General features: G+C 35.3%; 4 protein-coding genes across 5 annotated transcripts; 1 reads left to right on the top strand and 3 right to left on the bottom strand.

Moving 5' to 3' along the window:
- Nucleotides 1–65,650: 65,650 nt before the first annotated feature.
- On the bottom strand, nt 65,651–83,614 carry si:dkey-238d18.4 (TBC1 domain family member 15). The gene is made up of 10 exons (XM_007232353.4): nt 83,169–83,614; nt 79,352–79,537; nt 78,872–78,990; nt 77,907–78,010; nt 74,857–74,924; nt 74,367–74,513; nt 68,653–68,743; nt 68,362–68,510; nt 67,057–67,198; nt 65,651–66,913 (listed from the first exon to the last, which is right to left on the bottom strand). The coding sequence occupies exons 1-10, from the start codon at nt 83,407–83,409 to the stop codon at nt 66,766–66,768; spliced, it is 1,395 nt and encodes a 464-aa protein (XP_007232415.2). The 5' UTR covers nt 83,410–83,614; the 3' UTR covers nt 65,651–66,765.
- Nucleotides 83,615–85,134: 1,520 nt separating this feature from the next.
- LOC103028994 (uncharacterized) lies at nt 85,135–97,569 on the bottom strand. The gene is made up of 5 exons (XM_007232351.3): nt 97,480–97,569; nt 95,055–95,225; nt 94,310–94,356; nt 87,404–87,823; nt 85,135–85,751 (listed from the first exon to the last, which is right to left on the bottom strand). The coding sequence occupies exons 2-5, from the start codon at nt 95,084–95,086 to the stop codon at nt 85,585–85,587; spliced, it is 666 nt and encodes a 221-aa protein (XP_007232413.2). The 5' UTR covers nt 95,087–95,225; nt 97,480–97,569; the 3' UTR covers nt 85,135–85,584.
- On the top strand, nt 97,508–115,880 carry LOC103029305 (sialoadhesin). 2 transcript variants are annotated; one of them, XM_022663849.2, is made up of 9 exons: nt 97,508–97,597; nt 100,200–100,272; nt 101,110–101,481; nt 105,906–105,950; nt 106,110–106,148; nt 107,022–107,130; nt 111,189–111,263; nt 112,269–112,359; nt 113,427–115,880. In XM_022663849.2, exons 2-9 carry the CDS (start codon nt 100,200–100,202, stop codon nt 113,505–113,507), a joined length of 885 nt encoding a protein of 294 aa, XP_022519570.2. In that variant the 5' UTR covers nt 97,508–97,597; the 3' UTR covers nt 113,508–115,880. The 2 variants fall into 2 exon arrangements, with proteins under 2 accessions (XP_022519570.2, XP_007232414.3); XM_007232352.3 differs by lacking the exon at nt 97,508–97,597 and adding an exon at nt 98,222–98,719.
- Nucleotides 115,881–119,201: 3,321 nt separating this feature from the next.
- On the bottom strand, nt 119,202–135,992 carry LOC103028671 (myelin-associated glycoprotein). The gene is made up of 10 exons (XM_007232350.4): nt 135,715–135,992; nt 135,442–135,511; nt 132,856–133,218; nt 128,816–129,106; nt 125,533–125,784; nt 121,956–122,222; nt 121,781–121,865; nt 121,222–121,296; nt 120,325–120,382; nt 119,202–120,192 (listed from the first exon to the last, which is right to left on the bottom strand). The coding sequence occupies exons 2-10, from the start codon at nt 135,488–135,490 to the stop codon at nt 120,124–120,126; spliced, it is 1,509 nt and encodes a 502-aa protein (XP_007232412.3). The 5' UTR covers nt 135,491–135,511; nt 135,715–135,992; the 3' UTR covers nt 119,202–120,123.
- Nucleotides 135,993–144,179: the final 8,187 nt, after the last annotated feature.

Here is a 144,179-nt window from a genome sequence, read left to right as displayed (position 1 = left end):
CTTAAGCTATAATGTGTGCGACTTTCGGCAACGTACACGTTATCGTTGAATTTTTATGAATTTTTATTTATTAAAATAATGCTTAAAATTCAATAACTCAAGATTGGCACATACAACCACAACGGTTCTGCCATCGTTTGAAAGAGAATGTCTTAAGCTATAATGTGTGCAACTTTCGGCAACGTACACTTTATCGTTGAATTTTTATGAATTTTTATTTATTAAAATAATGCTTAAAATTCAATAACTCAAGATTGGAACATACAACCACAACGGTTCTGCCATCGTTTGAAAGAGACTGATTTAATCTATCATGTGTGCGACTTTCGGCAACGTACACGTTATCGTTGATTTTTTATGAATTTTTATTAATTAAAATAATGCTTAAAATTCAATAACTCAAGATTGGCACATACAACCACAACGGTTCTGCCATCGTTTGAAAGAGACTGTCTTAAGCTATAATGTGTGCGACTTTCGGCAACGTACACGTTATCGTTGAATTTTTATGAATTTTTATTTATTAAAATAATGCTTAAAATTCAATAACTCAAGATTGGCACATACAACCACAACGGTTCTGCCATCGTTTGAAAGAGACTGTCTTAAGCTATAATGTGTGCGACTTTCGGCAACGTACACGTTATCGTTGAATTTTTATGAATTTTTATTTATTAAAATAATGCTTAAAATTCAATAACTCAAGATTGGCACATACAACCACAACGGTTCTGCCATCGTTTGAAAGAGACTGTCTTAAGCTATAATGTGTGCGACTTTCGGCAACGTACACTTTATTGTTGAATTTTTATGAATTTTTATTTATTAAAATAATGCTTAAAATTCAATAACTCAAGATTGGCACATACAACCACAACGGTTCTGCCATCGTTTGAAAGAGACTGTATTAAGCTATAATGTGTGCGAATTTCGGCAACTTACACTTTATCGTTGAGATTTTATGAATTTTTATTTATTAAAATAATGCTTAAAATTCAATAACTCAAGATTGGAACATACAACCACAACGGTTCTGCCATCGTTTGAAAGAGACTGATTTAATCTATCACGTGTGCGACTTTCGGCAACGTACACGTTATCGTTGATTTTTTATGAATTTTTATTTATTAAAATAATGCTTAAAATTCAATAACTCAAGATTGGCACATACAACCACAACGGTTCTGCCATCGTTTGAAAGAGACTGTCTTAAGCTATAATGTGTGCGACTTTCGGCAACGTACACGTTATCGTTGAATTTTTATGAATTTTTATTTATTAAAATAATGCTTAAAATTCAATAACTCAAGATTGGCACATACTACCACAACGGTTCTGCCATCGTTTGAAAGAGAATGATGTAAGCTATCATGTGTGCGACTTTCGGCTACGTACACGTTATCGTTGATTTTTTATGAATTTTTATTTATTAAAATAATGCTTAAAATTCAATAACTCAAGATTGGCACATACAACCACAACGGTTCTGCCATCGTTTGAAAGAGACTGTCTTAAGCTATAATGTGTGCGACTTTCGGCAACGTACACTTTATCGTTGAATTTTTATGAATTTTTATTTATTAAAATAATGCTTAAAATTCAATAACTCAAGATTGGCACATACTACCACAACGGTTCTGCCATCGTTTGAAAGAGACTGTCTTAAGCTATAATGTGTGCGACTTTGGGCAACGTACACTTTATCGTTGAATTTTTATGAATTTTTATTTATTAAAATAATGCTTAAAATTCAATAACTCAAGATTGGAACATACAACCACAACGGTTCTGCCATCGTTTGAAAGAGACTGATTTAATCTATCATGTGTGCGACTTTCGGCAACGTACACGTTATCGTTGATTTTTTATGAATTTTTATTTATTAAAATAATGCTTAAAATTCAATAACTCAAGATTGGCACATACAACCACAACGGTTCTGCCATCGTTTGAAAGAGACTGTCTTAGGCTATAATGTGTGCGACTTTCGGCAACGTACACGTTATCGTTGAATTTTTATGAATTTTTATTTATTAAAATAATGCTTAAAATTCAATAACTCAAGATTGGAACATACAACCACAACGGTTCTGCCATCGTTTGAAAGAGACTGATTTAATCTATCATGTGTGCGACTTTCGGCAACGTACACGTTATCGTTGATTTTTTATGAATTTTTATTTATTAAAATAATGCTTAAAATTCAATAACTCAAGATTGGCACATACAACCACAACGGTTCTGCCATCGTTTGAAAGAGACTGTCTTAAGCTATAATGTGTGCGACTTTCGGCAACGTACACGTTATCGTTGAATTTTTATGAATTTTTATTTATTAAAATAATGCTTAAAATTCAATAACTCAAGATTGGCACATACTACCACAACGGTTCTGCCACCGTTTGAAAGAGAATGATGTAAGCTATCATGTGTGCGACTTTCGGCAACGTACACGTTATCGTTGATTTTTTATGAATTTTTATTTATTAAAATAATGCTTAAAATTCAATAACTCAAGATTGGCACATACTACCACAACGGTTCTGCCATCGTTTGAAAGAGACTGTCTTAAGCTATAATGTGTGCGACTTTCGACAACGTACACGTTATCGTTGAATTTTTATGAATTTTTATTTATTAAAATAATGCTTAAAATTCAATAACTCAAGATTGGCACATACTACCACAACGGTTCTGCCATCGTTTGAAAGAGAATGACGTAAGCTATCATGTGTGCGACTTTCGGCAACGTACACGTTATCGTTGATTTTTTATGAATTTTTATTTATTAAAATAATGCTTAAAATTCAATAACTCAAGATTGGCACATACAACCACAACGGTTCTGCCATCGTTTGAAAGAGACTGTCTTAAGCTATAATGTGTGCGACTTTCGGCAACGTACACTTTATCGTTGAATTTTTATGAATTTTTATTTATTAAAATAATGCTTAAAATTCAATAACTCAAGATTGGAACATACAACCACAACGGTTCTGCCATCGTTTGAAAGAGACTGATTTAATCTATCATGTGTGCGACTTTCGGCAACGTACACGTTATCGTTGATTTTTTATGAATTTTTATTTATTAAAATAATGCTTAAAATTCAATAACTCAAGATTGGAACATACAACCACAACGGTTCTGCCATCGTTTGAAAGAGACTGATTTAATCTATCATGTGTGCGACTTTCGGCAACGTACACGTTATCTTTGAATTTTTATGAATTTTTATTTATTAAAATAATGCTTAAAATTCAATAACTCAAGATTGGCACATACTACCACAACGGTTCTGCCATCGTTTGAAAGAGAATGACGTAAGCTATCATGTGTGCGACTTTCGGCAAAATACACGTCATCGTTGATTTTTTATGAATTTTTATTTATTAAAATAATGCTTAAAATTCAATAACTCAAGATTGGCACATACAACCACAACGTTTCTGCCATCGTTTGAAAGAGACTGTCTTAAGCTATAATGTGTGCGACTTTCGGCAACGTACACGTTATCGTTGATTTTTTATGAATTTTTATTTATTAAAATAATGCTTAAAATTCAATAACTCAAGATTGGCACATACTACCACAACGGTTCTGCCATCGTTTGAAAGAGAATGACGTAAGCTATCATGTGTGCGACTTTCGGCAACGTACACGTTATCGTTGATTTTTTATGAATTTTTATTTATTAAAATAATGCTTAAAATTCAATAACTCAAGATGGGCACATACAAAAACAACGGTTCTGCCATCGTTTGAAAGAGACTGTCTTAAGCTATCATGTGTGCGACTTTCGGCAACGTACACATTATCGTTGATTTTTTATGAATTTTTATTTATTAAAATAATGCTTAAAATTCAATAACTAAAGATTGGCACATACAACCACAACGGTTCTGCCATCGTTTGAAAGAGACTGTCTTAAGCTATAATGTGTGCGACTTTCGGCAACGTACACGTTATCGTTGAATTTTTATGAATTTTTATTTATTAAAATAATGCTTAAAATTCAATAACTCAAGATTGGCACATACTACCACAACGGTTCTGCTATCGTTTGAAAGAGAATGACGTAAGCTATCATGTGTGCGACTTTCGGCAACGTACACGTTATCGTTGATTTTTTATGAATTTTTATTAATTAAAATAATGCTTAAAATTCAATAACTCAAGATGGGCACATACAACCACAACGGTTCTGCCATCGTTTGAAAGAGACTGTCTCAAGCTATAATGTGTGCGACTTTCGGCAACGTACACTTTATCGTTGAATTTTTATGAATTTTTATTTATTAAAATAATGCTTAAAATTCAATAACTCAAGATTGGCACATACTACCACAACGGTTCTGCCATCGTTTGAAAGAGACTGTCTTAAGCTATAATGTGTGCGACTTTTGGCAACGTACACTTTATCGTTGAATTTTTATGAATTTTTATTTATTAAAATAACGCTTAAAATTCAATAACTCAAGATTGGAACATACAACCACAACGGTTCTGCCATCGTTTGAAAGAGACTGATTTAAGCTTTAATGTGTGCGACTTTCGGCAACGTACACGTTATCGTTGAATTTTTATGAATTTTTATTTATTAAAATAATGCTTAAAATTCAATAACTCAAGATTGGCACATACTACCACAACGGTTCTGCCATCGTTTGAAAGAGAATGACGTAAGCTATCATGTGTGCGACTTTCGGCAACGTACACGTTATCGTTGATTTTTTATGAATTTTTATTTATTAAAATAATGCTTAAAATTCAATAACTCAAGATTGGCACATACAACCACAACGGTTCTGCCATCGTTTGAAAGAGACTGTCTTAAGCTATAATGTGTGCGACTTTCGGCAACGTACACGTTATCGTTGAATTTTTATGAATTTTTATTTATTAAAATAATGCTTAAAATTCAATAACTCAAGATTGGCACATACTACCACAACGGTTCTGCCATCGTTTGAAAGAGACTGTCTTAAGCTATAATGTGTGCGACTTTCAGCAACGTACACGTTATCGTTGAATTTTTATGAATTTTTATTTATTAAAATAATGCTTAAAATTCAATAACTCAAGATTGGAACATACAACCACAACGGTTCTGCCATCGTTTGAAAGAGACTGATTTAATCTATCATGTGTGCGACTTTCGGCAACGTACACGTTATCGTTGATTTTTTATGAATTTTTATTTATTAAAATAATGCTTAAAATTCAATAACTCAAGATTGGCACATACAAAAACAACGGTTCTGCCATCGTTTGAAAGAGACTGTCTTAAGCTATAATGTGTGCGACTTTCGGCAACGTACACGTTATCGTTGATTTTTTATGAATTTTTATTAATTAAAATAATGCTTAAAATTCAATAACTCAAGATTGGCACATACAACCACAACGGTTCTGCCATCGTTTGAAAGAGACTGTCTTAAGCTATAATGTGTGCGACTTTCGGCAACGTACACGTTATCGTTGATTTTTTATGAATTTTTATTTATTAAAATAATGCTTAAAATTCAATAACTCAAGATTGGCACATACAACCACAACGGTTCTGCCATCGTTTGAAAGAGACTGTCTTAAGCTATAAGGTGTGCGACTTTCGGCAACGTACACGTTATCGTTGAATTTTTATGAATTTTTATTTATTAAAATAATGCTTAAAATTCAATAACTCAAGATTGGAACATACAACCACAACGGTTCTGCCATCGTTTGAAAGAGACTGATTTAATCTATCATGTGTGCGACTTTCGGCAACGTACACGTTATCGTTGATTTTTTATGAATTTTTATTTATTAAAATAATGCTTAAAATTCAATAACTCAAGATTGGCACATACAACCACAACGGTTCTGCCATCGTTTGAAAGAGACTGTCTTAAGCTATAATGTGTGCGACTTTCGGCAACGTACACTTTATCGTTGAATTTTTATGAATTTTTATTTATTAAAATAATGCTTAAAATTCAATAACTCAAGATTGGCACATACAACCACAACGGTTCTGCCATCGTTTGAAAGAGACTGTCTTAAGCTATAATGTGTGCGACTTTCGGCAACGTACACGTTATCGTTGAATTTTTATGAATTTTTATTTATTAAAATAATGCTTAAAATTCAATAACTCAAGATTGGCACATACTACCACAACGGTTCTGCCATCGTTTGAAAGAGAATGACGTAAGCTATCATGTGTGCGACTTTCGGCAACGTACACGTTATCGTTGATTTTTTATGAATTTTTATTTATTAAAATAATGCTTAAAATTCAATAACTAAAGATTGGCACATACAACCACAACGGTTCTGCCATCGTTTGAAAGAGACTGTCTTAAGCTATCAAGTGTGCGACTTTCGGCAACGTACACTTTATCGTTGAATTTTTATGAATTTTTATTTATTAAAATAATGCTTAAAATTCAATAACTCAAGATTGGAACATACAACCACAACGGTTCTGCCATCGTTTGAAAGAGACTGATTTAATCTATCATGTGTGCGACTTTCGGCAACGTACACGTTATCGTTGATTTTTTATGAATTTTTATTTATTAAAATAATGCTTAAAATTCAATAACTCAAGATTGGCACATACAACCACAACGGTTCTGCCATCGTTTGAAAGAGACTGTCTTAAGCTATAATGTGTGCGACTTTCGGCAACGTACACGTTATCGTTGAATTTTTATGAATTTTTATTTATTAAAATAATGCTTAAAATTAAATAACTCAAGATTGGCACATACTACCACAACGGTTCTGCCATCGTTTGAAAGAGAATGACGTAAGCTATCATGTGTGCGACTTTCGGCAACGTACACGTTATCGTTGATTTTTTATGAATTTTTATTTATTAAAATAATGCTTAAAATTCAATAACTCAAGATTGGCACATACAACCACAACGGTTCTGCCATCGTTTGAAAGAGACTGATTTAATCTATCATGTGTGCGACTTTCGGCAACGTACACGTTATCGTTGATTTTTTATGAATTTTTATTTATTAAAATAATGCTTAAAATTCAATAACTCAAGATTGGCACATACAACCACAACGGTTCTGCCATCGTTTGAAAGAGACTGTCTTAAGCTATAATGTGTGCGACTTTCGGCAACGTACACGTTATCGTTGAATTTTTATGAATTTTTATTTATTAAAATAATGCTTAAAATTCAATAACTCAAGATTGGCACATACTACCACAACGGTTCTGCCATCGTTTGAAAGAGAATGACGTAAGCTATCATGTGTGCGACTTTCGGCAACGTACACGTCATCGTTGATTTTTTATGAATTTTTATTTATTAAAATAATGCTTAAAATTCAATAACTCAAGATTGGCACATACAACCACAACGTTTCTGCCATCGTTTGAAAGAGACTGTCTTAAGCTATAATGTGTGCGACTTTCGGCAACGTACACGTTATCGTTGAATTTTTATGAATTTTTATTTATTAAAATAATGCTTAAAATTCAATAACTCAAGATTGGCACATACTACCACAACGGTTCTGCCATCGTTTGAAAGAGAATGACGTAAGCTATCATGTGTGCGACTTTCGGCAACGTACACGTTATCGTTGATTTTTTATGAATTTTTATTTATTAAAATAATGCTTAAAATTCAATAACTCAAGATGGGCACATACAAAAACAACGGTTCTGCCATCGTTTGAAAGAGACTGTCTTAAGCTATCATGTGTGCGACTTTCGGCAACGTACACATTATCGTTGATTTTTTATGAATTTTTATTTATTAAAATAATGCTTAAAATTCAATAACTAAAGATTGGCACATACAACCACAACGGTTCTGCCATCGTTTGAAAGAGACTGTCTTAAGCTATAATGTGTGCGACTTTCGGCAACGTACACGTTATCGTTGAATTTTTATGAATTTTTATTTATTAAAATAATGCTTAAAATTCAATAACTCAAGATTGGCACATACTACCACAACGGTTCTGCTATCGTTTGAAAGAGAATGACGTAAGCTATCATGTGTGCGACTTTCGGCAACGTACACGTTATCGTTGATTTTTTATGAATTTTTATTAATTAAAATAATGCTTAAAATTCAATAACTCAAGATGGGCACATACAAAAACAACGGTTCTGCCATCGTTTGAAAGAGACTGTCTTCAGCTATCATGTGTGCGACTTTCGGCAACGTACACGTTATCGTTGATTTTTTATGAATTTTTATTTATTAAAATAATGCTTAAAATTCAATAACTCAAGATTGGCACATACAACCACAACGGTTCTGCCATCGTTTGAAAGAGACTGTCTTAAGCTATAATGTGTGCGACTTTCGGCAACGTACACGTTATCGTTGATTTTTTATGAATTTTTATTAATTAAAATAATGCTTAAAATTCAATAACTCAAGATTGGCACATACAACCACAACGGTTCTGCCATCGTTTGAAAGAGACTGTCTTAAGCTATAATGTGTGCGACTTTCGGCAACGTACACGTTATCGTTGATTTTTTATGAATTTTTATTTATTAAAATAATGCTTAAAATTCAATAACTCAAGATTGGCACATACAACCACAACGGTTCTGCCATCGTTTGAAAGAGACTGTTTTAAGCTATAAGGTGTGCGACTTTCGGCAACGTACACGTTATCGTTGATTTTTTATGAATTTTTATTAATTAAAATAATGCTTAAAATTCAATAACTCAAGATGGGCACATACAAAAACAACGGTTCTGCCATCGTTTGAAAGAGACTGTCTTCAGCTATCATGTGTGCGACTTTCGGCAACGTACACGTTATCGTTGATTTTTTATGAATTTTTATTTATTAAAATAATGCTTAAAATTCAATAACTCAAGATTGGCACATACAACCACAACGGTTCTGCCATCGTTTGAAAGAGACTGTCTCAAGCTATAATGTGTGCGACTTTCGGCAACGTACACTTTATCGTTGAATTTTTATGAATTTTTATTTATTAAAATAATGCTTAAAATTCAATAACTCAAGATTGGCACATACTACCACAACGGTTCTGCCATCGTTTGAAAGAGACTGTCTTAAGCTATAATGTGTGCGACTTTTGGCAACGTACACTTTATCGTTGAATTTTTATGAATTTTTATTTATTAAAATAACGCTTAAAATTCAATAACTCAAGATTGGAACATACAACCACAACGGTTCTGCCATCGTTTGAAAGAGACTGATTTAAGCTTTAATGTGTGCGACTTTCGGCAACGTACACGTTATCGTTGAATTTTTATGAATTTTTATTTATTAAAATAATGCTTAAAATTCAATAACTCAAGATTGGCACATACTACCACAACGGTTCTGCCATCGTTTGAAAGAGAATGACGTAAGCTATCATGTGTGCGACTTTCGGCAACGTACACGTTATCGTTGATTTTTTATGAATTTTTATTTATTAAAATAATGCTTAAAATTCAATAACTCAAGATTGGCACATACAACCACAACGGTTCTGCCATCGTTTGAAAGAGACTGTCTTAAGCTATAATGTGTGCGACTTTCGGCAACGTACACGTTATCGTTGAATTTTTATGAATTTTTATTTATTAAAATAATGCTTAAAATTCAATAACTCAAGATTGGCACATACTACCACAACGGTTCTGCCATCGTTTGAAAGAGACTGTCTTAAGCTATAATGTGTGCGACTTTCAGCAACGTACACGTTATCGTTGAATTTTTATGAATTTTTATTTATTAAAATAATGCTTAAAATTCAATAACTCAAGATTGGAACATACAACCACAACGGTTCTGCCATCGTTTGAAAGAGACTGATTTAATCTATCATGTGTGCGACTTTCGGCAACGTACACGTTATCGTTGATTTTTTATGAATTTTTATTTATTAAAATAATGCTTAAAATTCAATAACTCAAGATTGGCACATACAAAAACAACGGTTCTGCCATCGTTTGAAAGAGACTGTCTTAAGCTATAATGTGTGCGACTTTCGGCAACGTACACGTTATCGTTGATTTTTTATGAATTTTTATTAATTAAAATAATGCTTAAAATTCAATAACTCAAGATTGGCACATACAACCACAACGGTTCTGCCATCGTTTGAAAGAGACTGTCTTAAGCTATAATGTGTGCGACTTTCGGCAACGTACACGTTATCGTTGATTTTTTATGAATTTTTATTTATTAAAATAATGCTTAAAATTCAATAACTCAAGATTGGCACATACAACCACAACGGTTCTGCCATCGTTTGAAAGAGACTGTCTTAAGCTATAAGGTGTGCGACTTTCGGCAACGTACACGTTATCGTTGAATTTTTATGAATTTTTATTTATTAAAATAATGCTTAAAATTCAATAACTCAAGATTGGAACATACAACCACAACGGTTCTGCCATCGTTTGAAAGAGACTGATTTAATCTATCATGTGTGCGACTTTCGGCAACGTACACGTTATCGTTGATTTTTTATGAATTTTTATTTATTAAAATAATGCTTAAAATTCAATAACTCAAGATTGGCACATACAACCACAACGGTTCTGCCATCGTTTGAAAGAGACTGTCTTAAGCTATAATGTGTGCGACTTTCGGCAACGTACACTTTATCGTTGAATTTTTATGAATTTTTATTTATTAAAATAATGCTTAAAATTCAATAACTCAAGATTGGCACATACAACCACAACGGTTCTGCCATCGTTTGAAAGAGACTGTCTTAAGCTATAATGTGTGCGACTTTCGGCAACGTACACGTTATCGTTGAATTTTTATGAATTTTTATTTATTAAAATAATGCTTAAAATTCAATAACTCAAGATTGGCACATACTACCACAACGGTTCTGCCATCGTTTGAAAGAGAATGACGTAAGCTATCATGTGTGCGACTTTCGGCAACGTACACGTTATCGTTGATTTTTTATGAATTTTTATTTATTAAAATAATGCTTAAAATTCAATAACTAAAGATTGGCACATACAACCACAACGGTTCTGCCATCGTTTGAAAGAGACTGTCTTAAGCTATCAAGTGTGCGACTTTCGGCAACGTACACTTTATCGTTGAATTTTTATGAATTTTTATTTATTAAAATAATGCTTAAAATTCAATAACTCAAGATTGGAACATACAACCACAACGGTTCTGCCATCGTTTGAAAGAGACTGATTTAATCTATCATGTGTGCGACTTTCGGCAACGTACACGTTATCGTTGATTTTTTATGAATTTTTATTTATTAAAATAATGCTTAAAATTCAATAACTCAAGATTGGCACATACAACCACAACGGTTCTGCCATCGTTTGAAAGAGACTGTCTTAAGCTATAATGTGTGCGACTTTCGGCAACGTACACGTTATCGTTGAATTTTTATGAATTTTTATTTATTAAAATAATGCTTAAAATTAAATAACTCAAGATTGGCACATACTACCACAACGGTTCTGCCATCGTTTGAAAGAGAATGACGTAAGCTATCATGTGTGCGACTTTCGGCAACGTACACGTTATCGTTGATTTTTTATGAATTTTTATTTATTAAAATAATGCTTAAAATTCAATAACTCAAGATTGGCACATACAACCACAACGGTTCTGCCATCGTTTGAAAGAGACTGTCTTAAGCTATCATGTGTGCGACTTTCGGCAACGTACACGTTATCGTTGATTTTTTATGAATTTTTATTTATTAAAATAATGCTTAAAATTCAATAACTCAAGATTGGAACATACAACCACAACGTTTCTGCCATCGTTTGAAAGAGACTGATTTAATCTATCATGTGTGCGACTTTCGGCAACGTACACGTTATCGTTGATTTTTTATGAATTTTTATTTATTAAAATAATGCTTAAAATTCAATAACTCAAGATTGGCACATACAACCACAACGGTTCTGCCATCGTTTGAAAGAGACTGTCTTAAGCTATAATGTGTGCGACTTTCGGCAACGTACACGTCATCGTTGATTTTTTATGAATTTTTATTTATTAAAATAATGCTTAAAATTCAATAACTCAAGATTGGCACATACAACCACAACGTTTCTGCCATCGTTTGAAAGAGACTGTCTTAAGCTATAATGTGTGCGACTTTCGGCAACGTACACGTTATCGTTGAATTTTTATGAATTTTTATTTATTAAAATAATGCTTAAAATTCAATAACTCAAGATTGGCACATACTACCACAACGGTTCTGCCATCGTTTGAAAGAGAATGACGTAAGCTATCATGTGTGCGACTTTCGGCAACGTACACGTTATCGTTGATTTTTTATGAATTTTTATTTATTAAAATAATGCTTAAAATTCAATAACTCAAGATGGGCACATACAAAAACAACGGTTCTGCCATCGTTTGAAAGAGACTGTCTTAAGCTATCATGTGTGCGACTTTCGGCAACGTACACATTATCGTTGATTTTTTATGAATTTTTATTTATTAAAATAATGCTTAAAATTCAATAACTAAAGATTGGCACATACAACCACAACGGTTCTGCCATCGTTTGAAAGAGACTGTCTTAAGCTATAATGTGTGCGACTTTCGGCAACGTACACGTTATCGTTGAATTTTTATGAATTTTTATTTATTAAAATAATGCTTAAAATTCAATAACTCAAGATTGGCACATACTACCACAACGGTTCTGCTATCGTTTGAAAGAGAATGACGTAAGCTATCATGTGTGCGACTTTCGGCAACGTACACGTTATCGTTGATTTTTTATGAATTTTTATTAATTAAAATAATGCTTAAAATTCAATAACTCAAGATGGGCACATACAAAAACAACGGTTCTGCCATCGTTTGAAAGAGACTGTCTTCAGCTATCATGTGTGCGACTTTCGGCAACGTACACGTTATCGTTGATTTTTTATGAATTTTTATTTATTAAAATAATGCTTAAAATTCAATAACTCAAGATTGGCACATACAACCACAACGGTTCTGCCATCGTTTGAAAGAGACTGTCTTAAGCTATAATGTGTGCGACTTTCGGCAACGTACACTTTATCGTTGAATTTTTATGAATTTTTATTTATTAAAATAATGCTTAAAATTCAATAACTCAAGATTGGCACATACTACCACAACGGTTCTGCCATCGTTTGAAAGAGACTGTCTTAAGCTATAATGTGTGCGACTTTTGGCAACGTACACTTTATCGTTGAATTTTTATGAATTTTTATTTATTAAAATAACGCTTAAAATTCAATAACTCAAGATTGGAACATACAACCACAACGGTTCTGCCATCGTTTGAAAGAGACTGATTTAAGCTTTAATGTGTGCGACTTTCGGCAACGTACACGTTATCGTTGAATTTTTATGAATTTTTATTTATTAAAATAATGCTTAAAATTCAATAACTCAAGATTGGCACATACTACCACAACGGTTCTGCCATCGTTTGAAAGAGAATGACGTAAGCTATCATGTGTGCGACTTTCGGCAACGTACACGTTATCGTTGATTTTTTATGAATTTTTATTTATTAAAATAATGCTTAAAATTCAATAACTCAAGATTGGCACATACAACCACAACGGTTCTGCCATCGTTTGAAAGAGACTGTCTTATGCTATAATGTGTGCGACTTTCGGCAACGTACACGTTATCGTTGATTTTTTATGAATTTTTATTTATTAAAATAATGCTTAAAATTCAATAACTCAAGATTGGCACATACTACCACAACGGTTCTGCCATCGTTTGAAAGAGACTGTCTTAAGCTATAATGTGTGCGACTTTCGGCAACGTACACGTTATCGTTGAATTTTTATGAATTTTTATTTATTAAAATAATGCTTAAAATTCAATAACTCAAGATTGGAACATACAACCACAACGGTTCTGCCATCGTTTGAAAGAGACTGATTTAATCTATCATGTGTGCGACTTTCGGCAACGTACACGTTATCGTTGATTTTTTATGAATTTTTATTTATTAAAATAATGCTTAAAATTCAATAACTCAAGATTGGCACATACAACCACAACGGTTCTGCCATCGTTTGAAAGAGACTGTCTTAAGCTATAATGTGTGCGACTTTCGGCAACGTACACTTTATTGTTGAATTTTTATGAATTTTTATTTATTAAAATAATGCTTAAAATTCAATAACTCAAGATTGGCACATACAACCACAACGGTTCTGCCATCGTTTGAAAGAGACTGTATTAAGCTATAATGTGTGCGACTTTCGGCAACGTACACTTTATCGTTGAATTTTTATGAATTTTTATTTATTAAAATAATGCTTAAAATTCAATAACTCAAGATTGGCACATACTACCACAACGGTTCTGCCATCGTTTGAAAGAGACTGTCTTAAGCTATAATGTGTGCGACTTTCGGCAACGTACACGTTATCGTTGAATTTTTATGAATTTTTATTTATTAAAATAATGCTTAAAATTCAATAACTCAAGATTGGAACATACAACCACAATGGTTCTGCCATCGTTTGAAAGAGACTGATTTAATCTATCATGTGTGCGACTTTCGGCAACGTACACGTTATCGTTGATTTTTTATGAATTTTTATTTATTAAAATAATGCTTAAAATTCAATAACTCAAGATTGGCACATACAACCACAACGGTTCTGCCATCGTTTGAAAGAGACTGTCTTAAGCTATAATGTGTGCGACTTTCGGCAACGTACACGTTATCGTTGAATTTTTATGAATTTTTATTTATTAAAATAATGCTTAAAATTCAATAACTCAAGATTGGCACATACTACCACAACGGTTCTGCCATCGTTTGAAAGAGACTGTCTTAAGCTATAATGTGTGCGACTTTCGACAACGTACACGTTATCGTTGAATTTTTATGAATTTTTATTTATTAAAATAATGCTTAAAATTCAATAACTCAAGATTGGCACATACTACCACAACGGTTCTGCCATCGTTTGAAAGAGAATGACGTAAGCTATCATGTGTGCGACTTTCGGCAACGTACACGTTATCGTTGATTTTTTATGAATTTTTATTTATTAAAATAATGCTTAAAATTCAATAACTGAAGATTGGCACATACTACCACAACGTTTCTGCCATCGTTTGAAAGAGACTGACTTGAGCTATCATGTGTGCGACTTTCGGCAACGTACACTTTATCGTTGAATTTTAATGAATTTTTATTTATTAAAATAATGCTTAAAATTCAATAACTCAAGATTGGCACATACTACCACAACGGTTCTGCCATCGTTTGAAAGAGAATGACGTAAGCTATCATGTGTGCGACTTTCGGCAACGTACACGTTATCGTTGATTTTTTATGAATTTTTATTTATTAAAATAATGCTTAAAATTCAATAACTCAAGATTGGCACATACAACCACAACGGTTCTGCCATCGTTTGAAAGAGACTGTCTTAAGCTATAATGTGTGCGACTTTCGGCAACGTACACGTTATCGTTGAATTTTTATGAATTTTTATTTATTAAAATAATGCTTAAAATTCAATAACTCAAGATTGGCACATACTACCACAACGGTTCTGCCATCGTTTGAAAGAGACTGTCTTAAGCTATAATGTGTGCGACTTTCGGCAACGTACACGTTATCGTTGAATTTTTATGAATTTTTATTTATTAAAATAATGCTTAAAATTCAATAACTCAAGATTGGCACATACTACCACAACGGTTCTGCCATCGTTTGAAAGAGACTGTCTTAAGCTATAATGTGTGCGACTTTCGGCAACGTACACGTTATCGTTGAATTTTTATGAATTTTTATTTATTAAAATAATGCTTAAAATTCAATAACTCAAGATTGGAACATACAACCACAACGGTTCTGCCATCGTTTGAAAGAGACTGATTTAATCTATCATGTGTGCGACTTTCGGCAACGTACACGTTATCGTTGATTTTTTATGAATTTTTATTTATTAAAATAATGCTTAAAATTCAATAACTCAAGATTGGCACATACAACCACAACGGTTCTGCCATCGTTTGAAAGAGACTGTCTTAAGCTATAATGTGTGCGACTTTCGGCAACGTACACGTTATCGTTGAATTTTTATGAATTTTTATTTATTAAAATAATGCTTAAAATTCAATAACTCAAGATTGGCACATACAACCACAACGGTTCTGCCATCGTTTGAAAGAGACTGTCTTAAGCTATAATGTGTGCGACTTTCGGCAACGTACACGTTATCGTTGAATTTTTATGAATTTTTATTTATTAAAATAATGCTTAAAATTCAATAACTCAAGATTGGAACATACAACCACAACGGTTCTGCCATCGTTTGAAAGAGACTGATTTAAGCTATAATGTGTGCGACTTTCGGCAACGTACACGTTATCGTTGAATTTTTATGAATTTTTATTTATTAAAATAATGCTTAAAATTCAATAACTCAAGATTGGCACATACAACCACAACGGTTCTGCCATCGTTTGAAAGAGACTGTCTTAAGCTATAATGTGTGCGACTTTCGGCAACGTACACGTTATCGTTGAATTTTTATGAATTTTTATTTATTAAAATAATGCTTAAAATTCAATAACTCAAGATTGGAACATACAACCACAACGGTTCTGCCATCGTTTGAAAGAGACTGATTTAATCTATCATGTGTGCGACTTTCGGCAACGTACACGTTATCGTTGATTTTTTATGAATTTTTATTTATTAAAATAATGCTTAAAATTCAATAACTCAAGATTGGCACATACAACCACAACGGTTCTGCCATCGTTTGAAAGAGACTGTCTTAAGCTATAATGTGTGCGACTTTCGGCAACGTACACGTTATCGTTGATTTTTTATGAATTTTTATTAATTAAAATAATGCTTAAAATTCAATAACTCAAGATTGGCACATACAACCACAACGGTTCTGCCATCGTTTGAAAGAGACTGTCTTAAGCTATAATGTGTGCGACTTTCGGCAACGTACACGTTATCGTTGATTTTTTATGAATTTTTATTTATTAAAATAATGCTTAAAATTCAATAACTCAAGATTGGCACATACAACCACAACGGTTCTGCCATCGTTTGAAAGAGACTGTCTTAAGCTATAAGGTGTGCGACTTTCGGCAACGTACACGTTATCGTTGATTTTTTATGAATTTTTATTTATTAAAATAATGCTTAAAATTCAATAACTCAAGATTGGAACATACAACCACAACGGTTCTGCCATCGTTTGAAAGAGACTGATGTAATCTATCATGTGTGCGACTTTCGGCAACGTACACGTTATCGTTGATTTTTTATGAATTTTTATTTATTAAAATAATGCTTAAAATTCAATAACTCAAGATTGGCACATACAACCACAACGGTTCTGCCATCGTTTGAAAGAGACTGTCTTAAGCTATAATGTGTGCGACTTTCGGCAACGTACACTTTATCGTTGAATTTTTATGAATTTTTATTTATTAAAATAATGCTTAAAATTCAATAACTCAAGATTGGCACATACAACCACAACGGTTCTGCCATCGTTTGAAAGAGACTGTCTTAAGCTATAATGTGTGCGACTTTCGGCAACGTATACTTTATCGTTGAATTTTTATGAATTTTTATTTATTAAAATAATGCTTAAAATTCAATAACTCAAGATTGGAAAATACAACCACAACGGTTCTGCCATCGTTTGAAAGAGACTGATTTAATCTATCATGTGTGCTACTTTCGGCAACGTACACGTTATCGTTGATTTTTTATGAATTTTTATTTATTAAAATAATGCTTAAAATTCAATAACTCAAGATTGGCACATACAACCACAACGGTTCTGCCATCGTTTGAAAGAGACTGTCTTAAGCTATAATGTGTGCGACTTTCGGCAACGTACACGTTATCGTTGAATTTTTATGAATTTTTATTTATTAAAATAATGCTTAAAATTCAATAACTCAAGATTGGCACATACTACCACAACGGTTCTGCCATCGTTTGAAAGAGAATGACGTAAGCTATCATGTGTGCGACTTTCGGCAACGTACACGTTATCGTTGATTTTTTATGAATTTTTATTTATTAAAATAATGCTTAAAATTCAATAACTCAAGATTGGCACATACAACCACAACGGTTCTGCCATCGTTTGAAAGAGACTGTCTTAAGCTATAAGGTGTGCGACTTTCGGCAACGTACACTTTATTGTTGAATTTTTATGAATTTTTATTTATTAAAATAATGCTTAAAATTCAATAACTCAAGATTGGCACATACAACCACAACGGTTCTGCCATCGTTTGAAAGAGACTGTCTTAAGCTATCATGTGTGCGACTTTCGGCAACGTACACTTTATCGTTGAATTTTTATGAATTTTTATTTATTAAAATAATGCTTAAAATTCAATAACTCAAGATTGGAACATACAACCACAACGGTTCTGCCATCGTTTGAAAGAGACTGATTTAATCTATCATGTGTGCGACTTTCGGCAACGTACACGTTATCGTTGATTTTTTATGAATTTTTATTTATTAAAATAATGCTTAAAATTCAATAACTCAAGATTGGCACATACAACCACAACGGTTCTGCCATCGTTTGAAAGAGACTGTCTTAAGCTATAATGTGTGCGACTTTCGGCAACGTACACGTTATCGTTGAATTTTTATGAATTTTTATTTATTAAAATAATGCTTAAAATTCAATAACTCAAGATTGGCACATACTACCACAACGGTTCTGCCATCGTTTGAAAGAGAATGACGTAAGCTATCATGTGTGCGACTTTCGGCAACGTACACGTTATCGTTGATTTTTTATGAATTTTTATTTATTAAAATAATGCTTAAAATTCAATAACTCAAGATTGGCACATACAACCACAACGGTTCTGCCATCGTTTGAAAGAGACTGTCTTAAGCTATCATGTGTGCGACTTTCGGCAACGTACACGTTATCGTTGATTTTTTATGAATTTTTATTTATTAAAATAATGCTTAAAATTCAATAACTCAAGATTGGCACATACAACCACAACGGTTCTGCCATCGTTTGAAAGAGACTGTCTTAAGCTATAATGTGTGCGACTTTCGGCAACGTACACGTTATCGTTGATTTTTTATGAATTTTTATTTATTAAAATAATGCTTAAAATTCAATAACTCAAGATTGGCACATACAACCACAACGGTTCTGCCATCGTTTGAAAGAGACTGTCTTAAGCTATAAGGTGTGCGACTTTCGGCAACGTACACGTTATCGTTGAATTTTTATGAATTTTTATTTATTAAAATAATGCTTAAAATTCAATAACTCAAGATTGGAACATACAACCACAACGGTTCTGCCATCGTTTGAAAGAGACTGATGTAATCTATCATGTGTGCGACTTTCGGCAACGTACACGTTATCGTTGATTTTTTATGAATTTTTATTTATTAAAATAATGCTTAAAATTCAATAACTCAAGATTGGCACATACAACCACAACGGTTCTGCCATCGTTTGAAAGAGACTGTCTTAAGCTATAATGTGTGCGACTTTCGGCAACGTACACTTTATCGTTGAATTTTTATGAATTTTTATTTATTAAAATAATGCTTAAAATTCAATAACTCAAGATTGGCACATACAACCACAACGGTTCTGCCATCGTTTGAAAGAGACTGTCTTAAGCTATAATGTGTGCGACTTTCGGCAACGTATACTTTATCGTTGAATTTTTATGAATTTTTATTTATTAAAATAATGCTTAAAATTCAATAACTCAAGATTGGAAAATACAACCACAACGGTTCTGCCATCGTTTGAAAGAGACTGATTTAATCTATCATGTGTGCTACTTTCGGCAACGTACACGTTATCGTTGATTTTTTATGAATTTTTATTTATTAAAATAATGCTTAAAATTCAATAACTCAAGATTGGCACATACAACCACAACGGTTCTGCCATCGTTTGAAAGAGACTGTCTTAAGCTATAATGTGTGCGACTTTCGGCAACGTACACGTTATCGTTGAATTTTTATGAATTTTTATTTATTAAAATAATGCTTAAAATTCAATAACTCAAGATTGGCACATACTACCACAACGGTTCTGCCATCGTTTGAAAGAGAATGACGTAAGCTATCATGTGTGCGACTTTCGGCAACGTACACGTTATCGTTGATTTTTTATGAATTTTTATTTATTAAAATAATGCTTAAAATTCAATAACTCAAGATTGGCACATACAACCACAACGGTTCTGCCATCGTTTGAAAGAGACTGTCTTAAGCTATAAGGTGTGCGACTTTCGGCAACGTACACTTTATTGTTGAATTTTTATGAATTTTTATTTATTAAAATAATGCTTAAAATTCAATAACTCAAGATTGGCACATACAACCACAACGGTTCTGCCATCGTTTGAAAGAGACTGTCTTAAGCTATCATGTGTGCGACTTTCGGCAACGTACACTTTATCGTTGAATTTTTATGAATTTTTATTTATTAAAATAATGCTTAAAATTCAATAACTCAAGATTGGAACATACAACCACAACGGTTCTGCCATCGTTTGAAAGAGACTGATTTAATCTATCATGTGTGCGACTTTCGGCAACGTACACGTTATCGTTGATTTTTTATGAATTTTTATTTATTAAAATAATGCTTAAAATTCAATAACTCAAGATTGGCACATACAACCACAACGGTTCTGCCATCGTTTGAAAGAGACTGTCTTAAGCTATAATGTGTGCGACTTTCGGCAACGTACACGTTATCGTTGAATTTTTATGAATTTTTATTTATTAAAATAATGCTTAAAATTCAATAACTCAAGATTGGCACATACTACCACAACGGTTCTGCCATCGTTTGAAAGAGAATGACGTAAGCTATCATGTGTGCGACTTTCGGCAACGTACACGTTATCGTTGATTTTTTATGAATTTTTATTTATTAAAATAATGCTTAAAATTCAATAACTCAAGATTGGCACATACAACCACAACGGTTCTGCCATCGTTTGAAAGAGACTGTCTTAAGCTATCATGTGTGCGACTTTCGGCAACGTACACGTTATCGTTGATTTTTTATGAATTTTTATTTATTAAAATAATGCTTAAAATTCAATAACTCAAGATTGGAACATACAACCACAACGTTTCTGCCATCGTTTGAAAGAGACTGATTTAATCTATCATGTGTGCGACTTTCGGCAACGTACACGTTATCGTTGATTTTTTATGAATTTTTATTTATTAAAATAATGCTTAAAATTCAATAACTCAAGATTGGCACATACAACCACAACGGTTCTGCCATCGTTTGAAAGAGACTGTCTTAAGCTATAATGTGTGCGACTTTCGGCAACGTACACGTTATCGTTGAATTTTTATGAATTTTTATTTATTAAAATAATGCTTAAAATTCAATAACTCAAGATTGGCACATACTACCACAACGGTTCTGCCATCGTTTGAAAGAGAATGACGTAAGCTATCATGTGTGCGACTTTCGGCAACGTACACGTCATCGTTGATTTTTTATGAATTTTTATTTATTAAAATAATGCTTAAAATTCAATAACTCAAGATTGGCACATACAACCACAACGTTTCTGCCATCGATTGAAAGAGACTGTCTTAAGCTATAATGTGTGCGACTTTCGGCAACGTACACGTTATCGTTGAATTTTTATGAATTTTTATTTATTAAAATAATGCTTAAAATTCAATAACTCAAGATTGGCACATACTACCACAACGGTTCTGCCATCGTTTGAAAGAGAATGACGTAAGCTATCATGTGTGCGACTTTCGGCAACGTACACGTTATCGTTGATTTTTTATGAATTTTTATTTATTAAAATAATGCTTAAAATTCAATAACTCAAGATGGGCACATACAAAAACAACGGTTCTGCCATCGTTTGAAAGAGACTGTCTTAAGCTATCATGTGTGCGACTTTCGGCAACGTACACATTATCGTTGATTTTTTATGAATTTTTATTTATTAAAATAATGCTTAAAATTCAATAACTAAAGATTGGCACATACAACCACAACGGTTCTGCCATCGTTTGAAAGAGACTGTCTTAAGCTATAATGTGTGCGACTTTCGGCAACGTACACGTTATCGTTGAATTTTTATGAATTTTTATTTATTAAAATAATGCTTAAAATTCAATAACTCAAGATTGGCACATACTACCACAACGGTTCTGCTATCGTTTGAAAGAGAATGACGTAAGCTATCATGTGTGCGACTTTCGGCAACGTACACGTTATCGTTGATTTTTTATGAATTTTTATTAATTAAAATAATGCTTAAAATTCAATAACTCAAGATGGGCACATACAAAAACAACGGTTCTGCCATCGTTTGAAAGAGACTGTCTTCAGCTATCATGTGTGCGACTTTCGGCAACGTACACGTTATCGTTGATTTTTTATGAATTTTTATTTATTAAAATAATGCTTAAAATTCAATAACTCAAGATTGGCACATACAACCACAACGGTTCTGCCATCGTTTGAAAGAGACTGTCTTAAGCTATAATGTGTGCGACTTTCGGCAACGTACACTTTATCGTTGAATTTTTATGAATTTTTATTTATTAAAATAATGCTTAAAATTCAATAACTCAAGATTGGCACATACTACCACAACGGTTCTGCCATCGTTTGAAAGAGACTGTCTTAAGCTATAATGTGTGCGACTTTTGGCAACGTACACTTTATCGTTGAATTTTTATGAATTTTTATTTATTAAAATAACGCTTAAAATTCAATAACTCAAGATTGGAACATACAACCACAACGGTTCTGCCATCGTTTGAAAGAGAATGACGTAAGCTATCATGTGTGCGACTTTCGGCAACGTACACGTTATCGTTGATTTTTTATGAATTTTTATTTATTAAAATAATGCTTAAAATTCAATAACTCAAGATTGACACATACAACCACAACGGTTCTGCCATCGTTTGAAAGAGACTGTCTTAAGCTATAATGTGTGCGACTTTCGGCAACGTACACGTCATCGTTGAATTTTTATGAATTTTTATTTATTAAAATAATGCTTAAAATTCAATAACTCAAGATTGGCACATACTACCACAACGGTTCTGCCATCGTTTGAAAGAGACTGTCTTAAGCTATAATGTGTGCGACTTTCGGCAACGTACACGTTATCGTTGAATTTTTATGAATTTTTATTTATTAAAATAATGCTTAAAATTCAATAACTCAAGATTGGAACATACAACCACAACGGTTCTGCCATCGTTTGAAAGAGACTGATTTAATCTATCATGTGTGCGACTTTCGGCAACGTACACGTTATCGTTGATTTTTTATGAATTTTTATTTATTAAAATAATGCTTAAAATTCAATAACTCAAGATTGGCACATACAACCACAACGGTTCTGCCATCGTTTGAAAGAGACTGTCTTAAGCTATAATGTGTGCGACTTTCGGCAACGTACACTTTATTGTTGAATTTTTATGAATTTTTATTTATTAAAATAATGCTTAAAATTCAATAACTCAAGATTGGCACATACAACCACAACGGTTCTGCCATCGTTTGAAAGAGACTGTCTTAAGCTATAATGTGTGCGACTTTCGGCAACGTACACTTTATCGTTGAATTTTTATGAATTTTTATTTATTAAAATAATGCTTAAAATTCAATAACTCAAGATTGGCACATACAACCACAACGGTTCTGCCATCGTTTGAAAGAGACTGTATTAAGCTATAATGTGTGCGACTTTTGGCAACGTACACTTTATCGTTGAATTTTTATGAACTTTTATTTATTAAAATAACGCTTAAAATTCAATAACTCAAGATTGGAACATACAACCACAACGGTTCTGCCATCGTTTGAAAGAGACTGATTTAATCTATCATGTGTGCGACTTTCGGCAACGTACACGTTATCGTTGAATTTTTATGAATTTTTATTTATTAAAATAATGCTTAAAATTCAATAACTCAAGATTGGCACATACTACCACAACGGTTCTGCCATCGTTTGAAAGAGAATGACGTAAGCTATCATGTGTGCGACTTTCGGCAACATACACGTTATCGTTGATTTTTTATGAATTTTTATTTATTAAAATAATGCTTAAAATTCAATAACTCAAGATTGGCACATACAACCACAACGGTTCTGCCATCGTTTGAAAGAGACTGTCTTAAGCTATAATGTGTGCGACTTTCGGCAACGTACACGTTATCGTTGAATTTTTATGAATTTTTATTTATTAAAATAATGCTTAAAATTCAATAACTCAAGATTGGCACATACAACCACAACGTTTCTGCCATCGTTTGAAAGAGACTGTCTTAAGCTATAATGTGTGCGACTTTCGGCAACGTACACGTTATCGTTGAATTTTTATGAATTTTTATTTATTAAAATAATGCTTAAAATTCAATAACTCAAGATTGGCACATACTACCACAACGGTTCTGCCATCGTTTGAAAGAGAATGACGTAAGCTATCATGTGTGCGACTTTCGGCAACGTACACGTTATCGTTGATTTTTTATGAATTTTTATTTATTAAAATAATGCTTAAAATTCAATAACTCAAGATGGGCACATACAAAAACAACGGTTCTGCCATCGTTTGAAAGAGACTGTCTTAAGCTATCATGTGTGCGACTTTCGGCAACGTACACATTATCGTTGATTTTTTATGAATTTTTATTTATTAAAATAATGCTTAAAATTCAATAACTAAAGATTGGCACATACAACCACAACGGTTCTGCTATCGTTTGAAAGAGACTGTCTTAAGCTATCATGTGTGCGACTTTCGGCAACGTACACGTTATCGTTGAATTTTTATGAATTTTTATTTATTAAAATAATGCTTAAAATTCAATAACTCAAGATTGGCACATACTACCACAACGGTTCTGCTATCGTTTGAAAGAGACTGTCTTAAGCTATAATGTGTGCGACTTTCGGCAACGTACACGTTATCGTTGAATTTTTATGAATTTTTATTTATTAAAATAATGCTTAAAATTCAATAACTCAAGATTGGAACATACAACCACAACGGTTCTGCCATCGTTTGAAAGAGACTGATTTAATCTATCATGTGTGCGACTTTCGGCAACGTACACGTTATCGTTGATTTTTTATGAATTTTTATTTATTAAAATAATGCTTAAAATTCAATAACTCAAGATTGGCACATACAACCACAACGGTTCTGCCATCGTTTGAAAGAGACTGTCTTAAGCTATAATGTGTGCGACTTTCGGCAACGTACACGTTATCGTTGATTTTTTATGAATTTTTATTAATTAAAATAATGCTTAAAATTCAATAACTCAAGATTGGCACATACAACCACAACGGTTCTGCCATCGTTTGAAAGAGACTGTCTTAAGCTATAATGTGTGCGACTTTCGGCAACGTACACGTTATCGTTGATTTTTTATGAATTTTTATTTATTAAAATAATGCTTAAAATTCAATAACTCAAGATTGGCACATACAACCACAACGGTTCTGCCATCGTTTGAAAGAGACTGTCTTAAGCTATAAGGTGTGCGACTTTCGGCAACGTACACGTTATCGTTGAATTTTTATGAATTTTTATTTATTAAAATAATGCTTAAAATTCAATAACTCAAGATTGGAACATACAACCACAACGGTTCTGCCATCGTTTGAAAGAGACTGATGTAATCTATCATGTGTGCGACTTTCGGCAACGTACACGTTATCGTTGATTTTTTATGAATTTTTATTTATTAAAATAATGCTTAAAATTCAATAACTCAAGATTGGCACATACAACCACAACGGTTCTGCCATCGTTTGAAAGAGACTGTCTTAAGCTATAATGTGTGCGACTTTCGGCAACGTACACTTTATCGTTGAATTTTTATGAATTTTTATTTATTAAAATAATGCTTAAAATTCAATAACTCAAGATTGGCACATACAACCACAACGGTTCTGCCATCGTTTGAAAGAGACTGTCTTAAGCTATAATGTGTGCGACTTTCGGCAACGTATACTTTATCGTTGAATTTTTATGAATTTTTATTTATTAAAATAATGCTTAAAATTCAATAACTCAAGATTGGAAAATACAACCACAACGGTTCTGCCATCGTTTGAAAGAGACTGATTTAATCTATCATGTGTGCTACTTTCGGCAACGTACACGTTATCGTTGATTTTTTATGAATTTTTATTTATTAAAATAATGCTTAAAATTCAATAACTCAAGATTGGCACATACAACCACAACGGTTCTGCCATCGTTTGAAAGAGACTGTCTTAAGCTATAATGTGTGCGACTTTCGGCAACGTACACGTTATCGTTGAATTTTTATGAATTTTTATTTATTAAAATAATGCTTAAAATTCAATAACTCAAGATTGGCACATACTACCACAACGGTTCTGCCATCGTTTGAAAGAGAATGACGTAAGCTATCATGTGTGCGACTTTCGGCAACGTACACGTTATCGTTGATTTTTTATGAATTTTTATTTATTAAAATAATGCTTAAAATTCAATAACTCAAGATTGGCACATACAACCACAACGGTTCTGCCATCGTTTGAAAGAGACTGTCTTAAGCTATAAGGTGTGCGACTTTCGGCAACGTACACTTTATTGTTGAATTTTTATGAATTTTTATTTATTAAAATAATGCTTAAAATTCAATAACTCAAGATTGGCACATACAACCACAACGGTTCTGCCATCGTTTGAAAGAGACTGTCTTAAGCTATCATGTGTGCGACTTTCGGCAACGTACACTTTATCGTTGAATTTTTATGAATTTTTATTTATTAAAATAATGCTTAAAATTCAATAACTCAAGATTGGAACATACAACCACAACGGTTCTGCCATCGTTTGAAAGAGACTGATTTAATCTATCATGTGTGCGACTTTCGGCAACGTACACGTTATCGTTGATTTTTTATGAATTTTTATTTATTAAAATAATGCTTAAAATTCAATAACTCAAGATTGGCACATACAACCACAACGGTTCTGCCATCGTTTGAAAGAGACTGTCTTAAGCTATAATGTGTGCGACTTTCGGCAACGTACACGTTATCGTTGAATTTTTATGAATTTTTATTTATTAAAATAATGCTTAAAATTCAATAACTCAAGATTGGCACATACTACCACAACGGTTCTGCCATCGTTTGAAAGAGAATGACGTAAGCTATCATGTGTGCGACTTTCGGCAACGTACACGTTATCGTTGATTTTTTATGAATTTTTATTTATTAAAATAATGCTTAAAATTCAATAACTCAAGATTGGCACATACAACCACAACGGTTCTGCCATCGTTTGAAAGAGACTGTCTTAAGCTATCATGTGTGCGACTTTCGGCAACGTACACGTTATCGTTGATTTTTTATGAATTTTTATTTATTAAAATAATGCTTAAAATTCAATAACTCAAGATTGGAACATACAACCACAACGTTTCTGCCATCGTTTGAAAGAGACTGATTTAATCTATCATGTGTGCGACTTTCGGCAACGTACACGTTATCGTTGATTTTTTATGAATTTTTATTTATTAAAATAATGCTTAAAATTCAATAACTCAAGATTGGCACATACAACCACAACGGTTCTGCCATCGTTTGAAAGAGACTGTCTTAAGCTATAATGTGTGCGACTTTCGGCAACGTACACGTTATCGTTGAATTTTTATGAATTTTTATTTATTAAAATAATGCTTAAAATTCAATAACTCAAGATTGGCACATACTACCACAACGGTTCTGCCATCGTTTGAAAGAGAATGACGTAAGCTATCATGTGTGCGACTTTCGGCAACGTACACGTCATCGTTGATTTTTTATGAATTTTTATTTATTAAAATAATGCTTAAAATTCAATAACTCAAGATTGGCACATACAACCACAACGTTTCTGCCATCGATTGAAAGAGACTGTCTTAAGCTATAATGTGTGCGACTTTCGGCAACGTACACGTTATCGTTGAATTTTTATGAATTTTTATTTATTAAAATAATGCTTAAAATTCAATAACTCAAGATTGGCACATACTACCACAACGGTTCTGCCATCGTTTGAAAGAGAATGACGTAAGCTATCATGTGTGCGACTTTCGGCAACGTACACGTTATCGTTGATTTTTTATGAATTTTTATTTATTAAAATAATGCTTAAAATTCAATAACTCAAGATGGGCACATACAAAAACAACGGTTCTGCCATCGTTTGAAAGAGACTGTCTTAAGCTATCATGTGTGCGACTTTCGGCAACGTACACATTATCGTTGATTTTTTATGAATTTTTATTTATTAAAATAATGCTTAAAATTCAATAACTAAAGATTGGCACATACAACCACAACGGTTCTGCCATCGTTTGAAAGAGACTGTCTTAAGCTATAATGTGTGCGACTTTCGGCAACGTACACGTTATCGTTGAATTTTTATGAATTTTTATTTATTAAAATAATGCTTAAAATTCAATAACTCAAGATTGGCACATACTACCACAACGGTTCTGCTATCGTTTGAAAGAGAATGACGTAAGCTATCATGTGTGCGACTTTCGGCAACGTACACGTTATCGTTGATTTTTTATGAATTTTTATTAATTAAAATAATGCTTAAAATTCAATAACTCAAGATGGGCACATACAAAAACAACGGTTCTGCCATCGTTTGAAAGAGACTGTCTTCAGCTATCATGTGTGCGACTTTCGGCAACGTACACGTTATCGTTGATTTTTTATGAATTTTTATTTATTAAAATAATGCTTAAAATTCAATAACTCAAGATTGGCACATACAACCACAACGGTTCTGCCATCGTTTGAAAGAGACTGTCTTAAGCTATAATGTGTGCGACTTTCGGCAACGTACACTTTATCGTTGAATTTTTATGAATTTTTATTTATTAAAATAATGCTTAAAATTCAATAACTCAAGATTGGCACATACTACCACAACGGTTCTGCCATCGTTTGAAAGAGACTGTCTTAAGCTATAATGTGTGCGACTTTTGGCAACGTACACTTTATCGTTGAATTTTTATGAATTTTTATTTATTAAAATAACGCTTAAAATTCAATAACTCAAGATTGGAACATACAACCACAACGGTTCTGCCATCGTTTGAAAGAGAATGACGTAAGCTATCATGTGTGCGACTTTCGGCAACGTACACGTTATCGTTGATTTTTTATGAATTTTTATTTATTAAAATAATGCTTAAAATTCAATAACTCAAGATTGACACATACAACCACAACGGTTCTGCCATCGTTTGAAAGAGACTGTCTTAAGCTATAATGTGTGCGACTTTCGGCAACGTACACGTCATCGTTGAATTTTTATGAATTTTTATTTATTAAAATAATGCTTAAAATTCAATAACTCAAGATTGGCACATACTACCACAACGGTTCTGCCATCGTTTGAAAGAGACTGTCTTAAGCTATAATGTGTGCGACTTTCGGCAACGTACACGTTATCGTTGAATTTTTATGAATTTTTATTTATTAAAATAATGCTTAAAATTCAATAACTCAAGATTGGAACATACAACCACAACGGTTCTGCCATCGTTTGAAAGAGACTGATTTAATCTATCATGTGTGCGACTTTCGGCAACGTACACGTTATCGTTGATTTTTTATGAATTTTTATTTATTAAAATAATGCTTAAAATTCAATAACTCAAGATTGGCACATACAACCACAACGGTTCTGCCATCGTTTGAAAGAGACTGTCTTAAGCTATAATGTGTGCGACTTTCGGCAACGTACACTTTATTGTTGAATTTTTATGAATTTTTATTTATTAAAATAATGCTTAAAATTCAATAACTCAAGATTGGCACATACAACCACAACGGTTCTGCCATCGTTTGAAAGAGACTGTCTTAAGCTATAATGTGTGCGACTTTCGGCAACGTACACTTTATCGTTGAATTTTTATGAATTTTTATTTATTAAAATAATGCTTAAAATTCAATAACTCAAGATTGGCACATACAACCACAACGGTTCTGCCATCGTTTGAAAGAGACTGTATTAAGCTATAATGTGTGCGACTTTTGGCAACGTACACTTTATCGTTGAATTTTTATGAACTTTTATTTATTAAAATAACGCTTAAAATTCAATAACTCAAGATTGGAACATACAACCACAACGGTTCTGCCATCGTTTGAAAGAGACTGATTTAATCTATCATGTGTGCGACTTTCGGCAACGTACACGTTATCGTTGAATTTTTATGAATTTTTATTTATTAAAATAATGCTTAAAATTCAATAACTCAAGATTGGCACATACTACCACAACGGTTCTGCCATCGTTTGAAAGAGAATGACGTAAGCTATCATGTGTGCGACTTTCGGCAACATACACGTTATCGTTGATTTTTTATGAATTTTTATTTATTAAAATAATGCTTAAAATTCAATAACTCAAGATTGGCACATACAACCACAACGGTTCTGCCATCGTTTGAAAGAGACTGTCTTAAGCTATAATGTGTGCGACTTTCGGCAACGTACACGTTATCGTTGAATTTTTATGAATTTTTATTTATTAAAATAATGCTTAAAATTCAATAACTCAAGATTGGCACATACAACCACAACGTTTCTGCCATCGTTTGAAAGAGACTGTCTTAAGCTATAATGTGTGCGACTTTCGGCAACGTACACGTTATCGTTGAATTTTTATGAATTTTTATTTATTAAAATAATGCTTAAAATTCAATAACTCAAGATTGGCACATACTACCACAACGGTTCTGCCATCGTTTGAAAGAGAATGACGTAAGCTATCATGTGTGCGACTTTCGGCAACGTACACGTTATCGTTGATTTTTTATGAATTTTTATTTATTAAAATAATGCTTAAAATTCAATAACTCAAGATGGGCACATACAAAAACAACGGTTCTGCCATCGTTTGAAAGAGACTGTCTTAAGCTATCATGTGTGCGACTTTCGGCAACGTACACATTATCGTTGATTTTTTATGAATTTTTATTTATTAAAATAATGCTTAAAATTCAATAACTAAAGATTGGCACATACAACCACAACGGTTCTGCTATCGTTTGAAAGAGACTGTCTTAAGCTATCATGTGTGCGACTTTCGGCAACGTACACGTTATCGTTGAATTTTTATGAATTTTTATTTATTAAAATAATGCTTAAAATTCAATAACTCAAGATTGGCACATACTACCACAACGGTTCTGCCATCGTTTGAAAGAGAATGACGTAAGCTATCATGTGTGCGACTTTCGGCAACATACACGTTATCGTTGATTTTTTATGAATTTTTATTTATTAAAATAATGCTTAAAATTCAATAACTCAAGATGGGCACATACAAAAACAACGGTTCTGCCATCGTTTGAAAGAGACTGTCTTAAGCTATCATGTGTGCGACTTTCGGCAACGTACACATTATCGTTGATTTTTTATGAATTTTTATTTATTAAAATAATGCTTAAAATTCAATAACTAAAGATTGGCACATACAACCACAACGGTTCTGCCATCGTTTGAAAGAGACTGTCTTAAGCTATAATGTGTGCGACTTTCGGCAACGTACACGTTATCGTTGAATTTTTATGAATTTTTATTTATTAAAATAATGCTTAAAATTCAATAACTCAAGATTGGAACATACAACCACAACGGTTCTGCTATCGTTTGAAAGAGACTGTCTTAAGCTATCATGTGTGCGACTTTCGGCAACGTACACATTATCGTTGATTTTTTATGAATTTTTATTTATTAAAATAATGCTTAAAATTCAATAACTAAAGATTGGCACATACAACCACAACGGTTCTGCCATCGTTTGAAAGAGACTGTCTTAAGCTATAATGTGTGCGACTTTTGGCAACGTACACTTTATCGTTGAATTTTTATGAATTTTTATTTATTAAAATAACGCTTAAAATTCAATAACTCAAGATTGGAACATACAACCACAACGGTTCTGCCATCGTTTGAAAGAGAATGACGTAAGCTATCATGTGTGCGACTTTCGGCAACATACACGTTATCGTTGATTTTTTATGAATTTTTATTTATTAAAATAATGCTTAAAATTCAATAACTCAAGATTGGCACATACTACCACAACGGTTCTGCCATCGTTTGAAAGAGAATGACGTAAGCTATCATGTGTGCGACTTTCGGCAACATACACGTTATCGTTGATTTTTTATGAATTTTTATTTATTAAAATAATGCTTAAAATTCAATAACTCAAGATTGGCACATACAACCACAACGGTTCTGCCATCGTTTGAAAGAGACTGTCTTAAGCTATAATGTGTGCGACTTTCGGCAACGTACACGTTATCGTTGAATTTTTATGAATTTTTATTTATTAAAATAATGCTTAAAATTCAATAACTCAAGATTGGCACATACAACCACAACGTTTCTGCCATCGTTTGAAAGAGACTGTCTTAAGCTATAATGTGTGCGACTTTCGGCAACGTACACGTTATCGTTGAATTTTTATGAATTTTTATTTATTAAAATAATGCTTAAAATTCAATAACTCAAGATTGGCACATACTACCACAACGGTTCTGCCATCGTTTGAAAGAGAATGACGTAAGCTATCATGTGTGCGACTTTCGGCAACGTACACGTTATCGTTGATTTTTTATGAATTTTTATTTATTAAAATAATGCTTAAAATTCAATAACTCAAGATGGGCACATACAAAAACAACGGGTCTGCCATCGTTTGAAAGAGACTGTCTTAAGCTATCATGTGTGCGACTTTCGGCAACGTACACATTATCGTTGATTTTTTATGAATTTTTATTTATTAAAATAATGCTTAAAATTCAATAACTAAAGATTGGCACATACAACCACAACGGTTCTGCCATCGTTTGAAAGAGACTGTCTTAAGCTATAATGTGTGCGACTTTCGGCAACGTACACGTTATCGTTGAATTTTTATGAATTTTTATTTATTAAAATAATGCTTAAAATTCAATAACTCAAGATTGGAACATACAACCACAACGGTTCTGCTATCGTTTGAAAGAGACTGTCTTAAGCTATCATGTGTGCGACTTTCGGCAACGTACACATTATCGTTGATTTTTTATGAATTTTTATTTATTAAAATAATGCTTAAAATTCAATAACTAAAGATTGGCACATACAACCACAACGGTTCTGCCATCGTTTGAAAGAGACTGTCTTAAGCTATAATGTGTGCGACTTTCGGCAACGTACACGTTATCGTTGAATTTTTATGAATTTTTATTTATTAAAATAATGCTTAAAATTCAATAACTCAAGATTGGCACATACTACCACAACGGTTCTGCTACCGTTTGAAAGAGAATGACGTAAGCTATCATGTGTGCGACTTTCGGCAACGTACACGTTATCGTTGATTTTTTATGAATTTTTATTAATTAAAATAATGCTTAAAATTCAATAACTCAAGATGGGCACATACAAAAACAACGGTTCTGCCATCGTTTGAAAGAGACTGTCTTCAGCTATCATGTGTGCGACTTTCGGCAACGTACACGTTATCGTTGATTTTTTATGAATTTTTATTTATTAAAATAATGCTTAAAATTCAATAACTCAAGATTGGCACATACAACCACAACGGTTCTGCCATCGTTTGAAAGAGACTGTCTTAAGCTATAATGTGTGCGACTTTCGGCAACGTACACTTTATCGTTGAATTTTTATGAATTTTTATTTATTAAAATAATGCTTAAAATTCAATAACTCAAGATTGGCACATACTACCACAACGGTTCTGCCATCGTTTGAAAGAGACTGTCTTAAGCTATAATGTGTGCGACTTTTGGCAACGTACACTTTATCGTTGAATTTTTATGAATTTTTATTTATTAAAATAATGCTTAAAATTCAATAACTCAAGATTGGAACATACAACCACAACGGTTCTGCCATCGTTTGAAAGAGACTGATTTAAGCTTTAATGTTTGCGACTTTCGGCAACGTACACGTTATCGTTGAATTTTTATGAATTTTTATTTATTAAAATAATGCTTAAAATTCAATAACTCAAGATTGGCACATACTACCACAACGGTTCTGCCATCGTTTGAAAGAGAATGACGTAAGCTATCATGTGTGCGACATTCGGCAACATACACGTTATCGTTGATTTTTTATGAATTTTTATTTATTAAAATTATGCTTAAAATTCAATAACTCAAGATTGGCACATACAACCACAACGGTTCTGCCATCGTTTGAAAGAGACTGTCTTAAGCTATAATGTGTGCGACTTTCGGCAACGTACACGTTATCGTTGAATTTTTATGAATTTTTATTTATTAAAATAATGCTTAAAATTCAATAACTCAAGATTGGAACATACAACCACAACGGTTCTGCCATCGTTTGAAAGAGAATGACGTAAGCTATCATGTGTGCGACTTTCGGCAACGTACACGTTATCGTTGATTTTTTATGAATTTTTATTAATTAAAATAATGCTTAAAATTCAATAACTCAAGATGGGCACATACAAAAACAACGGTTCTGCCATCGTTTGAAAGAGACTGTCTTCAGCTATCATGTGTGCGACTTTCGGCAACGTACACGTTATCGTTGATTTTTTATGAATTTTTATTTATTAAAATAATGCTTAAAATTCAATAACTCAAGATTGGCACATACAACCACAACGGTTCTGCCATCGTTTGAAAGAGACTGTCTTAAGCTATAATGTGTGCGACTTTCGGCAACGTACACTTTATCGTTGAATTTTTATGAATTTTTATTTATTAAAATAATGCTTAAAATTCAATAACTCAAGATTGGCACATACAACCACAACGGTTCTGCCATCGTTTGAAAGAGACTGTCTTAAGCTATAATCTGTGCGACTTTCGGCAACGTACACTTTATCGTTGAATTTTTATGAATTTTTATTTATTAAAATAATGCTTAAAATTCAATAACTCAAGATTGGAACATACAACCACAACGGTTCTGCCATCGTTTGAAAGAGACTGATTTAATCTATCATGTGTGCGACTTTCGGCAACGTACACGTTATCGTTGATTTTTTATGAATTTTTATTAATTAAAATAATGCTTAAAATTCAATAACTCAAGATTGGCACATACAACCACAACGGTTCTGCCATCGTTTGAAAGAGACTGTCTTAAGCTATAATGTGTGCGACTTTCGGCAACGTACACGTTATCGTTGATTTTTTATGAATTTTTATTTATTAAAATAATGCTTAAAATTCAATAACTCAAGATTGGCACATACAACCACAACTGTTCTGCCATCGTTTGAAAGAGACTGTCTTAAGCTATAATGTGTGCGACTTTCGGCAACGTACACGTTATCGTTGAATTTTTATGAATTTTTATTTATTAAAATAATGCTTAAAATTCAATAACTCAAGATTGGCACATACTACCACAACGGTTCTGCCATCGCTTGAAAGAGAATGACGTAAGCTATCATGTGTGCGACTTTCGGCAACGTACACGTTATCGTTGATTTTTTATGAATTTTCATTTATTAAAATAATGCTTAAAATTCAATAACTCAAGATGGGCACATACAAAAACAACGGTTCTGCCATCGTTTGAAAGAGACTGACTTAAGCTATCACGTGTGCGACTTTCGGCAACGTACACGTTATCGTTGATTTTTTATGAATTTTTATTTATTAAAATAATGCTTAAAATTCAATAACTCAAGATTGGCACATACTACCACAACGGTTCTGCCATCGCTTGAAAGAGAATGACGTAAGCTGTCATGTGTGCGACTTTCGGCAACGTACACGTTATCGTTGATTTTTTATGAATTTTTATTTATTAAAATAATGCTTAAAATTTAATAACTCAAGATGGGCACATACAAAAACAACGGTTCTGCCATCGTTTGAAAGAGACTGTCTTAAGCTATCATGTGTGCGACTTTCGGCAACGTACACGTTATCGTTGATTTTTTATGAATTTTTATTTATTAAAATAATGCTTAAAATTCAATAACTCAAGATTGGCACATACAACCACAACGGTTCTGCCATCGTTTGAAAGAGATTGACTTAAGCTATCATGTGTGCGAATTTCGGCAACGTACACGTTATCGTTGATTTTTTATGAATTTTTATTTATTAAAATAATGCTTAAAATTCAATTACTCAAGATTGGCACATAATACCACAACGGTTCTGCCATCGTTTGAAAGAGACTGACTTAAGCTATCATGTGTGCGACTTTCGGCAACGTACACGTTATCGTTGATTTTTTATGAATTTTTATTTATTAAAATAATGCTTAAAATTCAATAACTCAAGATTGGCACATAATACCACAACGGTTCTGCCATCGTTTGAAAGAGACTGTCTTAAGCTATCATCTGTGCGACTTTCGGCAACTTACACGTTATCGTTGATTTTTTATGAATTTTTATTTATTAAAATAATGCTTAAAATTCAATAACTCAAGATTGGCACATACAACCACAACGGTTCTGCCATCGTTTGAAAGAGACTGTCTTAAGCTATAATGTGTGCGACTTTCGGCAACGTACACGTTATCGTTGATTTTTTATGAATTTTTATTTATTAAAATAATGCTTAAAATTCAATAACTCAAGATTGGCACATACTACCACAACGGTTCTGCCATCGTTTGAAAGAGACTGACGTAAGCTATCATTTGTGCGACTTTCGGCAACGTACACGTTATCGTTGATTTTTTATGAATTTTTATTTATTAAAATAATGCTTAAAATTCAATAACTCAACATTGGCACATACAACCACAACGGTTCTGCCATCGTTTGAAAGAGACTGACTTAAGCTATTATGTGTGCGACTTTCGGCAACGTACACGTTATCGTTGAATTTTTATGAATTTTTATTTATTAAAATAATGCTTAAAATTCAATAACTCAAGATTGGCACATACAACCACAACGGTTCTGCCATCGTTTGAAAGAGACTGTCTTAAGCTATAATGTGTGCGACTTTCGGCAACGTACACTTTATCGTTGAATTTTTATGAATTTTTATTTATTAAAATAATGCTTAAAATTCAATAACTCAAGATTGGAACATACAACCACAACGGCTCTGCCATCGTTTGAAAGAGAATGACGTAAGCTATCATGTGTGCGACTTTCGGCAACGTACACGTTATCGTTGATTTTTTATGAATTTTTATTTATTAAAATAATGCTTAAAATTCAATAACTCAAGATGGGCACATACAAAAACAACGGTTCTGCCATCGTTTGAAAGAGACTGTCTTAAGCTATCATGTTTGCGACTTTCGGCAACGTACACGTTATCGTTGATTTTTTATGAATTTTTATTTATTAAAATAATGCTTAAAATTCAATAACTCAAGATTGGCACATACAACCACAACGGTTCTGCCATCGTTTGAAAGAGACTGACTTAAGCTATCATGTGTGCGACTTTCGGCAACGTACACGTTATCGTTGATTTTTTATGAATTTTTATTTATTAAAATAATGCTTAAAATTCAATAACTCAAGATTGGCACATACAACCACAACGGTTCTGCCATCGTTTGAAAGAGATTGACTTAAGCTATCATGTGTGCGAATTTCGGCAACGTACACGTTATCGTTGATTTTTTATGAATTTTTATTTATTAAAATAATGCTTAAAATTCAATAACTCAAGATTGGCACATAATACCACAACGGTTCTGCCAGCGTTTGAAAGAGACTGTCTTAAGCTATAATGTGTGCGACTTTCGACAACGTACACGTTATCGTTGAATTTTTATGAATTTTTATTTATTAAAATAATGCTTAAAATTCAATAACTCAAGATTGGCACATACTACCACAACGGTTCTGCCATCGTTTGAAAGAGACTGACGTAAGCTATCATGTGTGCGACTTTCGGCAACGTACACGTTATCGTTGATTTTTTATGAATTTTTATTTATTAAAATAATGCTTAAAATTCAATAACTCAAGATTGGCACATACAACCACAACGGTTCTGCCATCGTTTGAAAGAGACTGATTTAATCTATCATGTGTGCGACTTTCGGCAACGTACACGTTATCGTTGATTTTTTATGAATTTTTATTTATTAAAATAATGCTTAAAATTCAATAACTCAAGATTGGCACATACAACCACAACGGTTCTGCCATCGTTTGAAAGAGACTGTCTTAAGCTATAATGTGTACGACTTTCGGCAACGTACACGTTATCGTTGATTTTTTATGAATTTTTATTTATTAAAATAATGCTTAAAATTCAATAACTCAAGATTGGCACATACAACCACAACGGTTCTGCCATCGTTTGAAAGAGACTGTCTTAAGCTATAATGTGTGCGACTTTCGGCAACGTACACGTTATCGTTGAATTTTTATGAATTTTTATTTATTAAAATAATGCTTAAAATTCAATAACTCAAGATGGGCACATACAAAAACAACGGTTCTGCTATCGTTTGAAAGAGAATGACGTAAGCTATCATGTGTGCGACTTTCGGCAACGTACACGTTATCGTTGATTTTTTATGAATTTTTATTAATTAAAATAATGCTTAAAATTCAATAACTCAAGATGGGCACATACAAAAACAACGGTTCTGCCATCGTTTGAAAGAGACTGTCTTAAGCTATCATGTGTGCGACTTTCGGCAACGTACACGTTATCGTTGATTTTTTATGAATTTTTATTTATTAAAATAGTGCTTAAAATTCAATAACTCAAGATTGGCACATACAACCACAACGGTTCTGCCATCGTTTGAAAGAGACTGTCTTAAGCTATAATGTGTGCGACTTTCGGCAACGTACACTTTATCGTTGAATTTTTATGAATTTTTATTTATTAAAATAATGCTTAAAATTCAATAACTCAAGATTGGCACATACTACCACAACGGTTCTGCCATCGTTTGAAAGAGAATGACGTAATCTATCATGTGTGGGACTTTCGGCAACGTACACGTTATCGTTGATTTTTTATGAATTTTTAATAATTAAAATAATGCTTAAAATTCAATAACTCAAGATGGGCACATACAAAAACAACGGTTCTGCCATCGTTTGAAAGAGACTGTCTTAAGCTATCATGTGTGCGACTTTCGGCAACGTACACTTTATCGTTGAATTTTTATGAATTTTTATTTATTAAAATAATGCTTAAAATTCAATAACTCAAGATGGGCACATACAAAAACAACGGTTCTGCCATCGTTTGAAAGAGACTGTCTTAAGCTATCATGTGTGCGACTTTTGGCAACGTACACGTTATCGTTGATTTTTTATGAATTTTTATTTATTAAAATAATGCTTAAAATTCAATAACTCAAGATTGGCACATACAACCACAACGGTTCTGCCATCGTTTGAAAGAGACTGTCTTAAGCTATAATGTGTGCGACTTTCGGCAACGTACACGTTATCGTTTGAATTTTTATGAATTTTTATTTATTAAAATAATGCTTAAAATTCAATAACTCAAGATTGGCACATACTACCACAACGGTTCTGCTATCGTTTGAAAGAGAATGACGTAAGCTATCATGTGTGCGACTTTCGGCAACGTACACGTTATCGTTGATTTTTTATGAATTTTTATTAATTAAAATAATGCTTAAAATTCAATAACTCAAGATGGGCACATACAAAAACAACGGTTCTGCCATCGTTTGAAAGAGACTGTCTGAAGCTATCATGTGTGCGACTTTCGGCAACGTACACGTTATCGTTGATTTTTTATGAATTTTTATTTATTAAAATAGTGCTTAAAATTCAATAACTCAAGATTGGCACATACAACCACAACGGTTCTGCCATCGTTTGAAAGAGACTGTCTTAAGCTATAATGTGTGCGACTTTCGGCAACGTACACTTTATCGTTGAATTTTTATGAATTTTTATTTATTAAAATAATGCTTAAAATTCAATAACTCAAGATTGGCACATACAACCACAACGGTTCTGCCATCGTTTGAAAGAGACTGTCTTAAGCTATAATGTGTGCGACTTTCGGCAACGTACACTTTATCGTTGAATTTTTATGAATTTTTATTTATTAAAATAATGCTTAAAATTCAATAACTCAAGATTGGAACATACAACCACAACGGTTCTGCCATCGTTTGAAAGAGACTGATTTAATCTATCATGTGTGCGACTTTCGGCAACGTACACGTTATCGTTGATTTTTTATGAATTTTTATTTATTAAAATAATGCTTAAAATTCAATAACTCAAGATTGGCACATACAACCACAACGGTTCTGCCATTGTTTGAAAGAGACTGTCTTAAGCTATAATGTGTACGACTTTCGGCAACGTACACGTTATCGTTGAATTTTTATGAATTTTTATTTATTAAAATAATGCTTAAAATTCAATAACTCAAGATTGGCAGATACAACCACAACTGTTCTGCCATCGTTTGAAAGAGACTGTCTTAAGCTATAATGTGTGCGACTTTCGGCAACGTACACGTTATCGTTGAATTTTTATGAATTTTTATTTATTAAAATAATGCTTAAAATTCAATAACTCAAGATTGGCACATACTACCACAACGGTTCTGCCATCGCTTGAAAGAGAATGACGTAAGCTATCATGTGTGCGACTTTCGGCAACGTACACGTTATCGTTGATTTTTTATGAATTTTTATTTATTAAAATAATGCTTAAAATTCAATAACTCAAGATGGGCACATACAAAAACAACGGTTCTGCCATCGTTTGAAAGAGACTGTCTTAAGCTATCATGTGTGCGACTTTCGGCAACGTACACGTTATCGTTGATTTTTTATGAATTTTTATTTATTAAAATAATGCTTAAAATTCAATAACTCAAGATTGGCACATACAACCACAACGGTTCTGCCATCGTTTGAAAGAGACTGACTTAAGCTATCATGTGTGCGACTTTCGGCAACGTACACGTTATCGTTGATTTTTTATGAATTTTTATTTATTAAAATAATGCTTAAAATTCAATAACTCAAGATTGGCACATACAACCACAACGGTTCTGCCATCGTTTGAAAGAGATTGACTTAAGCTATCATGTGTGCGAATTTCGGCAACGTACACGTTATCGTTGATTTTTTATGAATTTTTATTTATTAAAATAATGCTTAAAATTCAATAACTCAAGATTGGCACATAATACCACAACGGTTCTGCCATCGTTTGAAAGAGACTGACTTAAGCTATCATGTGTGCGACTTTCGGCAACGTACACGTTATCGTTGATTTTTTATGAATTTTTATTTATTAAAATAATGCTTAAAATTCAATAACTCAAGATTGGCACATAATACCACAACGGTTCTGCCATCGTTTGAAAGAGACTGTCTTAAGCTATCATCTGTGCGACTTTCGGCAACGTACACGTTATCGTTGATTTTTTATGAATTTTTATTTATTAAAATAATGCTTAAAATTCAATAACTCAAGATTGGCACATACAACCACAACGGTTCTGCCATCGTTTGAAAGAGACTGTCTTAAGCTATAATGTGTGCGACTTTCGGCAACGTACACGTTATCGTTGATTTTTTATGAATTTTTATTTATTAAAATAATGCTTAAAATTCAATAACTCAAGATTGGCACATACTACCACAACGGTTCTGCCATCGTTTGAAAGAGACTGACGTAAGCTATCATTTGTGCGACTTTCGGCAACGTACACATTATCGTTGATTTTTTATGAATTTTTATTAATTAAAATAATGCTTAAAATTCAATAACTCAAGATGGGCACATACAAAAACAACGGTTCTGCCATCGTTTGAAAGAGACTGTCTTAAGCTATAATGTGTGCGACTTTCGGCAACGTACACTTTATCGTTGAATTTTTATGAATTTTTATTTATTAAAATAATGCTTAAAATTCAATAACTCAAGATTGGCACATACAACCACAACGGTTCTGCCATCGTTTGAAAGAGACTGTCTTAAGCTATAATGTGTGCGACTTTCGGCAACGTACACGTTATCGTTGATTTTTTATGAATTTTTATTTATTAAAATAATGCTTAAAATTCAATAACTCAAGATTGGCACATACTACCACAACGGTTCTGCCATCGTTTGAAAGAGACTGATTTAATCTATCATGTGTGCGACTTTCGGCAACGTACACGTTATCGTTGATTTTTTATGAATTTTTATTTATTAAAATAATGCTTAAAATTCAATAACTCAAGATTGGCACATACTACCACAACGGTTCTGCCATCGTTTGAAAGAGACTGACTTAAGCTATCATGTGTGCGACTTTCGGCAACGTACACGTTATCGTTGATTTTTTATGAATTTTTATTTATTAAAATAATGCTTAAAATTCAATAACTCAAGATTGGCACATACTACCACAACGGTTCTACCATCGTTTGAAAGAGACTGTCTTAAGCTATCATGTGTGCGACTTTCGGCAACGTACACTTTATCGTTGATTTTTTATGAATTTTTATTTATTAAAATAATGCTTAAAATTAAATAACTCAAGATTGGCACATACAACCACAACGGTTCTGCCATCGTTTGAAAGAGACTGACTTAAGCTATCATGTGTGCGACTTTCGGCAACGTACACGTTATCGTTGATTTTTTATGATTTTTTATTTATTAAAATAATGCTTAAAATTCAATAACTCAAGATTGGCACATACTACCACAACGGTTCTGCCATCGTTTGAAAGAGACTGTCTTAAGCTATCATGTGTGCGACTTTCGGCAACGTACACTGTATCGTTGATTTTTTATGAATTTGTATTTATTAAAATAATGCTTAAAATTCAATAACTCAAGATTGGCACATACTACTACAACGGTTCTGCCATCGTTTGAAAGAGACTGTCTTAAGCCATCATCTGTGCGACTTTCGGCAACGTACACGTTATCGTTGATTTTTTATGAATTTTTATTTATTAAAATAATGCTTAAAATTCAATAACTCAAGATTGGCACATACTACCACAACGGTTCTGCCATCGTTTGAAAGAGACTGACTTAAGCTATCATGTGTGCGACTTTCGGCAACGTACACGTTATCGTTGATTTTTTATGAATTTTTATTTATTAAAATAATGCTTAAAATTCAATAACTCAAGATTGGCACATACTACCACAACGGTTCTACCATCGTTTGAAAGAGACTGTCTGACGCTATCATGTGTGCGACTTTCGGCAACGTACATGTTATCGTTGATTTTTTATGAATTTTTATTTATTAAAATAATGCTTAAAATTCAATAACTCAAGATTGGCACATACTACTACAACGGTTCTGCCATCGTTTGAAAGAGACTGTCTTAAGCTATCATCTGTGCGACTTTCGGCAACGTACACGTTATCGTTGATTTTTTATGAATTTTTATTTATTAAAATAATGCTTAAAATTCAATAACTCAAGATTGGCACATACAACCACAACGGTTCTGCCATCGTTTGAAAGAGACTGTCTTATGCTATAATGTGTGCGACTTTCGGCAACGTACACTTTATCGTTGATTTTTTATGATTTTTTATTTATTAAAATAATGCTTCAAATTCAATAACTCAAGATTGGCACATATAACCACAACGGTTCTGCCATCGTTTGAAAGAGACTGTCTTAAGCTATCATATGTGCGACTTTCGGCAACGTACACTTTATCGTTGATTTTTTATGAATTTTTATTTATTAAAATAATGCTTAAAATTCAATAACTCAAGATTGGCACATACAACCACAACGGTTCTGCCATCGTTTGAAAGAGACTGTCTTAAGCTATAATGTGTGCGACTTTCGGCAACGTACACGTTATCGTTGATTTTTTATGAATTTTTATTTATTAAAATAATGCTTAAAATTCAATAACTCAAGATTGGCACATACTACCACAACGGTTCTGCCATCGTTTGAAAGAGACTGATTTAATCTATCATGTGTGCGACTTTTGGCAACGTACACGTTATCGTTGATTTTTTATGAATTTTTATTTATTAAAATAATGCTTAAAATTCAATAACTCAAGATTGGCACATACTACCACAACGGTTCTGCCATCGTTTGAAAGAGACTGACTTAAGCTATCATGTGTGCGACTTTCGGCAACGTACACGTTATCGTTGATTTTTTATGAATTTTTATTTATTAAAATAATGCTTAAAATTCAATAACTCAAGATTGGCACATACTACCACAACGGTTCTACCATCGTTTGAAAGAGACTGTCTTAAGCTATAATTTGTGCGACTTTCGGCAACGTACACGTTATCGTTGATTTTTTATGAATTTTTATTTATTAAAATAATGCTTAAAATTCAATAACTCAAGACTGGCACATACTACCACAACGGTTCTGCCATCGTTTGAAAGAGACTGATTTAATCTATCATGTGTGCGACTTTCGGCAACGTACACGTTATCGTTGATTTTTTATGAATTTTTATTTATTAAAATAATGCTTAAAATTCAATAACTCAAGATTGGCACATACTACCACAACGGTTCTGCCATCGTTTGAAAGAGACTGACTTAAGCTATCATGTGTGCGACTTTCGGCAACGTACACGTTATCGTTGATTTTTTATGAATTTTTATTTATTAAAATAATGCTTAAAATTCAATAACTCAAGATTGGCACATACTACCACAACGGTTCTACCATCGTTTGAAAGAGACTGTCTTAAGCTATCATGTGTGCGACTTTCGGCAACGTACACTTTATCGTTGATTTTTTATGAATTTTTATTTATTAAAATAATGCTTAAAATTCAATAACTCAAGATTGGCACATACTACCACAACGGTTCTGCCATCGTTTGAAAGAGACTGACTTAAGCTATCATGTGTGCGACTTTCGGCAACGTACACGTTATCGTTGATTTTTTATGAATTTTTATTTATTAAAATAATGCTTAAAATTCAATAACTCAAGATTGGCACATACTACCACAACGGTTCTACCATCGTTTGAAAGAGACTGCCTTAAGTTATCATGTGTGCGACTTTCGGCAACGTACACTTTATCGTTGATTTTTTATGAATTTTTATTTATTAAAATAATGCTTAAAATTCAATAACTCAAGATTGGCACATACAACCACAACGGTTCTGCCATCGTTTGAAAGAGACTGTCTTAAGCTATAATTTGTGCGACTTTCGGCAACGTACACGTTATCGTTGATTTTTTATGATTTTTTATTTATTAAAATAATGCTTAAAATTCAATAACTCAAGATTGGCACATACTACCACAACGGTTCTGCCATCGTTTGAAAGAGACTGACTTAAGTTATCATGTGTGCGACTTTCGGCAACGTACACGTTATCGTTGATTTTTTATGATTTTTTTATTTATTAAAATAATGCTTAAAATTCAATAACTCAAGATTGGCACATACTACCACAACGGTTCTGCCATCGTTTGAAAGAGACTGACTTAAGCTATCATGTGTGCGACTTTCGGCAACGTACACGTTATCGTTGATTTTTTATGAATTTTTATTTATTAAAATAATGCTTAAAATTCAATAACTCAAGATTGGCACATACTACCACAACGGTTCTACCATCGTTTGAAAGAGACTGCCTTAAGTTATCATGTGTGCGACTTTCGGCAACGTACACTTTATCGTTGATTTTTTATGAATTTTTATTTATTAAAATAATGCTTAAAATTCAATAACTCAAGATTGGCACATACAACCACAACGGTTCTGCCATCGTTTGAAAGAGACTGTCTTAAGCTATAATTTGTGCGACTTTCGGCAACGTACACGTTATCGTTGATTTTTTATGATTTTTTATTTATTAAAATAATGCTTAAAATTCAATAACTCAAGATTGGCACATACTACCACAACGGTTCTGCCATCGTTTGAAAGAGACTGACTTAAGTTATCATGTGTGCGACTTTCGGCAACGTACACGTTATCGTTGATTTTTTATGAATTTTTATTTATTAAAATAATGCTTAAAATTCAATAACTCAAGATTGGCACATACTACCACAACGGTTCTGCCATCGTTTGAAAGAGACTGTCTGACGCTATCATGTGTGCGACTTTCGGCAACGTACATGTTATCGTTGATTTTTTATGAATTTTTATTTATTAAAATAATGCTTAAAATTCAATAACTCAAGATTGGCACATACTACTACAACGGTTCTGCCATCGTTTGAAAGAGACTGTCTTAAGCTATCATCTGTGCGACTTTCGGCAACGTACACGTTATCGTTGATTTTTTATGAATTTTTATTTATTAAAATAATGCTTAAAATTCAATAACTCAAAATTGGCACATACAACCACAACGGTTCTGCCATCGTTTGAAAGAGACTGTCTTATGCTATAATGTGTGCGACTTTCGGCAACGTACACTTTATCGTTGATTTTTTATGAATTTTTATTTATTAAAATAATGCTTAAAATTCAATAACTCAAGATTGGCACATATAACCACAACGGTTCTGCCATCGTTTGAAAGAGACTGTCTTAAGCTATCATATGTGCGACTTTCGGCAACGTACACTTTATCGTTGATTTTTTATGAATTTTTATTTATTAAAATAATGCTTAAAATTCAATAACTCAAGATTGGCACATACTACCACAACGGTTCTGCCATCGTTTGAAAGAGACTGTCTGACGCTATCATGTGTGCGACTTTCGGCAACGTACATGTTATCGTTGATTTTTTATGAATTTTTATTTATTAAAATAATGCTTAAAATTCAATAACTCAAGATTGGCACATACTACTACAACGGTTCTGCCATCGTTTGAAAGAGACTGTCTTAAGCTATCATCTGTGCGACTTTCGGCAACGTACACGTTATCGTTGATTTTTTATGAATTTTTATTTATTAAAATAATGCTTAAAATTCAATAACTCAAAATTGGCACATACAACCACAACGGTTCTGCCATCGTTTGAAAGAGACTGTCTTATGCTATAATGTGTGCGACTTTCGGCAACGTACACTTTATCGTTGATTTTTTATGAATTTTTATTTATTAAAATAATGCTTAAAATTCAATAACTCAAGATTGGCACATATAACCACAACGGTTCTGCCATCGTTTGAAAGAGACTGTCTTAAGCTATCATATGTGCGACTTTCGGCAACGTACACTTTATCGTTGATTTTTTATGAATTTTTATTTATTAAAATAATGCTTAAAATTCAATAACTCAAGATTGGCACATACAACCACAACGGTTCTGCCATCGTTTGAAAGAGACTGTCTTAAGCTATAATTTGTGCGACTTTCGGCAACGTACACGTTATCGTTGATTTTTTATGATTTTTTATTTATTAAAATAATGCTTAAAATTCAATAACTCAAGATTGGCACATACTACCACAACGGTTCTGCCATCGTTTGAAAGAGACTGACTTAAGTTATCATGTGTGCGACTTTCGGCAACGTACACGTTATCGTTGATTTTTTATGATTTTTTTATTTATTAAAATAATGCTTAAAATTCAATAACTCAAGATTGGCACATACTACCACAACGGTTCTGCCATCGTTTGAAAGACACTGTCTTAAGCTATCATGTGTGCGACTTTCGGCAACGTACACTTTATCGTTGATTTTTTATGAATTTTTATTTATTAAAATAATGCTTAAAATTCAATAACTCAAGATTGGCACATACTACCACAACGGTTCTGCCATCGTTTGAAAGAGACTGTCTGACGCTATCATGTGTGCGACTTTCGGCAACGTACATGTTATCGTTGATTTTTTATGAATTTTTATTTATTAAAATAATGCTTAAAATTCAATAACTCAAGATTGGCACATACTACTACAACGGTTCTGCCATCGTTTGAAAGAGACTGTCTTAAGCTATCATCTGTGCGACTTTCGGCAACGTACACGTTATCGTTGATTTTTTATGAATTTTTATTTATTAAAATAATGCTTAAAATTCAATAACTCAAAATTGGCACATACAACCACAACGGTTCTGCCATCGTTTGAAAGAGACTGTCTTATGCTATAATGTGTGCGACTTTCGGCAACGTACACTTTATCGTTGATTTTTTATGAATTTTTATTTATTAAAATAATGCTTAAAATTCAATAACTCAAGATTGGCACATATAACCACAACGGTTCTGCCATCGTTTGAAAGAGACTGTCTTAAGCTATCATATGTGCGACTTTCGGCAACGTACACTTTATCGTTGATTTTTTATGAATTTTTATTTATTAAAATAATGCTTAAAATTCAATAACTCAAGATTGGCACATACTACCACAACGGTTCTGCCATCGTTTGAAAGAGACTGTCTGACGCTATCATGTGTGCGACTTTCGGCAACGTACATGTTATCGTTGATTTTTTATGAATTTTTATTTATTAAAATAATGCTTAAAATTCAATAACTCAAGATTGGCACATACTACTACAACGGTTCTGCCATCGTTTGAAAGAGACTGTCTTAAGCTATCATCTGTGCGACTTTCGGCAACGTACACGTTATCGTTGATTTTTTATGAATTTTTATTTATTAAAATAATGCTTAAAATTCAATAACTCAAAATTGGCACATACAACCACAACGGTTCTGCCATCGTTTGAAAGAGACTGTCTTATGCTATAATGTGTGCGACTTTCGGCAACGTACACTTTATCGTTGATTTTTTATGAATTTTTATTTATTAAAATAATGCTTAAAATTCAATAACTCAAGATTGGCACATATAACCACAACGGTTCTGCCATCGTTTGAAAGAGACTGTCTTAAGCTATCATATGTGCGACTTTCGGCAACGTACACTTTATCGTTGATTTTTTATGAATTTTTATTTATTAAAATAATGCTTAAAATTCAATAACTCAAGATTGGCACATACTACCACAACGGTTCTGCCATCGTTTGAAAGAGACTGTCTTAAGCTATCATGTGTGCGACTTTCGGCAACGTACACTTTATCGTTGATTTTTTATGAATTTTTATTTATTAAAATAATGCTTAAAATTAAATAACTCAAGATTGGCACATACAACCACAACGGTTCTGCCATCGTTTGAAAGAGACTGACTTAAGCTATCATGTGTGCGACTTTCGGCAACGTACACGTTATCGTTGATTTTTTAAGAATTTTTATTTATTAAAATAATGCTTAAAATTCAATAACTCAAGATTGGCACATACAACCACAACGGTTCTGCCATCGTTTGAAAGAGACTGTCTTAAGCTATAATGTGTGCGACGTTCGGCAACGTACACATTATCGTTGATTTTTTATGAATTTTTATTTATTAAAATAATGCTTAAAATTCAATAACTCAAGATTGGCACATACAACTACAACGGTTCTGCCATCGTTTGAAAGAGACTGTCTTAAGCTATCATCTGTGCGACTTTCGGCAACGTACACACAACGGTTCTGCCATCGTTTGAAAGAGACTGACTTAAGCTATCATGTGTGCGACTTTCGGCAACGTACACATTATCGTTGAATTTTTATGATTTTTTATTTATTAAAATAATGCTTAAAATTCAATAACTCAAGATTGGCACATACTACCACAACGGTTCTGCCATCGTTTGAAAGAGACTGTCTTAAGCTATCATGTGTGCGACTTTCGGCAACGTACACTTTATCGTTGATTTTTTATGAATTTTTATTTATTAAAATAATGCTTAAAATTCAATAACTCAAGATTGGCACATACTACTACAACGGTTCTGCCATCGTTTGAAAGAGACTGTCTTAAGCCATCATCTGTGCGACTTTCGGCAACGTACACGTTATCGTTGATTTTTTATGAATTTTTATTTATTAAAATAATGCTTAAAATTCAATAACTCAAGATTGGCACATACTACCACAACGGTTCTGCCATCGTTTGAAAGAGACTGTCTTAAGCTATCATGTGTGCGACTTTCGGCAACGTACACTTTATCGTTGATTTTTTATGAATTTTTATTTATTAAAATAATGCTTAAAATTCAATAACTCAAGATTGGCACATACTACTACAACGGTTCTGCCATCGTTTGAAAGAGACTGTCTTAAGCCATCATCTGTGCGACTTTCGGCAACGTACACGTTATCGTTGATTTTTTATGAATTTTTATTTATTAAAATAATGCTTAAAATTCAATAACTCAAGATTGGCACATACTACCACAACGGTTCTGCCATCGTTTGAAAGAGACTGACTTAAGCTATCATGTGTGCGACTTTCGGCAACGTACACGTTATCGTTGATTTTTTATGAATTTTTATTTATTAAAATAATGCTTAAAATTCAATAACTCAATATTGGCACATACTACCACAACGGTTCTGCCATCGTTTGAAAGAGACTGTCTTAAGCTATCATGTGTGCGACTTTCGGCAACGTACACTTTATCGTTGATTTTTTATGAATTTTTATTTATTAAAATAATGCTTAAAATTCAATAACTCAAGATTGGCACATACTACCACAACAGTTCTGCCATCGTTTGAAAGAGACTGTCTTAAGCTATCATCTGTGCGACTTTCGGCAACATACACGTTATCGTTGATTTTTTATGAATTTTTATTTATTAAAATAATGCTTAAAATTCAATAACTCAAGATTGGCACATACTACCACAACGGTTCTGCCATCGTTTGAAAGAGACTGTCTTAAGCTATCATGTGTGCGACTTTCGGCAACGTACACTTTATCGTTGATTTTTTATGAATTTTTATTTATTAAAATAATGCTTAAAATTCAATAACTCAAGATTGGCACATACTACCACAACGGTTCTGCCATCGTTTGAAAGAGACTGACTTAAGCTATCATGTGTGCGACTTTCGGCAACGTACACGTTATCGTTGATTTTTTATGAATTTTTATTTATTAAAATAATGCTTAAAATTCAATAACTCAAGATTGGCACATACTACCACAACGGTTCTACCATCGTTTGAAAGAGACTGTCTTAAGCTATCATGTGTGCGACTTTCGGCAACGTACACTTTATCGTTGATTTTTTATGAATTTTTATTTATTAAAATAATGCTTAAAATTAAATAACTCAAGATTGGCACATACAACCACAACGGTTCTGCCATCGTTTGAAAGAGACTGACTTAAGCTATCATGTGTGCGACTTTCGGCAACGTACACGTTATCGTTGATTTTTTATGATTTTTTATTTATTAAAATAATGCTTAAAATTCAATAACTCAAGATTGGCACATACTACCACAACGGTTCTGCCACCGTTTGAAAGAGACTGTCTTAAGCTATCATGTGTGCGACTTTCGGCAACGTACACTTTATCGTTGATTTTTTATGAATTTTTATTTATTAAAATAATGCTTAAAATTCAATAACTCAAGATTGGCACATACTACCACAACGGTTCTGCCATCGTTTGAAAGAGACTGACTTAAGCTATCATGTGTGCGACTTTCGGCAACGTACACGTTATCGTTGATTTTTTATTAATTTTTATTTATTAAAATAATGCTTAAAATTCAATAACTCAAGATTGGCACATACTACCACAACGGTTCTGCCATCGTTTGAAAGAGACTGTCTTAAGCTATCATGTGTGCGACTTTCGGCAACGTACACGTTATCGTTGATTTTTTAAGAATTTTTATTTATTAAAATAATGCTTAAAATTCAATAACTCAAGATTGGCACATACAACCACAACGGTTCTGCCATCGTTTGAAAGAGACTGTCTTAAGCTATAATGTGTGCGACGTTCGGCAACGTACACTTTATCGTTGATTTTTTATGAATTTTTATTTATTAAAATAATGCTTAAAATTCAATAACTCAAGATTGGCACATACTACCACAACGGTTCTGCCATCGTTTGAAAGAGACTGTCTTAAGCTATCATCTGTGCGACTTTCGGCAATGTACACGTTATCGTTGATTTTTTATGAATTTTTATTTATTAAAATAATGCTTAAAATTCAATAACTCAAGATTGGCACATACAACCACAACGGTTCTGCCATCGTTTGAAAGAGACTGTCTTAAGCTATAATGTGTGCGACTTTCGGCAACGTACACGTTATCGTTGATTTTTTATGAATTTTTATTTATTAAAATAATGCTTAAAATTCAATAACTCAAGATTGGCACATACTACCACAACGGTTCTGCCATCGTTTGAAAGAGACTGTCGTAAGCTATCATGTGTGCGACTTTCGGCAACGTACTCTTTATCGTTGATGTTTTATGAATTTTTATTTATTAAAATAATGCTTAAAATTCAATAACTCAAGATTGGCACATACTACTACAACGGTTCTGCCATCGTTTGAAAGAGACTGTCTTAAGCCATCATCTGTGCGACTTTCGGCAACGTACACATTATCGTTGATTTTTTATGAATTTTTATTTATTAAAATAATGCTTAAAATTCAATAACTCAAGATTGGCACATACAACCACAACGGTTCTGCCATCGTTTGAAAGAGACTGTCTTAAGCTATAATGTGTGCGACTTTCGGCAACGTACACGTTATCGTTGATTTTTTATGAATTTTTATTTATTAAAATAATGCTTAAAATTCAATAACTCAAGATTGGCACATACTACCACAACGGTTCTACCATCGTTTGAAAGAGACTGTCTTAAGTTATCATGTGTGCGACTTTCGGCAACGTACACTTTATCGTTGATTTTTTATGAATTTTTATTTATTAAAATAATGCTTAAAATTCAATAACTCAAGATTGGCACATACAACCACAACGGTTCTGCCATCGTTTGAAAGAGACTGTCTTAAGCTATAATTTGTGCGACTTTCGGCAACGTACACGTTATCGTTGATTTTTTATGATTTTTTATTTATTAAAATAATGCTTAAAATTCAATAACTCAAGATTGGCACATACTACCACAACGGTTCTGCCATCGTTTGAAAGAGACTGTCTTAAGCTATAATTTGTGCGACTTTCGGCAACGTACACGTTATCGTTGATTTTTTATGATTTTTTATTTATTAAAATAATGCTTAAAATTCAATAACTCAAGATTGGCACATACAACCACAACGGTTCTGCCATCGTTTGAAAGAGACTGTCTTAAGCTATAATGTGTGCGACTTTCGGCAACGTACACTTTATCGTTGATTTTTTATGAATTTTTATTTATTAAAATAATGCTTAAAATTCAATAACTCAAGATTGGCACATACTACCACAACGGTTCTGCCATCGTTTGAAAGAGACTGTCTGACGCTATCATGTGTGCGACTTTCGGCAACGTACATGTTATCGTTGATTTTTTATGAATTTTTATTTATATTAAATAATGCTTAAAATTCAATAACTCAAGATTGGCACATACTACCACAACGGTTCTGCCACTGTTTGAAAGAGACTGTCTGACGCTATCAGGTGTGCGACTTTCGGCAACGTACACTGTGTGATGATGTCAATAGGCTAGACCCATCACCAGCATTTTCTATAACCTTAATATGAACACTGTATTAATAATTGATTGTAACCTGTTATTAGGGTTGCAACGGTATGAGATTTTCACGGTATGATAACCGTCTCAGAAAATACCGCGGTATCACGGTTATCACGGTATCACAGTTTGTTACATATATTACTAAACTGACCCTTAAAAAATTACAACAAAGGTTTTTTTGTTCAATTAACTATTTATTGTAGAAACCTGGAACAATTACATAGATAATGTCTCTTTAAAAAAAAATAAGCTGTACACGATCAGGTGAAGGAAACCAGGTTTTTCCACTACTCTTAAGGGCATTAAGAGTATATATATATAAAAAAAAATATATATATATATATATATAAAAATATATATATAATATATATACACACATACACACACACGTTACACACATTACATGTCCTCTAAGAAGTAAAGATCCCGTAAATATTCAGTACAATTATTTAAGTTTAAATTATTTAATATCTGATAAACTGAGCCTGGGTCAGTGTCTGATCAACAACTGTTGTAAATGTCCGTTTTATTGCCAAGTTGGTATATAACCAGATACTGCAGAAAGAGGGGATTTATTTCTGACATGATCCTCACAATAGAGATTTCTATTTTAAGGCTTTCACACCGAGTCTGGTTTTAACACATGAAAAACAGGCACGTCAGAATTTGAAAATGAACGCATGTAAATGAATGGCGTCTTTCACATCCAGTCCGGCCAGGACCTTTACACGGACATGTGAATCCATCGTAGCACGCACTTCACGCCTGTACCTGCGTGCCCAATTTTTGGATAACTCAGCGCTTACCGCATGGGTTGTGCACGACTACAAAGAGGTTTTATTTAGGTTCAGATTAAAATTATAAACTAAACACATACTTTGCGCTGCATGGCGGGGTGGTGTTCTCAGAGATGGGAGAACAGGTTTGACGTATGTCCACCTTTAGCTGTGACGTTACGGCCACATTGATTACAAATCGGATAACCATCTTCGGGTGCGTTCGGCGGGTATCCGAAATAGTCCCACACTGCTGATTTTAGTTTAGCCTTTTTTTAGGCGGACAGAGATTTGTTTAGTCTGATGCACTTTCTGCCGTTCTCACCACTGTGTGCTGAGTAGCTGAAGCGGAGCAGAGTTGCGCATGCGCGGGTGAGTTTCTCCGCTAGCTTGCGTTTTACTGGTAATAAGCAAACACACACGGTATGATAACCGTGCATTTTAATACCATGGTATACCGTGAAACCGGTTACCACTGCAACCCTATCTGTAATACTTACCTGATAACTTTCCTTAGGGGACTCGTGGTCTGCCAGCTCTCTCCTGGGTGATCGAAGGGCCCTCGATTCACTAGTTGGGGGGGGGGGGGGGGGGGGGTTGTGAGACTGCTGCTCTGCAAAACCTGTGGGGGAAAAAAGGGAAATGTTATTAATAGTATGTTGTGTAGATACTTACGGGTAAAGTGTATTATTTTGGGGATGAGACATCAGTAGTGTGTATAAATAAGTGTTGTTTCTGTATGTTTATATATATGTTTTAGTCACCCCTAGTAATGGTAGCTGCCAATTGTTTGGTGGGTGGGGCTACAGCCTTAAAAGGGGAGGCGTGACTAAACTTGGGGCTCCTCTTTGTATTCGAAAATGGCGTTGTTAGAGGGAGGTAGGGTCTTTGTGCAGCAGGCCAGCTGTGACCCTTTACTGGCTGATGTGAAGTCAGGTAGCCCTCATTACTTTTAAAACTTTCTTTTCATTTTTTTTTTCAGTTTTTCTTTAAAAAAAATTCTGAGAGCTGAGAACTGAAATAAAATCACTTGGAATTTTGCACTTACCTCGGATGTCTTCGTCTCTCTATTGTTGGTGGAGCCCGCCTTCCAGTCCTTACACTCCTCCACACGTAAACCCAACAGCAGAAACATTGACACACTGTATGGTTGATTTTTTTATGAATTTTTATTTATATTAAATAATGCCTAAAATTAAATTACGCAAGATTGGCACACACTATCAAAACGTTTCTGCCATCATTTGAAAGAGACTGTCTTAGGCTAACGTTTGTGCGACTTTCGGCAACGTACACTGTATGGTTGATTTTTTTGTGTATTTATATTTATATTAAATAATGCTTAAACTTAAATTACTCAGGATTGGCACAAACTACCACAACGGTTTTGCCACCGTTAGAAAGAGTGTGTCCTTGGCTATCACGTGTGCGAGTTTCAACTTTCACTATTAATTTTCATTTATGTAAAAATAATGCTTCAAATTAAATTACTCAATATAGGCCTACAATACAACAACGGTTCTACCACCACTTGAAAGAGACTGTCCTTGGCTATCAGTGGTGTCAGTTTGGGCAACTTTTACTTCATGGTTGATTTTGTGGAGTAATAGTTCAATTTGTGTTAATATAATATGAGCCCTCTGTGAAAGGATACAGTGCACCCCTAGTGGCTGCAAGAGGGGGTGACTAGAGAGCGGGAGTTGGAGAATGTTTTGCTCAAGGCATCTGTGTGAGTCTGTACGGCTGAGAGTTGTGTTCAGTAAAATAGTATTCTGCTAAGCTGTTGTAGTGAATTCCTACACACAAGCACACGACATGGTGAATATCATATATGAAAGAGAGCGCGATTTAATCTGCGAGTGCAGCAGGCAAATTAATCTGTTGATAGTTTCATAACAGCTATTTATGCCCTTGCTGAAAATTGTAGCTATGGGGAGTTGCATGATGAACTGCTTAGAGACAGACTGGTGGTCGGCTTGAGAGACATTTCACTGTCAGAACGAATGCAGCTCGACAGGGAGCTTTCACTGGAAAAAGCAGTAAACATGGCACGGCAATCAAAGACTGTTAAAAAGCAGCAAACTGACCTGAGAGGGGAAAAAAAGACCCCAGCTGAAATAGATGGCGTGTGGGAAAAAAAGAAACCTCAGTTTGTAAAGCAGAAAAAGACCAATCACCCTAGGCAAGCCAGCAATTTTTCTCAAACCAAAAACCTTCAGCATCCATGTTCTAGGTGTGGAAAAACAACCTCTCACACAAAATGGCAATGCCCAGCAAACGGAGGAACATGCCACACTTGTGGGAAAAAGGGACATTTTAGCAAGGTATGCAGATCTGTTAAAAGTGTGCATGCGGTCTTGGCTGACAATAAAAACGAGAATGTTGAGCCTTGGTTCTTAGAAGAAGTGAACACAGGAGATGACCCCTGGTGTGTAGAGTTGGAAGTCCGAAAACACAAAGTCAAGTTTAAGATTGATACAGGTGCTGACGTAACCGTGGTTCCTGAGCATATATTTAGCAGCATAACAAAAGAGACAGGCCCAATGAAGGCTCCAGATAAACCACTTATGGGTCCAGGAGGAGTTCCGCTTAATGTTGCGGGAATGTCTGAAGAATCCCTTCGTACTGGAGAGCTTACAGTCCAGGACAAAGTCTATGTAGTTAAAGGCCTACATACAGCACTGTTGGGACGACCAGCCATCACAAAGCTCAAGCTTGTCGCGAGACTGGACAGTGTCAACATATCGATGCTCAAGATGGCATATCCAAAACTGTGCCATGGACTAGGCATGGTCCAGCAGCCATACACTATCAAGCTCAGAGACAATGTGACCCCATACTCTCTGGCAACACCTAGGAGGGTTCCTCTACCCCTGTTACTTAATGTAAAAGAGGAGCTAGAGAGGATGGAACATCTTGGCGTGATTTCAAGGATTGAAGAGCCAACTGACTGGGGTGCTCAGGTATGGTGCCCGTACCAAAGAAAGGAGGAAAGATTTGCATATGTGTCGACCTTACACGACTTAATGTAGCAGTACTTAGAGCAAAGTACATCCTTCCCTCCTTAGAGCAGACCTTGGGACAGTTAGCAGGTGCTTGCGTATTCAGCAAATAGGATGCAAACATGGGGTTTTGGCAGATACCACTAACCGACGAGTCTGCCAAATTCACCACATTTATAACCCCATTTGGGCGCTATTTTTTCAATAGGCTGCCCTTTGGCATTGCGTCGGCCCCAGAACATCGGCGGATGTCTGCTGTGACCAAGGGATTACCCGGAGTAGTGTGTCACATGGATGATATCCTTATTTGGGGAGTGTCCCAAACTGAACATGACAAGAGGCTACACACTGTCCTGGCCAGAATTGAGAAGGTGGGCATCACTCTAAATCTGGAGAAAAGTGAGCTAGGGAGAGATGAAGTCAAGTTTCTAGGCCACATTATCTCAGCCAAAGGTGTAAAACCTGATCCGGACAAGACAAAAGCGGTCCAAAAAATGAGAGAGCCGTCTAGCATCACTGAAGTGCGTAGTTTCTTGGGAATGGTTAACCAGCTAGGCAAGTTCACTCCCTGTCTTGCTGAGAAAGACAAGCCATTGAGAGACCTGCTCTCAAAAAGAAATCACAGGTGTTGGAGCAATGTCTAACAGGAAGCCTTCACTCAACTCAAACGTGAGCTGTCAACCCCACTGGTATTGGCCCTCTACGACCCCAACAAAGAGCGCAAGTTGTCATGTGATGCTTCATCTTACTGCCTTGGAGGTGTTCTGTTGCAGAAGAAGAAGGAGCAGTGGAGACCAGTGGCGTATGCATCGCGCTCGCTCATCCCAACTGAGCAACGCTATGCCCAGGTCGAAAAAGAAGCCCTCGCTCTGACATGGGGGTGCGAGAGATTCAAAGATTTTCTGATAGGACAACACTTTCATCTGGAAACTGACCATAAACCACTTGTAAGCCTACTAAGAGTGCAGGAGCTGTCAGACCTTCCACCTAGGATACAAAGGTTTCGACTGAGATGGATGAGATACCTTTACACTATCACCCATACTCCAGGCACAGCACTACTGTCTGCAGATGCACTGTCACCCTTACCTGTTGCACAAACCAACAGTGTCCACAGTTCTGATTCAGATACCATGGAGGACACTAACATTTACGTTGATTCTGTTATAGAAGGCCTACCTGTAAGTGCTACATACCTGTCTGAACTCTGAAAGAGGACAGCATTTGCTCTGAAGTCATGAGACTATGTCAACAAGGCTGGCCTGAACGAAACAACATGACTGGGGTAGTGAGACATTACTGGCCGGAAAGAGCCAGTCTAACAGTTCAAGATGGACTTTTGTTAAAGGGGGCTAGATTAGTTATTCCCTCAGCTATGCGCAACGCAGTTTTAGAGAAATTGCATGAAGGGCATCAAGGAATTAACAGATGCAGACGAGAGCTCGAGAGTCTGTATGGTGGCCAGGTCTGCAGGAGCTGGTTCTGTAAAATATGCATCAAGCAGAGAGCAAACCAAGTAGAGCCCTTAATGCCTCGCAGTTTTCCTGCGAGACCATGGCAAACACTAGGAGCTGACATGTTCACATTCAAAGGGAACAACTATCTTTTGGTAGTAGACTATTTCTCAAGATTTGTGGAAATGGCACAGCTTACGCCTACCAGATCAGAAGATGTCATTGTGTATCTCAAGTCTATGTTTTCCAGACACGGCATTCCGGAGGCCCACAATTTTCCAGCCAACAATTTGCAAAGTTTGCAGAGGATTACAGCTTTCAGCATGTCACTAGTAGCCCACATTTCGTGCAGAGCAATGGTGAGGCTGAATGACATGTTCAGACTGTGAAACAGCTACTCAGTAAAGCTAAAGACCCTTGTCTGGCACTTCTTGCATATAGGTCCACAATCATGGCCAATGGCTACAGCCCAGCCCAACTGCTGATGGGACGGAGGCTACGTACTCCTGTGCTCCAGCAGCCTTCACTTTTAATCCCTGAACTTCCTGACTTTGGTGCAGTGGCTGACAAAGAGAAAGAGAGGAGAAAAAAGGAGGCTACAGTTTACAACGCCCACCACAGCGCAAAAGACCTTCGTCATCTAGCACCCGGAGAAAGAGTTTGGATCACAGACGCAAAGAGAGAAAGTACTGTAGTGTCTGCCCATTCTACACCACAATCATATTTGGTGGAGAGTCCACAAGGACTTCTGAAAAGGAACACATGACATCTTGTTCCTGTATCTGCTGTTGAGGTGAACAAAGATCTTTCCAAGACACAGGATCTACCAGAGATGAAGAATGATAAACCAGCAAATCATCAGACTCCATTACAGTCAGCGTCGATTCAGCAGTCACCAGTTACAGTCCAGACTCGATCTGGCAGAGTAGTGATAAAACCTAAGAGACTGGACTTATAAGAGATATATTAAAGATCTAAGACATAGTCATAAGGGAAAAAAAAGAGTTAAATGGTTTGTTAAGATTTATAGAATGTTAATTATGTTATGTCTTTAAAGAAGGGGAGATGTGAAGTAATAGTTCTGTTTGTGTTAATATAATATGAGCCCTGTGTAAAAGGATACAGTGCGCCCCTAGTGGTGGCAAGAGGGGGTGACCAGAGAGGGGGAGTTGGAGAATGTTTTGCTCCAGGCATCTGTGAGTCTGTACGGCTGAGATTTGTGTTCAATATAGTATTCTGCTAAGCTGTTGTAGTGAATTCCTACACACAAGAACACGATAGATTTTATATTAATTTTTATTTCTTTAAAATAATGGATAAAATTAAATTAAGTACTCAAGATTGGTTTTTAATCTTCTTTTTTGGACTTTTTACGCTCTCTTCGCAGTACACAAATGCCGTGCACTGCTAGTATATGACAGACAAACTCTGGTGGACATCACACAGTAATTTTGGATTTACTGGCTTTATTCCACCGGAGCTGCAACCCATTGTTCACTCCCAGAGCCACCACCGCCGCCGCCGCCGCCGCCAGGAAGACCCAGCGGCACCGATCCCAAGCGAGTGCGCTGACCCAAGGAGAGCGCTTCGGAGGCGGCGACGCAGGCGAGGCAAGAGAGGAGGGCTACATGCTAAGCTAAGGCTCGCACTAGCCGACCACCGCTGCCCAGCCTCCTGTTAGCTAACGTGCGGTCTTTGGAAAACAAACTGGAGAGTTTGTTTTCAGAGCAAGGATAACATCACAGCAGGAATTAAGAGAGTGCTGCGCTCTTTTTTCACCGAGACCTGGTTCTCAGTTCCGGACAGCGCTATTCAGCTAGAGACTCACTCTGTACACAGAAGAGACCGGACTGCAGCCTCCGGTAAAGCTAAAGGGGGAGTTGTGTGTGTGTGTGTTTGTAAACAACGCGTGGTGTGGAGACATACAGACCGCTTATAAGCACTGCTCACCAGACGTGGAGTTCATACTGCTGAAATGCCGTCCCTATTATCTACCACGGGAACTTACTGATGTGTTTTTAGCCGCTGTTTACATCCCCCCGCGGGCTAACTCTACGGCTGCGCTAGGCACACTCCATGACGTCATCAGCAAACTGCTCACCCTGACCAACAGTATACGGCTCAAAAAAAAAAAAAAAAAAAAAAACAGTATACGACTCGAGAGTGGGAGCCTGCACCACCACAGCTCCACCACCACAGCTTGCTGGGCGTGGCTTCCCCCGCATACGCGTTGATTGCGAGACGTCTCTCACCACGGCTCCGGCGAATGTCATAATAAAAGTCTTCCGTGATTATTATTATTATTATTCTATTACATCAAATGTAATGTTATATAGAATGTACTATCACATTATATTATATTATACTATATTATATAAAAGTCTACATCGTGAGGCAGGGAGACCTCACTCACCACAGCTCCATTTTTCTGCCGAATGCCACAAAAAAGTCCTCCGTGATTAAAAGGCTTATGGATGCCAATCCGTATATTAGTCAACAATTAATGATTATTTATATGACTTAAATGTCAATCTAATAAAATTCGTGTAGTGTGTATGTATTTATAATATTATTAGCTATGAATAAACAACTGCATTTATTATTTAGATCTTTACTATTTTATCATTTGAAAAATTCACAGCATGGCAAATGTTTAAACGTTTTAAATAAATAAATTGTGGTTGCAATGTTTTAATTTTGACATTTCCTTCATACTGACTGTTAATTAAAAATAAATTCCAATTACACCTTTATTGTTTATTATTTAACTGTTATATAATAAAACGTACTATAGATAGATAGATAGATAGCTAGATACCTGCTATCTTCTATACTTAATTTATTCTTTTACTGCACTACCGCATATCTACGACTGATTACTTCCACATTTGTATAGTTTTTATATTTATGTATATATTTTTAAGTCTCAATTTAGAATTTTATAGTTTAGAGTCTTATATCTGTTGTACAATAAAACGTACTATATTTATTACACTTAATGTTCACCCCATATGGCATTTTAATGTTCTCGTTGCATGTATTTACTTTAAAATCTGTACGCACATTCAATTTAAATTTTAAATAAACACATAAAAATGAGCAACTAATTTATTTATTATTAAAAGTAATACTGTACATCCTAACTTTTTATTAACTTAAAACATTGTAACAAGTCAATAGCAGTTCAAAGGTTTTAAGCTTCTGCTTTTCTGTCTAGTACGTTACACACGTTTCCAGCTGACCTACAGTACAGTAAACAGTGTGTCCATCTCCACCTAAAAAAACAACGTTTAAAAGACGATTTAATTCGTTTAATTGGTCTCAATGTCAAAAGCTAGTTACTTAAATTATTAAGCTTCAGCCCCAACCTAAACATATAATCCACATGCAATCTGTAAAAAAAAGATTTGTTTGCCCAGCACTTGCGTTTAAGTAAAACAGATGAAGAAGATAAAGATAAGAAATGAGTTTAAAAATACTAACTAACACTACAAATCACAAGCTTGTCCAACTTACACGCTGCAAAGTAACCGTTGGGCTTTTTTCTGCCCACAAATGCGTATGCGGGGGAAGCCACGCCCAGCAAGCTGTGGTGGTGGAGGCTCCCAGTCTTGCGCCGTACCCTACTCAACATGTGGACATCCCCACCCGCGACAAGAACACCCTAGACCATGTGTACAGCAATGTACGCAGTGCATACAGAGCCACACCCCGCCCCCACTTTGGACAGTCAGACCACATCTCAATGTTCCTGTACCCAGCCTACAGACAGAGACTCAAACAGGCGCACCCTGTCACCAAAACAGTTATACTGTGCATCCTGCAGGACTGTTTGCTACAACAGACTGGGATGTGTTTCAAGCTGCAGCCACAATGAAGGACTCCTCTCTCTGCATAGGGGACTATGCTACATCAACACTTGTGTGGATAACATCGTGCCCGCCATACAAGTGAAGAGATTCCCCAATCAGAAGCCCTGGATCAACAATCAGGTACGACGCATGCTGCGTGCGCACTCTCTTGCATTTACATCAGGCAATGAGACTGAGTACAAAGCTGCAAAGTACAGGCTGAGGAAAGCCATCACAGCAGCTAAGAGGCAGTACAGGGAGAAACTGGATGGCTTCTACTCCACTGCTGACTCCAGGCAGATGTGGCAAGGCCTGCAGCACATCACAGACTACAAGACCACCACCAGCACCTTGCGCTCTGCAGACACCCTACCAGATGACCTCAACACCTTTTACACCCGCTTTGAAACTCCCAGCACTACCACCAAGACGCACTCACACACTCAGCCCCCCCCCCCCCTCTGACAGTATCGTCAGGCCAGGTATGCAGAGCTCTGAGGAAGATCAACCCCCGCAAGGCGGCAGGACCAGACAACATTCCTAGAAGGGCCCTCAGAGCATGTGCTAACGAACTGGCTAACATTTTCAGCTCCATTTTTAATCGTTCCCTCAGCCAGAGTATTGTTCCCACTTGCTACAAGAACACAACTATTGTCCCCCTCCCCAAGAAGAGCCCCCCAACCTGCCTGAATGATTACAGGCCAGTAGCGCTCACTCCGATCATTATGAAGTGCTTTGAGAGAGTGGTTTTGGCTCACATCCAGTGCAGCGTACCGGACCCCCTGGACCCCCTGCAGTACGCCTGCCCTCCCAACAGATCCACCTCAGACGCCATCACTGCTGCCCTCCACTACTCCCTCTCCCACCTGGAAAACAAAGACTCCTACATCAGGATGCTCTTTGTGGACTACAGTTCTGCCTTTAACACGGTCATTCCTCACAAACTCACAAACAAACTGTCTGTAATCGGCCTGCACCCCACCCTTTGCAGCTTGCTGTTGGATTTCCTGACTGGCAGGCATCAGTCTGTCAGGATTGGAGACAGGACTTCAGCCAGTATCACCACCTACACAGGCACCCCACAGGGATGTGTCCTCAGCCCTATCCTCTACACCCTGTTCACCCTTGACTGTGTCGCTTCCAATAAGGACATCATCATCCTGAAGTTCGCAGACGACACCGCAGTGATAGGATGTATCAGTGGTGGAGATGAAGCGGCTTACAAGAGGGACGTGACAAGACTGGTGTCATGGTGTAAGGACAACAACCTCGCCCTGAACAAAGACAAGATGAAGGAGCTGATAGTGGACATGAGGAGGGAGAGGAGACTTCATCAGCCACTGTTCATCCGGGAGCTTGAAGTGGAGAGGGTGAACAGTTTTAAATGCCTGGGCATCCACATCAGTGAGGACTTCACTTGGACATTGAACACCACACAGCTGGTCAAAAAGGCTCAACAGCGGCTGTACTGCCTGAGGAGGCTGAGGAAATTCAGGATGATACTAAGATACTCTGCAACTGTGCCATTGAGAGCCTCTTGACCAACTGTATCACCGTGTGGTACGGCAACACTACTGTGACGGACCGTACTCATCTGCAGAGAGTAAAGACTGCAGAGAAGATCATCAGGACTCCACTGCCCTCTCTGCAGAGCATCTACCACCAGAGAGTCCTCAGGAGAGCTGCCTCCATCCTCAAAGACTCTACCCACCCCCAGGATGGACTGTTCACTCTTCTGCCTTTAGGACGGAGGTACAGAAGGGTGAAATGCAAAACCACTAGGCTAAAGAACTCCTTCTTCCCAACTGCTACCAGACTCTTGAACCTACCTTAGAAATAACCATGCACCTTACTCTCTACACGTTTACATGTCAAGGACATTTCTCAGAGGTACATGCTCACTTTACTGCAAAATTTTATAATTGCACTACTGAACTTTTGCCCTTTTTTCATATTCCACTGCTGTAGATAACATGTACTTACTTAAAAATAATTTCCATACCCCATTACTGTTTTCATGTATATGTTTCCATCCTGGATGTAAATTTAACACCAATTTAATATTTATATTTAGTTAGTTTATTTCTTTCTTTATTGTATTTTTTCTATTTTTATCTTTATGCGGCATACTTGGCGAGGGGCAAATAAATCATTTCATTGTACGAGGAAACTTGTTTCTTACTTTGCACATGAAAATAAACTATTTGAATCTTGGCTATCATTGGTGCCAGTTTGGGCAACTTTCACTGTATGGTTGATTTTATATGAATTTTTATTTATTTAAGATAATGCTTTAAATTAAATTACTCAAGATTGGCCCACACTACAACAACAGTTCTACCACCACTTGAAAGAGACTGTCCTTGGCTATCACCTGTGCAAGTTCAGAACTGTCCGCCAAAACAACAAATTATTTTGGTCTTATACCAGGTGTTTCTGTTTCATTGTGTTTCATTTCAGTACTTTTATTCCAGGCTATTTGTAAAAAAATCTGTCATTTGAGTTTAAATGGAATACAGCAAAAATACTCATAGCTGCTTGATGTTGGAGAAGCTGTCTCTACTAGGAAAATATAGGAAATCGTAAGCTTCTCAACCATACCATATCAGCCATAATCAGAAGTACAGAAAGTTATTTAAAGACTGTTTAAAGTTTATTAAAGATTTGCACGCTTGCCATATCATCTATTTTGGTCCAAAACTGACCACATAATAAATAGAATCTAAAACAACAACAACAACAACAAAAACAATAACAATAATAACATATAAATAAAAATAATGCTGTTTTAGATTATCAAACTAAAAAACATAACTGAGACATTTATTACAGCTCACTTTTTACTGATTACTTTTCTGAATTAATTAAGTAGGCATTTATTTTGGTTAAAATACCAGTTTGTAATATGTTTTACAGAAACATACTCACTGACTGGAAATGACAAGTTTACCAATCACCTGTTTGCCTCTTCATTTTGTAACAGCAAAACATCCTTGAACCTGCTACATCTTTACACTGTGCAAAAAAGCATTTAGAGTTTCAGGTATGGAGTTTCCAGTCTATCTATTATATATTTTAGATACTTATTAGATCTATTATATTTATTAGATACAGCAGGGTAAAAATACAGCAGTCTGACAACACTAAAACTAATGTAGCATTTATTTTTCTATTCTGTTTAATTACAGTCTATTTAGTGTTCTTTTTTTAAACTTGGTATTCTAATTACATGCTTAGCATAATAATTTCAGTAAAAAGTTGAACAAACTTTCAGACCATCATTGAGGTCTCAGATTTATAAACCCCCTCACTGTATGTTAAGAGTATTGCAAACACAAAATGTGTATAATACCGTATTTAAACAAGACATAAAATTTACTTTTTACATTAAAAGTACTGAAGAGGAAGGAGTGAAGGAGAGGCTTATGTAGATTCTCCTTTCATGTCAAAAGAGAATTAGGCTATGTTCATATTACAAGCCACATTGCTCAAATTGACGGTTCTGTCCCTGAAACGCCTTACATGCGCACACTGATAGTATAAACATCACCTTCTTCACCACCAACAAAAAACGTCATATTTGAGAGATGACTTGTAGCTTTATAAAGGTGAAATGGATGTGTTAGCAGCTAATATGCAGAGCATCTTTTGCCAGAGTGAAGAGTGAACAGCTGGTCTGAAGTACATGCTCAGGTTGGGTGGTTTGCTTTTGCTGTTTTTGCAGATATAGTTGCACAGCTGCACCAAGAGATGTGTAGATACGAGAGAGAAGCACGTAGTGCTTGCGTAAAAGCAAAAAGACGCATGAATTACGATTTAACCGTTCACATGTCACATGTCCATGGATCCAGATACGTATGTGATTTAAGATCACATATGAAAGTGACTCTAATCTGACTTGAAGAAAATCGTATTCGGCATGTTCATACAGCCATGAAAAAAATCAGATCGGAGCCACATTGAGCAAAAAAATCTGATTTGAAACACTTTAGCTTAGTAATGTGAACGTAGCCTTAGAGCTGACCACTATCCTCTTGAAACCATTGAGTAGTTAAGCAGCATTATTCACTTTAAAGCTATTTTTGGCACACTTGTCCTGGACATTCCTCCTGTGGTCAATAACGTCCAGAACTCCAAGTATGATAGATTGCACAGCTTTGTATGGCCTCTTACGGAAACACTCAGAACATGTGTCAGAAGCTGGATCATCTGAACTCAGGAGAAGAGGTTGCGGAGCTGATAGAGGAAGTGCTCCTCTTTGCTCTTGCGCTTTCGACAGTCCCAGGCAGTTCGCTTGCAGTAGTTGTAGAAATGTTCCTCAGCTTTCTCCAAGCTGTGGTTTAAATCCAGTGTTCCCTGCAAACTGTACACACAGATAAAAAAAATGAGCCTGGATTTTTTTCTTTTTATGTTTGAAGCTTTTATATGATATTTTATTAGCAAAATTAGAATTCAATAAATCTGATGTAATATGTGAGGTAATATAAGTATAAGGCAACTGCAGACCTGTTTGTGAACTGGATGAGCTGAACCTCATTTCTGCAGCTGAGCAGCGCGTCTCTGTTCTCCAGCAAAATGGTGGCACAGATGAAGAGCTCGAATGTGAACTCTGTGTTAATAGCCTGGGGTTCTGTCACTGGCTCATCTTCTGCAATGTATTCATGACAGGGTTACAACAGCTTACTGAAATATACTTTATATATTCAAATTATTGAACTCCGGTTTCAATCACTTCCATGATATATATGTTCTATATGTTACAGTATGTCACACATCTCTGCACCTTATCCCCACTATACACTTATTATACCGTATCGGTACTGCACTGTCCTGTCTTTAAATTGTCTCGTCTTTTGTATTTATTGTTATTTAGTGTTATAATTTTATGTTGCACTGTCGTCACTCCTGCACTTTATGTTGTCTATTGCTTGTTGTTCTATGTTGCACCATGGTTCCGGAGGAACATAATTTAATCACACTGTGTACCTGTACTCAGATGTAATGACAATAAAAGCCTCTTGACTTGACTTGACTTGATCAGAGGTGTATAAGACCAAGCACCAAGACATGCAGACTGCTTCTACACAAACATTAGTGAAAGAATAAAATTCGCTGAAACATGTCACTTGTACGAGTTCAGTCGTGAAAAACTTCAGAGTGTAAAGAGCTTCACAGAATGAGCTTCCATTGTCAAGCAGCTTTATCCAAGCCTTACATCACTAAACGCAAGGCAGGAGGATGTATACTTTTGGCAATATAGTGTATAATGTAGGAAATAATGCACTTTCTGTTGTGTTAAAATATTAACAAAGCGCAAGTATACTGGTACTATATGTCAAATCTGTAAAAATGAAACATTTGTGACATGTGCCCTTTTAAACTAGCATAATGTTTTAAAGCAATACCTCATGGATCTCATATGTAAAATGACAGACCTCGTCAGATCAAAAGTTTAGGTTTTACAATAAACAGAATTGTATGTATCGTTTATGCAGAATAAATGAAATTTTGGTCAAATTCTGTGGTCATTACAGTCCAGAATTGCAGACTTGCACATGTATGCCCAATATTATTACAATACCCAGCACAAGTTGCAGCACTGAGCCGCTGTTTGGGTGGGCAAATATCCAACCTTATTTCTGCCAGAATCTTATTTTGATCTTGTGTTGATTTCAGAAGTCCCAAGCATTTATAACTTGGACACCAAATTCTTGTTTTTTTTTCTATCGCACATGAACAGTATGTAAGAATGTGTCATCACTTTATCTCTTTAATTGGATTGTGCCACTGAGAGTTAATGAGTTTGGTTACCAAGGCTGTGCTTGCAGGCCAGTCTCTCCTGGTAGCGTGCCCGATCCACCTGCTGAGAGATCAGCTCCAAATGATCACAGCTGAGAATCTCAAACAGCCGGAGAGCATCACTGTGCTCAAACTCACGCTGAAACCCCAGCAGCAGCCACCTGCACAGCAAACACACATCCAGAAACATAGCCTTTAGGAGGAGAGGACCGCTCAGACTGCACGCATACAGAATACAGGTACCTGGATAATAAATATTAACATCTACAAACAGCAGACAATAAGACACGAGAGCAAAAGGACCTGTGACAAAACGTCAGTCTGTCCATGTTTTCTGTGACTAGATGAGCGTGAAGCTGAGGATCCAACTCCTTCAACAGAGCCGCCTCCAGTTCTGAAAAACAGACATAAAACAAATAAAACTACAAATATAATTATACTGTCACAAAAAATGAGTCATACGCATCTGCATGGGCGTGGTAGTGGGGGGAAAGTGGACCTAACTACCCAGGACCCGAGTACGGAGAAGGGCCCATGAAAATCCAGATTTATTTTCTCTCATTTCCTGGCATGGATAGGGGCCCACTGACCTTGACAGTGTACAGGACCCAGAATTTGCTGTGCATCTGTGTTTCTTAATCTAGCTCCTGCAGTACCACTGATCTTCATTTTACCATGTTTTGATTGTTCTACCATGTTTACCATATTTTTACCATGTTTTTAGGGTTTTAAAACGTTTTTTATAGTTTTACCATCTTTATCATATTTTTACTGTGTTTTTAGGGATTAAATATGTTTTTATAATAAGTTTTACCATTTTTATTTTTACCATGTTTTTATAGTTTTACCATGTTTATAATATTTTTACTATGTTTACCATGTTTTTACAATGTTAAGTTTATTTTTTACCATGTTTAACATGTTCACTATATTTTTATCTGTTTTTTAAGGTTTTACTATGTTTTTATATTTTACCATATTTTATCATATATTTTTTAACATGTTTACCACATTCTTACCAAGTTTTTACCATGTTTACCATGTTTTTACCACATTTACTTTATTTCTACCATGGTTTTTAGTGTTTTACTACATTCTAATAGTTTTACCATGTTTTGACCATGTTTACCATAGTTTTACCATGTTTTTAGAGTTTACCATGTTTACCATAGTTCTACTACATTCTTATAGTTTTACCATGTTTTAGCCACATTTATTATAGTTTAACCATGTTTTATTGTTTTACCATGTTTACTATAATTTTACCATGTTTTTAGGGTTTTACTACGTTTTACCATGTTTTAATCATGTTTTCCATGTTTGTATATTTTTACCATGTTAACCATATTTTTACCAAGTTTTTATACTTTTACCATGTTTAATATGTTTTTACCATGTTTTTATACTTTTAACATGTTTACCCTATTTTTACAATGTTTTTATAGTTTTCCCATGTTTACCATAATTGTTACCATGTTTTTTACCATGTATTTTTACCATGTTTTTTACCATGTTTACCACATTTTTTTTACCATGTTTTTACCATATTTACCTTATTTTTACCATGTTAACCATATTTTTACCATGTTTTTTTTTTTTACCATATTTACCTTATTTTTACCATGTTTTTATAGTTTTACCATGTTTTTAACATGTTTCCCATATTTTTGAGGACTTACATCTTTTTTATAATGTTACCTTGTTTTTACCATGTTTCCCATATTTTTACAATGTTTTTAGGGTTTTACCACGATTTTATAGTTTTACCATGTTTTTACAAAGTTTACTATATTTTTACCATGTTTTTTGGGATTTATCATTTTACCATGTTTACTATGTTTTTACCACGTTTTTAAGGTTTTACTATGTTTTTTATAGTGTTACCATGTTTTTACCATGTTAACTATATTTTTACGATTTTTTTGGGATTGACTACGTTTTTATCATTTTACTATGTTTTTATATTTTTACAATGATTAAGGGTTTTCGTACGTTTTCATAGTTTTACCATGTTCACCATATTTTTTTTTTAGTTTTACCATGTTTTGAGCATGTTTAGCATAGTTTTACCATGTTTTTATAGTTTTACCATGTTTACCATATTTTTTTTTGTTTTACCGTGTTTTGACCATGTTTAGCATAGTTTTACCATGTTTTTATAGTTTTACCATGTTTTTAACACGTTAAGTACATTTCTACCATGTTTTTGAAGATTTGGTACATTTTTATCTTTTCACCATGTTTTTATAGTTTACCATGTTTACTACGTTTTTATAGTTTCACCATGTTTACCATAGTTTTACTATATTTATCATGTTTTTACCATGTTTACCATATTTTTACATTTTTTTTTAGTTTTACCATGTTTTTACCATGTTTACTATATTGTTATCACGTTTTTTGGGATTTACTACGTTTTTATAATTTTACCATATTTTTACCATGTTTACCATTTTTTTTACCATGTTTACCATTTTTTTTTACCATGTTTTTATGGTTTTACCATGTTTACCACGTTTTTGTATTTTTCCATGTTTTTTTGGAATTTAATTTTTTTTTTATAATTTTACCATGTTTACCATTTTTTCACCATGTTTTTATATTTTTTCCATGTTTACCATGTTTGTACTATGTTTGTAATCATGTTTTTTAGGGTTTTACTACGTTTTTATATTTTTACCATGTTTTTACCATGTTTTTGGGGATTTGCTACTTTTTTTATAATTTTACCATGTTTACTATGTTTTTACCATGTTTTTATCATTTTACCATGTTTTTAGCATGTTAACTATATTTCTTACCACGTTTTTGGGGATTTACTAAATTTTTTATAATTTTACCATGTTTCCATATTTTTTACAATATTTTTAGGGTTTTGCTATTATAGTTTTACCATGCTTTTACCAAGTTTACTATATTTTTACAATTTTTTGGAGATTTACTACATTTTTATTACTTTACCATGTTTACTATTTTTTCACAATGTTTTTATAGTTTTACCATGTTTACCATGTTTTTTTTACCACGTTTACTATACTTTTACCATGTTTTCGGGGATTTTCTTTGTTTTTATAATTTTACTATGTTTACCATTTTTTTAACATATTTTTAGGGTTTTACCATGTTTTTATATTTTTACCCTAATTTTAAGGATTTTTACAAGGTTTGTATAGTTCTACCATGTTTGCCACATTTTTTTCCCATGTTTTTATAGTTTTACCATATTTTTACCATGTTATTACGGTTTAACCATGTTTTTAAAGTTTTACCATGTTTACCATATTTTTATACTTTTACCATGTTTGTACGATGTTTAGTAGTTTGACTTTGTTTACGATATTTTTTACCATGTTTTTTTTTAGGATTTTTACTACATTTGTATAGTTTTACCATATTTACCATAATTTTTTACCATGTTTACCATAATTTATTACCTTGATTTTATAGTTTTTACCATGTTTACTATATTGTTATAATTTTACCATAGTTTTACTATATTTACCATGGTTTTACTATGTTTACCATGTTTTTACCATGTTTACTATATTTTTACCATGTTTTTAGGGTTTTTACTATGTTTTTATAGTTTTACCAAGTTTACCATGTTTGTACAACATTTAATTAGTTTACCATGTTTTTTAGGGCTTTATTACGTTTTTATATTTTTACCATGTTTATTATATTTTTAATCATGTTTACCATATATTTACCATGTTTATATAGTTTTGCCATGTTTACCAGGTTTACTATGCATTTACCATGTTTTTATAGTTTTACCATGTTTACCATAGTTTTACCATATTTACCATGTTTACTATATTTTACCATGGTTTTAAAGTTTTACCGTGTTCACCATGTTTTTTAGGTTTTTACTACGTTTTTATATTTTTACCATGTTTATCGTATTTTTAATCATGTTTACCATATATTTACCATGTTTTTATAGTTTTACCATGTTTACCATATTTACCATAGTTTTACTATGTTTACCATGTTTTTACCATGTTTACTATATTTTTACCATATTTTTAGGGTTTTACTACGTTTTTATAGTTTTACCATGTTTTTTCCAGGTTTGTACGACATTTAATTTGTTTTTTACCATGTTTTTTAGGGTTTTACTACGTTTTTATATTTTTACCATGTTTATTATATTTTTAATTATGTTTACCATAAATTTACCATTATTATATAGTTTTACCATGTTTACCATAGTTTTACTATGTTTACCATGTTTTTACCATGTTTACTATGCATTTACCATGGTTTTATAGTTTTACCATGTTTACCATAGTTTTACCACGTTTACCATAGTTTTACCATATTTACCATAGTTTTACCATATTTACCATGTTTACTATGTTTTTACCATGTTTTTAAAGTTTTACCATGTTTACCATGTTTTTAGCATGTTTACCATATTTTTTAAACATTTTTACCATATTTTTATACTTTTACTATGTTTACCATGTTTGTACGTCATTTAATATGTTTTTTTACCATGTTTTTAAGGGTTTTACTACGTTTATATTTTTTTATCATGTTTACCATATTTTTTTACCATGTTTTACCAAGTTTACCATAGTTTTACCATGTTTTTACTATGTCTACTATAGTTTTACCATAATTACCATAGTTTTACTATGTATACCCTGTTTTTACCACATTTACTATTTTTTACCATGTTTTTAGGGTTTTACTACATTTTTATAGTTTTACCATCTTTTTTTACCATGTTTACTATATTTTTACCATGTTTTTGGGGATTTACGTCATTTTTATAATTTTACCATAGTTTTACCATATTTACCATAGTTTTACTATGTTTACCATAGTTTTACTATGTTTACCATGTTTTTACCATGTTTTTACCATGTTTTTAGGGTTTTACTACGTTTTTATAGTTTTACCATGTTTTTACCATGTTTGTACGACATTTAATTTGCTTTTTACCATGTTTTTTAGGGTTTTACTACGTTTTTATATTTTTCCCATGTTTATTATATTTTTAATCATGTTTACCATAAATTTACCATGTTTATATAGTTTTACCATGTTTACCATAGTTTTACTATGTTTACCATGTTTTTACCATGATTACTATGCGTTTACCATGTTTTTATAGTTTTACCATGTTTACCATATTTTTACCATGTTTTTATAGTTTTACCACGTTTACCATAGTTTTACCATTTTACCATGTTTACTATGTTTTTACCATGTTTTTAAAGTTTTACCATGTTTACCATGTTTTTACCATGTTTACCATATTTTTTTTACCATGTTTACCGTATTTTTATACTTTTACCATGTTTACCATGTTTGTACGACATTTAATATGTTTTACCATGTTTTTTATGGTTTTACTACGATTTTATTTTTTTACCATGTTTATCACATTTTTTTATCATGTTTACCATATTTTTACCATGTTTTTTATAGTTTTACCATGTTTTTACCATGTTACCATAGTTTTACCATGTTTGTACTATGTTTACCATAGTTTTACCATATTTATCATAGTTTTATTATGTATACCCTGTTTTTTACCACATTTACTATATTTTTACCATGTGTTTAGGGTTTTACTATGTTCTGTAGTTTCACCATGTTTTTACCATGTTTACTATGTTTTTACCATGTTTTTAGGGTTTTATTATGTTTTTATAGTTTTACCATGTTTTTCGGGTTTTATTATGTTTTTATAGTTTTACCATGTTTTTCGGGTTTTATTATGTTTTTATAGTTTTACCATATTTTCACCATGTTTTTGGGATTTAGCACGTTTTTAAAGGTTTGCCACGTGTTTACCATGTTTACACCACGTTCAACATTTTTACCATGTTTTTATAGTTTTATCATGTTTACCTAGTTCTACAATTATTAAATGACTTAATGTAAATAAATTAATTAATCTCTCAGCACTAGCTACAGGTAATTATACTCATCATATTATACAGTTAAAGTTCTTACTTTAAAACAGAGCTAAAAGGAATCTTGTAAAGAAGAAATCTAACCGATCTTGCGGTGCAGGCCGTCAGCACGGAAGTCTTTGGAAAATTTCTCCATGTAACAGGAAAAGCTCCAGTATGTGTCCACTTCAGAATCCAGAACCTCCAAGAATCGACTGCACAGATCATTCATACCCTGCGCATAACTGACCTCTAAGAGAGAAAGAAAAAAAGAAAGAAAAAAAGATGGTTGGATGGATGGATGGAAAATAGGTGGGTAGATGAACAGATAGATAGGAGGGAGGGTGGAATGGGTGGATGTGTGAGTGAATAGATGAAAGGATGGATGTATAGATGGTTGAATGGGTGTATATTTGGAGGAATGAAAAAGAAAGAACGAGAAACCTTTTAAAAACACAAAGTGAGTAACAATCTATAGTGTTTGTCTGTGGTATAGTAATCTGTAGTATAGTGCAATTATATCATTATAAACATGTTTCATATAAGAGAAGAGGAAATGATTGTACGGCTGAATTAAAACACAGACAGTGCTTGCCTGGGTGAAAAGCAGCGTAGGTGATGAGGATATCTCTGAGCACCAGCAAGTTACCCAGACCTTCATTCCTGTGGACAAAACACACAAACTTTATTCCATTATCTGACACTCCAGCAGTATGCTCACCTGATTAAGACATTTTACAGCTGAACTATTTTTCCTCCTCTGTTAATAGAAACAACACAGTAAAGAAAAATAGTGAATCAAGATAAAATTGAGAAAGCTGCAAAATACGATATTTCAATAAACTTCATTATTTTTAGTATAGTTTTTTTTTCTTTTTTATTGTTAACGCCTATCCATTATGGATGGATCTTAAAATAGAACCCCCCCCATGTACCTCAAAAGTATTTATTTCCATGCAAGAATAACATTGTGCCAAAATATTCATACTTGCTGTGCTTTACAATACAAAACTGCCTAAATCTCTTAAAACATTTCAACGTTTATTTTATGGTGCAGAAAAGGATGCTGAATATTTAGTTACTGTGTGCAAAAACACACTAGCAGATTTATGAATCGCAGTAGTTTTAGCATGGCACCACTAAGTGTCTCAGTTGTACCTGATAAGAAAAAAAAGTACACAATTGTTAATCTGTACCAATGCAAAGCTTCTGAACATCACTATGGCGGCAATAAAACGTAACTATTACCAGAGAATCTCTGAAGAGAAGAATACCCACTTAAGAATCTCTTACAAGTCTGTCAGGCTACCAGAAGGAGATTCAAAGTGAGTTTAAAATGAATGGGTTCATATGAAGCAACTGATCAAAATAATGTAGTAAACAGACAAAAGTATGTTTGGCCTCCACAATCCTCCGACCAAACCCCACCTGAGATGAGGGGTCTGGGATGAGCTGGGGTATGGCCTCAAAATAGGGTCAAATGTTTTGAGAACCAAAAGTATAATCCATAACCAAGAAGAGAATATTATTATTGATATCAATCATTTTAAAATCATATTTGTAAACAGAATATTTAATATTGAATAGAGAGTTTATTATTCTGTTTTACCTTCATAATAAATCTGTTTTCGCTTTCAGATTTTTTTTTTTTTTTTTTTACAGTTACGCATCTCTGGGTCTCTCTACTTTGCCTCAATGGTTCTATTATTACTGTTTTTCCTGTGCAGTGGGCGGGGCCAAATTACTGTTTCATTGGTTTATAAACTTGTTCATTGGCTGATTCATGGTCTATTTTGATGAACAACAGCTCTAAAATAGTGTTGTGCGCAACAAACATTTAAAAATAAAAATAAAATACATGATGTCCATTGTAATGGATGCAGGGTCTGAATTGTTTAATGAATGAATTACATTTTAAACATTATTTGTAAGAGACATTTCTTTTATTCAGTCGTATGTGTTTAGTTATATTACTGCAACCTCTGTAAATACTGTTAAAATATGCATATAGTTAAATATAGATAAGTTCATCATTTGGTTACATGAGTTTATGCTGTATGTAAACAGTGGTACTGAAGCCTGGCTACGTTAAGTACTTAAAAGAACACTAAATGTTGACTAGAAATTTACCAGCTGACCGTCTTAAAAGAGAGAATCTTTCAAATCACCAGTCAGTTAATGTCTAACTCCAGTAAAGCTGCAGTGGGGGAGCATGTTTACTCTGATATAGGCATACACGCATTACGGTTATTCTGAGCTCCAAGGTTGTTTGATAAAGCGGTGTGGCAACAAGGACGTGTCTTTTATGTCAATAAAAGCTGTTTGAGGTTCAAATCTTCTATCAATAGATTTTCAGCACTCAGCGACTTCTGGATTGTCTAGTTAAACCAAGCTAATGTTCACAAAAAAAGAGTAGACTAATGGGATAAACTGGGCATTCAGCAATGAATGATTCTGGGTGACATGATTTCGGGTTTCACACAGCGCACGCTGAACTACTGGATTTCTGTGAAGCTGCTTTGTGACAATAGTTGCAAAAAGCAATTTCTATAAAATTGGATTTAATTAAAAATGCAGTACATTCAGTGACTTGAAGTTTAAGCATGTTATACCTTATGTTAATTAATTTACTTTTTTATTTTACTTATAGTTCTTTGTTTTAGTTATTTTTGTATTCACTTTTATTGCTAATTTAAACCATTTATTTTAATAGAAATGTTTTTATTAATTATATTAAAATGTTTTATTGGTTAATTGTTTAAATTCATTTATTTTTTTTCATCAAGTTTACCATTTGTTTATTTATTTTTTTGTTTTCTATTTTGATTTGCCTTCTTATTTTACCATTTCTTTTTATTTTAATCTCTTATTAATTAAAGCCTAGTTTGATCAGGAAGCGGCTACCTCTTATGAGACGAGGTTAAGGATTAACTAAACAAAAGGGGCTTCCAACGAAAACAAAACTGAACTGAGGTGCTTATGGATTAAACGCTGCTCCACCAGAGAGGAGAGGAACAGCGCGGGAGAGTGAAGGTAAACCAAACGCGTGCCTCGCGGTGAGAAACACACACACACACACACACACACACACACACACAGAGACTCGAGAGGGGCGGCAGAACAGAGCACACCGCTCTGCTCCACCAAACTAGAGACAGATAGATGGCGGCCGTGGAGCTCACTGCTCTACACAGCTCCACCAAACCCGAAGAGAAAAGGGATAGAGTTAGAGAGCCGGGGCTCGCTCGGAAAACCGGCATAGATTCGCTCTCCCGAGCTTCAAAGATCCAGCGCCGAGTGGCTAGTTGGCGTTGCTTATAAGCTGTTGAAAGCAGGTGTTGATAATTAGCCAATTAGCCCTCGGCGCTGGCCTGGCGCGCCCTCCGATGCCCTGGAGGACACTGCGGCCGGGCACCAGCCCTTACAGCTTTATTATCATACAATATAATACTTTTTTCTTATATTTTCTTATATCTTAAATGTATTCTTATTTTTACATACTATAGTGCTACAGCTTCTGTCCATTGTTGTTGTTTGTGAATATATTAGTTTTCCACTCATGGAAAGTATACTAAAAGAACCAATGTGTGGAAACCCTGCTGAGTAAATGAATCATTATAAAGGCATACAGCTAAATACACTTACATGTAGTACGCCAGGTCTCTGTCAGTTCTAGGGACATCTTTGTCAATGATGCGAATGGCCTCTTGGAGCTCTTCTAGGTCAAAAGTCATCCGTTCGAATAGCACCTGCATATGAAGAAGTCAAGTGTGATCATTTAAAAGTAAAAAGCTAGAGTTAACACAGAAGGTTTAATGACAAAAATATACTTAAGGAAGGTCCGTAGAACAGACAGAGACCTGGCGTACAACATGTAAGTATATTTAGCTTTATGCCTTTATAATGATTTATTATAAACAGCAGGGTTTCCAGTAACAATCTTAAAATCCTTACTGCTATATGGATCCCTACTCCCACATTAGCATGTAACTATAAGGGTAGTGGATTTTGGACACTTCATCAAGTCATTAGAGTACTGTGCTCTAGAATAAGCGGTGACAGTTAAGCTGCATAGAAATGTAAACATGTAATTAATCTAATTGAATGAACTTTTTGGGATTATAAAGGCGCACTATCAGTAAACATCCATTTTCTAGTCTTTTTTAATACACAAGGTGCACAGGATTATAGGATGCATTTTAAGTGACAATAGTAAGGAACAAGGGGGTTGCCATGTTTCCCTTCTAATTTATAAAGTCTTAAAGTCAAACAAGTGCTGCATGTTAATCTACACAGATATCTCTCTTGAAAACTTATTTGAGTGAGTAAAGCCCTTCAGTTTATTTACAGTAAGCTTAGATTTCCAGTATTTTAGAAAGGTTGGCAGCAGCACTAGTCGTGGTTAACAGCGCTTAGCTCTAGTAAATGCCGCCTGACAGCGATTCACTGAGGAACCCTGAGTGTTCTGGTAGGCCAGGTGCTATTAGCTAGTGATTTGTCCCACATAGCTTGTTTTAACTCATTAATTTGTGTTGTCCACTGTCTGTAGAACATTACAGAGCTATAGGTGTGATCTTAGAGTGAGGTCTAAAGTGGGTGCTTTAATTTACCTGAGCCTGAAGCTCCAGAAAGGACATTGTTTCCTTGACCTCTTCTGTCTGGCATTTCTGCTGCTCTCGCTCCCACTCCTGCCTCTGCTCAAAATACTTCACTGCTGCTACCAGTTCAGCTGTAATAACAGATAAGAACAATGAATTACTGTTTAAAACAAACAAACTTCATTATTCTTTTAAGCTCGAAAATCAAAAAAATGTATTGCACATCTTGAGAAATAGTGTTTACATCTACTGTCATCGGGGTATTCTCAGGACTCCTTACAGCCCAACTTAATCTCATATGGGTCCTATCTATGCCCCATGTACAGTGTACAACCCAGATAGGGACCATATTTAACCAGTCCTGGTCCAAACACTGACACTGATATCCATATATCTATATATATGGAATCCGTGGACCAAATTTTCTAGGACCCAGTTGGGCAAAACATACATGTTCATACAAGTAGAAACAATGGTTATAACCAGTTTTACCATCAGTGCCATTAAGCCGCAAACGAATGGATCCTGGAAGCACCTGCTGCCACTTCCTCTTCATGACCTGGTATCGGACGGTCATTTGCTGCAGCAAAAGGGGGCGCTCCAGAGCCGTAGAGCTGCAGGGGTACATGCCAAACAGGAAACGCCACACTGGCCCCCGTTCTGCTGGCGACACACCACCTATAAAACATTTAAAGGAGATTGTTTTAACAGGTAGATCCTATCAGAGATGGGTTTGATTTTCTCTCTCTTTCTCGCTCGTATTTTTTTAAATTAAACTTGCTGTTTGTTACAGGGAAACTGGAAAGTCCCAAAATAAACCAAATGAAAGTTCTGATTTGGTTCCATATTTTCAGAAACTATACTGTGCTAAATAGAAACACCTGAGCTCACATGGCATTCATTCATACTAGAGACCACAACTAGACTGTTCAAAATAAATTTAAAAACAATGGAATGAGACCTTAAACTCGACACCACAGTTATGGTCAGATAAAAGGAGAATATTTGATTGGGTTACTGCACCCAGAGAAAACGCTCTAAAACTGATACGTGCATATGCCTTTTTAACTGTTCCCTGCGCCTCACTGATTGAGCAGCACAGGTTAAACAATCTGCTAAAGTGAATAAGTGGATGAAAATACATTCATGACATCACAAACATGATGAATTCAAAAATTGTGGGGTTCCATGTTAGTTACTGTTTATGGATTAGAAACAGAAAATCTGTGGTCATCTTGGACATCTTAGCAAATTCCCAGTTAAAACACCCAAAAGAAAATATTATAAATGGGATGAGAGGTCACAGAGTTTTGCCTGACAACTTTACTCTGCATGCTTTGACTCCAGTTTTCCTCCACAGAAGCACAAACAAGAAGGTGCCATCAGTTGATACCCAACATCAGGCCAAGATTGGTCCATTGTAGACCTGTCACAATAACTATATTAGTTTGAATTATATACTGTTCCAAATATAACCGCGATAAACAATTATTTATGACAATTTTATGTAATCTAATTAGAAATAATAGCATAATAATGCAAACAGAACATTAATTATAATAGACTGTCCTTGCTAGGTCTATATTTTGATTATTGTGAAAGACCTAGCTGAGCAACTTCCATTTGTACAGCTTTGGTTTAGCAATGCCACAATTAGAACAAACTGACCACTCTTATATACAGCTTATGGTTGCAGTTATGTCATCCTATTACAGTATTAAACTGGAGTTCACCATGCTCTTTACAACCACTCATTCTTTTACTACTGCTTTTATGAAGGCATGCTGCATGGACAGAATAAAATGCCAGAATTCAGTGTTTAAAAAGCGTCCCAGTACTTGTGTCAATATAGGCTAAAAGTACATTTTTACTATATATATTTTTTAAATATTATTTTATTTCTACAACACATTCTATGTCTACATTCCTCTTTTCCCATTTAAAGTAAGTGAACCACAAGCACCACAAACTGATTAGAAGCACACTCAGTAAGGACAGAGTACAGCCTGGTTGTGAGAGAAATGAGTCAATCAACACAGTCTTTAAAACTCAAAAGTGCTCCATCAGCAGTAAACATGTGATTTCATCAGATCAGAGAGGCCCTTTACTCACGCTCTACAGGCTCTTTTGTTTTGTTAAAGTCAACACTATTGGGATTGAATAAATGTGTGATTAGAATTGTATTACTTTCTCTAAATATATACTGACCAATTCAGACCAATTCAGATACATCCTAGCTAGTCCACACTAAAAGAAAGACAAAAAGCACAAAACAACACCTAATCCCCCTCTATCTGAACTTTATCCCCTTTATTAAAGCTCATTATGTGAGTGGCGTTAGCTTTAGAAGGGTTTTCCTGCAACCAAACCAATGTGTTTTGGAGACGCATGCAGCACTGCCCATACAGCGACAGCCTGTTTACATCACGTGACATGCGTCATGCTTACACAGTGCTATAGTAACTATATCAGCTGAAATGAAGTATTCTTGTTGGTCGGATGTGCTGGAGGCCAAATGGAAAACAATCAGTATAGTGCCACTGGCACAGATTCCAGACAATGGCCTAAAAACACCAAACACACACACACCCACACATCCACACACACACCACAAACACACCCACACACAACAAAGCTTACTTTAGAAATTTACTGAGCAGCTTTAAGCAAGACTGTGGTAGAAAACAAATCACGAGTAACCCTGCAGTTGTTGATGTTATTTACAGCAGAAAAGAGATAAAATGAGATATGTATAGCAGTCTATTAAATAGTTTGCCTCAGGCACTGTAGACTGCCGGTAGTCATATGGGCAAATGTGACCAAAGCCTTTATTGTTAAATCTATGATCATGGCCTATTTAGTTTCTAAAGAGGCTGTTTACAATGAGCACAAACTTGAGTTTTATTTCTGAATATCTGAATATTCTTAATATCTGGATATTCTTGGACCCAATTTTGATTACACATACTACCCTACCACTACTTTATATGGGACTTTCTGAACATGAGACAGACAGTATCATAATACAGATCCTTCCTTGTAAAAATGTATTGCAACTGCACAGCAGTGCAATAGAATTTAACCTCCATGTTTAACCTTATATGTCAATAGACACACATGACTATGGGAAGTACAGAAGCACATCCAGAGCAGTGGTCAACCACCTTGGCATCTGTAAAACAACTGGGGATAGGGCACCTTAAAAAGTAAAAAAAAAAAAAAAAAAAACATAAAAAAAAAGAATAGTATAATATAAAATTAAATTAAATTACTTTTAAACATGCTGGTCCAAAGGTGCAAATCATTGATTCTGAATGCTGATAAGCTAACTGAGTAACCAGCTCTTAGCCAGCATAGTCTATGTAGCTTTAGATTTTGGTCATGCTGGTCAAACTGGTGGTCTAGCTTGGTCATGGTGAACCTGTTGCAGACCAACAGGTTCAGAGCTAAGGTGGAATGTGGGCTAGATGGGTTCCGAGTGGGTATGGGCTCTGAGTGGGGTTGTATTGGTGTTTTTGCTGGTAACTAGTTGGGCTTCCCAAATGGGCCCAATCATTACAGCCCACCTTAAACTCACATAGGTAGGCCCCATATGCAGGGTACGACCCAGATGGAGCCCATGTTAACTCCCTCCTAGTCCTATTTTATCCCTAATGGTACCAACATGGAACCTGTGGACCAGACCAAACTTTCTGGAACGAAACTGGGATACCCATCAGGGGTGTTCCATATCGTCTCGTATGCAATAATATCGCCAGCATTTTTCAATATTGTGAAAAATATTATACCCTGAAATATTGTGCCATATCATCCACCCCTAATTATCACATCATGTTACTACTTTTTTGCTGATTTTAGCAAAAGAAAAATTCACACTGTTCTCATTTCCCATTATATATCTACTAGAGACATATTATATCTGTCCAGTATCATTCATTTTACTTTAATCCTGGATAATATGGAGATATTTAGAGACATTCTGGATCATTACAAATCTGATAAAATTCTTGTAATTTTTAATATCTCATTTTTTGTTGCAGTAGTGTATTCTTGGAATGTTTTTTTTATTTTGTCATATCGCCAAGAGTATCACTATCGCAAAAAATACCATGAAATATCACCATGAAATATCGTTTTTAGGGATATATCACTCACCCTATAGGTCCCTCCTCTGTTATGTCTGAACTTATATTTAAATCTAATAAAAACGTACTTTACAACTTTATAAATTTAATAATAATTTCTCTATTTTACTAGATATTTTCAGTTATATGATTTATATATTTTACTATAGTGACTCTGTGTTTACCGTTTTTGAAGATGTGCAGTCTGAGTCTGGACTCGTCCACTCTTCCCTCAGAGTCCATCACTCCGGGCAGCGGCATGTTCTCGCAGGGAGAAGCTCCGCAGCTCACCGGCGCCACGCGACACTCGCGGACCGGCCGCTCGAGCGCGCCGTTCGGTCTCCTCCCGTCACGGCCGCTACCTTCAGAGCCCGGTTTACACGCGCTGCGGGGCGAGGGGAGCGCTGTCTGCCCAGTACACGCCATATTCCGCAGGACACCCCGTTACCCCGAGGCCCATTACACCCGGTTTCACCCTCAGCACGAGCGGCCGGATTCAGTCTGTCCGCATTAATGAGAAAAAAAACAACCGAGAGTCTAAAATCCACCGGGACTTTCAGTTTGCGCTCAACAAACTCAGCAAGTTTACCTCGGCACAGTTCACACACCCTCCTCCCCCTCCTGTCATATGACCACCCTCACTTTCATCTGCCTCAGAAAATGAGAAACCAGCCCCACGACCCCTAGCGCTTATTCCACACACAGCATGCAGCAGCAACACGTAGCTTTACAGCAAGATATTCTGCCCAAAATCACACCAGTCATAAATACTAATTCTGTTTTACCAGAAACACCCATATTGCAGATCTGTAATAACATATGGAATTGTTTAGTAAACAAAAAAGTGCTAAACAACCCAAAATATGTTTTATATTTAGATTCTTCAAAGAAGCACCTCTTGCTTAGATGACAGTTTTGGCTGGATTTTCTCAGACATGTTAATGTGGTAGAGTCAACTGAAATGGCTTTCAGTTAACAGCTGTGCTAATTTTAATTACTTGAATTTTTGGCCTCTTGAGAGAATCAGTTGTAAAGTTCTGAAGCGGTAGAGTTGGTACACAGTGAATAGCCCTATTTAAATAGTGTTATAATCCATATTACAGCAAGAACTACTCAACTAAGTAGTTAAAAAACAAATATCACACACAGTTAGGGCTGTTAATCTATATATAAAAAAAAAACAAATTAACTAATATTTCTTCCTCCGTACCATTGAAATGAATCAATATAGAGTAATCACAGTGATATTTTATTTATATTAAAATATATTTGTTTAGTTGTTTTAACACAGATTGCAACAGTGTATTTAAAAAAAGTCTAAATCATCAATGCACAATATGAAAAAGGAAGAAGGGAAGATAAATGGGTGGAATAAACAGGCAGAAGAGCAAAAATGGCAAACTTTACAAAAGCAATATAAATAGAAAGTAATCTTCCTTCTAAACTTAGGTGTAGCAAAGGTGTGTGTTGCATTGGTAAATTACACTAAATACCACGAAACACTGCTAAATACTGCTAAAAAAACGCTAATTACAGTTAAATACCTCTAAACACAATTATATACTTCTAAATTCTACTGAAAACACATTACCAGGTTCTGTAAAAGAGGAATTCCCCTGAACAACTATGTTGAACAATCTTTGTTTTTAGATCATTTGAGAGTCGTTTTGATGAATCTTCAGAGGAGATTCAAATAGGAGAACAACTTGCAATTAGCCACCTTATATACCTTTTCTCATGATTGGATACACCTGGCTATGAAGTTCAAAGCTCAATGAGGTTACCAAACCAATTTTGTTCTTCAGTAAGTCAGTAAAAAGTAGTTAGGAGTATTCAAATCAATAAAATGAAAAGGGTGCCCATACTTTTGCACCGGTCAAATTTTGGTTTAATGCATATTGCACATTTTCTGTTAGTACAATAAACCTAATTTCAATCCTGAAATATTACTGTGTCCATTAGACATATCAAACTGAAATGGCTGTTGCAAACACCCAAATATTTAGAACTAAAAATGATTAAGATTAATAGGGGTGCCCAAACTTTTTCATATGACTGTATATTCCCAAAATTTTGAAAATATTTTTATAATTTAAATGAATACATTTCAATTATTTATTTATCTATTTGCATAAATAAATAATGCAAAAACATTTTAAAATTGTTTTTATTATTGTTTCTCAGTTAAAGTCATTCAATATTGTGTACAATATATACAGTATGTACTAAACAATAATAAAATAGCAATACATCATCTTGAGCCTGACTTTAGGTATTTATGAAATGTAATAAGCAGCTTCTGATGGTTCAGATGGCCTGTAGTTAAGCCTGCTTTCATACTGCACCTTTGTAGCCCACCCACTTCAAGCCAACACTGTCTGTCTCTTAGATCATCAGAAGTGATTACAAAAAGGTTTCACTAGGTGGAACGATACAGTCTGTGGGTGCAGATAAGTGCCCATGAGCCTGTGGGTGCTTAACATTTAACAGATGGAAGAAATAAGTCATCTGATGCTAACGGAAAGTAATAGAACTGCTGTACAGAACACAACAACCACAGGTGTGAAATTAATCAGGAGACAGATTCAGCAAAAAAGGACTTTAGATTCTTATTAAATGAGTAAATGAGAACAAGCAATAACAGCGGACGTAGAATGAAAACAATGTGTAAGTGCATAAAAACACAGATACAACCAGCTTTAATGATAAAGGAAGAAAAAGAAGGATTGTGAAAAGGACATCATTTGTGGTTTCCTCATCAAATGTACCTGAAACAAAAAGTAAAAGTAAATCATCAACCATATAAAGCATTGTGATGTGGAGCAGTGGAACTGTGATCATTGGAATAATAGTGCTCCATCCAATACTTATGAGTTGCATAAGAGTTAAAGTAAAGTTGTGAAAGTTGTGGGGCCAGCATGTGAGGTAGAGGAGTAATCACCCAACATCCTGACCTTGCCAATGCTCTGGTCACTGAATGCAATCAAATCTCCACAGCAATGCTATGCTAATAGAAATGCAAAATCTAGTAGAAATACCCTTGATGTTTGAAAAAACAGGTGTCCTCATATTTAATTTTAAAAAATCTATCCATTCTATCTTCAAATTAGCAGCTTTTACAAAAAAAAAAAGATGTAAAAAGATTTTATTCCAAGTATATAAATGTCATACACAAATATGTGTATGCATATATTCAGCTGGGCAGAATGAATCTTGATTAGGTTGTAGAGGCATTTCTAGAGGTCAGCAAACTCTCACCTAGAGGTACACTACCCAAAGGGAGCCTGTTTATAAGAGAACTCTGGTGTAAAATTGACTTTTTGTGTAGTAAAACATGATAAAGAGTACTTACCTTTGTTAAATAGCCCATCTCCATTCTCCCGCAGCTTTCAGAGATCCAGCAATTTTGTGCTGTTTGCCCAGCACTCTTTACAACGGCTACATAGGGGTATATTTTGCCCCCGATAAATCACTTTTTACACCGTTATCCAGGCTCAAAGTAGCTCTACACCTCTTTGGTAGAATCTGGAAAGCCCTGACATTTAAAACAAGGCTTTAAAAGTGCACAAAAATTATTAGTACTGAGGAAGGTGTTTAATACACCTATATTAATCACGCCTCAACCAATTTTTACCCGATTTTCACATGGTTTGGTTTTCACATGGTTTGGTTCAGACAGCAGAGATGTCCGTCTTTGTTAAAGAGCATAATACAAAGTATTTCAGCATGAAAGCACGTATTTGTAATGTGTGACAGCATTCTGTATCATTACTACATCTCTGTTGTTTGTAACAAATCAAACCGTATGAAAATCAGGTAAAAATTTGTAGAGTTGTGATTATTACAGGTGTAATAAACACCTTCCTCAGTACTAATAAATGCACTGGGGGCACACGATTGTAGTGGCTGGCTGCTACACCAGGAGGTAGGTTATGTGGCGTCTATGTATATAAGTCTATTTCATGATCAGTACCATGATGGTGGCACCTGGAGCTGAAGCTTACGCTACAGGTTGTAAACAGCGTATTTTAATAAGCTATCTGTGCACTTTTTAAGTTCTTAATGCCTTGTTTTAAATGTCAGGGCTTTCCGGATACTACCAATGAGGTGTGGAGTTACGTTGAGCCTGGATAATGGTGTAAAAAGTGATTTATCATTTGCAAAATATGCCCCGAAGCGGCCGTTGTTAAGAGTGCTGGGCAAAAAGAACAAAATTACTGGATCTCAGAAAGCTGCGGGAGAATGGAGGCGTGCTATTCAACAAAGGTTAGTACTTTTACATGTTTCTCCTTTAAAGTTCAGCTAAGGAAGCAGTTTTACACCCATTTGTGGCAAGTGTCCAATCATGATATACCTGTAATTATTTACATATTTGTTACTATCCTTCAAACACATGACTTGACCACTTGGTGTCACTTACCAGCAGTAATAGTAGTAGTAGAAATAACAGCATCTGTTATCCTAGGAGCCCTTTTCTCTTCATAGACACTGAGATTTGTGCCTGTTCCACCATACTGACGTGCCGGTAATGTTCTGTTAATCAGGCAGAAGTAGTTGCAGAAGAACCTGCCGGTGTCATTCAGCTCAAGTGCAGTCAGTGAGAGGTTGCTGCTCCACTGGCTGTCATTCACATGCTCCTGGAACCTTCCTCTGAACTGTAAGAGCTGTCTGATCTCTGGAAGCCTGCCATCCTCGCTCTGCCTGTACCAATCTATGCGGCATTTGGTAATGTTTGTTTCTCTGTCTGCGCGGATCCTGCAGAACAGGGTGGTGTTTTCTCCTGTTGAGTGCTGTGCTGTGGGCGGCCATTGCTCCACGCTGACATTACCATAGACGTATGCTGCAATGTCAAGAGGCAAAAAAGTAAATATAGCACAAATTAATAATAACATAAAAAGTACAATTGAACAGGTTCTTAGAGTGAAGTTTGGGAACCCTCATGGCTCCATGTTGTACAGGCCAATGGATCTCTTCTTATGAAACAGTATAAAGTAGAAACAAGTGGTTGTTCCAAGTGTAACATTACCGTTACTATCAGGGGCAGATCTAGCCATTTTGGGGCCCTAGGCAAAATATAAACAAGGGACCCTCATTCTTAAAACACACATATAAACCAAATAACTAGAGATGGAACGATCGATCGGCAGTGTATCGGTATCGGCCGATTTTCAGCCAAAATGCGGTATCGGCGATAGGCAGATATTCTTCTGATTTTAGCCGATCTGATTCAGGAGTTTAGGGTTAAGCAGTTTATCAGAGCTGTGTGTGGATGAAACTGGTGAAACCGGAGAAACTGCTCGCTTACAGGAAGCTGCAGTTCCTCATCCAACCACTAGTCGGAGCTGCAGCAGCAGCACAAGCCCAGCTGTCTTTACTCACTCAGAGCTACAGCCCAGCCACGGGCTACAGGGCTCAGTTCAGCCAGTCTGGAGCCTTTCCTGTTCATCTGTGTAGGGAATAAAGGTTTTAACCCCACTAAACGGATAATACAGCTCTCTACAGTTCATCTTTCAGCCCAACCAGATAACAGCAGCAGTTTAGAGCAGCCGTCACGGAGTCACTGCTCGGATTACATTATAAACAGGTCAGTTAGCGCGCTGCTAACCTCATGATGTTTATAACTACGGAGTTTAATGGACACACCACGGCTGCAAGGTAAGACTGTTGAAGGCTCCTGAAGACTATTAAAGGCTATTGGAGGTTATTGAAAGGGTTATTGGGGGCAGAAATCAGTAAAGGCTGGTTAGATAAGTGATTCACATGCTCGTCCTTTGCTGCGGTGAAACTGTGACTAGCGCTACCACAGTAATGTTTATTAACGTCATTAAAACAAATTTTGTCAGGTATTGTCTTATAAATATTAACACATAACTTATATCTCTTCTAAGAAGCGTTTATTTAGGTCAGTAACACTCTTGTGTTTATTTACTATCAGTGTAAATTACCAGTGTTTGCTTAGGCATGGATGTGATTAGGGGAATCTGTACCAGGTTTGTCTGGCACCTGTGTGGCATTAATGTGGCATTTGGCCCCGCCCAATATCGGTATCGGCGATCAGCCGATCGTGGTGAAAGACGACCAGCGATCGGAATCTGCCCCAAAAACACTGATCGGTCCAGGAGGTGTAAAAAAGGAGGTAAATTTTGGCAGTGCATCTGCGATTCTTTTGCTCTCTGCCCGTTTCTTTCGTTTAGCAGAACCACTTTCATAACTCTGCTTCATTTTCACTGTGACAGCTGTCACTCTAGTCGCGTACAGTTCCCGCTGTTTTGGTTTGAAGTCACGTCGTGTGGCACGTTGCTACGTCATCATATTATGGAATAGTTCAATGCGAGCAACGGAGGGGGGCATGTGTGTTTGGACAATTAGTATTTAGACATTAATTCGGTATTCTACTGATATTTCTGTTGTTTTTTTAATAGAAATAATTTTTTTTCTTTACTTTACATACAGTTGTGGTCAAAAGTTTACATACACTTGTAAAAAAACATAATGTTATGGCTGTCTTGAGTTTTCAATAAGTTCTACAACTCTTATTTTTCTGTGATAGAGTGATCGGAACACATACATGTTTGTCACAAAAAACAGTCATAAAATTTGGTTCTTTCATAAATTTATTATGGGTCTGCTGAAAATGTCACCAAATCTGCTGGGTCAAAAATATACATACAGCAACAAAATTTGTCAATTTTAGTGATGTAGCGAGTTGTGTCAATCAAATTAGCTTCATGTCATGGCCTCTTCACTTCTTGTAAGTGATTCTGATTGACTACAGCTGTTGACTTCTCATGAGCCCATTTAAATAGGTCTCATTTGACCCAGTGATTAGACTCAGCTACAAAAGCTACAATGGGAAAGTCAAAGGAACTCAGTGTGGATCTGAAAAAGCGAATTATTGACTTGAACAAGTCAGGGAAGTCACTTGGAGCCATTTCAAAGCAGCTACAGGTCCCAAGAGCAACTGTGCAGACAATTATACGCAAGTATAAAGTGCATGGAACAGTTGTGTCACTGCCACGATCAGGAAGAAAACGCAAGCTATCACATGCTGCCGAGAGGAGATTGGTCAGGATGGTCAAGAGTCAACCAAGAATCACCAAGAAGCAGGTCTGCAAGGATTTGGAAGCTGATGGAACACAGGTGTCAGTCTCCACAGTCAAGCGTGTTTTACATCGCCATGGACTGAGAGGCTGCCGTGCAAGAAAGAAGCCCTTGCTCCAGAAAAGGCACCTTAAGACTCGGCTGAAGTTTGCTGCTGATCACATGGACAAAGATAAAACCTTCTGGAGGAAAGTTCTCTGGTCAGACGAAACAAAAATTGAGCTGTTTGGCCACAACACCCAGCAATATGTTTGGAGGAGAAAAGGTGAGACCTTTAATCCCAGGAACACCATGCCTATTGTCAAGCATGGTGGTGGTAGTATTATGCTCTGGGGATGTTTTGCTGCCAGTGGAACTGGTTCTTTGCAGAAAGTAAATGGGATAATGAAGAAGGAGGATTACCTCCAAATTCTGCAGGAAAACTTAAAACCATCAGCCCGAAGGTTGGGTCTTGGGCGCAGTTGGGTGTTCCAACAAGACAATGACCCAAAACACACATCAAAAGTGGTAAAGGAATGGCTAAACCAGGCTAGAATTAAGGTTTTAGAATGGCCTTCCCAAAGTCCTGACTTAAACCCCATTGAGAACATGTGGACAGTGCTAAAGAAACGGGTTCATGCAAGAAAACCATCACATTTAGCTGAACTGCACCAATTCTGTCAAGAAGAGTGGTCAAACATTCGACCTGAAGCTTGCCAGGAGCTTGTGGATGGCTACCAAAAGCGCCTAGTTGCCGTGAAAATGGCCAAGGGACATGTAACCAAATACTAATGTTGCTGTATGTATATTTTTGACCCAGCAGATTTGGTGACATTTTCAGCAGACCCATAATAAATTTATGAAAGAACCAAATTTTATGACTGTTTTTTGTGACAAACATGTATGTGTTCCGATCACTCTATCACAGAAAAATAAGAGTTGTAGAACTTATTGAAAACTCAAGACAGCCATAACATTATGTTTTTTTACAAGTGTATGTAAACTTTTGACCACAACTGTAAGTAACAAATTAACATTGTTTTTGGTGTATTTACTATAGCTGGGATGGTCAGATTTGGGGGCCCCTATGGAGGACAGATTTGGTCGAGGCCCTAGGCAAATGCCTAGGTTTGCCTAATTAAAGAACCGCCTCTGGTTACTATAAGGACCATTCCACCGAATGGATGCCGTTTGCTTGTTGTAACTCTTCCAAATTAACTTTTTTCATTTTTTCAACCTTGAATCTAATAACACATGTATTTAACTTTTCAAAACATGTACTGGTCAAACTCAGGCAGGTCTCTAAGCCGAAGAACGTTACAAAACTCATGCGACATTCAAAAAGCATGTCTTAAAGCAAGTTCCTTTGATTTTCTCTTAAGAAAGCCGTTATTCTAAAGAAATGCTGCATGTACAAATAATTGATATTTATCACAAAAAATCACTCCTGTTACTGGCACTCAGTCCTATTACTATTTATTTTTTAAATAACAGGAATGAGTTTTTAGCACAGAATTAGCAAAAACATAAAAAATAGCTAAATGGCGGCTATGCTAATAGCATGAGGACACCAAACACATTGTAGTAATTTTCTCAATATAAATAACATAAGATCTAAGGATTTATTTAGTTAACAGGGATGAGTGTTAAGATTGACCTCCTCAGTCATAGTTACAATAAGATCAAATATACAGAAAAACAAGACAATATGCTTAATAATAATTTGGTGGAATGGCCCATAAGATCCTGGGTTGCTACTGTAGGCTAGCTAGGTGGCCTAACTAGCTACAATGGAATCCCAGGTGTTTGCTAGGGTTTGCAAAAAGGTTAATAGTAGGGTTTGTTTGTGGTGCCCTGCACATTTTAATGGAGTGGCTGCTTTAATACTCCATAATATTCCAAGATTCTTTAATGAATTATATTTAACATGTTCTCCATTATAAGGACCAATGTAAATAACACACTTATCATAAAGCTTGCCACATATAATAGGAAAAGAACTAGCATGGGACTAGTGTCTCATAACTTTTGCCATGCCCGTGGAGTCTATTTGTACAGACAAAATTCAGCCAGATGGTGCCGATCACAATCCTTATCACCCACTGTGGGTAATAATTCCTTATATGCTGTACTTCAGGTACACATGTGACACTGTAGATCAATGAATGTCCATAAATTCCCACAAATCATTTGGAAATGGACTGTCCCATCCATCTGGCACCCAACCAATCAGACCTCACTACAACTCCACCTGATAATTTACATCACCTTGCCATCAGCATGCTGGTCAGTGTTAAACCGCACTCACAAGATAACAACTCACAACTAATACAGGTGCAGGTATTCCCAAGCTCTCCCTTGGAGTAACATTTAATGATGAATTTACATACTGCTACCCTATGACTTTTGTCATGTCAGTATGTATATGATGTATTTGTTATTTTATTTTTAAAAAATGTTCTAGGATAAGGAACCATATAAAGAACCACACTTATAACAAAACAACATGTTCTCCTTTTTGGTTCTTTATAGAACATTAAAGAATCAAGTGCAATATGTTCTCAATGATAGAGAACAATAATTCTTTAGCTATTTATGTAAAGATTTATATTTAGATTATCTGCGAGCCACCAGACACCATAGCAACACCATAGTAACCACCTAGCAACTGCTTAGCAGCATCATAGTAACCACCACAGACAGTATAGCAACACATTAGCAACCACCTTGTAACTGCTTAGCAACATCATAGTAACCACCACAGACACCATAGCAACACCTTAGCAACCAACCTAGCAAAACCTTATCAACTGCTTAGCAACACCATATCAACCATGATGGATACCATAGCAAGGCTTTAGAAACAACCTAGCAACACCTTAACAACCACTTAGCAACACCATAGAAACCACCACAGATACCATAGCAAGGCTTTAGAAACAACTTAGCAATACCTTAACAACCACTTAGCAACACCATAGAAACCACCACAGATACCATAGCAACACCTTAGCAACCACTTAGCAACCACCTGGCAACCACAAAGGATACCATAGCAACACCTTAGCAACATTTTAGCAACAACTTAGCAACCACTATGGATACCATAGCAACACCTTAAAAACCTACCTAGCAACACCTTAGCAACCACTCAGCAACACCATATCAACCATGATGGATACCATAGCAAGGCTTTAGAAACAACCTAGCAACACCTTAATAACCACTTAGCAACACCATAGAAACCACCACAGATACCATAGCAACACCTTAGCAACCACTTAACAACCACCTGGCAACCACAAAGGATACCATAGCAACACCTTAAAAACCTCTCAGCAACACCTTAGCAACCACCTTGCAGCCACTTAGACACAACATAGCAACCACCATAGTGAATGGTGGGAGCCATTTTAGCTGTGCAACCATCCTGCGTTTCCTTCAGGAAATGAACTTTTCTAGTTTTCTTAAATTAACCATATTTTCTCCATGATAAGGAACCCTATAAAGAACCACATTCAAAGCAAATGGCTTCTATAAAGTACAAAAAAGGGTGCAACATGAAACCAGTTTCATCAGTGACTCATTTAGGTGACATTTAGAAAAAAAATACATTTTGAGGATTCTATGAAGAACGTATGCAACGTGTTCTCAGTCATGGTGAAAATAGATTTTGTTTTTGTTATTTTTCTTGAAAGAGCCATATTTAACGTTTTCCATTATAAGGAACCACATTTTAGCAAAAGAAAGTTCTAATATTGTCCTAAAAAAGGTTGGATGCTTCTTGTTAGTGTGTAATCCATGTTCAGAAAATAAAACTGCCTCTCAGGATTAGATTTTAAGGTAATTTAAAGAAAACTTGATTCAAGAAACATTTTCTTCTAAAAAAAATATATTCTTAAAGATTTTAACAAGAACCTTCAGGGGTTTCTCCATAGTTTCAAATTATTTTAGTGTTAACAGTGATAGCTAAGCTTCAGCAAAACCACATTTTGAAACCAAATCCTGGGATAAAATTGTACTTTCAGTTGTCCCTCTATAACCACAGTCCTATCAGAAACAATGATCTTCACAGTAACAATAAGGGTTAATTGACCTTATAACAATAGTGTAACCCTGGTGCTACATAAAACCACCAGTTACTCATTCAGGGAGTCGTTGCAGCAAGACTGCAGCAGAAGACATAAAACAGACACATGATTACAGAAAAATGAATAGAAATCACTAAAATAAACAGCTCTGTTACCTGATAGATGGATTACAGCCAGGAGGAAACTCTGAGGTGCCATGTTTCTGTAAAGGAAATAAAAGTCAACACTGCTTACACAATCACCGGCGTATTCTTGCCACAGCCCACAAGTTCAGAGCATGGTTACGTGGTTTGTGTGGAGCTCATGTAATAAACAATCGCTACAGTTGGTTGGCTTTGGAACTTATTTGGAAATTGTAACCAGAAATAATGTACAGTATATGTTTTATATCTACTTTGATATACTCTCTATAATCGGAATTATTTTATATTTAAAAAAAAAAGTTTTATAGAACAAATAAAGACATTCTCACTATTTGGGGTAAAAAGCTCTTTGTTAAATGACAGTGAGATGTGTGCTCACCCATACAGTAGTTTTGTTTGACACAATAGTGATAGTGAACAGTTTTCCACAGGTACAGTGATTGATGTGGATTTAGCACTCATACACTGCCTATATGTTTTCACTTTCATGTAAAAAACATCATATTTTTTAAGCATTAACTTTCACAGTGGAAGAACTTTACAATCATAACTTTTAATGTACTTCACTGTCAGAAGATTTTATTTCATGACATTTTGGGGCATTTCTATTGGTCTATTCATCATAAAATTCAGATAAACTGAATATAAAGAAATACAGACTGGATCAAAAACTGAAAATGGAAAAACTTTTACAGAACAGTGACAAAATACTAGGTAAGACCTAATTGTGTTAAACTGTAATAAAATTATAGCTTACCGAGCTGCACTCCACACAGTCCTGCTCTTCATCTTGCTACTATTATCTTCTGCATAGAACGTGCACACAGATAAAAGAAGAGGGGCTATGTAAGCGGGCTTGTGAGGGGCTTTCACACCTCTCCAAAAGCAGGCTTTACACACTTCCTCTCTGTGTTTTTTCTTCTGAAATCTGCAGAAAAAACAGTCAACACTCAACTCAAGATGTAGCTCAAAAGTAGATACGTGTTAGTTTAGTATGAAGCGCAAAAATGGAAAGCACAAATGTTTAAAAAGCCCATAAAGTATAACTATATAAAGCACTAGAACTGAAGCTGAAAATGATGAGACCACAAATTAGCTTGTGGGTGAATGGCTGGTGGAATTACTGTCTCTTTTCAATTGATACATGTACAGCTCTGGAAAAAAAGTAAAAGACCACTTCAGTTTCTGAATCAGTTTCTCAGATGTTGCTCTTTATAGGTATATGTTTGAGTAAAATAAACATTGTTGTTTTATTCTATAAACTACTGACAACATTTCTCCCAAATTACAAATAAAAATATTGTCATTTAGAGCCTTTATTTGCAAAAAATGAGAAATGACAAAAAAGATGCAGAGCAAATCATGCAAGGAAAATAAGTTTATATTCATAAAGAGTTCAGAAATCAATATTTAGTTCATTAACCCTGGTTTTTAATAACAGTTTTCATGCATCTTGGCATGTTCTCCTTCACCAGTCTTACACACTGCTTTTGGATAACTTTATGCAACTCCTGATTATCCATCTTCCTCTTGATTTATTTTCCAATGGTTTTTAATTTGGTAAAACCAAAGAAATGAGTTTTATTCAGAAAAGCTGAATAAAGAGCTCTACACTCTTTATTGTGTTTATAAAACACTTTATATCAATGAAAATGAAAAGATTAAGAGTCTACTAAAAGACTCTTTACCCCCAAATCTCTGTGTCCTGTACCAGTCAAATTAATGGACACACCTCTATTCATACCATAAGTTATTTCTTTATTTTTTTTACATTGTAAATTCAATATTAAAGACATTAAACATTTAAAGTGTTAAACAAACAAACAAGAATGTTTTATACTTTAGATTCTCACATTTAGAGTGAGAGTCACCTGGAATAGTTTCTCAGCATATTGAAGTACCTGGAGGTGCTGAACAATAGTTTCTGCTTTTCCTTCATGCTGTGAAGCTCTAGCTCATCCCAAATTACCATCTCAGCGGATCAGGTTTAGATCAGGGGGTTGTGGAGGCCAAACATTCATTTTACTTTTTACCACATAATTAAATATGTGTTCCTTAATTGTTTTCAAGTGTTTAATATTAATCTACAATGTAGAAAACAAATTAAACAAAGAAAAAAAATGCAAAGGTGGTTGACTTCCCCAATAGGGTTTCCAAATAATGTTCACAGTATATCCCATGACATTTGTTTTCTGTCGAGTCAAGATCACATTAAAATGATAAAAATACATACATTTTCAACAGCTTTTCGATATAAATTTTAGCAGAATATCTATAAAATAAAAAGTATTTTTTTAAGGAGCAATTTATTATTTATTTACACAAATGTACAGCTGTTATGTTAATATTACTATAACTGCAAGAAAGTAAAAAAACTCAACTGTAATTTTCTGGCAGCAGATGGCAGCAGAAATTATATGAAAGTATATACAGCTTTAGAAAAAAGAGACCACTTAAAAATTATGAGTTTGATTTGATTATGACTTTGATTTTACCAAATTAAAAACCTCTGGAATAAAATCAAGAGGAAGATAGATGATCACAAACATTAAATCAAGCTGAACTGCTTAAATGTTTGCACCAGTGGCATAAAATTATCCAAAAGCAGTGTGTAAGACTGGTGGAGGAGAACATTCCAATGCATGAAAACTTATTAAAAACCAGGGTTATTCCACCAAATATTGAATAAAGGGGGGGGGGGGGGGGAGATGGAGTGGGAAGATTGAGTAGGAAGATGATGGCAATGGGAGACAGAAGAGGAGTAGGGAGGACAGACAGACTGAGGAATAGGAGAGAGAGGAGGAGGAGTGGCCACGCTCGAGCACCGCCCTACGAGACTGCAGGGAGGCGGAGCCACGGCCCGGCAGCGGGCCCGGCGGAAGAACGCAGGTTAGGAGAGAAAACAGGGAAAAAACGGGAGCGGCGTGGGCACTAGAAGCGGTAACGCCCGCAGCGGCGCGGCCGCCGGGAGCGGAAGCAGTAGCGGCGTAGGCGCCGGGAGCGGCGTGGCCGCCTGGAGCGGCAGCAGTAACGGCGTGGGTGTCGGGAGCGGCAGAGGTGAGAGACAGAGAAAGAAGTCCGGAGGGAACCTTTCGGTAGAGGCCAGACCGGGCTGAGGAGCCAGAGCGGGCCGAGGAGCCAGGAGAGCAGACACCAGCCGCAGCGGTTGGGGAAAGGCGCACCGTAATCAAGGAAGGCAGCAGTGGCGGTGGAGGAGTATTTGTGGACGAGAACAGCCGGTCGTGCGAGATCGGACGCCAGCCGCAGGACACATAGAGGTGGAGTACCATCGTGGAGCAGGTATGGAGCGGGAGTTAACGCCGCAGGCGAGGCTGATCAACTGCGAGGAAGTGACGATTTAAATAGGGAAGGAAGTGGGAGGAGTGAGGGCGTGGATCAACTCCCAAAACTTAGTTATGGATACATAACTCCACTTATAGTAATTAAGGAAAGCAGAAATTTTAATAATGGAAAAAAACATATTTTTTTTAATCATTTTTTTCCTAAATCTTCAAACGGGTCAGTTTGACCTGTTAAATTACAGGAGGGTTTAATGAAAGAAAGGTAATCAAAACCCTTATCAGTTTGTTACTGTTTCAAGTATTCATATAGGGGATTTCTTATAAACAGTGTGTGTGTGTGTGTGTGTACATAATTACCCATACCAGCTTTTACTACTAGCTGGTTTCAGATGTTAAGCTGGTCTTTGATGCCTCGGATGGTTGATAAGCTGCATATCCAGACAAACAATATATCGTCGCTGTCCAATGAAAAACAAATGAGCAACTTTGCAGGAGAGAGAAAAAACCTTCTAAAATTTCAATGGAAGTCAATGTAAAAAATATTTATTTCAGATCATTTTGAAATATTTCTATTGGTCTATTCATCAATAAAGTTTGGCACAGTGTAATGGACAGTTTGTCTGCTGAAATGATGTAGTAAACAAAAAATTGACGAAATAGAGATACTTGTTTTTCATTAGACATTGACGATGACGCACTGGTGAGCTAGCTGGTGAACCAGTTCTTTCTTACACAGGATAGTGTGGCTTGATCTTAATCTTGGTCATGTAGGTCAACCAGCTCGGTCATGCTGCTTATCTAATTTAGTGAGGTTAATAATGCGGTAGACCAGCTAAATCCCTCACACTCAAACCGCGACACACCCTGTGTCGGTTTCAGCAGGGTTAGCAGTCTTGACCAACTCGAGAAGTTTAAGCATCACATGACAAAAGTTGATATCTCACTTTTCACATTTAAAAAAACCCTTCTTCAGTGTTTCTTAACGATTATGAAGCAACAGGAAGTGCAGAGCAAAAAAGAAAAAAGAAAGTGAAAAGAAAAAGCTTTACCAACCACTTCAAGCTAGTCGTACAGTATTTGGAGTATGTGGCAGTTCAGCACTGCAGCATTAAGGAATATGGTAAGTAGATTTTTATGTGATTTTTGTTATAGTACTCTAAATTCTTGTAAATTAACATTTTACAAGAAAAGAAAAAAAAACATCTTAACTTTCATTGAACTTTCAATGTCAGTGTAAATATATTTTATTTCTAATCATTTTGGAGTCTTTCTATTTGTTTATTAATCACAACATTTTTGACACAATGTACAAAACAACTGCCAGATTCACAGTATCTCTAAAAGTAACAAATGAGATTCAAGGTTTTTACACGACAGCTGCAATTTTTTACACACCAATCTTCCTCAATGAAGAGCTTTGAAAGTGGTTAAGATAACACACTCACTCACACATATTAAATTATAATGCATTTTTTGTATATTATTATTATTGTTACTGAATTTGAAAAGATGTATGTACAAAAGACTGAAAAAATGATTATGTTTGTTGTTTTACTGTGTTTAACTGCACTACCTCTATTACACACACACTAAAATACTCTACTTTTACAATTTCTATTTTATTATATTTATGTATTTATTATTATATCTTTTGTGTACTATGTATATCTGCTACTGGATGTTCAGAATTTCCCTCTGGGATACATAAAGTATCTATCTATATCAGTTTGAGGAATAGGAGAACAAACTATTAATGCTCAGTATTAAGTACTCAGTACTATTAATCTTCCGTTTTAGCACTATGAGTGTTGAATTCACACTGTTAGATTTGGTTTAACACTGGAAAGTGTTTTATGTATGGCCATCGCTCTTGGACAGATATCCTGTATTCCCCCTTTTTGTCTTTTTTTGCTGATTTAAATTAGATATGGAAATAGGATGTCATACTCTTGAAGGTATAATTAAGGTTAAAGTGTTCCAATACTTGTGCTTAGGTGTCTTGACAGTGTATTTATAATCACTGAAAAGGAATAAAACACTTTTTTTTGACATTGTTTAAATTTGGTAGTTGCATCAAAATTTCACAATGGATGGATATTAAATAAAATATTTTTTACACTGACTATCATTAAATGTTAAAAAAGGTGTTTTTCTTCTTCTGTAAAGTTTCCAGTTTGAAGACACAAGCTCTCTTTGTGACAATGATAATAAGCCCTATCTTACACCTTGAGCAAGGCGTGTCTGTGACGCTTAGTGCTATCTTACACCCTATCAGCAGTCTATTTTCATGCCTTGCATCTTTATCGTGAGTTTAGAATATACCTATGCTGATAGGTCTGGTGGTGAATTGTGTTTTGGTAAACTTCTGGTGTATTGCTATCTTAGAGACGAAAAACACAGGTGGGCCATATACTTATTAAAAAAAAATAATAATAAAAAAATAAAAATAAATAAAAAAAATAAAATAAAAGGATGTTTAAGTAAATTACCTACTATAAATTGCTAAAATAGCAATTCTGGGCCAAATTTAGTTTTTTTATTTATTATGATGATGTGAAGTTAATGCAGTTAACATTATTCATGTTTTTAATTGTGTTTAGATGTCAAATTCACAGTGGTTACCAGTAATCTACATATTCTGTATGCTGAAAGATGTGGCCACCGGCACTAAGGGTAAGAATGTGGATGTAAATAATTGAAATATTTGGATTTTAACAAATGTATTGTATTTAACAAGTGAATTTGTAGTGTTTTACATTATTTTTTTGTAAAATACTAAACAAGTTAATCTATTTTTTTTTGCATTTTACATTCAACAGTGTTTCTGACACTTGGTCCTCGAGGCACACTGTTATTGTAGTTCTTTTCCAGCTTTATCAAACTGACTTTAAATGATTAATAGACTTCTAATAAATAGCCATATATCAACCATATCACTATATCTCATGATATACTAATCACTTTTTCTTTCTTTTTTGTGTTTTTTATTTGTACAACCATTTTACATTAACAAACTAATTAAATATTAGTTTATTTATTCTTGAACACACTCATATTAATATAACTAACAATGATAATAATTGTACTATTGTGTTATATAAAATTTGTTATTGTGATAAATGATACGCATCTCTGAGTATATTGGGATTTTTATCAGTGCTTAAAAAACACACAGAACAACTGCACATTTTATTACAGAAAGTGTAATTAGTCTTGTTTAACAGCTCAATTTAAATAAAAAAAAACTGTAGTGTTTAATTTTAGCGTTTTTAAGAATCTGCAACTACTAATGTATTTTGTCTGCCTGTGAGAAATGATGAAAAATATATTATGTATTTTGAAATCCTCTTTAAATAATGTGATACAATATTTGTAGCACATCGTGCAGTCCTTGTTGGGAGCAGGGAGAGCATTAAACAGTGCAGAGCAGTAAGCCTCCAGAACTAGGGCTGAGAAACAGTGTTGTAAAACATGTCCGACTTTTGTAACGCTTTTGTGTTTTACTGGTAGAAATGTGGAACATCAGCATTAAGCAACAAGAGTTTACTGTGGAAACGTCCAGGGATATCACCATCGACTGCAGAGTGGAATACCCACCACCTGAAATGAGCAAAAAGGACATTCAGGGCTTCTGGAAGGTGAACCGTGAAGGAAGAATTAGCAAATGCGAACGAAAATCCAACGAAATCATCTACAATCATAACAATACGTTAGTGTGGCAGAGATTCCAGGGAAGAACTAAAGCCCTCGGGAACATTGCGAACAACAACTGTTCTCTATCAATCAGCAACATCCAGAATGAGGATCAGGGGCGCTACTACTTTAGAGTGGAGACAGGATCTAATAGCTACAGCTTTTGCAACAATACGATCACCATTAAAGGTAAAGTATTCAAAAGTTTTTTTTCCTTTTATTTTATTTCTTCGTTAAAGACTATGACATGTGGTCATGTTATGTTTGTAGAAAAATGTGGAAATATTTAAACACTCATTTTTTATGAACATTTTACATATGGAAAAATCTGACCATAGTTTTACAAATGTTTTACAGCTTTTAAACTCTTTAAATATAGCCACATATCAATCAATTTCCTCATTTGACAGAAGTCACTTTTTTTTTCATTTACAATTCAAATGTAAATGTAAAAGTTGCTTTTATGAATGAAGATATATGAGTCTAAATATAACATATTTTAGTTTATTTTAGTTTATTAAAGTAAACCCCCCCCCCCCCCCCCCCAAAAAAAAAGAAGACAATAACTGGAATTTCTCTCAAAATGGAGTAACATTTGATTTTTATTAGAACAACCATTTTTGGCAAATATTCCCTTTTTAATGTGAACGTGTTACATTTATTGCAATTACATAGTTAATATTCATCTTAAAACTAAACTTAAACTAACAATTATTGACACTTTAATATAAACAAATGAGTCAATTAGAAGCAAAACACAGCTAGAGTAGAAATTGGCTGATGATTCCAACTGAGCACATGTACAGTAAATGTCTAAATGTTTGATAGTATTTCATTAAATGAATGTGGAGCAGTGGAACTGTATTCTGTGGAATGAAAATTGTATCCTATCCACTACTTTTGGGATTTGGGAGTTGTGGATGAGTGGCAACATCTTCTCTGGACAGTAGAGACAGTTACTCCAACAACACCAAAAAAAAACCCTTAATTTTTGTAAGAAACAATAAATAGGCAGATGTACCAATAATCAATACTGGTCCATTTAGTGTGAAAACATAATCAATGATTAAGCAATAATACATGTGAGGTAGTGTTATAACATTTAATATTGGCACTGCTTTGCTGCGGTCGTAGTAGATGGCGTTTCTTTACTGTGCCTATGGGATCTAGTGTCTCCCAGTGGTGTATAATGGCATCCAAGGGCGTAGGAGCGGGTTTGATATTGGGGGGACACATTTGCTAATATGAACCAAAGCCCACCCAATAGTTTCCTAGAAAAACATTTGCGGAATTACTTTTAATCCCAAATAATCATTTTTTTCTGTATTCTGTTTATTATTAGTTACATCCAAGTAAAGGGGATTTTACAACCTAAACATGTTACTCCACATTACATTTACTGTTGCTAGAAAACATTATACGTGAAAGGTCTGAATAATATACATATGACAAAAACTGATCAGTTATCAACTAATATTTAAAATAATATAACATATTTGATTATTATTATTATTATTAATTATGTATTGTATGTTGTATATTTACATTTTCTCCAAACTGACTAGCATTGTGTCCCGCACTTTTAATTGTTTCTACTGAAAGCACTTCTTATGATGGTGTCCTTTTATGAAAAAGAATGTAACTTTACGTTTCATAGGGATTTTTGTCAGAAGTTAATATAAACGTTAGATGTCAGGACATGTGTTCTTACTGTAAACTACAAATGAACAGAAGTCAGATTAGATCAGTTTTTCTTAACCCTGTTCTTACATATTCTATTGCATACTCCCACTGTTCTGCATATTGTAGAGCTTTCTCTGATTTAAATGAACTTAATAAAGTAAGTGGTGGTATGATGTGTCTAATACACTGCTGGATATACATAATGATTGATTTATGATCCATAGGAGGGTAAGAGATTTTAACAGGTAAACTCAGTAAAGGACTGTTTATTACCAGTTGGATCTGATGGAAAACAATTTTAAGGGTAGTGATCAGGGTTAAGAAACTGCTTTAAACTACCAACATAAAGTGTTGTACTAAATTCTAGCTATTATCTTCATCCAGCTTCTAGCTGAATAGTTACCTAAATGAATGAAAATTAAATAGTTATTAGCTAGTCAGGTACAGGGTAAGCTGAACATTATATAGTTTTGTTTTTCTTAAACTAAACTAATTCCAAAGCTAATTCCGAAGTTAAGCTAACTGACTGTCACAGGCTGTATTTTATTAAGCCTTATGGTTTGATTTGTATGTTTTGATTAGTGCATTTTAACCAGCTATCAGAAACATAGCAGTTTACATGGTTTACATGGTTAGCCTACCGTTACCTTTCTTTTAGAAAAATCGCTGTATATCCATGTCTGGTTTAAAATCATCTGCTGCATTCTGATCGCGCTGCTTAATCTCACAGCGGGGGAGGGGCTTCCCCCCCACCAGCACACTCTCCTGCACACCGCAAAACCGGCAAGCTGATTGGCTGTTTCTACTGAGAGGCGGAACTTAATTCCTGAACCGTCTCCGTGATTGGCGTTAAGAGATTTCCCATTTACTCAGCGGTCACCTGTCTCCTCATTAATAGTACAGCTGATCTGAGCAAAACCATTTTATTTTTGGTGGGGACGAATCCACCTTTTTCTAATATTGGGTGGGACATCCCCCCCTGGTTCCTACGCCAATGATGGCATTGCATAATGTCACTAATAAAATGCCTCTCAGGCAATTGCATTGCAGGGTCAGAACTAACTGTGGTATAACAGTATTTATAGCATTTGCTGGTCTGAGGACAAATACTTAATTACAAGTAAACAAGTGTAACAACTGACAAGTGACAAATTACAAGTGACAGAGAATGTAATTTTTACATGTATGCTGAAACATAAACAGATGAGCAGATATGTGTAATAAAATATAGAACTACTTCAACTGTCCTTAAGTACTAAAATGCTGTTTCTGTATCTACTGTATTATTATAGTTACAGCATTTAGCTTACGTTCTTGTCCAAAGCAACTTACAATTATTACTGTTACTTATTACTATTACAGAGGTGGGCCAATGTAGTGTTTGGAGTCTTGCCCAAGGATTCTTATTGGTGTAGCACAGCATTCAGTCACCCTGACTGGGAATTGAACCCACATGGTAGCTCACTGGTTGCAAAAACTCTGCGAGTTAAAATAGATCTATTGCTGCTCTGTTTGTTGCTGCACTGTTTGGTTTGTAAGAGCTGCATCGTTGCTAGGTTACCTGTATGTGGTGGAGTAATACATAGAGAGCTTCGGTTACAGGGATTACCGGCTGATAATGGCACTTATAGAACACCTCTCAGCCAATCACATTGCAGGGTCGGAACTAAGTGTGGTATAACTGCAAATTTGTACAAAGACAGTACAGTTTGGTTTATTAAAAAAAAAGCTGGAAATCAATTTTTTACCTTTTATCCCAAAAAGAATCGTTTTATTGATTATCAAAATAATGATTAGTTGCAGCCCTACTCGTTACAATTATAAAAATGTTAGGAATCATTCTAACCCACATTATCACTAAAGCCAGAGGGGTAGATACTCTGCAACTTTACCAGGTTTGATGAAGCTGCTCATCATTGAGTGAATTAAGAGATAAAACTGATCTTATAGGAAGACCTCACTGCTCCCGTTCTGCCTGAACTTTCCACTGCTTTCTGTAATAACTACACAACACAGTACTGTACTTTTACTTAGGTCTGGGTCTCCAGATGAGTGACAAACAAAATGCATCAGAAAGAGCTTTAGGTGTGGTCCAAATTAAAAATGCCCAAACTGGATGTTTTGATAAGGATAATGGATAGGGATGTCAGTCCTAAATTTCCCGTAGCTATATGATTGGGTTGAGATCTGATCATTTGCAAAGAAGATAGTATATAAATTATGTAATGTAGGACCAACCATGACAGCAAAATGAGTCATCTATGGGCTATGCTTGCGGAGGCTTCCTTCCTCATTTTATTTATGTCATTTTTGATGCAAAAGAAAATCATTTTTGTTGGGCTTGTTTGAATAATGAACATGCAAATGAAAAATGGCTTAATGATTTAATGTGTTCACAACCCTCAAATGTTTGTATTACACACTCTTATGTTCATGGTCATTTGAACATTGAAGAGGTTACAAAATGTAAAAATACAAAAATGTCAAATGTCAAATTTGAAACACAATGGGATTCATTTTTCAAGTAAAACATGTTTTTCTTTAACATCTATGATTATATTTTTTATCTTTTGTTAGTTTTATCATTTTGGATGGTTAAACCTTTGCTAGGCCAATCTGACACAGAGCATCATTGGTGTTCCATACATATGAATAAAAGGCCTGTTTGGATTAAACATACATGGTGCATTGGATTGGTATACATCTACTCCAAGGCAAAGGATTTTATATATAGTTAAAGGCACAAAAAATCAGAAACGCTTAATATATGCTCTTAGATCATATTTAATAAGAGTGAGTAAATATCTTTTAAATGTAAAATATTGCTCATTTAATTGTATAAATGTATACAAACTAGATAGCAATGCTGCGTTTCAGTAATGTTCTGGTTTTATTTTATTGATGATGAGGTATTTGTGTTTTGTATTCAGTTAAAGGGCATGTCTCCAATGTTACCTTGAAAGCAGTGTCTCAAGGTTAGTGTTATCTTCTTATCGTTTCTGTTGTTGTGCGGGTCTAAATATTCAGTATACATTCATGTAAATATTAAATTACATTTCTTAGTTAATTGTGTAAGAGTGTTAGGACATCACCAATGCTCACCAATGACTTATAATGTTTCAATTGTGTCACAGATGTCACAGAAAACCCATTTTTTTCTACAAATATTCCAGGTAAGTACTGAATTGTCATAATGGGAATAAGTCTCCTAAAACTTTTTTTTTTTTCAAGAGGGACCAATATTTAGCTGTTTTATTATTATTGCCTTTCAACTCAATATAATGTTTCTTAAACAACTATACAGTAAATGCTTGTAAATGTTTAATTAGACCTAATTTAATAACAAAAATAATAATTTAGAAAATATATACGCTGTTAATGCAGCTTTAGAATGTTACCATTTTGTTTGATTAAAGCATATTTTATTTTCTGATTTTAAGTTAAAATAAGTGCAATCAAAAGGATGTGTTTAAAGGAATCTGCAACAATCTTATAATTAGTATAACTTGTTATACTGGTCAAGAAGATTTAGTAAATTCAGTAAGTTCAGTAAAATGCACTAGTAATAGCAACATAACATAATTACAACACATTTTAAATACAAATATGTGCAGCATATTAACAGATATAAGCAGAACAAAAGCAACATATTTGCGTGTATTACGGTACGGTAGCCGCATGCACAGCAGAGCTGCTTGCAGAGACTGAAATGGGAAAGAAACATTGAGTTTTACAGCTCAATAAACATAATATAACATGGTCTAATCAACAAATACACCAGAAAGACAAGTACAATCAAGTATCAAAGGAAACTTGGGAAAAGTGTTCCTTTAGTTTTGCGTAAAATCATAATTTGACTTATTTTGAATAAATGAATATGTGCGAGGTGGGGGGTGGGGTATTTGTGCTAAGGGCAACCAAATGGCCAGTACCAGCCCTGACTACATCTAACCCTGCCAATCATTGTTTCCAACATATGAATTAAAGTTGCTCACACTCCTAATAACTTTCGGACACTGTGCTATTATTTTATATTTGTTACACAGGAACCTCCGCACCTTCGACAGACTTTAGCATCTTTATTTACGTGCCGATTATCGTGCTCGTTGTTGTGATTGTGGCTGTAGCTGTGTTTCTCCTCAGACGAAGAAAAAGGTAGGCCTCACTAATTTCATTTGATGAAGTGATTAGTAAAACTGTTTTATTAATCTAGCACACTCATGTTTTAACTAACTGCAGTCAACTCCAGAATTATTAGCAACATTCAATCAATATGATGATAGTTACAGTTTCTTCATATTCTTTGGTATTTGGTTGTGACAGTCATCTTTACACACTACAGGTTTTCAAATTTCAGACTATTCTTTCTTGTACATACATTTTTTACATTAGTAGATCATTTAGATTTGTTTTAGATTATTTATTGAGTAATGTGTTTAAGAATGATTTTCATTCTTAACTGTGTCCACTTACATCTTTATGTTAAAATTTCATTTGAAGGTCAATGATTGGTGCTGATGTTTTTTGCTGCTTAATTATGCTATGTAATTTTTTGCTATGTTGGATTTAAATTATATTGTGTGTTAGCAAGTAAATACACAGGGAAATACACAACACAGGGCCTAAAATGAATAGGAATACTGGGCCTCATCTTACACATTGCACAAGGTACACTGCGATGCTCATTTCTATCTTACACCCCGCCAACACTCTATTTTCATGCCTTGTGCCTGCAATGTTTAAACATCTGGTGTAAATTAATGTGTAAATTTCTGGTGTATTGCTATCTCAACTCAAGTAACAGTCATCTGTCAGATGTTCATTGCTATCTTGGTAATGCAGGTGTGCCAGACGCACTTAATGTGTGTACATGCCCACTCATTAAACACACGGACACGCAGCAGAGCACAAAGCACAAACCTACCATTTACATCAATAAAACACTGAATAAACAGAACATGCTTATATTTGCTGAGAAGTGCCGAAGCACTGCGTCGGTAAAATACCAATGCGCTAAAGTCAGAGCTCATCTGGCTCTTAAAGGGAATGGCAAGTGGCACGCTGATTGGTTTATTTAATGTTACACCCAAAACACACCCATGATTAATTAAGAAAATTACTACATGCCTTTACATGTTTTAAGCCATGCTTACGTTGACCTCCTTATATTTTTCACATCCTCATGATACTGAAGACACACTGACATGCCCTAATTCAAGCTGAGGTGTGGCTGACAGCTCGCCTATAGATCGCTAAAATAGGGCCCACTATTTCACCCCTCATCTGGTTGCCAAGTTCAAAGAGTCAGAATATTAACAATAAAAACAGAACAGCAATATTTATAGCTTGTGTGAAAGTTTTGCTCTCTTTAGAGTTTGGTCTTCAGAACATGCTCACAGTCTACACTCACCCTTCGGTAGTGTACTGTATATAGACTGGTGTATTAGTTAGTTCTCCGTGAAGTTAAAAAAAACGTTTTATTTTATTATAATTCATGCACATCTCTATTTTGAAAATCAGTCAAATAATTGGTTTAATTTATCATACAGCAGCTTGGTTTGCTTTGGCAGTATCCTATTGGTTTTTTCAAAAAGACCTGAGGGTGACATTAAAGATCTCCAGTTCCTGGAATGTTGAGCAGTTCTGTTTTATTTATGCTGATGCAAAGGGACTTTACATGTGTGTTGCTCAAATTTATTGCCTGGGAGACAGAAATTGGTTATACACAACAAAGGATTTTTATAGACAAGGAAGAACACATATTTTCCACAAAGATTCTTTAATTTTAGTAATTTAAATGTTTTATGGGTGTAAATAGTTTTGTATCATACAAGTGCAAAAAGAAATGTCAAAGTTATTTATAGTTTATTTCTGTAATTAAATTTAAAAAGTGAAACACACAGAGTAATCTATTTTAAGGGATTACTTTTTTTAGTGCTGAGGATTAAGGCTTACAGCTAATGACACCCCAAAAGACAGAAATCAAAAGTATGTACAGCATATGAGATCAACACTTAATCCGAGCTCTTTTTATGGTGTTATGGAAGCCCAGGTTGCTTTGAGAGTGGCCTTCAGAATCTGGTATCTCTCATCTTCTTCTTGATAATAACCTGTAGATTCTCTATAGGGTTCAGGCCAGGCCAATCAAGCACAGAAATATTGTGGTTAATAAACCAGGTATTGGAGCTTTTGGCAGTGTGAGCAGTGTGCCAAGTCTTTTTAGCAGAGGGAATTCACAGTTTTGTTTTATTATCTATACAAAATGTATAATAGCACTTTTGTATAAGCTATATTAATTAAATATGTAGAATTTGAAGCATAATATTACAGCCACTTTTGTTTTGAGGGGTTTATTCACATTTAACACATTCACTTTCGCTACAACCCCTGGCAAAAAGTATGGAATCACCAGTCTTGGATGAGCACTCCTTCAGACATTTCATTCTGTAAAACAAACTCTGATCAACAACATGATACAAAAATAAGGTCATTCCAAAGTGCAACTTGTTGGCTTTCAGGAACACTCAAAGAAATGAAGAAAAAACATTGTGGAAGTCAGTGAATGTTACTTTTATTGACCAACCACAGGGAAAAAAATATGGAATCACTCAATTCTGAGGAAAAAAGTATGGAATCATGAAAAACAGATAAACAAAAGATGATTCAAAATACATCACTAGTATTTAGTTGCACCACCTTTGGCTTTTATAACGGCTTTCAGTCTCTGAGGCATGGACTTGATGAGTGACAAACAGTATTCTGCATCAATTTGGTGCCAACTCTCTTTGATAGCAGTTGCCAGATCAGCTTTGCAGGTCGGAGCCTTCTTGTGGACCATTTTTTTCAATTTCCACCACAGGTTTTCAATTGGGTTGAGATCTGGACTATTTGCAGGCCATGACATCGACTGAATGTGTCTTTCTCCAAGGAATGCCTTCACTGTTTTTGCCCTATGGCACGATGCATTGTCATCTTGGAAAATTATTTCATTATCTCCAAACATCTGTTCAATTGAAGGGATGAGAAAACTGTCCAAAATGTCAATGTACACTTGTGCATTGATAGAAGAATTAACCACAGTCATCTCCCCAGTGCCTTTGCCTGACATGCAGCCCCATATCATCAAGGACTGTGGAAATTTGGTTGTTTTCTTCAGGCAGGCCTCTTCGTAAATCTCACTGGAACGGCACCAAACAAAAGTTCCAGCATCATCACCTTGTCCAATGCAGATTCTTGACTCATCACTGAAGATAACTTTCATCCAGTCATCCACAGTCCATGATTGCCTCTCCTTAGCCCACTGCAGTCTTGTTCTTTTATGTTTAGGTGTCGATGATGGTTTTCTTTTAGCTTTCCTGTTTCCTTTAGGCGATTTCTTACGGTTCGGTCACATACATTGGCTCCAGCTTCTTCCCATTTATGCTTCATCTGTTTAGTTGTACTTTTTCAAGACAAATGGCCTTAAGTTGCTTGTCTTGACGCTTTGATGTCTTTCTCGGTCTACCAGTACGCTTGGCTTTAACAACCATTCCATGCTGTTTGTATTTGGTCCATATATTGGATACAGCTGACTGTGAACAGCCCACATCTTTAGCAACCATGCGTGAAGAGTTACCTTCTTCAAGAAGTTTCACAATCCTCTCTTTTGTTTCAAGAGACATTTCTCTTGTTGGAGCCATGGTTCTTGCCACTCTAATTCGTCCAGCAGCCCTCCAAGGTGTCATGACTGCAGGCGTTTTTAACTGCAGACTAACGAGCAGATCTAATCTGAGGCAGGTGTCCATTTAGGGAAAGGAAATTGACTGGGTGTGTCCTTGTTTTCTACCTTCAATTTGAGTGATTCCATACTTTTTTCCTCAGAATTGAGTGATTCCATATTTTTTTCCCTGTGGTTGGTCAATAAAAGTAACATTCACTGACTTCCACAATGTTTTTTCTTCATTTCTTTGAGTGTTCCTGAAAGCCAACAAGTTGCACTTTGGAATGACCTTATTATTGTATCATGTTTTTGATCAGAGTTTGTTTTACAGAATGAAATGTCTGAAGGAGTGCTCATCCAAGACTGGTGATTCCATACTTTTTGCCAGGGGTTGTATACACAACACACCTAAAACACTTAATAAGTTGGTAATTAATCATAATGTTTATATGCATGATTGTTGTATAAAAAGCACAAGCTTTGGGCATTTATTCAGGCACTTCTGCTTTTACAGAAGAAGACAACCGTCCAGACAAGACTCAAGTTACTATGTCAATTTCCGTCCGCCTTGTGAGATGCAGAATGATGGGTGAGATGATGTATTTGTTAACAAGATAAATTCAGGTCTAGAAGCTGAAGATATCACTAACAGGACTGTGCATTGGCAAGAATCTGTCAAATCTGCCTTTATTACCATACATATAATAATAAACATATAACCATATACATAAATTATGATATATTGTGTTACTTTAAGCATGTGGTATTTCCATGTTTCTAAAGAATAAGCATGGGTCTTCACATTATCAGTTTTATCATTGTACGTCTCTTACTGTGACGGGAAGTGTGCACAGAAGATTGTAGAGGAAATTCAGCAGTGCTACTGTGAAAAAACCCAACATTACATCTCAGAAACTACTGGCCTTCCTTGCATTGTGTAATGCCAATGTTAAGCAAACACTAAACATAAGTGGTGTGCAAGATCGCCAGGAAGAAGCCACTATACACCAAAAACACACTGCTGATTTCAAGATTACATGGTTAGAAAAAGTCTATAATATAAACATAACAAACAAATAAATAAAATTATTTATGCTTATTGACATTCTAACCTAAGAGCCTCAAGTCAGCTGTTAAGCATGGGGGTGGCAGTATCATATTCCAGGCAAGTTTGAAATTTTAATTTTAATGAAACTATGATCTTATAATGCACAAAATCTACATTGTATCAAATTCTAGAGAAGAATGTCAGGGTTTGTCTGTAAACTGAAGCTTAACTGTGGGTCATGTGGGTCATGCAACAAGACAATGATCCTAAGCACTCAAGCAAACCTGCCAAAAATGGTTAAAATAAATGGCTCTATTTAGATTTTTGACCTAAAATGACATTTCAGGTCAAATACATAAAGAAACAGAGACATGTTTTATCAGTTCATGAACTTTCTAGCAGTACTGTAGAATTCACTACAATGGTGTTGCAACTGGATGCCAGTTTTTGCAACTTCCCTTTGCAGAGATAAAGGCAGCTGTGATGAACTAAAAACATTCTTGTGTAGCACAGATAAAAAAAACTGTTATTGATGTTTTCACACAGACCTAAGTTGCCAGAGAAGTTTGAAAAAAAGCTGGAACCACCGCCCTTTACATCTAAACCTCAGGATGAACCTATTTACAGCAATGTTCAGGTACTGTAAAAAATATTTTATTTATTTATAATTGAGAGTATTTGAAAATGACGATTGTCCTCTATGTTGTGTCAGAATTTTATGAATATGGAATAGACAGAAATGGTTCCAAATTACATAAAATAGATTTGTTGACCTCCTCATAAAGTTGGCATTTTAAATAAATGATGATACCATATACAGCTTTGGAAAATATAGACCACTTAAAATTAATAAGTTTCTTTGATTTTACCATACTGAAAACCTTTGGAAAATAATCAAGAGAAAGATGGATGGTTACAAGCCAACAAACCAAGCAGAACTGCTTGAATCTTTAGACCAGGAGTGGCATAAAGTTATCCAAAAGCAGTGTGTAAGGAGGAGAACACGCCAGGAAAACTGCATGAAAACTGTGATTAAAAACCAGGGTTATTCCACAAAATATTGATTTCTGAACTCTTAAAACTTCATGACTATGAACTTGTTTCCTTGTCTTTGCATTATTTGAAGTCTTTTTTGCTATTTCAGCCATTTCTCATTTATGCAAAAAAATGTTCTGAATGACAATATTTTTATTTGGAATTTGGGAGAAATGTTGTCCATAGTTTATAGAATAAAACACCAATGTTCAGTTTACTCAACCCTTACTCAAAACTCAAAATCAGAGAAACTGTTTCAGAAACTGAAGTGGGCTCTTAATTTTTCCAGAGCTGTATGTCCAAATATTTTTGCACACCCCTTCTAATGAACATATTTATCTACTTTAATCTTATACTGATACAGATGTGCAAATGCAGACAGATTGTTTAGTCCCTGAGGAGAATTAAGAAAAATAAAATGACACTATAACTTTTAGGATGAGATAAGGATCATGTAGGGTGGTGGTCATCCAATGTCCCAGTCTTACCCAACACTGTCACCAATTTGATCACTTTCAATCAAATTCTTACAACATTGCTCCAAAATCAAATAAAAGCTTTGCCTGTACAGTGGCATCAGTTGCTTAAACAAAAACAGGATAAACTCTGCATTGTTAAAGTGTTTTGTAAAATAATACCTAGTCTTTTTTGGGGTTTTGATTTTGACAGGGTAAGACTCTTGTGGAGCCTGCTGCTTCTGATCAGATGGAGAACATCTACACTAATGTTGGCTGTGGTACACAGTGGTAGGAAATGGCCTGAGAGTGTTTTGGGACCTGAGGGGTTGGAGGGTCAAGGAGTGTTGGCATTTCAATGTTAAAGTTTAACCAATGTTAAGTAGCAAATAAGACAATAAATTAAAAAGCTACATTTCAAATCACATAATTTAGATTTGCTTATAAAAAGACTAAATGCCAGAAATCAGATACACACAAATTCCCTGCTAATACTAGTCCAAATTTTAAAGAAATCATTTAAAGGGTTCATATTACGCAAAACTCACTTTTTGTGTGCTTTTGTATTTACACTTGGGTCTCATCTTTAAGCTGTAAAGTCTATAAACAGTTTCTGAACAACAACAACAAAAATCATCCATTCATTTGCTGTGAATCATCTGAAAGTGTTTGATGTCAGAAATCATATGCTTCACATATGAGTCATTTGGGTGGCTTCCTGCACAGAACCACCCTGGCACCACCCCTCAGAACCCTTAAATGGCTCGTTCTAAAAGGGAATGAAACGAGAAGAATAGAGCTGATGAGATCTCTTTATGTGAAAGTAATTTCGTGCAAAGAACTTCATGAACATGCTTTGTATAGCCCATTGACCTGTTCTAACTTGTGTAAAAAGATGTATAATATGTCCCCTTTAAAGCAGCAGTCACTAAGATTTTTTCTTTTAAATTGAAAGTAACAAGTATTCTAATTAATGCTATTCCTGCAACATCTAACATATTTTAAGAATAAATATGTTCGATGTTGCAGTTATACCATTAATTAGAATATTTTGGTTTGAATGGCTTTCTACAGTTAATAGTGTCTTATAAATGGGCAAAAAACAAACAAAACAATATAACATATTTTTTGCACTATTAGGCGCACCGGATTATAGAGCGCACTATTAATAAATTTCTATTTTCTGGTTTATTTACGTACATAAGGTGCACTGAATTATAAGACGCATTTTAAGAGACACTAGTAAAAAGCAAAGGTGTCGCCATGTTTTCCTTCTAATTTAGCAGGTCTTGCTGCCGGGTGGTGGTGGGGTAGGATAACTAAGTTTAGTAAAGCTAAGCTAGGTAAAGAAATCTGTAATTCTTATTTAAAAAAACATTTTCTTTATAAGTCAAACAAGCACTGGATGTTAATCTGTACAGATTTCACTTCTGAAAACTGTTTATTATACTGTTTATTACAGTAAGCTTAGATTTAACTTAAATATTTCTATTAAGGCAGGGTGCAGCAACATTATCACTAGCAGCCAACCGCTAGCACTAGCCATGCTTAGTGCTAGTAAATGCTGCCCGACAGAGCTACACTGAGGGACCCTGAGTGATTCAGTAAGCCAGGGTGATATTAGCTAGAGGTTCGTGCCACGTACCTTGTTTAAACAGTCCGGTAACAGTCTGATATACTTGCCTCTGAACAGCGAAAGAGCTTAGCACTTAACACGGTTAGCGGCTAATGCTAATGCTACTCGAGTATTATACTCCTGTATAACGCTGTACTGCTCCTTACAACCTGACTGGTTTAAATACATACACAAGGCGCAGTGGATTATAAGGCACACTGACTATTTTTGGGAAAATTAAACTATTTTAAGTGTTAAACTATTTTAAACTATTTTAGTGTGAAAAATGCGGTACTAAACACAACATTTTAAACAGGAATTTATATACAATAACCTGCATTAGGTAGCTACATCTGCTTTTATGTGTTTTATGGTGAATCTAAGCATAACATGCAGCAGTTTTACACCTAAGGTTATCATTGTTAGCACTGTCTGACGAAAGCATTGTTAGCAATACTAGCAAGTTGATAAGACGTTATGCACTATTTTGTCTATCCAAAAAAACATGTCCTCAGATGGACAGTACAGTGTGTACACGCCAAGATGCATGACAACTGTGATTAAAAACCAGGGTTATTCCACAAAATATTGATTTCTGAACTCTTAAAATTTCATGACTATGAACTTGTTTTCTTTGCATTATTTGAAGTCTTTTTGAAGTCTAGTTTAATGACACAAATAGACAAAAGTGCTTAAAACATGCTTATAAACTGTATAATTTGGCTTTACTGTAACATATCACATATACAACTGTTGATGTGCACTTCCCGAGCACTTTCCTGACCACTTGTAATGTTATCACATCAGTTATTGTGGTCAATTTAATATGCAGTGATAAGGTGTATTTCACACTTTCTTGAGCATGTTGTATAAATTATACTTTACTTATATTGTACAGTATTCTTTTATAGTGCATCTGGTTTTAAAATGCATTCATTTTACATTGCTATAGCTGTATTTTAATTAAAAAGAAAGGAAGAACTGCACTTGATTGGTCTCAAGAAAAGTCGTTTTAACCCTATGACTAGGAATACTATGGAAGCCCATTCCCGCCACCTAAAAAATAAAAATACTCCAGCAATTTTTTTTTATTATTATTAAGTAAATTGCTATCTCAATATTTTGAGATACTAAGTCAATATTTTGAGATACTATCTCAATATTTTGAGATACTAAGTCAATATTTTGAGATACTATCTCAATATTTTGAGATACTAAGTCAATATTTTGAGATACTAAGTCAATATTTTGAGATACTATCTCAATATTTTGAGATACTAAGTCAATATTTTGAGATACTAAGTCAATATTTTGAGATACCTTAAATGCTGGCTGAATATACATGCGGCCACCTGTAGATAATGACCTGGGAATTAGGCCAAAAGTGAGAGCAATAACGTTTTAATTCATATTTAATTTTATTTACATTATATTTCACTCAGAGTTAAACTCTGTCCCTCGCATTGTGTTCTCCCCTTTATTCAGAGCGTTTTCACAGCACTTTGCTTACATGCTGTTTTTTACTGTTAAAATGCGACATCTACAGGCGGCCGCATGAATGTTCAGCCAGCATTTAAGGTGGAACGGAAATCTGAATAAGACACTGGCGAATAAGAAGCTAACTTCAGCCTCGTCCAAGATCCGGAGGCTTATTTTGATATTGTGTGATTCCTCTAAAAGTTCCAATATTTCATGATTTGTGAATCCACGTCTGAAGTAGTCCTCAATGATGGTATCCATTTTGCATCTTTGTCTCACCTGCTTCTGTCTCTGTACAGCCTACTAGTATCTCAAAATATTGAGATAGTATCTCAAAATATTGACTTAGTATCTCAAAATATTGAGATAGTATCTCAAAATATTGAGATAGTATCTCAAAATATTGACTTAGTATCTCAAAATATTGAGATAGTATCTCAAAATATTGAGATAGTATCTCAAAATATTGACTTAGTATCTCAAAATATTGAGATAGTATCTCAAAATATTGAGATAGTATCTCAAAATATTGACTTAGTATCTCAAAATATTGACTTAGTATCTCAAAATATTGACTTAGTATCTCAAAATATTGACTTAGTATCTCAAAATATTGAGATAGCAGTTTACTTAATAATAATAAAAAAACATTTTGCTGGATTATTTATTTTTTTTAGGTGGCGGGAATGGGCTTCCATAGAATACAGTGTGAGCATTACATGGGAATTTTTCCACCAGTAAATGAACACTCTAACTGTTAAACTAACCCTGTAAAAATTTGAAAAGTGTTGATTTATGGCAATGTGGATGTGTAGTGTGTGCCACAGTATTCAAACTTGTTTATAAAAGTTCTAGCTCAATACTGCCCACTAGTGGCTCGTTAAGGCTTAGTAAAAGTGTTATAATGTTTTTTTTGTGTGGAATTGTTTTTTTTTTTTTTAATAGAACATTATATATATTTGGTTAAGGCTTTTATTCTTAATTTTCTGTTGTTGGATCATGTTTTTATTTGCTTCATTTTTTGTAAAAAAAAATAATAATAATAAAAAAAGCTCTTCTAAGCTCTCTACATTTGAATGTATGTGGAGCGATTAATAAATAAATGTGTTTATTATTATTATTATTATTATTATTATTATAAATGTATGGATATGTTTGGTGTACTGTGCTAAGGCATATTCTGGAGCTGAAAGTGTTGAACATGAACTGTTTAACGCGAGTTTCTCTTCAGGGTTGTTTTATAGCCACTTCTGCTTTTTGATTTCTGACTTTGCTCTCACCTTCTACAGGCATTAAATACAACACTGTTCTAAGTTTCCTTAGTCTGAGATGTCACTGTCAGGGACTTACTGTAGAACTAAAACCAGAATAGAGAATTGTCCTGCAGGGACATACATCAATTCATTTACAAAAATTAACTAATCAATTCTGAAATGTCCAGACTGGTTATTTTTATGTTGTTAGTTGGTATGATTCTTGTTCTGGGTGCAAGAGGTCTTGAGTTCAAATCCTCCACAAGCATGATTTCTAGAAGTCATCATAAGCGCATTATTGTAGACCAGCTTTATTTATTATATTAATTTTATATTATCTTTATTTCCTAATTTTTACAGTGCACAGTTGGACCTAGGTCTTATATATATATATATATATATATATATATATATATATATATATATATATATATATATATAGCTGTATATTTGTAAAATGATACTTCTTTAGTTTATATTTTTGTTGCAAATAAGAAATAAACACAATTCCACATTGCATCATAACTTTGTCTTGATATTGTTTTTTAATAACATGCATACAGTCATCCTGCATCAGTAAAATGTTTATTTCCTTTATTTATGACTAATATTGACTGCATTTGTCTTCCTTTGGTCTAAATAAGCTCCGAAATGTACTAAGCACACTGTTCCCACATGGTAGGCTTCTATAGTGCGCATAAAAATCATTAGCTCAAAATAAATAGTTTGCTCGAATTGAAGAAATTGTGAGCACAAATTGTAAATTGTATTGTATTTTTTCTTTATCCACGGCCCCTCATGGGCTCCATAATGAAAAGATTGTTTATCAAAATTATTATTATATTAAAATCTTTCATGATTATTATTAAACTCTATATTTGTTATCCAATTTAAATAATTTCCCATCATTGGAAATCGGTTTGAAATGGTGGGACAGTATGTTTTGACTAAATAGTTTGAAACAGAGACTGTAAAAAAAGATGGACACCGTGTTGCTGTTCCCATTCATTCAATGAAAATGAAGCCAAAATCTTCCGCCATGCTGGTGATCCTGAAACCCGAGTCTGCGCAATAGAGACCAGAGGAGAGGGAGAAAGACTGTGGAGAGACAGCCCACTCATTTAAATAACCCCGCCCTTGAGGGCTGCCTCGCGGTCACAGGCTGCAGACGGTCTGCTATTGGTCCCGCTCATAACCAGCCCTTTTTCAATAACCACACCTTTTATGAATAGAGCTGAATAACGTTTTTAAAAACGTATTCTGTGGGGATATAAACATTTAATAATATAAGCAGAGGTTACACTAGCTGTTGCATTTAAATAAAGCAGGAAGAATTACAGTATATTAGAAAAAAACGTGATTGAAAGTTGTGTGTTTTGCCATTGAAACCTATGGGCATGGGTGGGGTTACACAGATTTCAGCAACCGAACAGCAGGGGGCGCCCAACCTGTGGTGGCTTCACTTTTGAGAGACGATGCTCTGTCCAGATATATACAGTCTATGGTTTGAAATGGTATGAAAAACCTTATATCACCAAAAAAAACAAGCCTTCAGAGGCAAGGAAAAAAGTACTTAACCTTCAGCAGGTTTTAAAGTCACGGTAAAACAATTTATTTATACATTTATTTCAAGTGTTTTTAAAGCATTGTCATTTGCTCATTCATCAAGAAAATACAGCTTAATGTATAATCAAGCAATAATTAAGGTTAATGGTTTGTACAGCAGTAAAATCATCCAAAATCCACATCAATAAGCCTTAACATTTGTAAAAAAAAAAACCTAAAACACTGTAAGTAATAGAATTACTGAACACAGAATTATACATTTTTTATCGAACAAATGAAATTATGAAATGAAATAAATTTACATCTTATAATGTACATTACTCATTGGGAAAAACAGCCTACCTGAGACAATATGGCACTAAGGGTACTGTTATCTCCACCAGTCAGAGTGGTACATTGTGTGCAATTAATAGATTGGCCTCATGTTACGAAATTAGTAGTTTATTTGTAGTAGTTAAAGATTTCAATTTATAATAGACCCAATATTTTATAAACTGGTGTAGAGAGACCACAGTATAGTTTAATTTAAACACTATGACAACAGGTGAATCAGATCAAAGTGCAAATAAACATACAACCTGCAGCGTAAATTACAAAAAGCTTCATACAGTATTCATACTTAGGCTTTGGTGACAATAAAATATTCCACCCATGCACTGACTGGAGTTTAAAGGAGTCCATATCTGCTCTCATCTCTAATCACTGAGCATCACAAAGCATTGTAACCTGCTTGTGTTTCTATTTCCAGTCTTTCAGGTGAAGCTTAACTTCGCTATTCTGGTCTGGGTTTCCCAAAAGATGATTCTTAGAGGGTTGAGAACATTATACTGAGCACTCTTTTTCCATGTTCAGATGTTCTTAATAGTAAGGAAAACTGCTCCCTGTATGCTAAAACATGTTTACATACTACGTATTTCTAAAAGTCTTTATTTAAAATATATTACTAAGTGGATGTTGATATAAATGGAAATATCTCATTGAAATCACACTGTGTGGTTTTATACATTGGCATACATAGCCTCATCATCAGGTTCTTCAAATGTGTATGGATCGTTGTCTTCTTCAAGCTGAAAAGGAAGGAAAAGAAGAGGATAAACATATATGGGCATTTGATCTCTTTCAACATATACATTTATTTCTGACATAACAGTAAAAAGCAAAATGCAAGTACAAATACATAAATAGTGTGGCGCTCCTACCCCCATATTTCCGTACACATGATGACTTTCATCGTAGGTTGAGTAGGCCTCACATTTTCTGCAAATATACACATATTTTAAAATGTGACTAAAATAATGTAAACTAGTATTTAAAGGGGAGTAGTGAGGTATTGCTTATTGAAACAGAAAAAGAAGCATTTTAACAGAAGCATTATCATTAGCATCCAATTAGCATTTGATTAAAGAGGAAATCTCAGCCACGTCATTAAACTTTAGATTAAGTTATTCTAAGTGACTTCATTAGAATGTGTTGGTTGATGCCACTTGGACCATTTTTTGTTGTGTTTATTTTTGGTTTTCTGGTCAAAAAGACAAAACTTTATAGGCATATTTTAGGCAAAAAGCTTGTATCTCCAAATGGTCATTTTAAAGGAACAAAAATAGAATTGTTCAAAAATTTTTATACAGACATTCCAACACTTTAAATTCCCAGAATACATCTGATAATAACATGTAAGTAATTCTAGCAGATTACTTAAGCAATAATACACTCGAGGTTTGCGCTATATTACACAATCTCAGAACTAACTGTGGTATAATATAAAATACACAGTTTATGCTTGGATTTGTGTTTATACTATGTTTCTCGATTTGCACTTAAATTTAAAGTCCTTTTTTTCCTGCAACATCTAAATCTGATATATATCATTACAACCTTTTTAACAGGTAATAGGTAACATTTTGAAGAATTTCTATTTGTCCACTTTTCAGCCAGATTTAGATTATGACAAAAAATGAAAAATGTATATTTTAACAATTTAAAAAATTTAGCGAAAGTCTGTTTTATGTGCTATTACACATGCACTGTTTTATTGCGCATCACTCCATATAAGCAAATAACAAAATTAGCAATATAAACAATAACCCAACAAATACCTTTCTGAGGCACACTGTGTCACATCCATCTCAGTCTTCGTGTGTGTTACAGGCTGTTCAGCCCTGCTGCTTCCACTTAAAGAAGAACAAAAGAACAGTTTACAAGTGTTGTACACATTTTTACACAGGTTTTACACCGTTTATGAATACACAGTACTGTTAAAATTATAGTGAAAAAATCCATATATGGACAAAAATGTTTATTAAATCAGTAAAGCAATAATATTTAGAATAAATACTATTAACATCCAGTGTGGAATTTGACAGGACAATGCTTGTCCACATACTGCTGCTGTCTAAAAAGCTCGACAGAAAATATGGCATGGCCAGCCACATTGCCAGAACTGTAGTAGTGTAGTACGATGTTCCAATTTGCACTTGACCACAGCATAAATCTTTATTTGATCTCTGATCTGTAATTTTACAGCTTTTTTATTTTTATTGGATTATTTCTATAAAGACAGTACATCTTAAATTATACATAAACAGTCCTAAATATAGTGCTCAAGTGCCTAAAATTTCTGCACAGTAGAGTTGTTCATTCAAAAAACATTCCTACCAGCTTTTTTTTACCATCCATGCTGTGAGGCCAATGATAATCACAAGAAATACTGAGGCAGCGACTGCAGTGTAAAGAAGCTTATCTGCAAAAGAAGAGCATAAACATCTGCTGAACATCATCAAACTGGAAGCTTATCACTGAGGACTTAGTAGTGTGCAGTTTAAAACCTTACCACTGTGAGGAACGTGTAAAGTCAGGGTAGAATGCCCCAGGCTGTTATTGGCGTAGCAGTGCACAGTGTCTGAGTCCAGTACAGTAGACTGGAGAGTTACAACAGACAGAAAGCCATGATGCTCTGTGCTGGAGCTTTGGAGCACTTTGGTTTGATCTGATCCCCACCACTTGATGTCGCTGGTGGGATTGGAATCGACCATGCACACACACGTTGCTTTAGAGAACTCTGAAGAACACGAGGAGGTGGTTTTAATTTCAGGAGGATCTGTGCAGAATAGCAGAGAACAAAATTACATTATTATATTCAATGATGTTTGAAATTTTGTATGAAATGTAATGAAGTTAATTCATGACCGGTTATTTAGAACACCATGCAGCTTGAAGGTTTACAGTTGTTCCACATGGTCCACATTTTAAGTGTGTTTGGGTTCATATTTGTGGTATATTAAAGAATTATAAAAAAAATATATTTAAAAAATCTGGTATCGTTATCAGAAGGGGAAAAAAATGGTATTGTGCACTCCAAAATTAAACTCCCTATAATTTCAAACCTACACAGATAGAAACTTCTCAACCTCTCTGTGTGGTGAGATCCTTGGTCTTCATAATGCTGTTTGTTCACTAGTATTCTCCTACAAACCACTGAGGCCTTCACAGAGCAGGTGTATTCATACTGAGGCTAAATTACACACTAATTAAGTAACTTCTGACGGTAATTGATTGCACTGGGTTTTATTTAGGGGTTTTAGACTAAAGGGGGCTGAATAGTTTTGCATGTCACACTTTTCAAATTTTTATTTGATTAAAAAAAAAAAACATGTGCTACTTTGTGTTGGTCTGTCACTTAAAATCTCCATTAAATACATTTAAGTTTGAAGGTTGAAAGGTGACAAAATGTGAAAATGTAGGAATACTTTTGCAAGCCACTTTACTATAGTGCTTTGGAGCTCCTAATATATCACTGCTTGTTGCTGTCGCTACTTTGATCAAGGGATGTAACGATTTGTATATTCCCGCCAAACTTTCATGGTGCAAAGGTCACTGTTTAGTGTGTACAGTTGCAATAACAAAACATATGCACATCTATGAAGTTTTTTTTTTTTTTTAAGGGACATTTTACGCCACCCGCCTCAAGCTTTCCCACCAGCCCAACCTAGGTTCAGTATCACAGTATCACAGTACCATGATGTAGTATGTAGTAATTAATAGTATTACATAAATTATTATATTCTATGTATTAATATATAGTAGTTTTCTTTTCATGTTATTTTGTTGTGTCAGTGGTATTTTCTGCACTCTGATATGTACATAGTATGTATAAGTATGTATCATCATAGTATGGTGTTTTTTGGCAGGAATGCCCTCTCTCTTCTTGCAACCATCCATCTCTCTGATTTGTTTTTCCAGGGTTGTTCTCGCTGTCGGCACTAACTTCACAAGAACTGCCACTTGCACCAGCCTGGGAGGCAGTTCTCGCGAGTTTAGTGACATTTCAGTTTAGAGAGGCACAAAAATGTTTTTTTAAATTATAATATAATATGGGAAATATCGGAGTACGGCGGGAAAAAGGGGTAAAACGATAGTTTCCCCAACCAACACGAGAGACTTGACAGGTATGCTTTTTTTGTGCTCTGATTCCTTGAAGTAATGGGTGTTAATGTTAGTAGATTTAATCAGGCTTTAATCAGTATTTACAAATATAGAAGGCGCACTCACGTAGTTTGTGTTTCTGATGAAATGGCCAAATAGAGTAGCTGCAAGTTAAGTGTAAGTTAAACTGACTATTCAGTCTAATCTATGATTTAGACCAGTGGTTCTCAAACTCTGGTACGTGTAATGTATTAAAAACAAAAGAATAAACAGGAAAATATATGTGGGTAACACAGGATGTACAAGTCTCTGGATTTTCAGAATTTGCCTGGGTTCTTATGAGACAGTGACACTTTGTCACTATCCGATAAAAACATCTCTAAAATGGACATAATTTTCATGAACTAGAAGAAATGTCATGAAAGTAATTTTGGAGAGTTTCTTTTATAATTTGGAGTTTATATTTCAATAGCATTATTTGTGTTTAATGTCAACATCAGGATAAAGATACTCATTGCGTTATTTGTCTACATGTCTACATTTGTCGTCAGGCTTGTAGTCCAAAAACACTCACTTACCGCTGCCCCAGCTAGTGAATTGGGCCATGAAAATCTGCCGTTATAAGGAGATAGGGAGCCCCAGAACGTGCGGAAAGACGAATACTAGAACTTCGGGCCAGTTGTTCAGAGGTAATCTGATCGGATTTTGGTTATTGGATTGGATCAAATCTGGAAAACGGGTTGTTCAAAAGGGAAAGAAGCATTCTGAAATCGGATCAGATCACGTAATCCAATCCTAGTTTGTAAATGGATCAAACCCTCAGTTTCTGTTGTTCAAAATTTTCAGTAGGATTTGGATAACTTTGATCCAAAAAAACAGGATTACCCTGATCCCAACAAGGGGTAGGATTTCAAGGGGGATTTCAGGAAGTAAATGTGGTAAAACTTTAAAATCAAAGTTTTAAAGTAAAAAAAAATACATTTGTACAATTTAGTGTATATACATTTACTTCTATTTTGCACTTGACCTGTTTAACCGTTACAGTAATAAAGTAGACATTGGCTACCAATTAAGCCTTTTACTATAGTAACGTAAAAATAAAAACAATCTTGACACCATTAAATAAACCCCCCAAAAGATTTCAATAACAAACAAAAATAATATATTCATTTTTTCATCTACGTCACTGTCATTCATCACTGTATATTAATGTCAAAGAAACATTCATCAGATATGAAGCTGTCAAAAATACCAGAGTTTGTCCTGGTTCTTCAACAGGCTCAGGTGCATCATGAACATCACAGAGAGGGACATTGCGTCTGGTAGCAACATTGAGCAGGACAATACATGCAAGTGTTATGTTGCATGCTCCCTGTGGTTCGACTCGCAAATAGTTAAGGCATGCAAAGCGTCTCTGCAGAACACTCGATTGCTCGTATTGTTTTGCAATAAGCAGTATCTTGTTACTGCAAGAAAAAGAGTCATCAACCCCTGTTGGTTCTTCTATCTGTTTTTTTACATAGCTGGTAATCCGGCTTACGTAATCCTGAAAACTGTGTTTCTGGATCAGGTTGATCCAATCCAATATTGCTTTGAAAAACTGGCTTAAAAGTAAGACAGATCACCTGATCCTGGATAGCAAAAAATGTGATTACCAAATCTGGATAATTTTGATCCGGATTACATTTTTTGAACAACTGGCCCCTCATTCTTGAACTGGCTCTGTGATTATTGTTAAGAGTTCACACGTGCCCAGTGGACTATCTCCTCATTAATAGCACAGCTGAGCTGAGCGAAATTATTTGAGTGGCGGAAGGGAAGCCCAGGCCAGGCGACGCCCCTGGGTGGTACATATTCTAAAATGTTTGAGAAGCACTGATTTAGACTGATAAATAGTTAATGCGATATCTCGATAAACAACAGGGAGGATAATACATATGTTTTGAATGATACATCTGAATCTGTGTGTTTAAAAGTTTACTCACACACTACACTGAGCTTCACTAGACTGGAACTGGATTCTCCCTCTGTGTTAACAGCTATGCAGTAAAGAGGCTCCACGTGTCTGTTCACACTCTGCATCGTGTAGGTCTGTTCTTCTGAAACTACTGTCTTGTTACTTGTGATCCACTTGTAGGAGTTGGCAGCAGGGTTGCTGTCACTGGAGCAATTCATTTCCACAGAGCTCCCCTCCGTCACTAAAGACCTGGAGATCACCTTTACATCAGTTGGAGGATCTATGAATAAGACAGAGCACATTATCAATACGTTTAGTGGACAGTCACAGATGTACTATATTGCCAATCACTTCCATGACCACAAGTGTATAAAACCAAAAAGCACCAGTAGTGTTGTATTAAAGACCACTAAAGCTGAGCCCGAGTCAAGACCAAGTCCGTGATTTGTCAAGTCTGAATCAAGACCAAGACTTGGCAACATCAGCCTCTGACAACATTAGTATTTTAGCTAGCTCATCACTAAGGTTAGCTAGCTTGTTGCCAAAGTTAGCTAGCTTGTCGCTAAGGATAGTTCTCTTCCCAGTAACATTAGTATGTTAGCAAGCTTGTTGCAAATGTTAGTTATCTCACTAGTTTGCACTTACTTCTCCTTGTGCTTTTTTCTAGATGTCTGGAAAAACATAATTGTGGTCCCCAAGGTCACAATGATTGACATAAAGAGTATAACTCCATTTAGCTTGTAAAAAAGGGCACATTTAACTTAACGTTGGACTATTTAAAATGAATGTGTAACAGAGTGTAACAGAGGTTAAATGTTTGCAGCAGAGCCAATCACTACAGACCTCCAAACTTCATGTGATCTTCAGATTAATTTAAGAACAGAAAAGCATAGAGAGCTTCATGGAATGGGTTTCCATGGATGAACAGCTGCACCCGCCTTACATCACCAAACACAATGCAGGTGAGCGGATACTTTTGGCAGTATAGTGTATCTATAGTTGTTTCAGCCCTGACTAATAGATATAAGACCCTTTAATGCTTTAATTTAGTAATAATTATTAGTGCAATTATTTTTACAAATTTAACCAAAAAAGAGAGGAAGGATGAGGAAGAGGGAGGACATATTTGAATGATACATCTGAATCTCTGTGTTAAAAAGTTTACTTACACACTACACTGAGCTTTACTGGACTGGAACTGGCTTGCTCATCTGTGTTAACATCTTGTAATCAGTGGCTTAGCTGTTCATTATGTATCATGTTTAATGTTGTAATCAATAAAATACGAATAAAACTTAACTCTATGTTCCCCCCTGCGCTCAGTCCTGCTTAAAATAAGAATACAATTTTAACAGTGATTAAAAATGCAAAACTCGACATCACCGTAAATTCATTAAGCATTTATACAGATCAGATATCAGTGCGGACTGTTAGCAGTGTCTGTTGGTGAGTAGTTTGAAGATGAAGATAAGCTGTGGTTCTGTGTTAGCTGTTAGGATGTGGGTGTGGGGTGTGAAACTGCATTTTTTCACCTCCAAAATAAAGATACAGAAAGAGCTCATTTCGATATTCTGTCCATTCAGAGATCTGATGCGGTTTTGATCATAAAGAAACGCCCTGCTTTGTAAAATCAAATACTCATCATTAATTACAAAGCCTTTGGTAACATAATACATTTTGATGAATTTGTGACCAGAGAGCTCGGCTACAAATGATTACAATTAAGCACAAAACTACCATATTTTTAGGTGCTCTAAAAATCCTTACATTTTCACAAAAATCATCAGTGGCCTTTTAATCCGGTATGTCTTATGTATGAACTTTACCAGTCAGGGGCAGTAAAGTCACTCCACTAAAGTACAGCGTTATACAGGAGTTTCAGTTTAGCCCTTCAGCATTAGAGCTGGGGCAGCTTTAGCATGAGATGCTAACCGCGCTTATTATTTCCCCGTATAGAGGTAAGTATTATCGGCCTGTAGCCTTCTCCTAACTTGGCTAGCACTGCTAAAGAGGTTAGACACTAATGCTAATGCTCCAGCCTAATGTTCGATACATTCAGGAATCTAAGCTTACTGTAAATAAACAGAAGCCCTTTACTCACCCAAATAACATCAGTTTTCAGGTGAGAAATCTGTGTAGATTTACACCCAGCACTCGTTTGTCCTTTTTATTTACTTAGCTTAGCTTTACTGAACTTTGTTATCTACCCCCTCACCACCACCCAGCGGCGAGACCTGCTGAATTAGAAGTTCCTTATAGTGTCTCTTAAAATGTGCCTTATAATCCAGTGCACCATATGTATGAAAACAGACCAGAAAATAGACGCTCATCTAGATAGTGCGCCTTATAATATGATGCGCCTTATGGTGTGAAAAATACGGCCTTAAAGTAGCCATTAGAGATGGAAATACTTGTCTATTTTTTCACTCAAAAATATATAGATGGGTGGAGACATGTTTGCCACAGTCATTGATTACAACCAATAGAGCAAATATTAATTTTACACAACATATCTAATTACATACTAATAAAAGGTCAAAATATGTATAGTATAGTAAATTAGTTATTTAAAAAGGAGTGCCTTTGAACCCTGTTCTGTTTCCTGAAAATAAATTGCTACTGTTTTTCATTGAATGAGGAACTGAATACTGCCAACCGACTTTGATAGGGCCACAAACACTGCAATGTTCTAACACCAACTGCCACATTGGCCACATCTACCACAATGTTTTTAGGTGAATCAGGTGGATTAGACAAACAAAAAATCATATCATTGCTGTCATGTAAAAAAAACATTTTCAAGGTTTGAGTGGTTCAGTAGAATAAGGCCATGATCTCTCTGGGTACTGGCTCAGTGGAGCTGTTCCCTCATCACTTCTAGTGTGCAGGCAGTGATCCAGGGCTTTCCTTAGAATAGGTTAGCTACCCAGGGTAATCCAAAAGTTGAAAAAAGAGGTGGTGGCTGACTTTACATATATAGCAGGATACATGTGCTATTCTTGTTGGAGGCATTACTAGTGATAAAGGGAGTTCATATGAATAGTGATTGCCCTTCCAAATTGGTAAGAAAATTATTTTTTGGGATTTTTTTTTTATCATTATCTAGATTTTTTCTAACATATTTTTATACACTATATCAAGATTCTGTTATAAATGGATCAATAGAAATGTTCCAAACAAACCATTCTAAAGAAACACGATTTTGCATGACAGCAATGATATGCAGATCTTGCTCCAGTCAACCAAAGTCACAGCAATCTTTATTTTACACTTTAAATCATTGCTGTTCATATGATGCAAACATGACTCACATTTGACATTGAGAATTTTGCTGCTGCTCACTTTCATCCCTCCTGTAAACTCAGCCGTGCAGCTGAGGACTTTGTTGTTGTCCTGGTTGGTTGTGGTAAAGCTCAAAGACGATGTTAACTGCCACTGGTCATCAGCCTGCTTCTTTGATTCGATGCTTTCTTTTCCTGGGTGGTTCCAGGTAATTCGGGGAGGAGCAGAAGGACAGGAGTGCAGAACAGAACAGGTCACTGTCACCTTTTTTCTTGTCTTCATTTCTTCTTCCACATGAAGTGTAGGACGCTCTGGAGCATCTACATTTATATAAAAAATGTAATTCATATCATCAGGTAAAATCAGTCAATTATTTGCAGTCTTGGTCTGTAGTAGCCTTGCCCTAAAATGTTTTAACATTTTCCTGCTTTAACACAAAATCACACTCTTCTTTGGTTCGACATTTTGACTAGTTATCTACCAGTCAAAAGACGCCAATCAGAAACCAGTAAATTGTTCACAGTCATACTAACCTACTAGGGGTGTGACGAGACACTAATATCAGGAGATGAGACGAGACACGATACTGGGTTCACGAGAACGAGACGAGACGAGATTTAAAAATAAATTTTCAAAATGAAAAATGGCTAAATAAAAACTAGAGTTTTATTTGACAATCATATAACACAAACTTAACAGACTGGTTTCTCTCACACATTGATTCTATAAGAAATACAAATAAGAATAAGAATAAAAAATACAAATAAAACTTTTCTAGGTCTTATATAGTGCAAACAATAAATGCAAACCACAACCAGTCACGTTAATCTTGCGAGATCTCTCGTGCCACGAGATCTTGTTACACCCCTATAACCTACCGTCTTTTCCTCTGTATTTATAGCTGTCTGTTTGTCACAATCTTTCCAATATGTAACAAAAATACTTAAGTAGTAATGTTGGTCATCTATATCATACTAAAGTAATTATTTTTCCAATGATGTTCTAGTTCTACTCCTTATATTCACATATGTTCACACACAAACTTTCTATTTCTTACATTTTAAAAAATAGCCTAGTTACTCCCATTTAATTTTAGCTTCTTTTCATTTTAGCTTTTCATCATTCAAAAAACCCTATCCAAGCTTTTGTCCTTAATGGCATTTTTTCCCCTTGCATTTCATTTATTTGCAGTGGGTACATTCAATATGTCCAACAGGTCAAAACAAGTTCAGAACAAATTGTGCGCTGTTAAGTTGGTTTATGCACACATAAACCAAAAGGAATGACAGATTTTGCCTAATATGGTGAAGTAAAAGTAAAAGTAAAAAGTGTGTGCTGTACTGGTGACTTTGGAGGCCACTCCAGGACAGTGAAGGTAGATAGGTAGGTAAGTAGGTAGGTAGGTGGGTGGGTGGGTAGGTAGGTAGGTAGGTAGGTAGGTAGGTAGGTAGGTAGGTAGATAGATAGATAGATAGATAGATAGATAGATAGATAGATAGATAGATAGATAGATAGATAGATAGATAGATAGATAGATAGATACTTTGTTAATCCCCAATGGGGAAATTCATTTGTCCAACAGCACACAAATAATAAAAATAATAGTAATACTAATAAAGAAGTAACACAAAAAGCATACACAACAGAGTCCATACCCAGGTACAAAAAAGTGCTAAATGGTGCTTATTAAGTACACACATCAGGTGTTAAGCAGTCTAATTCCAGCAGGAACAAATGACCTGCGGAACCTCTCAGTCCTGAGAGAGGAGTCTATCACTGTGCCTGCTCCTCTGAGCTGCCAGGATCCCATGCAGAGGGTGTCTGCTATTACTGAGGATACACTCCATTAAACACCTCATCCTCTTCTCCACTAACTGACCCACAGAGTCCACTTTCCCGCCCATTACACACCCATTACACACTTCCTTATAAGCTTATCCAGTCTATTCCTGTCCCTAACAGTAATGCTGCTTCCCCAGCGGGCAACACCAAAGAAGACAGCACTCGACACAACCGAATGATAGAATGTGTGCAGAAACTCATTACACACATCAAATGATTTAAGCTTCCTGAGGAAGTAAAGCCTGCTCTGTCTGCACTGACCAGTCCAGTGTGTTGTCCAGGTGGACTCCGAGATACTTATATGACTGAACATTCTCAATGATCTGTCCATCGATGATAACCGGCTGATGGGAATGTTTCAGTCTACGGAAATCCACGATCATCTCCTTGGTCTTCAGTGCATTGAGGAGAAGACCTTTTCTTCTACTCCAGGCTGTAAAGGCAGCAACAAGATCTCTGTACTCTCTTTCATCCCCACCTCTTATACATGCCACCACAGCTGTGTAATATTTCTGAATGTGGCAAAATTCAGACACATGTTTAAAATCAGCAGTGTAAAGAGTGAAGAGAAATGGTGACAATACTGTACACTGAGGAGCCCCAATGTTGGTTACCACCGTCTCAGACCTGCAACCACCCAAACTGACATACTGCGGACGCTCTGTGAGATAAATCCATGTGACTAACATAGCATCCACACCTTTCATCTCCAGCTGTTCCCTCAGAATCTGCGGCCTGATAGTGTTAAAGGCACTCATTGTCGTCTTCAAGAAACCAGTCTGAGATGATTGGCACTTGGCATGACATGGCGCATTATCCTGCTGGAAGTAGCCATCAGAAATTCGTACACTGTGGTCATAAAGGGATGGACATGGTCAGCCACAGTACTCAGGTTGGGCTGTGGTGTTGACACAATGCTCAATTGTTACTAAAGAGCCCAAAGTGTGCCATTAAAATATCTCCCACACCATTGCACCTCCACCACCAGCAGCCTGAACCGTTGATACAAGGCAGCATGGATCCATGCTTTCATGTTGATGATGCCAAATTCTGACCCTGCGATCTGAATGTCTCAGCACAAATCGAGACTCATCAGACCAGGTATTGTTTTTCCAATCTTCTATTGTCCAATTTTGATTAGCCTGTGCAAATTGTGGTCTCAGTTTCCTGTTCTTAGCTGCAGGAGCGGCACCCGGTGTGGTCTTCTGCTGCTGTAGCCCATCCACCTCAAGGTTGGACATGTTGTGGGTTCAGAAATGCTATTCTGCATAACTCTGTTGTAACGAGTGGTTATTTGAGTTACTGTTGCCGTTCTATCAGCTCAAACCAGTCTGGACATTTTTTTCTGACTTCTGGCATCAAGAAGGCATTTGCGTCCACAGAACTGTATCCGCTCACTGGATAGTTTCTTTTTTCGGCTTATTTTCTGTAAACCCTAGAGATGATTGTGTTTGAAAATCCCATTAGATCAGCAGTTTCTGAAATACTCAGACCAGCCCGTCGGGCACCAACAACCATGCCCCGTTCAAAGTCACTTAAATCACCTTTCTTTCCCATTCTGATGTTCGGATTGAACTGCAGCAGATTGCCTTGGCCATGTCTACATGTCTAAATGCACTAAGTTGCTGCCATGAGATTGGCCTATTCAACATTTGCATTAATGAGCATTTGGACAGGTGTACCTAATAAAGTGGCCGGTGAGTGTGTATTGATAAGTTTCATTGCTATTTAAATGATGCAGATGCAAGGTGTGAAAATAGACTGTTGTTGGGGCATTGCAAAACACCTTGCACAGGATGTAAGAAAAGGTCCACACAATTTAAAACTCACAGTGCTATTTTAACAGTCATAGTGCTAATTTAACACTCACAGTGCAATTTTAACAGTCATAGTGCTAATTTAACACTCACAGTGCTATTTTAACAGTCAGAGTGCTAATTTAACACTCACAGTGCAATTTTAACAGTCACAGTGCAATTTTAACACTCACAGTGCAATTTTAACACTCACAGTGCTAATTTAACACTCACAGTGCTATTTTAACACATGGGTCTGACCCTGGCATGTTTACTGTGTATAAACTGATATAGAAGAATGACACTTGTCTTGCATTGAAAAAGCACAACATCAAGAACAAACTAACTTGGAAAATGAGAGCAATGTATTATTTACATTCATTATGTATATCTCAACAGAAAAAAACAACAGAAAAAAGGAAAATACCCACCTTTCACTGTAACGGTGACTTTATGATTACCGAAAGAGTACTTGTTGAAACCTACAATCTCAATCCTGAATGTAAAAGGTCCTTTATCACTGTTCTTCAGAGGATTGATCTTGAGTGAGCAGTTTCTGTGATGTAAGTCCCCCAGCATGCTGGTACGATGCAGGAACGTGCTGCTGATCTGGGACGCCTCAGAGTGGAAGACTTTCTCATTAGAATCTGTTAACCAGATCCCTTTGTAGTCCGAGGCCTTCCTATCTGAACCAGGGTAGTTAAACCGGCAGGAAATGTCCAAACACGAGCCTTCCAGACCAACCACAGAGTGAGACACCGCTATATTCCATGAGTCATGCTCAGTAGCACATTCTGTAATGAAAAAATAAAACAGGCATGTTTCGCATTGTTTCCATGTGTGTGTGACAATTTGTGACTGTGACAAGGCAAGCCAGTTATCTCTGTAAAACAGAGCTCTAATTACTGTTAGAAATAACAGTACTGCACTGCTCAGTGCAGTTTTTTTCTCTGTGTGTGTGTGTAAAGTGCAACTCTGTAGCGTGTCATCTCTACAGTTAAAGGTGATTTAAATGCTTTTTTGAGCAGTACCTTAGAACAACGACTTTTTTTCACATAAAACTTGTATATAATACAGTTGTATGAGTGTTTTGAAGACGTTTCTTGATGCAAAGGTTCTTTTTAAAGAGTTTTCATATTTCTTTATAACAAACAATCAGTTCTTCTATGACCTCACTAAAAAAAATGTTTTACCTTTATTAGTTTTTATTTCACTTATATATTATAGTTATATATAAAGGTCTTTCACAAAACTATACCTACCAATTGAATCCTTATACTACACTTTGATATATAAGAAAGACGTCAAAACTATGAAGAAAGGCATATGCAGTTATAAATTAAAAAAAGTGTTAAACAAGCCAAAAATATGTTTTATACCAGGGGTTTTCAACTGGTCATTTTCTCATGGTAATTAAGGAGAGATTTAGAAAACAAACCATCCTTCAAAAATCCATTTAAACATACACATGCATGCAAGAGCATCAAGAGCTTTTTTTTAAGAAACGGAAGAGGAACATGATAACCACATGTAAAACTGCACAAAATAAATAAGGCCACAAAATTAGATATTTCTTGTCTCTGTATATATATTCTATGTAAAAAAACTCTCTCTGTCTCTCATATTTTCCCCCAATATAAAAGGCAAGTACAAAATCAGATGAGCATCAATTATTTTTTATTAATTATGGCTGTTTTATACTTTAGATTCTTCAAAGTAGCACATTTTGCTTTGATGCCAACTTTGCCACCTCTCTGCATTAGCCTGCCCAGAATGGTTTTCCAACTGTGTTAAAGGAGTTCTAGAGGTGCTGAGCTCTTGTTCACCACTTTTCCTTCACTCTGTGCTCCAACCTGTCTCAAATCACCTGGGCTGGGTTTTTAGGTCAGGTAACTGCATATGTGTTTCTTTATAGTGTTTAGGTTTTTAATATTAATCTACAATGTAAATAATACAAAAAATACATATTAATTAGGATATGTGTCAAAACTTTTGACTGGTACTGTGTCTATATGTATGTTAAGTAAAAGTAAGGCTTGGTTTATTAAACGATGAAAAGTAAGAATCTGAAACTGTTTAAAATCAAAACATAATTTAATGCTGATTCAGCCTTAATATGACGCTGATTCTGCAACTCATAAACATTGAAATGGCAGCTGGATTGACATCTCTGCTTTATCCTTATTTTTAAAATGTATACATATTTTTACATTAAATTTTCATTTGTTGTTTTAAAGTTTAATTTTAATCAGGCACCTATCAAAACATTCCACAGCTTTGTGTACTGTGTATGACTATGTTTGTAACAAATAAACTTATAATTAACAATTGAATTTGATTTGACTATTTATGATTGTTAAAGGCTAGATAATAAATGTCTTATACATTTTTCTGTTGCTTTTTATCGTGATTATGCAAATTTTTGGGAGTAACGGGAAATCCCAGGTATAAATCAGTGTCTTCTCTGCCACAAAACTAAGAAATCACAATAGTGATTGGGTGGTGCTATGTGAATATACAGATGATTCCACAGATTGCTTTAATGAACTTCTGTCTGGCATGCCCATACAAATAAAGCAGAAGTCATAGAATATTAGTATAGTACAGTCGGCCAGTACTGGGTAATCACAGTTATGATTCAGATTTACTATTATTTTATCCTTTTTAAGACGTTATCTGAAAAGTTGCAAACATACTACTAATAACAATAATAATAATAACATCAAGATGGCGCCGAGCATGGCTGCCGTGTTGCGAGCTCCCACTTATTTTAGCAGTTTTTCTTTGTTTTTGTGTTTGTTTGTTACTCTTTTTATTTTATATTATTTTATTACTCTCTTGTAAATATTATTCTTTGCGCATTGGTGGGAATCTGCACCCAAGTTTTTCACTCACATGTACACCTGTACTCTGTGACGTGACAATAAAATCTTGAATCTTGAATAATAATAATAATAACAATAATAATAACAATAATAATAATAATAATAATAACAATTATACATTTTTTCACTCACCTTTGAGCAATAGGCAGCAAAGGCAAAAACACCACCAGCAAAATGGCATCTTCTTGTCCTGGTTATGAATCTAGTAAAAATAAATAATAATATTGTAGAATAACAGCAGATTGATTTCTAACGTGTCTATTGAAAAATTTCATTTTTTAAATACAAATGTAAAAATAAGTCAGAAATAAGTTCAAAACATGCAGAGAATAACAATAAAACAATATATTTCATTACAATTCAGAAAAATAGAAAACACCACTATTATTATGATAAATTACTTACTTCTTTTTTACAGTAAATGTTGATGGTTTTGATTTCCAGGAGTTAACTGCTGTCCTTGACTACTCTGTTCCCCTTTCAGAGTCAACGTGATGTCTTTATTTTAGTCGTCACTGCTTCCTCCTTTTTCATCTTCAGTTTCCACATCAGACATTTTTTCCATATTATCTTATCATCTTTTATTTGGGCACAACGTATGTGGAATCAGTGAAGAAATAAAACAGTATGCTCAACAGGATTCATGTATATAATGTGCTCAGTGCAGTTTTAGAGCTTTCGTTTTCTTTTGTTTTTTCTTAGTCAGACAGGACAGCCACATTTGCCACACCTGTTTCCTTTCATAACCCAACCCGCAAAACAGTGGCTGTTATATAGCACAGTTTTAAAGTATTGTAGTAGATATTTGATGTATTAATAGTAAATATGTGACATGGTTTGGGTAACACTTCGTATTCAAACAAAATTAATCACAATGATTTTTATTTTACAAAAGAAAAAAGTGATAAACTGTTTCCTTCAATGAACCACAACAAACAGTGACTATTACATATCTATTAAAGGACCAATATGTGTTATATTTTTGGTAGTAAGTGATAACATGATCAGGATGTATCATCAGATACTAAGGAAACATACTGAGTTAAAGCACTGGCAGTGTCAGGTGGGGTGCGGGAAGGACGAGGAGGCGGACGCAAACGTAAACTATACACAAATTTAATAACGTAAACAAACACAAAATAAACATAAACTTACATAAACCAGAACTGAGTATACACAGGAAAAACACAAGGACCACTAACAGACGTAAAAACGGATTGACACGAGAGAAGGGGACTATAAATAGTGGTGGACACACACAGGAAACAGGAAACACCTGGGACTAAGGGGCGGAGCTACAAATGAACACAGGTAAGTGGAAAATCACTGGGGAAGAAACACAGAGGAGCACGGGTCACGTGACAGAAGGAACACAGACACAAGGAACAGGTAAATAACAGAGAAACATGATAACAGACAGGAAACAGGTCAAGGACGTGACAGAAGCCTCCCCCAAAACGCGCAGCTCCCGAGGCGCGTAAAAACGACAGGGACAGGGACATGACAGGGAGAGACAGGGGCACAAAAAACACAAGCGGGGGGCAAAGTCAGGAGGCCTCGGGGCAGGCCTAGAAACACGGGGCCTGGGGCCAAACATTGTTTTGGGAGCGGGCACAGGATCAGAAGCAGTGGGTACCACGTGGGCGGCAGGCACTGCTGGTGCTGGAGCAGCGGGTGCTGCTGGTGCTGGAGCTGGAGCTGAGCCTGATACTGCTGGTACTGCAGTGTATGCAGGTTCCGGGGCTGTGGGAGCAGCATATGCAGGTTCAGGGGTGGCAGGAGTCGAGGAGCGCGTTTAGGCCGCGAGAGTCACGGCGCACAGCGTCTCAGCCGCGGGCTTCATGGAGCGCGGCGTCTCGACCGCGAGAGTCACGGCGCACGGCGTCTCAGCCGCGGGCTTCACAGAGCGCAGCGTTTCGGCCGCGAGCTTCACGGAGCGAGGCGTTTCGGCCGCGGGCTTCACGGAGCGTGGCGTTCCAGCCGCGAGAGTTAAGGAGCGTGGAGTCTCAGCCGCGTGCATCACGGGATGTGGCGTCTCAGCTGCATGCATCACGGGAGTCAGGATGGCCTTAGGAGCTGTGCAGCCGAGAGCCGGGTAGAGTACAGCCCCTGGGGGAAACGGCAATGGAGTACGGGCTGGTGCGGGGTAGAGCTAATCCTCCCCCTCGGAGCTACTGGGTGCACATCCTAGATAGTCCCACGGGCTGCGCGTCACCTGCTTCGGGTACTCATGGCTACTGCCTAACACGGGACGAGACCCGAGGCTCACCGCACCATCCCGTTGCGCCCCCCCAAGAAAAGCTTTTGTCAGCAGGGCTTCTTCAGTCAGTACATTCTTATTTAAAGTGTGCCATCCGTCATGGTATCTGTGTTTGACCTTTGACTCCAACTGCTGCTTATTCCCCAACACTAACTCCCACCCCAGAGGTTGCCAATACACAACACCGATCGGTGCTGGAAGCTAGCAAGTGGGCTGGTTTAACTAAACCTTTGCTGCTACACAGCCTAAAAAGCCTCAGCATGTCTCAAACAATATCAGTGACCAAAGAATAAATAAAACAAGAGTAAATATTGGCAGTGAGCTCAAAAGGTGGATAAAGATTTAGATTTTAAAAAGACTACAAGACTGATGCTGAGCTGGCTACTTTTCTCCTGAACAGGTAAGCTAATTGGCTAACTAAATTAGTCAGGTAATTTATCACCACCACTTGTTTTTCTTACTAGGGACACCTCTCTGTGGTGATTTGAAATTGTAGTTATTCTACACGCTCGCTCTCATTTCCTACTAAATCCTCCTTTAAGTACCGAATAATAAATTGGTAACTCTTTACAATAGGGATGTCAGCAATAGGTACAACTTAAAAGTAGAAAAAAGGCTAGAGATAGGCTACAGATATAAAACTCAGTTTAGTTAAATAAACTTAAAATGAGTAAGAACCTGTAAATTTAATCAAATATTGTCAAATATAAAGGATAGATTGAGGTTTTGTTGTGCTGTTTCCATGATTTGAAAGTGAAACTAATGTCCAAACCCAGCCTATTACATAAACAATAAATGATAAAATAACTTTGTTGTTCCTTTAAAATACCTGCTGGCATACCTTCACAGCATGAATGCACAGGTCAGAATATTTTAATATACAAATGTACCAAAGTCAGAGCGCATCTGGCTCTTAAAGGCTCTTAAATGAAGACTGACACACTGCACAAAACACACCCATAAATAATAAAGAGAATTAGTACACGCCTTTTGTTCGTTTTAATTGGCGGATAGCATATTTTTTGCACCCTCATGATACCAAAGGACACACCCCTAAATCAATCTATGCAAAGCACAAATGACCAGTGCACTATAGCTTGCTAAAATAGGGCCCATCATTTTAAAGCTTTAAATCTTCGGTTATAAAACATTTAAACTCCAGCATCAGCTCACCAACCAGTCAGATTACAGTAGCAGTAATGCTAGCGCCTCTACTGCATAATACCCGTTTACTGTAGAAAAGTGAAATGTATCAGCAAGGTTAAATTTTTTTTTAGCAAAATACATAATTAAATTAATAGAATATCCAGGCAAAAAGAATGTTCACTATTTTTAATTTGAGTTTATAGACATTTAGCTCCATTAACCCCTATTCATTTTGGACTCTCTCATGGTTCGCAGTCATTTTCTGATGTAAAGGAGGAGAGAGGAAGTGGGTAGTCTTTTTATAAACCAGCTCTGTTGTGCGAGAGTGAACGACTTTCATGTTCATTGTTTGCAAACTCGTTCATTATTTGTAAAGTCATTCAGTTTAGCCTTAACAAAAAATATAAATTTGTTCCATTAACACAGTTGGACAATACATCAACAACACCATGTTCTTCCAAAAGGCTGTTGCAATTTGCAGTGCTACAGAGTAGATTTGGGCTAGTAGGGCTTTACTTAAATTTGTGGGTTATAAATATAGCAGGTCAAGACTGTGATGCAACAGTTTTGGGTGTTTGAAATTGACCCATTTTATATAAACATGGAGACATAGTTGGAATCCATTAGAGATGAAGGTGGGTTGCAATGATGAAGTCGGAAGCTTTAGAACTGTAATACGATGTAGAAAATGAAAAACAAACTTTTTTGATAGTATTACTGTCCTTCCTGGGTCCTTTTAGTGTCCAGTGGGCACAATGTGCATTTATGTTTGCTTGCTCTAGCTGGCTAACCTTTTACAGCTGCTCCAGAGGCTTCTGTCCACCAGACAATCACGTTAGTGCTTCATCCAGTTAGCCTAGTTTAGGCTCTCTTCAACTTTATCCTTCCTGAAGGAGCGTATTGGAGAGAAATGTTATTTCCATCTATCTAAGTTCACCCAAAAAGGCACTATGAATGTCCGATCAGAGACAGGGATCATTATAATGAGAAACAGATAAACATGCTATAATACCAGCATTAACAATGAAAGAAGAACTACTTGTGGCATGACGTTTTTTTTTACTCCAGTAGAAATTAAATACTGGGGGTTAAAATACTTCTTTAAAAGCTGAGACTCAAGTGAAAAACTCAAGCTTTTTACTCAAGTAAAATTGTAAAAGTACTGCTCTTAAAACTACTTAAAGTATAAAAGTAAAAGTAATGTAAGGGTAAAAGAAATGCCAACAAAGACTAAACCTTAGGAGGTGCCACAGAGTCCTATAGTGCACTCCGCCCTCCCCAAAACACATTTTTCTAAAAGCCATAATGACTGTAATGTTCTATTAAAATGTTAATGTTGCACTAGGCTCCCTGTTTAAACCGCATATATGCCCATTAAAAAATGAATGCATTTTTAATACAATGTAAATATATTAAAGAAGCTTAGTTGGAAATTCTCTGCACAGATCATCTTCATACTAGGCTACATATGTCTGCTATGTTCTTGCTGGGGTGTGGTCTGATGTGTGCAGGTGTGATGGATAAACACGTATAAACCAATAGGGTGTCAGAACGCTATATGTTTATTCTTCTCCTATAACCACAATCAAATTCACCCTATCAAAATGGAGAGATTTATCTGGATAGGGTTTTTTTGAATGAAGAAAAGTCAGAATGAAAACAAGCTGAACTGAAATAAAGGAAGTAATGGGTTATTTAAAAAAAAAAGGTAATGAGTAGAAAGTTCAAATAATTGTGTGAAAATGTAAGTAGAAGTTGTCCGGAAAAAAAAAATTCAGTATAGAGTATACAAGTATAAATAATAAAAAAATCTACTAAGTAAAATGTATTTGTACTTCGTTATTAAACACCATTTCAAGGATAAAGTTCCACCTTTCAGGAGAAACAGCCAATCAGCTTGCTGCTTTTGCAGAGCGCAGTATATATATATATATATATATATATATATATATATATATATATATATATATAGATAGATAGATAGATAGATAGATAGATAGATAGATAGATAGATAGATAGATAGATAGATAGATAGAAGTTGATCTATTTGCACAGCATGGGTGCTTAGGCACTTCTCTTCTCACGCCAGTATATAATCTTCACCAGGTAAGGACCTGACGAGTAGCAGGGCAGCAGTAGATCAGACGGCTGTGGTTTAAACCAACATAGTGCACACATCTTGACAGGAAATGGTCATAATTTAGATGCTGGGCTCTGTCATTGCATGGGAAACACTATAGACTGTAAAACCCTATAGACTTACAAAAACAGCAAAGAACACTGAGATGCTAATACAGACAGAGCCATACCAAATCATCTGACCTGATTTGTGTAATACATTTACTTGTTATATAAAGGAAAATTACATGATAACTTTAACATCAAGTGTGAAAGTATGTGAAAGAAGAAATTTATTTTTATACTGCCTACAGACATGAGACCACAGAGGAAGGAACTGAGGGGCTGTATGGTGCAGCCGTTGTTCATTCTACTATTGAGTGAAAAGACAACTAAAGGAGCCTGCAAACTTAAAGCAGCACTAATATTTCACAAAACAGAGCCACAAACAGCATTTAGTGGCCCACACACTTTATAAAATAATGGCTCAAAATGGACCAGACTACGGTGGCCGAGAAAGCCCAGCGCAGTGCAAATTGAAAAGCGCTGCAAAAGCACAAAACACATCCATCAAAATTACAACACAGGCGCAGCAAATAGAAAAACGCGCTGCAACTAGAAAAACGCGCTGCAACTAGAAAAACGCGCTGCAAATAGAACCACAACACAACGGAAGTGAGTCACAACGGAATTTTCCCGGGGGACCTTAAAAGATGCTGTACCAGCTGTATACAGAGGACAATAAGTGGCAAACAAGCTTCTGAAAAGTAAGTTATGTTTATTACCTGTGATTACCACGGTTGTGTGCATATTATTAAAAGTTCTGCTTCACAAAACGCCTTGTTTGCCACTTATTGTCCTTTGTACACATAGTGAAGTCCGAGACGTTACTGAAGACGCAGCTTAGCTGGTACAGTATCTTTTAAGGTCCCCCGGGAAAATTCCGTTGTGTTGTGACTCACTTCCGTTGTGTTGTGGTTCTATTTGCAGCGCGTTTTTCTATTTGCAGCGCGTTTTTCTAGTTGCAGCGCGTTTTTCTATTTGCTGCGCCTGTGTTGTAATTTTGATGGATGTGTTTTGTGCTTTTGCAGCGCTTTTCAATTTGCACTGCGTTGGGCTTTCTCGGCCACCGTACCAGACACTGTTGCATGCATTGCAAATCCAAAAAATACAAATACTGCCAAGTATTGTTTGGTTTATCCTTTATTACAACACATTTTTTTTTTGCTCTGTTTGTTTATCTGTGTTTTTTTTTGTGTACCTCGAATCTGCCTTTTGCCTGCCACACTTTGGTGTTTTTTTTTTGCCTGTGTATTGACCCTGGACTGTTTCCTGTATAAGGTATGTCATGTTTTTACTCACCTGCCTGAGTCTCCCAGCCTACTCATTATCGATAATTTTACATTGAATATTTATAAGTCTAATTGTTAGTGTTTTAGCTTACTTATTAATTCCATTTAATTAATTTGTTTTGTAAAGTGTATTCATTAAAATATATTTATGTCTACTCCAATGTTCTGGTGCACTTTAATACACTGCCTGGCCAAAAACAAGTCTCCAGCAAAAAACAAAAATAAATAAATCACACTCTAATATGTAATATTGTTGGAACGCCTTTAGCTTTGATTGCAGCACACATTCCCTGTGGCATTGTTTTGATAAGCTTGTCACAAAATTTATTTTAATCCAGTGTTGCATTCATTTTTCACCAAGATCTTGCATTGATGATGCAAAGTCTTCTCCAGCACATCCCAAAGATTCTCAATGGGGTTATGTCTGGACTCTGTGGTGAACAATCCATGTGTGAAAATGATGATCTCATGCTCCCTGAACCACTCTTTCACAATTCCAGCCCCATCAATCCTGACATTGTCATCTTGGAATATGCTCGTGTAATCAGGGAAGAAAAAAATCCATTGATGGAATAACCTGGTCTATATTCAGTATATTCGGGTAGTCAGCTGACCTCATTCTTTCAGCACATACTGTTGCTGAACCTAGACCTGACCGACTGCAAAAACCCCACATCATTTATTTAGTTAAATCCAGGTGGAGACTTTTTGGGCAGGCAGTGTATATAAAACTGCATAAATGATCTTAAAGATCAACACATTAATAACTGGTCAAATCTTTTATTTTTATATTGATTAATGTTGTGTATTCACATTACATAACACTACATAGATTGAGTCAAAGACTGCTTTTTATTTGCTAATTGTCACAACACAGCATCTTCTAGAACCCCTATTACACTGCTCAGTTTAACACATCATCAGTGCACAGATTGCACAGTGATTGGTTACAACCTTGGCTCTATTAAAGTGAATCTCCCATGACTTTTTATAAGAGAAGGCAAAAATGCTCTAAACTTCCAATGTACAATATATGTGTTTCACATAATTTTAGACTAATATTAGTCTATCCACCCAGAGCTTTACTTAGAGTACAGAACAACTACAGAGTTTAAATAATGGAGAATACTACAAAACAGGCAAAAATAGAGATACATTGTTTTCATTGGAAAGCAGCAATATGTCAGAATGGTTTCCTAATTTCTTTGACAAACAAATAGCATTTTCCTCTTTTTGTACTTTAATTATACATGATGTTGATGCAAATTTATACTGTATAATTTGTACAAGAGATTTGTATAAGAGGTCATAAGTATAAGAGGTTGATTTTTTGATCACTAAATGGCCAACAGGTGTCACTGTGGTGTGATGTTTTGAACATTTTACAGTAATATTTTCCAAATATATTTGTTACATTATGCTGCTGAAAACGTGTTAGTTTATAACAAAACATTTTTTTTTTTTTTTTTAAATTGTGTTTTCTAAAGATTGCATTAGATTGGGTGCTTATGACTTATGATTTTTTTGCCCTTTCTTTTCTTTTTGCTTTTTTTGTTTTTGCTTTATTTAAATATTTTTTTAATGTATTTTAATCCATTTAAAGGTGAATCTAGGGTCTGCTTCTCCACAGTACAAATTACTTCACTGTTTAACTGACCATAAACATATGTACAAATTAGTTCAATATAGTGTTAAAACTTCAACTGTCCTTGGTTAAAACGTTTACAACTGCGCAGTCTGATCACAGCCTGGCTCGGTAGTTTTTTTTTTCCCCGACTTGAGTTTCTCCACTTGTGCCTCACCATATATATATCATGCCTACTAGCCCACTGCGCTCTGCAAAAGCAGCAAGCTGATTGGCTGTTTCTCCTGAAAGGTGGAACTTTATCCTTGGACTTGTTGTTAAATAACGAAGTGCAAATACATTTTACTTAGTAAAACTAGTAGAATTTCTTATTATTTATACTTGCATACTGTATACTGAATTATTTTT

The sequence above is a fragment of the Astyanax mexicanus genome, chromosome 18 (genome assembly GCF_023375975.1).
Source record: "Astyanax mexicanus isolate ESR-SI-001 chromosome 18, AstMex3_surface, whole genome shotgun sequence".
In the NCBI taxonomy this organism is placed as follows: Eukaryota; Metazoa; Chordata; class Actinopteri; order Characiformes; family Acestrorhamphidae; genus Astyanax; species Astyanax mexicanus.
Note: the sequence above shows the minus strand (reverse complement) of the source record. Positions and strands in the feature narration are given on the sequence as shown.

What these genes read in the sequence shown, in the direction of transcription:
- si:dkey-238d18.4 (XM_007232353.4), bottom strand. Translation starts at nt 83,409, where the DNA reads ATGGCGTGTACTGGGCAGACAGCGCTCCCCTCGCCCCGCAGCGCGTGT. An exon ending in ACTGCACATCTTCAAAAACG is followed by an intron (nt 79,538 to 83,168) that starts GTAAACACAGAG and finishes AATGTTTTATAG; the next exon opens with GTGGTGTGTCGCCAGCAGAA. An exon ending in CGGCCTGCACCGCAAGATCG is followed by an intron (nt 68,744 to 74,366) that starts GTTAGATTTCTT and finishes TCTGTTTTTCAG; the next exon opens with AACTGGAGGCGGCTCTGTTG.
- LOC103028994 (XM_007232351.3), bottom strand. Translation starts at nt 95,086, where the DNA reads ATGAAGAGCAGGACTGTGTGGAGTGCAGCTCG. An exon ending in GGCTGTAATCCATCTATCAG is followed by an intron (nt 87,824 to 94,309) that starts GTAACAGAGCTG and finishes TTGACATTGCAG; the next exon opens with CATACGTCTATGGTAATGTC. An exon ending in TACTACTACTATTACTGCTG is followed by an intron (nt 85,752 to 87,403) that starts GTAAGTGACACC and finishes TTTTTGTTTCAG; the next exon opens with GTACATTTGATGAGGAAACC.
- LOC103029305 (XM_007232352.3), top strand. Translation starts at nt 98,684, where the DNA reads ATGTGGCAGTTCAGCACTGCAGCATTAAGGAATATG. An exon ending in CAATACGATCACCATTAAAG is followed by an intron (nt 101,482 to 105,905) that starts GTAAAGTATTCA and finishes TTTTGTATTCAG; the next exon opens with TTAAAGGGCATGTCTCCAAT. An exon ending in CTATTTACAGCAATGTTCAG is followed by an intron (nt 112,360 to 113,426) that starts GTACTGTAAAAA and finishes TGATTTTGACAG; the next exon opens with GGTAAGACTCTTGTGGAGCC.
- LOC103028671 (XM_007232350.4), bottom strand. Translation starts at nt 135,490, where the DNA reads ATGCCATTTTGCTGGTGGTGTTTTTGCCTTTGCTGCCTATTGCTCAAA. An exon ending in CAAAATTCTCAATGTCAAAT is followed by an intron (nt 125,785 to 128,815) that starts GTGAGTCATGTT and finishes TCTTATTCATAG; the next exon opens with ATCCTCCAACTGATGTAAAG. An exon ending in TTTACACGTTCCTCACAGTG is followed by an intron (nt 121,866 to 121,955) that starts GTAAGGTTTTAA and finishes CTTCTTTTGCAG; the next exon opens with ATAAGCTTCTTTACACTGCA.